The sequence below is a fragment of the Polypterus senegalus genome, chromosome 14 (assembly GCF_016835505.1).
Source record: "Polypterus senegalus isolate Bchr_013 chromosome 14, ASM1683550v1, whole genome shotgun sequence".
Classification (NCBI taxonomy): Eukaryota; Metazoa; Chordata; class Cladistia; order Polypteriformes; family Polypteridae; genus Polypterus; species Polypterus senegalus.
The window spans coordinates 50,332,062-50,476,240 of record NC_053167.1 but is presented as its reverse complement, the minus strand read 5'-3'; the positions used below and the strand labels follow the sequence as shown (position 1 = coordinate 50,476,240).

The following is a 144,179-nucleotide window of genomic DNA, read 5'->3' as shown; positions in this document are numbered from 1 at the left end:
GGCAGACTAGTCCATTTTGGCGAAATTTCATTGCAGCAACTGAAAATCGTACTCTGTAGTTTGTATGGCCCCCATGTGCTTGTATGCATGCCTGACAACGTCAGGGCATGCTTCTAATGACATGACGGATGGTGTCATGGGGGATCTCCTCCCAGATCTGGACCAGGGCATCACTGCACTCCTGGACAGTCTGAGGTACAACCTGGTATTGTCGGATGAACATAAGGCCAGGTATTGTTGTGCACCAGGAGGAACCCAGGACCCACTGCACCAGCACAGGGTCTGACAGTGGGTCCAAGGATTTCATCCTGATACCTAATGGCAGTCAAGGTGCTGTAGTCTAGCCTGTAGAGGTCTGTGTGTCCCTCCATTGATATGTCTCACTAGACCATCACTGACCCACCACCAAACCATGTCATGCTGAACAATGTTACAGGCAGCATAAAGTTCTCCACGGCTTCTCCAGACCCTTTCACGTGTGTCATATGTGCTCAGGGTGAACCTGCTCTCATCTGGAAAAAGCACAGGGCGCCAGTGGTGGACCTGCCAATTCTGGTATTCGTAGGCAAATGCCAATTGACCTCCACGGTGCCGGGCAGTGAGCACAGGGCCCACTAGAGGACATCGGGCCCTCAGGCCACTCTCATGAAGTCTGTTTTTGATTGTTTGGTCAAAGACATTCACACCAGTGGCCTGCTGGAGGTCATTTTGTAGGGCTCTGACAGTGCTCATCCTGTTCCTCCTTGCCCAAAGGAGCAGATACTGGTCCTGCTGATGGGTTATGGACCTTCTATGGCCCTCTCCAGCTCTCCTAGAGTAACTGCTTGTCTCCTAGAATCTCCTCCATGCCCTTGAGACTGTGCAGGGAGACACAGCAAACCTTCTGGCAATGACACGTATTGATGTGCCATCCTGGAGAAGTTGGACTACCTGTGCAACCTCTGTAGGGTCCAGGTATCGCCTCATGCTACCAGTAGTGACACTGACTGTAGGCAAATGCAAAACTAGTGAAGAAACAGTCAGAAAAGATGAGGAGGGAAAAATGTCAGTGGCCTCCACCTGTTAAACCATTCCTGTTTTGGGGGTCATCTCATTGTTGCCCCTCTAGTGCATCTGTTGTTAATTTCATTAACACCACAGCAGCTGAAACTGATTAACAACCCCCTCTGCTACTTAACTGACCAGATTAATATCCCATAGGTTTCATTGACTTTATGCTATACTCTGATTAAAAAGTGTTCCTTTAAGTTTTTTGAGAAGTATATTTTTTGGGGGAAGAGAAAGAAAATACAAGTTAATTTTATTATATTTCCCCACTATCATATTTGTAATTCATTGATTATTTTTATGCTTTGGAAGACACAGCAATAACTAATATGAAAATAGTGATAAAGTTTAAAATGTTTTTTCATTTAATATCAGACAATGCCTCCTAGAATTCAGAAACAGTATAACTCTAGTCAATTAATGCATTTTGTTAGCTGGATAATTAAATGTCTCAATCACAACCTTAAGAGGAAAAAAAGATCATTTTTCATTCCACCTATAATAAGAAAACCAGAGGTGTTAAAGTTTTAATTCTCACATCAGTTTTGTTTGCAGTCACTGAGACCGTATCCAACTTTAAATGTTGACATATTATGGTGGTGGGAAATCTATCCAAATCCAAATAAATTCATATTGTATATACGAATCGAATGTGGATGACAAAGAATTAGTTGCATTAGTGCTGCTGGATTATGTGAATTTCCCTTTGGGATTAATAAAGTATCTATCTATCTATCTATCTATCTATCTATCTATCTATCTATCTATCTATCTATCTATCTATCTATCTAGTGCCTAGTATGAGTATTCCTAACCTCATAACGACTGGACACTTGAATTGTGTATCGAATCCAGACTTAGGTCCTCAGCAACTGCAACTATAACATTTAAAACAGTGGCAGTAAGTAGACAGTTTATTAAGGAGCATAATCTCCTATGGAAAATTCTATATCCTGAACTCTTTTTTAGCCATTTCTGATCTGGGCTTCTCTGTAATCAGATCTATGGCTTGCTTAGAATGCCATTTTGTATATTTTTTCCAAACTGTGGGACAAATTATTAAATTGTAGAAATCCTTAGCATCATCGTTATATTATTATTTGCATTTTTTACTGATATTTATTAAATTATTAATTTTTTTCTGTTCATTTCTTCTAATGCAATATTTTGGCCATTGCATGATTCATGTCATTCACTTCTCCAGGCATCCAGATGCTGTTTCCTGATTGCGTTGCGTCAGTAGGTAACATTAAATGGTGCAAACTTATAACGGATGGAGGATACATGTTTCTTATCTGAACTTTAAACAGAAATAATGATTTTTTTTGGTAACACTTTAGAGAGTTTACTATATGAGTAATATTGGACTATGAATTAATTTCAAACTAGAATACAGATGCTTGGTTGCTCTTCTGAAAACTGACAAACACTTGTTCATGTTTTGATTACCTTGCAATTGGTTCCTTATTTCTGCCACTCCATATAAAAAAAATAGGGTTAGGGTTAGTCTGATCATTTCAATGTTTGTTTTTTTGCAAAATGTTGAAACTTGGGCATCACGGAGGCATAGTGGTATCACTGCACCCTCTAACTAAGGAGAACAGGTTTTCCCATCCCAGGTCTTCCCTCCATGGATTATGCATGTTCTCTCTGTGTCTGTGTGGGTTTCCTCCCACTGTCCAAAGACAAGCAGATTGGGTGACACTAAGTTGGCCTTGGTGTGTGTGTGTGTGTGTGTTCCTGCCTTGCACTCACTCTATGATAGCTGGGATAGGCTCCAGCACCCCATGACCCTGCTCTGGATTAAGTGGGTTTGAAAATGACACAAGGAAACTTCCTAACAGTTTGAATGTAACATAGTGTGCAGAGGTCTGTAGATTAAAATCTTTATTGGAATAAGGAGGCTTGAACATCAAGTTTCTTGTGTAAAATATAAAAATGATGCAAAATGCATTATAAAATTGTGCTATATTCACAGCAGAGACACTATTAGGGATTAGAAGTTTATTTTTTGCAGTTTAAAATATAAAAGAACTTTATGTATCATTGTCATAATACACTGAAGAAGAATACAAGTAAAATTATTCTCATAGTATAGTATATTTAGATTGTAAAATACTTCTGCAAAGTTCCTGACACTCTAATTTTATATTGATTTTTTTTTTAATTTTAGCTTGCATTTTGTTCACAATGTAGCTTAAAACACATTGTTATCTACTATTTATATAATAAAACACAAAAGAGTGGTGTCCAGTCCCTCTGAGCAATCTGATTGGTCAGTTTGGCTTTGGTGTGATTGGTCAGTTGAGCTTTGGTGTTGAGTTGAAAGAAGAAGTGCAAGTGTGAGACACACAAGGAGGAGAAATCGCATGGGAGACATACAGAGAGTCGTCTTCAAAGATTGCAAGTATTAAAGCACACGAGAAAGGCACCTTAAAACTAATGACAGAGTATTACAAATGACTTTACGGGAATGTGCTGGAGAGATGAAGAGCAATTCAGATACACACGAGTACAGAGGAAAGGTGCTGAAAGTGCACAAAGGACAAGAGATAGCAAACATTTTTATATTTATTGTATTACCTGTCTTTGACAGTTTGCGTGGCTAGTCATTAAATAAATCAATATCTAACCCCAATAAAGAACAAGCTTTTAATGTAACATCTAGAGAGTGTGTAGTGTATTTACTCAGAGGTGTACCATGAAACAGTGATCCATGAGATTCGCAAAACTGTATGGCAGTGGTCAATTCTTTAAGTCTGGGTGTAGCTAATTAGTGTTAAGTGTACTATATATGATCATTTCTGGGGAAATATGTTTATTGTAAGACTAGGAGGCTTTGCCCCCCGCTTGCTTCGCTCGGCCGCCATCACCCCAGCCTGCACTACGCGCTAGCCTCTTTGCGGACGTGCCACTCACGTATGGGGATGTGGATGTACAATTTAAACAGATTTTTATTTTCATGGGAATTGTTACATATGCATCAACTCAACGGATAACTACCTGTGATTGAATTTTGTTTCTTTCTCTCTATTATAAAAAACGACTTTTTCAAATGTTTGGCTCTGAGATTTGTTAATTGTCTTTTCAAAAGCTATTCCAACCAGAAACTGTTAACATTTTAATACGAATGGCATATCAAGATCTCATTTGTTGTCTAATGTTATCCGCGGAAGATGTACTACATTACCTTTCTTGGATACATCCTTCTTTCTACAGTAATTTGTGCGTTGTAAGACTGAACGTTGTTAACAGTTGTAGATATTCTTTGGGATATTGTAAGTTGTTGTTTTCATCTTCCACACGATCACCACCAACTGTTTCAGCATAGTCTATTGATACGCATTTAACCAATTTCCCATGTAACTGTTCGACATTTTTGGACGCATTTAACCAATTTGATGTGCAACCGAATTCGTTTGACTTCCTCGTTTCTCAGTGCTAGGATTGCGCGTGTACTAATTTTTTCTGTTGATAACCTCTTGTGATGAAATTCTGCAATAAGATTTGGACATAATACATCTTCTTTAATTGGGAACTTAAAGTCAGGAAAACGTTAAAATGTATAAGAGCTGAGAGTGCAGGAAGTGTGTCTGATAAAAGCATTCACACGAATGAGAGTTGAGAGGACCGTGGTCTTGTTTGAAAATGTTTGAAGGGGTGGGGGGAGACTGGAAAAAATCTCAAGGCAAAAGTCTCGTCTTGTGCGACTTGAAAAAATCTCTCTTCCAATAAGTCTGTTCTCCAAAAAGTCTTGTCACGTCAAAGGATTTTTCTATATAATAAAGAGATATTAAAGTAAAGGTCTCATGGAATTTCGACTGTGTATTAAAGACAAATAGCTTTGCAAAAAAGACTAAATCATGGCAAGTGTGAGAAAAGCATACATGCAATTAATATAAATACCCAAGAATAATTGTTGTATTTATAATTTTATGTTGTTTTTTTGTAAGCAACCCCACCCCCATCTCCTCCCCAGATGTACAAAAATGAGCTCATAGCCAATTTCTGTTTCCAGGCAAGAAGGAAATGAAACTGGAAATGTCATTTTGAAACAAGCATCCTGGTTTCTTTCATATAATTACGCTCTCAGAAGGTAACAGTTTTTTATGTTATTTTTATCAACTATATTAATAACTAATATCACTGTAACTTCCTCCTGTCTTGTCATAACTCTCTGCTGCTGCTCAGTACTGGTGGACATTGAGTCATAAATCTTAAACATGCATTATATCACAATTTAGTTTTGTAAGCAAACATGAGCCAACTGTCAGGCTTACTTTGTAAATGATATGAGGAGAGTTGTGACAGATCTTTCCATAGACTTTTACTGTATAAGTGATGTTTACTAGTTTTACTGTTAAATTAAAATGAAACAATTGCAAGTGATTATTATTTAAGAATAGGCATGCTGTGTGTGAATGGGCCTTCAGTGCACTAGGATTGCTTTGCCTTGCACCCAACGCTGCTAGGATAGGCAGTGGCCACACCATGGCCTTGAATATGATTAAATGATAGCCAAAAATGTAATGTGAATATGAGGAATACATCGTGGATTAATATTAGTGTCACTGCCTCATAAATCCAAGATGCTGCGTTTAGAACCTGGTCTGGTAGCTGTCTGTTCTTCCCTACCCTATCCAGTTTTTTTTAACTTCTCATATTTACTTTCCAGATCATAGAAACATGCAGGTTAATATGACTGGTGACTCCACATCAGACTGGTGTGAATGAGGAAAAAAGGAAATCTGATTTTGAAATAGAGCTCTGAATTTAAAATTAAATAATTAAATTATAACACTCAGTTTTGAATCTGTGGGCATACAAATCAAGTTTTAAATGCGTACATTCAAAAAATAAAGGCAGGGAACTTTTGACAGTATTTTTCAAAGGCTAAGCCAGCGTTTCTCAACCTTTAAGTATTTGCGACCCGAGTTTTCATAACAGTTGTAATTGCGCCCCCCTAAGGTTTTTTTGAAAGGAGCCCACTAATACCAATTTTTTCTTTTTTAATTAATGATATATCATAGATGTATATTTTATTACACCTACCTAACTTTTATCAACATTTATCTAAGTCTGTATTTATTTTTCTAGTATCAAAATGTAGTTTAAGTTAATTTGTTTTGGTTTCAATAGATGTATTTGTCATACTTTTCGATTCTGGTTTTCTTTTTTTTCGCATCTTCGCGCTACCCTTTTTGTTACTTCATGCCCCCCTAGAGGGGGGTCCGCCCCACAGTTTGAGAACCACTGCGCTAAGTAATGCTTCAGTTGGACATCTGAAGTACAAAATATGCTCAGACAATCAGTTTTCCTTATAAACAGCCAAAGATTTCTTACACATTTCTTTGCAAACTGATGCTTGGCTTACATTCAAAACAGTGAATAGTTTAAATATACGGATAAGGGGTTCTGGCGAGGTGGTGTTCCTATTTGTGTTATTTTTAATGCTCATACTTTAGTACTTAACTACTTCAAAACTGTTCATGTTCTGGGGTCCGGAGACCACCCTGGTAGCATGAGCCCTTCACAGAGATGTAGGGTATCACAGGCGACTCTCACTCACGACAGGGCTTTTGTAGTCGTCAATTATGTCCACCTTTTGCATGTTTTATGATGCATTTACTTTTCATCTGAAAGAAGTGCATATCACATTTGGTTATTACTTATAGTATGTACTGGTGGTATGGGCGGCACGGTGGCGCAGTGGTAGCGCTGCTGCCTCGCAGTTAGGAGACCCGGGTTCACTTCCCGGGTCCTCCCTGCGTGGAGTTTGCATGTTCTCCCGTGTCTGCGTGGGTTTCCTCCGGCGCTCGGTTTCCTCCCACAATCCAAAGACATGCAGGTTAGGTGGATTGGTGATTCTAAATTGGCCCTAGTGTGTGCTGGGTGTGTGGGTGTGTTTGTGTGTGTCCTGCGGTGGGTTGGCACCCTGCCCAGGATTGGTTCCTGCCTTGTGCCCTGTGTTGGCTGGGATTGGCTCCAGCAGACCCCCGTGACCCTATTCGGATTCAGCGGGTTCGAAAATGGATGGATGGATGGATGTACTGGTGGTTATTTTTCTTTATAGTTTTTATAGAACTTAATACATGAAACAATTTTAGCAACACATATGCTCATATTTGCTTTCAGAATTTCATCTCTTTTGACTTTGTGTTCCATTTGTGTCTAGCCTATCATCACGTAAAAAGAGGAACTTTGAATGATCTGTTTCTTTTTATATTTAATTTTCTTGGTTATATTTTTCTTTGGTTAATTAGCAAGAAAATTTCCAGTCAATTCCCCTAACCTAGAGTTCCTGCTAATATCAGTATGGCTTGTATATGTGGCCTGGACTACTTCTGGAATGTAATTACTTAAGACTGACCTTGCTATTAACAGTTAAAGGCATTAGTAATAATAATAATAATAATAAAAATAATAGATTTTGTTTATATAGCACCTTTCCCATGCGCAAGGTTCTTAAAACAAACCATACAAATAGCTGCTGTAAAGAACAATAAACAAATAAGCACAGGATATACTTTACAAAAGCATTAAAAGAATAAACCAGAGTATAATACTAAATTCAACACTAAAAGAAATGTCTGAATTAATCACATATTTTATGATATCACAGACATACAAATTATCCTGAGCATCTGAACAGATGAGTTTTAAGTTGTTTCTTTAAAAGAACTAAGGGGCTCCATCCCCTGCTCACTTTGCTCGCCCACCCCCATGTTTGGTTTACTGGATATACAATTTAAAGAGATTGTTATTTTCATGGGAATTGTTACATATGCATTATTTTCATTTTTACTTTAAAACTTTTGTAAAACAATACTTGTCCATTATTTCCGGCCCCGGGCATAGTTACGTCTCTTTCTCGCAGGACATATAACGCTGCTCGCGTTGTGAAGGAGGGGCGGCTGAACACACACTAAGGAGAAGCGGTTGGATCATCTGCTGGCTTATTGCATCTGCTGCTGCTGGCGAGCTTATGTGTTCTGCTTGTCGCTTGTTGTTGTTTTAAGAGCTGGGAACACATTAAGTGTGTCTGCCAAAAGCATTCCAACAACTGCTAGCTTAGATGTCCGTGAACTTGTTTTAAATGTTGTCTCACTGCCTTGTCTTGCGTGATGTTAAAGTGTCTCTGGCGGGACGTCAAAATGTCTTCCGAGAAGATCATGTCTCGTTTCCCTAGTCTCCCTCCCAAGATTTTTTTTAATAATAGAGAGATGAGTGGTTAGCTGATCTAACCAATTTCAGGAGGTCATTCCAAAGTAGCTAAAGGCCCTGCTGTCACCTAGACTGCAGATTAGTGTGGGGAACAACAAGCTTACCAGACTCAGACGACCTCACTGGGTGAACAGGTGCACAGTGATGGAGAAGTTTACTGATGTAGTCAGTACATTGTAGATGTAAAGCTTTGTAGGTTGTTAATACAGGGAGATTCACCCGAAAGAGGCCCCAAATATTCTGTTGTAACTCACGTTAGGATTAAGCAATCTGAACCAAAAAAATACGCTATATACATTGACGTATGTGTATTCAATGGCATTACATGCGATGATGTAAGTGGTTTCTGTTTTCTGCCAGACACACTGCTACATGGCGCTTCCTGTACGTATTGACAAGCGTCTCGGTGAGAATAGCAGCAATTTCACATTGGATGTTTTCCTTCCAATCTTCCACAGTGCGAGGCTTGTTCCAACAGACTTTCCATTTGAGCAAACCCCAAAGGAAGAAGTCTGGTGGTGTTAGATCCGGCGACCGTGGTGGCCAACGCTCCTTTGAAATGACCCTGTTGCTGAAGAAGGACTCGATTTCTGCCATGCTCCTTGCCGATGTGTGACACGTTGCTCCATCTTGCTTTAAGTAACCTTCCATCCAGTTGATTCTGACATCGCTGAAACAAATTGGTGACCCAATAGGTTTGCACCATGAAGATGCGTTGCTCAATACTGTACACCACCATCCGGATGAGAAGTCGAGTGACTAAGTGAAGGTTTACGGGCGGTATGTACCCACAAGTTGCAAGCGGAGGTGAAACAATGTGACGGCTGTCCGCCGCCTACCTCATCGCCCCGACGCAGAGCCATCCTGGCTTGTTCAAAGCTCCATATACTAAGGAGTACATTTCACGTTGTTTCGTTCAGATTTCTTTGTCCTAGCGAGAGTTATTACAGAATATTCAGGGCCTCTTTCGAGTGAATCTCCCTGTAGAATGTTATACTCGATGCTATAAGACAGAGGGAGCTAGTGGAGGACAAGCAGGATGGGTGTGATGTGCTTGCTGTTGTTGGTTCATGTAAGGACTCTTGCAACAGAATTTTGAGTTAACTTTAAATGTGATATAAGACAGTATCAGCAAACAGTATTCCCATGGAGCCTTTGCCCCAGTGCACACTGTACCTTTAAACTGTATATTATCTTTGTGCCTCTCATCAGGGTTAAGCAGGTTCAAAGTATGAATGGAAGGATACAGTTAAAATGTACTCACAGTCACTAATTAATCTAGTGTATATGGTGGTCTTTAAGATTTGACAGGAAACTTATGTGCAGACCCGGCATCCTCCACGCAGACAGCAACTCAGCTGGAATTCAAACCCAGGTGCCTGGAGATGAAAAGCAACAGTGAGAACGCTTATGGAGTTGACTGAAATATCCAAGACTTCTGGGGACCTGAATATCTGAAATGATACCTGGTAGTAGAAAAGAACCTGCCACTGCCTGGTTTGAAATAGTAACATTTTTATATTAGACAGAATCAATTATTTTCTTCTCCTATTAAACATTTTATTAAAAGCAGTAAGAAATGCCAATACAATAAAATACAATACAATTTATTTTTTGTATAGCCCAAAATCACACAAGAAGTGCTGCAATGGTCTTTAACAGGCCCTGCCTCTTGACAGCCCCCCAGCCTTACTCTCTAAGAAGACAAGACAAAAACTCCAAAAAAAAACTCTTGTAAGGAAAAATGATAAAACCTTGAGAAAGGCAGTTCAAAGAGAGACCCCTTTCCAGGTAGGTTGGGTGTGCAGTGGGTGTGAAAGAGAAGGGGGTCAATACAATACAATACACAGAACACAACACAAGTAATACAATATAATATAGTGCAATCGAACTATTACAAGTACAGAGCAGAATTTAACAGTAAATGATATCAGATAATATGTTTAGAGTCTTGGAGACCTCAGCCATCAAGCTCCCTCTCCCAATTCCATTCCACAGCTAAACAGCGCTGGGCCAGCCAATCCGATGAAAGGACCCCTCTTTCCCACGATTCCTGCGATCCTCCATCAGAGATGACTTTTCCTTAGGCAGGCAAAACAACTTGGTAGGTGGGCAGTGGCACCAAGTGCCACATCTGAGTACTGAGAAGAGAAACAGAATAAGTGAAGTTTAATAACAAATTATAACTATCATATTACTTATGTCTGTGGTGGGCTGGCACCCTGCCCGGGGTTTGTTTCCTGCCTTGCGCCCTATTGGCTGGGATTGGCTCGAGCAGACCCCCGTGACCCTTTAGTTAGGATATAGTGGGTTGGATAATGGATGGATGGATATTACTTATGTTTTAGAGCCAATGACTAACAACAGAGATGCAGTCTGTACAGTTAATGAGCAGCTCTAGTCAGGGTATGCTAAACTGAAGTAGTGAGTCTTCAGCTGAAACTGAAGGGGCATCTCTTATAATAGCAGGCAGACCATTCCACAGTTTAGGGACCCTGTAACTAAATGCACGACCTCCCACTGTTATTTTATCAGTCCTTGGAATCATATGCGTAAGCAAATGAGTTGTTGAGGGTACATGCACAAGAGAATCTTGTCAGGTTCACGACTATAAGTGCAACAACAATCAACTGAAAAAAATAAATGATTCAAACTTTTCAGTATTTTCTGATCGTAACACAGGGGTTTGACTTCATTATACATCATCATACCTCATTAGTGTGTTGTATGCAATTCTAACATACTGTACATTTATTGTCATTTTTATTTTTGGGTAGCTAAAGTATTGTAGGGTTATTTTGTCTGTACTTGTTAAAAAGGTCTATGTTTTAAGATGGTGCTCTGAATCAGGCAAGCAGAAATCAGGACAGACTTTGCAATAATTAGTAGCTTCCCGCGGTCACGACTTCACCCCAGAAAACAAACATGGGGTCTGATAACTTTTTTTTTTTTTTTCGTTTTGTGAAGGAAGAGATTGTGGTTACTCTCTGTGCATACACAGGAAAGGAGATGCAGAAAAGATATAGGTGACTAAAACACAACCATAAAAAGAAAGCAGCAAAAAATAAGCCCATGTTGCCCCACCAGGTCCACTGTATATATTTATTTTTGTCTGGTAAGGTAACTGGCAAAAATGCTTGATGATAACCTTTGTTGGTTTGTTGCCCCACACCTCAATACTACATATTCCTTTGATTCAGTGCTTGAAGTAGGCCAGTGCTCACCTTTTGGTCGGGTTCCACTTCAGAGCACTGGCCTTTCTTCTATTCTTTGTTGTTTAGATGAAAAGTCAAAACAGTTATTCTCAAGTATCAATAAGCTGTTTTCTATATTTAATATAAAAGGGGGAGTGAGCCTGTGCACTTAGGAACAATGACATGGCAGAAAAGCAGCTAAGACAAGATGCCAGTGCATTGGGGATATAAACACACACTAGACCAGACCTGTGCTGTCAAACAACCAAAAAACCTGTCTTTGGACTCTGGGGGGGAATAGGAATCCCATAGGTAGGGCATGTTTGATTACCACAAAAGATAACAGAGCAGTAAAGTGGTAAATCTACCGTCTGCTCCACAAGTCCAACTTGACATCTCCTCTCTAATAGGTCATAGTTCAAACTGGCATCGAGAAGTGGAGTATTTGCACCGTGTGGTTTGTAGCTCTATCGTCTATATGTTACTTCTAATAAATTGATCACCTCTGCCTCCCAGTCTGTGTCACAGTGATATACAGTATGCCTGAGTAGAAGCGTTTGTGGGTTTGAATCTTGCAGTGGCTGCAAAGAAGGATGGATTTTGTAGGTACGTTTGTGTGGCTGTTGCACGACTGATGGGTGCCAGCTTATCTGTGTTTTACTAGGTGTATTTTTCCACCAATAAGGCTAAATTCCACTTTAACTCAATCTTTTTGTGTCAGACAGTGGCATATAAATACATTACATGGTGTAGGATTACAGACTAAGCTCTACAGGATTGAGAATCAGAAGAAAAAATTAAATCAAGGCTAGACAGACCTGTAAGAAATTATTTTAAGGGGTACTCTATAAACTGGACCAAAAATATTCTGGAAATGTTTAAAAATCAAACACAAGATGCAATACCTATGGGATTAAAGTAAAATATGAACACTAAACTGGGATTTTGAAGGTTTGTGAATGTTATTTTATGTTAAATTTGTAGCAGGGACAGCACAACGGTACAATGGTTTGCCCTGCTGCCTCACTGATCCAGCAACCTGGGTTCAAACTCTGCGTTTGGTTGTTGTCTGTATGCAATTTTCCTGTCCTCTCGGTTTTTGTGTCAGCTTTCCCAAAGATGTACAGATAAAATGGCAATCCTGACTTGATCCCAGATGCTAATATGTGTGCCCTGTGATGAACTGGCGGTGGATTTAAGTGGATCTGAGAATGTATATGTGTATGTGTCACAGAGTCGAAATGGTGTGCACCCTCACAGTGAGTTTAGTTACTTATTTTACTTACCTGTTTTTTTACTTATTTACGTATGTAGCATAGAATGCAGTTCATGTTTTGCAGTGGTGTCCACAACTCCTATGTTATCAGATTCTTTGGTTGGTATACACTGACATGATATGTTTAGGAAGTTTTTCGTAGTTTTGCTTCCATTTGGAAATGATTTAGATAAAATTAGCATATGTCACGTGATTTTCTAATTAGTTTAATCTATACCAGGATCTCAGGGCTGCTGAAGCTGATCCCAGCTAGCTTAGGACACAACAACAACAACAACATTTATTTATATAGCACATTTTCATACAAATAATGTAGCTCAAAGTGCGTTACACGATGAAGAAAAGAGAAAAAAAAGACAAAGTCAAAATTAAAATAAGACAACACTAAATAACATAGAATAAGAGTAAGGTCCGATGGCCAGGGAGGACAGAAAAAACAAAAAAAACTCCAGACGGCTGGAGAGAAAAAGTAAAATCTGCAGGGGTTCCGGGCCATGAGACCACCCAGCCCCCTCTGGGCATTCTACCTAACATAAATGAAACAGTCCTCTTTGTATTTAGGGTTCTCATGGAAGGACTTGATGATGATGGTCATGTAGACTTTCAGCTTTTAATCCATCAATGCAGGAACCTCACGGTGCTTTGATTAGGTGGTGGTGGTGGTGCAGGTCGCCACCACAGAAAACCGGAAAAAGAAACAGAAGAGAGAGTTGGGGTTAGTATGGATTTTAGAGTCACCATGAATACTTATTATGATGAATTGAACATACAGAGTATCAGGATTAAGTTAAAGTGAAGTTATGAGAAGGCCATGTTAAAGTAATGTGTTTTCAGCAGTGTTTTAAAGTGCTCCACTGTATTTGCCTGGCGAATTCCTATTTGCAGGCTATTCCAGATTTTAGGTGCATAACAGCAGAAGGCCACCTCACCACTTCTTTTAAGTTTAGCTCTTGGAATTATAAGGAGACACTCATTTGAGGATCTAAGGTTATGATTTGGAATATAAGGTGTCAGACATTCCAGGCAGAAACAAACCCTACACAGGGTGCCAGTCGAGCATACACCCACCATGACCATCTTAGCATCGCCAGTCCACCTAAACCCACACAGACACGGGAAGAACATGCACACTCCACACAGGGGGGAGCCCAACTCTCCTTACTGCGAGAAACCAGCACTACCACTGTGCCACCATGTTAGAATATGGCATTTTGTAAATGATCCAACCATCCACTATCCAACCCACTATATCCTAACTACAGGGTCACGGGGGTCTGCTGGAGCCAATCCCAGCCAACACAGGGCACAAGGTAAGAGACAAATCCCGGGCAGGGTGCCAGCCCACCGCAGATTTTGTAAATGATGATATATCAAAATATTATTTTTAAGAAAATGAAACTGGAACAAAAAAGTTTGTCTGTTAACTTTAATTGTTTGAGCACCTTTGTTTGGGGTGGAGTAAGAAATCAAAACTAGGTATCAAGTGTGAATAAAGAGAAAATTACAAGGACTTACGCAAAGTCACTCCCTTCTGGAATGAATTCCCAGCTTATTGTCTTTGCTTCCAGTAAGTGGGAATATTCCCCTGCAGCCCTTACAGGTGGTATGACATGCCTTGTACATCTTTACCTGAAGAAGGAGCCTGAGTTGCCTCAAAAGGTTGCATATTGTAATTTTTTTAGTTAGCCAATAAAAGGTGTCATTTTGCTTAACTTCTCATTACATCCATAATGGCTAACACGGGTCACCACCCTAGTACTACTGGTAAAAAAATAAATGAACTGAAAAGGAGCAAATAGCAAGCTTAAAGCTGAGTGAGCTTACATAATTGCTGTTATGGCCTATATATATATATATATATATATATATATATATATATATATATATATATATATATATATATATATATATATATATATATATATATATATATATATATATATATATATATATATGTATATATATATATATATATATATATATATGTAGGGCAGTTACAACATCCTGTCTTTCCTTTAGATAAAGTAATTATGACTTACTTTCTGGAAATGTGCGCTCCTGAAACCTCCTTTGAAAAATACAATATTGTGCTTTCATGGAAAATATCAGATTCGCTTCCTAGTTGGAAATAAAATAGATTCAAAAGCTCCAAAGGAGCAGATTAAATGCGAACCTGTAGTCAGAAATTAGTCAGCAGCAGATTCTGCAGCCATAAGTGCAAAACGTGTTGCATGGACGGAAGAGTTAAAGGGTTTTGATCAAACAGGAAATGTAATGATCGCAATCTCATGTTTGCAATGCCTTGCACAAGGACATTAGTCAGTGTTGCTCTTACAAAAGAGCCACCTTTGCTGCTTTTGGTCATTATAAGCAACACCACCTGAAGCTACAAAAGCAAGTTTATCAATATTATTTGCATACTATAAAAGCTCAGGCAGGCAAAGATGGAAAATATATGAACTACATAATGAAATGATTGGACTTACTAGATAGAGCATGGCTGGTTAAGATTTCAGAAGATTTTATTGACTGAAAATACAAATTTTGTATATGAATTGTGTAAATATACAGAACTTACTCTTAATGTTTTCAAAGTGTATTTCTTACTCCTGAGAGCAACAGAGACAGCCTCTATTTTCAACATTGGATGCAGGTAGCAACCAGCCCTCATTAACATGTCAGTTTATTACAGGAATATGTGCTCATACTGGGACAATTTAAAGTGAGAAAGCCATATAACACATAAACAATGAGCAAACAGCCCACAGACATTGAGTACGGATTCTGAAACTGTAAGGACATGTTATTAACACTGCCACCCCATAGACACACATACGCTATCTTAGACTGAGAAACAGACAGACAGATAGATAGAGGGCAGAGATGCTCTATTCAGACAAATAAATGGTAGAGTGAGATACAGACTTGGTGCAAATTACAGCATTTACTCCATTTACAAACATGGTGAAGAAAAGTAGATAGATAGATAGATAGATAGATAGATAGATAGATAGATAGATAGATAGATAGATAGATAGATAGATAGATAGATAGATAGATAGATAGATAGATAGATAGATAGATAGATAGATAGATAGATACTTTATTAATCCCAAGGGGAAATTCACATAATCCAGCAGCAGTATACTGATACAAAAAAACAATATTAAATTAAAGAGTAATAAAAATTCATGTAAAAACAGACAATAACTTTGAGTAATATTAATGTTTACCCCCCCCGGGTGGAATTGAAGAGTCGCATAGTGTGGGGGAGGAACGATCTCCTCAGTCTGTCAGTGGAGCAGGACAGTGACAAAAGTCTGTCACTGAAGCTACTCCTCTGCCTGGAGATGACACTGTTCAGTGGATGCAGTGGACTCTCCATGATTGACAAGAGCCTGCTCAGCGCCCGTCACTCTTACACGGATGTCAAACTGTCCAGCTTCATTCCTATAATAGAGCCTGCCTTCCTCACTAGTTTGTCCAGGTGTGAGGCGTCCTTCTTCTTTATGCTGCCTCCCCAGCACACCACCGCGTAGAAGAGGGCACTCGCCACAACCTTCTGGTAGAACATCTGCTGCATCTTATTGCAGATGTTGAAGGACTCCAGCCTTCTAAGGAAGTATAGTTGGCTCTGACATTTCTTACACAGAGCATCAGTATTGGCAGTCCAGTCCAATTTGTCATCCAGCTGCACTCCCAGGTATTTATAGGTCTGTACCCTCTGCACACAGTCTCCTCTGATGATCACGGGATCCATGAGGGGCCTGGGCCTCCTAAAATCCACCACCAGTTCCTTGGTCTTGCTGGTGTTAAGGTGTAAGTGGTTTGAGTCACACCATTTAACAAAGTCTTTGATTAGCTTCCTGTACTCCTCCTCCTGCCCACTTCTGATGCAGCCCACAATAGCAGTTTCATCAGCGAACTTTTGCACGTGGCGGGACTCCAAGTTGTATTGGAAGTCCGATGTATATAGGCTGAACAGGACCGGAGAAAGTACAGTCCCTTGCGGCGCTCCTGTGCTGCTGGCCACAATGTCAGACCTGCAATTCCCGAGACGCACATATTGAGGTCTGTCTGTAAGATAGTCCACGACCCATGCCACCAGGTGTGAATCTACTCCCATCTCTGTCAGCTTGTCCCAAAGGAGCAGAGGTTGGATGGTGTTGAAGGCGCTAGAGAAGTCCAAAAACATAATTCTAACAGAACCACTGCCTCTGTCCAAGTGGGAGAGGGATCGGTGTAGCATATAGATGATGGCATCCTCCGCTCCCACCTTCTCCTGGTATGCGAACTGCAGAGGGTCAAGGGCGTGCCGGACCTGTGGCCTCAGGTGGTGAAGCAGCAGCCGCTCCATGGTCTTCATCACATGTAACGTCAGAGCAACAGGCCTGAAGTCATTCAGCTCACTAGGACGTGATACCTTTGGGACTGAGGTGATACAAGATGTTTTCCAAAGCCTCGAGACTCTCCTCTGTTCCAGGCTCAGGTTGAAGATGTGCTGTAGAGGACTCCCCAGTTCCAGCGCACAGGCCTTCAGCAGTTGTACTCCATCTGGACCCGCTGCTTTGCTGGCACAAAGTCTCCTCAGCTCTCCAGTCACCTGCGCTGCTGTAATTGTGGGTGGGAATGTCTCTCCTATGTTGGTATCAGCAGAAGGATGGTTGGAGGATGCAGTACTCCGAAGTGAGAGTGGGATAGGGTGATCAAACCTATTAAAGAAGTTGTTCATTTGGTTTGCTCTCTCCACGTCTGTCTCGATGGTGGCACCCAGCTTCGAGCTGCAGCCAGTGATAATCTTCATCCCATCCCACACTTCCTTCATGCTGTTGTTCTGCAACTTCTGCTCCAGCTTTCTCCTGTACTGCACTTTCGCCGCCATGAGCTGGACTCAGAGTTCCTTCTGCACGCACTTGAGCTCATGCTGATCATTGCGGACATGCTATATAGATAAAGTGCACTTTTTCTTGCATTTCCTAATAAGGAAATACACTTGAACCTTGGATTGTGAGCATAATTCATTCCGGAAACATGCTTGTAATCCAGAGCACTCGTATATCAAAGCGAATTTCCCCAAAACAAATAATGGAAACTCAGATGATTCGTTCCACAACCCAAAACTATTCATATAAAAAAAGATTAATACAAAATATAAAGTAAAGATAAATAAAACAAATTAACCAGCACTTTACCTTTGAAAAGAATCATTGCTGGTGTGAGGGAGACGAGAAAGAGGAGGGTTATTGTGTAGGATGACTTTCACTCTAGCTAACGCTATCTGTTGGCTCACTGGAATCTTCTTCTTTTTTTGCAACTTTAACAAGGAAACCTCTCCAAAGACAGTTGCTTTTGCCTGAAGAGTCACTACACTTGGACACAAAATAAAAAAAATGCTTTATGCACTGAAAGGTTTCTAAACTCTTTTCGGATCCACCCCAACAGGACAACACGTGAGCGTCCTGAAGCGAGCAACCGCAGGCTCCTTGCACTCTAGCAGTTCACTGTAAAAGCGAATCTAAAAAGATTGCGGACATGCTATAAGTGCCTGCCGTTGATGGGTGGTTCAAGGAATATTATAAATGCAGGGAACATTATTATTTGGCCACTAACCTGGCCCCAACCCTGCCTGACTGCTGTGTCTGTGTATAGTTAGTGGCACAATACAGTACAATAAATAACCGTGCTATTCCTGTTTCAAGCTGAATAAAGATGGTGTTGCTAAAGTATTGAGACTCAGTTTCGTGTTTTGGGGTGCAAGACAGGGACTCCCAAGTCACAGCACACACACATATGGTCACAATGCTGTAGTAAACAGTATACGCTCATACGGATGTTGACTATATGAGTGAGGCATGCTGACTGAGACCGAGAATGGGAGACAGTTAGCCACAATGCCGCAGTGAGAGAGAGAGAAGAACCATCAGCTCAGTTGTGATCACATGATGCTCGGCAGACAAAGCGTATACGTACTACTCGTATTGCAAGACCTCGCTCGTTTATCAACTTAAAATTTATTAAAAATTTTAGCTTGTCTTGTAAAACACTCACAGACCAAGTTACTTGCAATCCACGGCTTTACTGTAATGATTCTTAGTTTTTTTTGTAGCGGTGGTAAAAATGTCTTGAGTTTAGTGGGATCCAACCCAGTCTCATTATAATTTTTTTAGTAGTGAACCTGATGCTTGACCATCTTATGGAAGCCATGAGCCTCATGGACATGCATGCCTAAACAGTTACATACCTGTCTGATCTCCCATGCTGGTTTTCATTCATACCCTATTGCTTTTTGCACCCACCAAAATGAAGAAGAAAACTCAGCCCGTGAAATGAGCTCCAAATTGGAAAGTGCTACCGTGCCATCATGATGATCTCCAGGAACTGGGTCTAAATACACTGCCACTATGTGGTAGTAGCCCTTTAACTCACAGTTAGAGTTCAAGAATGTGGTGGGTAGAGGGCACTCTGGTTAAGTTAGGGTATTTCCTGTAACTGACACAGTAGGGAAATCCAGAAGTAAACAACTGTGGCATTGCTATCCCGTTGGCAGCCCAGGGGCTAACTGGATATCTGGGCCCTATAAATGAGAATGAAGCTGCTGGGACACCAAGGCCTGTATCAGGGAGCTACGGTCTGTTAGCACCAACACTCTGAATGGCTGAACCAGGAATGCTGGGAAGTTCGCCCCAGGTGGAGTTTAAATGACTGTGTCTTCACAAGAGTAAAACGAGCCTGGACTTGAAAGGTGAATTTGAATGCTAGGAAGATAGTGCATCCACAATACTGAATGAGGGCAAAACAGGTAAGTACTTGGAAGCATGTTGACAGCACTCTAGAGATAAACATGTTCGCAAACCGCCCCACCAATTATGTACCAGAATATCCATATAGTGCACTGCCATGTCTTATGGACATCTGTGTAGTGCCTGCCTATTAACAAATGTAAGTATTCAACTCGGCAGGAGTCAGCAGAGATTTCCTAAAGGAAAATTTCTACATTCTGCCACAGTAATGACAGAACATTGCATGTGTGGCCTTTAATTGTGAAGGCTTAGATTTATTTTTTAGTTTTTTGTTTGTCTGAAAAATCTCCCTAGGATACAGTAGAGTATAAATGACCGCTGCTTGCTAAGCACAGACAAACATGGAGTTTGGAGCAAGCTGACTAATGCTCTGGTTAGAAGAAATTAGAAGAACAAAAAAGAGAATAGGAAGTGAAAGAATTAGAAAAGTAAAAAAGGACAACTAATTCCCCCTTGCAGACAGAGAACTATTGTTATGTGACCAATTGAGATAAAGGTAAGGATTCTTGTTTCAATTTAACATACAGTATTATGTCTTTGGATCTACAGCAAGATGAGAATGAGCCAGAAGTCAAATGGTTTAGACTGCTGAGCTTAAATAAGGCATATTTATGAAGTTGTAGGCAGTCAGAAAGATACTAATTAAATAAGCACATGCTTGTTTGGTGTTAGAGACAGGTGATGCTATTATGTAAAGTCTGAATCCAGTATAGCGTTTAGTGGAAGCACTGAGCTAAGGATTGTGCACTGGGGAGCTGGCACAGGCCAAAGAATGGGATTTTAGTCGGGGATGTCTTAATAAATTATAGGACAGGCAGCAAAAGACGTTTCCTGACTGCCCGTCCATTTAAAAGCTTTTCATGGTTTAGAATTTTATGATAACCTGGGGGTTTAAAAGGAAGTAGCACCACATGACAGCATCAGGCGCTGCATTTACGTTTTCCCTTTCCTTTTGCAGGCGTTTTACTTGGTAGGGATCACATGCTGCTCAAGTGACTTATCATGTGAACGTTTAGAGTGGTATTTAAAGGTGACACACACAACAGACCGGAAAATTTTGAATTGAGTCTACCATTGAGAGAAGAGATAGGCTTTAGGTTCTTTGAAAAGGGAGGAAACGTTTGTAGGAATGAAGGGATCAATAAAGAAGGCAACGCATTTAATTGTTTTATAGGTAAGTGAATGGGTGAGCCACACTATAAAGGAGAACAGAATTAATGAGCTAATTGTAAAGTGGGAATTGGTTTGAATTTATTACCTTTAAATAGATGCAAACTAAATAGCCTGCTCTGTGACCCTGAACTGGAATAAGTAATTCTAATAACGGGAGGACGAATAATCCTTCTGTGTCTGTCTGCTTTGATGAGACGTGGCATACTTAACTCTTTGAAAAATATTAAGGTATTCTTCTTTCCAACTAAATTAAACATAGTCATGACTTAGAGTACACAGATCTTTAGTGATCTTTGCTATTTAATCATATAACTGGGAATAGGAAAAAAGAACTTTGAATGAAGGTCTCGTTTTACTAAACAACAGTGTAAAGATAACACAAAAATGACTTACCAGGTCCATGATGAGAGATGTCAAAGAAAAGTAATACTTTAAGAAGGTATCTGTTAGGATCTGAAGGAAGTCCCTACACTTGAACTTCATTAAAAGCATTTTAGCTTCTTTAAGAAAATCTTGGCCAAAAATAGGAACAGGGCTCAAAGAAATCATAAGGACTTGGCCATATCAATGAAATAATCTAAAAATAACATTGATTGGATCTAATCAGACATTGTGAAGAGCCTTGCTTGACACAAACAGCCATTGTTTTGGATATCCCCAAGTTCTTCCTTGCCACTATTCGCCCATCTTTTGAGCCCTCTTTTTTACATTACAGGATCAATGTGGGACCATCCTGGCAGTATCAGACTTGAAACAGGAAGCCAGTCTATTAAAGGAATATTCCACCATAAATGGTGTTTTTTGTATGTTACTTAGCCGATGTAGTTTGTAATGGTAGCCATGACAAATTTTTAATCTGATGTTCTTGTGGAGAATAGACATAACAAAGACAGCAAATAAAATAACATCCATTAAAAACTTTTGTTATTTATATTGCAAAATCCACACATCAAGTCATCCAGTCATACACACACAAAATTTTTGCTAAAATATAGTTAAATGAATAACTGGAAAATGAAAGTAGTCCAACAACAGGAAGCCCCTTCACACAGGGTTACACTTTTGAATTGAAAACAGGACTCAATGACAGCGATAGAGGTGTGCCTTCAATTCAAAAACACAATCTGGGGCCTACTTTTATTTTCTGGAGTTATTTATTTAACAATACTTTAGCAAAAAATACATGCTTTTTGCACACTGTGAGCATACGTTTGGATGACTTGATGTGTGGATAATGCAAAATGATGTTGTCGGTCGAAGGAAGGACAGGACTCAGAATGAATGTTGAGGTATGCACCGGGCCACCCCATTTACTGAAAATAACAGGCGCATGATAGCGCATGGGTTAACAAATACCAAGTTTAGCTGTTGGCTTCAAAACGATAGGGTGTCGAGAGTGGTCCAGTCACAGCTTCAGAGCTCCATAAGATGTTATTGAAGTTATTTCTTGAATGAGACATTGCTTTTCGGGAAAGCTTCACATTAATACCTCCCAGACTTGAAGGAGCATTGTTAGGTGCCCTCAGTGGGCGTCTTCTCCAAGCTGTGGGTGGTGAGAGTAATACGAGTGTCAACCATGGCACCCCCTGCTGTCCCGGAGTGCTAGTGCTTACCTCAGACGAGCCCAGATAGTGACTCTTGGATGCTCATGTGTGACAATGAGTAATGTCAGATTTTTATAAGGACATTCTTATATTGTTTGCTGTTGTCCAGCATTGGTCACCATTAGGTCTCATTCTTTCAGAAACTTCCTTTTGTGTATTCTCCATGAAAACATGAGGTTAAAAATATTTCTTGGTCTTCACTACAAACTACACAGAGTAAATAACATATTTTGAGTGGACTATTTCTTTACAGGCACACACCCACATTCACTAACTCATACTGGACCAAGTTAGAGTTGCCCACAGGTTTATGTTTAACAGCAGAGGAAACCGAAGTACTGAGTGAAAATTCCCATGAGCATGGAAAGAATGAGCAAACTCCGCGCGGGCCGCGACAAAACCAAAAGTCTTTGGAGTTGTGAGGCAGGAGAATTAACCATCACATCATTATGCTGCCTTGATGGTGAAGATCATGGTGCTTGTAATTTGATATTTGCTTTATGTAATTTACCCATTTGTTGGGTTATTAATCCAACACACACTGCTTATTATTATAAGTTGTTTTATATTTCGGCTATTTTAGAATTTTACTTTGTTACCTTACAATATGCAATGGTACATACTGTGAAATGCATTTTATAAAGAGAATAATTGTTTTCTTTGTTAGTGCAAAACTTAATGGACACATAAATCTGTAGCATGAGCAATACAGGAATCAACCACAGAACAGTTATTATATTTAGACCCATCCATCTTTAAACTCACTTCAATTGCAGGTTTGCACAATGCTGATAGAATTATGTACAGTGCAGGAGCTATAGGTGGGTGCTAGTTTTTACACTAAGATAAGAAACTCTATATAAAGATAATTTAAAGCACTTTGCAGAAAAAAATGAGATGACCTTTTATAAAAAAAATGGAAAGAGAAAGAGAAAAAAGTCCCAGTCAAACAGATGACATTTAAAACAGAGAAGTGAAGAAAGTATCCTCCAGAGTTTCATTTGAAAGTCTAACTTGGAAGAAGGTCATTTTTTTTGATGGCCAAGGATGGACTTACTCCTAATGTTCATCTCAAGGTATATTGTATATGTGTTTGATTACACAGATTAAGTAAGGTCTTCTTTTTTTATTAAATATTACAGAAAAATCTCAGTGTTCTACTCATTTGCTTGTCAGTTTGTAGTTTAGTCTGCACAGGGTTTGTGGTGAACCACTGGAGCACAGCATGATTAAATGCATCTTGTCGTAGCCACTAAACATCTGTTCTTCTGGAGATTCTGCGGCCTGCTCAAGTATCCTAACATCATTAACAGTGTGTTCACTGTGGGTCTGAAATATGTATGTCATTAAGACAACTAAGAGAACACAGAAAAGTTTTGGACTAAAAACATTGCATCAGAGTGTAGCATTGACTTCATGGCCCTGAAGGATGTCAGTGACCTCAAGTTTAAGGATGCCATGTACAGTTTAGAATGGTTGCGACGCAATCTCAATATCTAATAATTTTACAAAGGCTTGTTAATTTTTTATTATGTTTCATGCAATAATGTACTACTCATACAGGGTAGCTACCTCCACCTGATGGTAGATTAGGCTCCGGCTGTATTGATCCCGGAATTAGATTAAGCTGGCTGGAAAATGATTGGTTGGATAAAATAATCTTTTCTTTTTTCACATTAATCACATCATTTTACATATGATTTTCATGATAGGCTTCTAATTATAAACTTACAATTTTTTGCAGTAATTTCCTTTACCATTTTGCCATGACTCATTACACTCTTAAAAATAAAGGTGCCAGAGTGGCCATTTTTAGTTCCCAAAAGACCCATCTACATCAAGGTTTCAGAGAGAATCTTTATTTATTTAGATCTGTAACAAGCTTCTTATAGCAAATTGCCATGAATAGATGGTAACAGATTTGTTACATACGAATGGCTCATGATTTTAAAAGGACTTTTACTGTATGCAGTAACAAAGGCTAATTTCTAGTTTTCTTAATCTGTTAGTGTCTAGCTAGATTGTCCACCATGCATTAAAGATTTCAGTTTTTTCTACATATTAGAAAATTTTTCAAAGCACAAAAAACCTAATTCATATGCAGAGATCCCATCCCAGAATTAAATGGTGGTTTGTCAAGCAATGGAGGTAAGATGAACTACACAACCCAGTAAAGAAACATAAAATGGCAATATAGCAAAATTATTTTGAACAGTATAATTGTAATGTATTATAATGCGTTGAACATGTCAGCCTGTCAGACATTATAACAGTATCTCTATTGCACATAACAATGTTACCATCAACAGAAGCCACCATTTTTTTTAGCCAGTTAGGTCACTTTTATGTCTAGTGTGCAGTGAGACTGCTAATGTAACATTCAACATTCAGTCATAGGTGGGAGATGAGCCACTCAGTTACAGTGGTGTCAAAGTGGGATGCCATTTAAAGTGGAGTACTAGTGTTGCTGTGTACTGCCCGGGCTTAGCCTCCCTCCACGTTTTCACCCTGGCACTTTGGATGCTGTTCCAGTGTTTACATTATTTATTTTTCATTTTGGTATCTGTATGTGCATGCATTATTTGTATACCTTTACATACAGAATATCTGATTTGCTACTGCATCTAACAAAGATCTCAGTACTATATATCAAAAAAGAGAGCTTCTCGTGTATCTATGTCTATATTTTATACCCTATTTATACCCCCATTCACAGGTTGTAACTTATTTCAAGGCCAGGTACAAACCTGACAAATTGCCTCATGCCTCATCTTATTAAAATGTGTTGGTACAGTACTCAAGAGTTATAAACCCCTTGTGCCGACTCCATAAAATGTCTTCATTTGGAAAAATACATGCAGAATACGCTTCCTAAAGAAACAAAATAAACACACAATGGATGTGGCCACGGAATTTGTTGAGTCGCTATAACTTGATTGATTGAAAGTTTGTGTTAAACGATAAATCAACATCTCATTGTATGAAACGGTTATCTATTTGTGTTGTCTAGTGCCATGCCCTCTTTTGAGTATTCACATCATTGCTTGGGTTGACCCCATTGATAGGTGGGTTGACTCCATCAAAAGGCTAACCCTTCTCAGGTGCATTCATGTGATTCATAATGCAGGCTGGTAAAACGTAGATTACAACTCGGGTTGGAATGCAAAGGTGAAAGTGTGGCAAGAGTACTTTTTTTTTTTGGTTCTTTATTTCACCTTATACAATTTCTTGTTTTAGGAATTTGTTAGTTTTTGCATACCCCTTGGGGTCAGAGCGCAAGGTCAGCCATTGTACAGCCATTGTGGAGCAATTGAAGGTAAAGGGCCTTGCTCAAGGGCCCAGCAGAATAGGATCTCTTTTGGCAGTGACGGGGATTCCAACCAGCAACCTTCAGGATACCAGCGTAGATTCTTAGCCTCAGAGCCACCACTCTGCCCTACTTTGCTATGTTAAGAAAGTTTGCTGTGATTTTATACAGTATATATCATTCAAACTTCCATTACATTTATATATTTTGACACTGCCAATGTAGTTTTCATGTATCCACTATGATTCTGTGCGCCTCAAAAAGACATTCAGTGGCCAAAGTCTATGTATAGCCAGATGGACGTCATTTCTATACTTTCTGATTAACAATATGTCTCTCAACACTTCAGTTCCACAAGTGGAAGCCATCCTACAGCTCTTTAAGCAAAGCCATGCATAGAGTCTACTTGCACAAACTGTTCTAGTTGACGCTGATCCTCAAAGATTACTCTTCAAATGTTTTTATTCACCAGACTAATAGAGGCACAGACAGACAGACAGACAGACAGACAGACAGACAGACAGACAGACAGACAGAAGATAGATAGATAGATAGATAGATAGATAGATATTTATCTCCAGGTGGAAATCTGTTTTTTGGCATTTTACAGACGTGCCTTAAATAAATAAATATATAGAATAATATACACAAACGCACACACACACCTACATGACTAAAAAGACAGGATATTTTAAAAAGTAAGTGAATTTCTGACTTATTGCTGTTGGTATAGTAGTAGTATAAAGTAAGAGTTTCTTCACACACTTTTGTTCAATGATTAGTTGGCTGAAGGTCCTCAGTATTAGTGTGTCATGCAGAGGATGTGCAGCTTTGTTCGTAATGGCACTGTTTTAATTCTCTCCTTCACTATTACCTCCATGAGGTCCAATAACCGAGCGTGCACTTTTTATTAGCTTGTTGATTCAGTGGGTCTCTTTTGAAGTGATGTTACTGGCCCAGCATACCACAGCATAGAAAATTGCACTGGGCATCACAGAGCTTTAGAAGTTATGAGGGAGATCACTTCACACATTAAAGGAGCACAGTTTCCTAAGGAAGACGAGCCTGCCCTGCCCTTTCTTATATAGTTCCTCTGTGTTATGGGACCAGTCCAAGCTGTCATTGAAGGGGACCTCCAAGTACTTGTAGTAGTGGACCACCTCTAGATCCACTCCTTGAATAGTGACCAGATGTACGTATGGCAAAAATCAATAACCAGTTCCTTGTTTTTACTAATGGTAAATTGTGGACAATTCTCTTTGCACCAAGAAACAAAGTTCTACACCTGACTCCTCTACTCTGTGTCACCTTGTTTATGAATGCATCCCATAAGTGCAGAGTCATCTGAGAATTTCTTCATGGTACATGACCTGGTGTGATATTTATAGTCTGAAGTGTACAGAGTGAAGAGAAAAGGAGACAGGACTCTTCCTTGTGGTATCAGAAACGCCATCCTTGAGCCTCACAAACTGTGGCCACACCACAGGCTCCTCCACCTGCTTATCTCTGCATTTACCCCTTAACAGGGATGGCAAGATGGTATTGAAGATGTTGGAGAAATAAAAAAAAGTCATCCTCACAGTGCTTTAGTAAAAATCAAAATTATAAACTTGTTTTTGTTGGCTCTGAGGCTAGGGATCTGCACTGGCAATCGGAAGGTTGCCGGTTTGAATCCTGCAAATGCCAGAAGGGACTCTGCTCTGTTGGGCCCTTGAGCAAGGCACTTAACCTGCATTTGTTGAGCGCTTTGAGTAGTGAGAAAAAGCTCTATATAAATGCAAAGAATTATTATTATTATTATTCAGTCAAAGAATATTTCATTTTTCCAAATCCTAAAAAGATGTCAGTCACATAATGCAAGAACACATTCTTTTTTTTTATATCATCATGTATTTTTACTAAAGACACTACCACAAAAAGCTTTAGCAAAAAATGACACAACTGTACTTAAGATAAAATATAATTCAGTGAATAATAAATTACAAGCAGATTAACTTGGAATAATTGAAATAACTAAAGCTGAAGTGATAGTACGTCAGAGGAGACTGACAGTATGAAGTGACAAAACAGTAAGGAAGAAAATACAGTTGCAGCCACAGTATAGCTGACTACAATGGAAAAGAAAAAAAAGATGACATTTTCTGTTTAATTTGAACACGATCTGTAATGAAGCTCCATGAACACACCAGCGGAAGACTGTGGTTGCCAAGCTTAATGCAAGACACTTGAAGGTAAGTGGCACCATTGTGCTTTTCATTGACAAACTGCCTCTGTAGTGTGACATAACGCATTGGGTAAAACTTGATATCAAACATCAACAGCCCGGTATGAAGTTTGAAGAATCTGCTGACAAAGTAGCGCTTGGTATTGTCAGTGCAGGGAAATCGTGATCCCAATGGGAGGCTTGACAGTGATGATTAATTTTCTTTATGCAGAAGGAAATATCTCAGTACTCCACAAGAATGCCTTTAGCAAAGCAGCAGCATGGGAATTCATTCAAGTCAAACATCCTCCCTTTTCCCCAGAAAATTAAAGCTGAAACTTTCGTGTATCAAAAGCTATGTGCAAGGACATGACTACTGTAACTCATGACTGAGACTTTGCTTGCCTTCCATAGTGCAGACACTTGGTTCATTAAACATAATAACAAAGCTTTACTAACAGGCATGTATACATAAAGGCAAAGACAGCGGGCTGTACCATCTATACCACATCCAAAAAGCTATGGCGTAACTTGTGGTAACATTTGTGTTTTATGCTTTTTTTCTTACTGTTTGATGGTGCCTCTTATGCAAAGCTTTTTAACATATTGATGGGGTTTGTTCTTCATGTATATTTCAGTGCTTTTCTTTTTTGGTGCATGATTCTTTATAATGAAGCGTTTTCCTGCCCAGTGCTTGTGTCCGCCTTGCACCCATTGCTTTCTGGCTGCCTTCTTCTGTGTAACAGAATCGGTTGAACAAGAAATGAATTGCCTGGATGGATGTTTTACTCTTTCCTAGACAATGATTAAAGCAAGAAACTGGTAACGGCTACAGGCAGGGGCTGACCTACAAACGTGTACACGGGACAATACTGCTGCAACTGTCATCTTCATACAAATCTGATTATTCTGTTTTAATGCTAAAGAGTGGTGGGAAAATAAAAAGAAATGCTAAAAATGCATTTCACAGATATTGATTTGTTTGTTTGACTCGATCCTTTATTGTGCTGTGTCTCTTCCATTGTAATATGAATTTAGAAAATGTAAAAAATAAATTAAAAAATCAGCAGAAATGCAGCAATTCCTGTCACTTGCTGTATATGACATGTCCATCTGTTAGTCTCAAATACTTTTTAAACAGCTGTAACTTATTTAATGTTACACAGATTTCTACTAGAACATCTCATTAGTACAGCAAAATATATTTTATAATTTTTATCACTTTACATTTAAGTGAAGCTATGACAGTTACGTGTTGTTTGCAGGCTGTCATTTTTTAAACCAACTTGCAGTTCCCAACGGTAAACTGCTTATCTTTCATGTTCTTTGCGCCACCTAGAGGCCAAATTAATGCACTTTTGCACTGAGGATATACATACTGTAATGCTGATATTGCCATATTACACTAGTAATAATTACAGTATAAATCCCAAAAAACAGCCAGTCAGCTAAAATAGAAAAACATTCTAAATGAAAAAAGCACTGAACAAAAGTCATTTTTCAGTTAACTAAATGACAGGTCTGCAGTGGACTTAAGCCCTGTACTTGCTGGCAAATTATGTTTCCTGCTTCCAGGAGAGCCCGGCCATCATGATCTTGAAGTGGATACGCGGGTTGTGAGATTGGTTAATGGATGGATAGATAGGTAAGTGGCAAGCTACATTTTATAAAAAGCCTTTCATTTATATAGACATTAGAGCTTTTTATGTATTAGGATGCAGCAGGCAGTAAAAAAAACAGCTGCATGGAAAATTATTTTTCTCTGCATGTTAGAAATTCTCTTACATCTTTTACAGTCATTTTATCATGTTACCTGCGTGTAAATCTTCATTCTTATCTCATCTTCTATATTGCTATGTCCTGATGAAGATCTCGACAATTACAAGCTGAGCAGGTCAAACCAGACTGTCTTTTCCTGCAGCTCTCTCAATCTCCAACTGGGAAATTCAGGCACTCCCAAAACTGTCTTAGAGACATAATCTCTCTATTATCCCATGGACTGTCCTGGGATTCCTTCCAGTGAATCATCCCTGGTATACCTCATATTAGAGAATAAAGTTATTACAGGTATAAGCTGATTAAAATGGAAAAGAAAAAAATGAAAATGAAGGCTCTGGCCTCCTACCATATCACTGAATGTGAGCACTGCAGCTCTGCAGATGAGGCTTAGTTTGGCAGCTTATAGCCAGCAGCATCATTTAGGCAATGTCACTGGTGACTACACAAAGCTGGTGAGGTCATATCATATCCTCAAAATTCTTTATACAATTTGCCCACATTCATCAAAAATAACCTTGTCAATTCCTGCCATGGTTTGCCAGAACACGTATGACTATCTGAGACCACCTGAAAGTTACTTTCCATGGTCTCTCAAATTAATCCTTCATGAGGAACTTTAGCTACTTCTACAGCTGTTTCCATCTTGGCTCAGCAGGTTGTTTTGGTACAATTTAAGGTCACACTACAGGAGCCTTCTTTTAACTTGAAGACTCTTCTCATTTGTGGTGTCCACCAGTGGGGTCCAAGGATTGCTGCATAAATTAACAGTAACTGCATTACAACTACATTTTGCTTGTTGCTGTCTCCACTATTGAGTTCTTAAGCAGGCTTCATGTATGTCTTCATCCTAACCTCAAGAAGCTTCCAAAAGAAAAACCTGTTGACCAAAGGCATCTGTTATACTCTTATGTTCCTAAGACATTGGCTTGTGTTTCTCTGGTCTTTCCAGATGAAGTATTTGACAGATGAGGATCTCACATAAACAAACTATATTATCAGCACTGGTCACTGATTTTTGGTCAAGATGCACTTGTACTGATTGCACTTATGAACTTTCTTTACAAGCATAGTGGTTGTTATTAAAAGACCACGACAAACATACAATTCCAGATCTCCTTGGCAGCTCCCTCTCACTAGTTAGGGAGTCAGGTATGTTTAGTATAAGTTGTGAAACCTGATCACGAGAAGACTATTTCATCTATCAAGCTCATTTTCTAACTAATACCGAATATATTCCAATATCTCACCCAGATACTTCTTAATGGTATCTTGAGTACATGATTCAGCAGTTAGTCGAAAGGTTCCTGCTAGGTCTACCTTGTCAATGCTTTTGACAGTTTGGAAAACCTGGATTAAGAGACCTCACAGCCTCTTCTGCCTGAGACTAAACAGGTTTAATTCTCTTAGCCGGTCAGAGTAGGTCTTGTCTTTAAGCCTTGGGATGCCCTTGGCTGCTCTCCTCTACACAGCTTAATGAGCTGCTATGCCTTTTTTGTAGTATGGTAGATGGATTGGGGGAGCATGGGGGGTCATGAGGTTGCTGGAAAGGGGTGTGTGGTCCTCCCAATATCTATGCAAAAGGGATAAGGTCCAAGTCTTTATAGAGTCCTGGTGCTTCCTGTCTTGCTATATGGTTGTGAGACATGGATGCTATCCAGTGACCTGAGACGAAGACTGGACTCCTTTGGTACTGTGTCTCTCCGGAAAATCCTTGGGTACTGTTGGCTTGACTTTGTGTTGAATGAGCTGTTGCTAATGGAGACCCGAATGAGGCACATTACCTGCATTGTGAGGAAGTGTCAGTTACAGCGCTACAGACATGTGACATGTTTCCCCAAAGGTGATCCAGCTCATAGGATCCTCATTGTTTCGGACCAGGCCAAGGGGTCGCCCATGTAACACCTGGCTGCGGCAGATAGAAGGTCATTTCCGGAGGGTGGGACTGTACTGCGTGTCTGCCTGGGGGGTTGCCAACCGGGATCGCGAGCTGTTTCATAGTGTGGTGGGTGTGGCAACGCACTGTACCAATGCAAGCTCCCCAACTTGACTTGTGACCAGAAGTGCTAGTAAAACTCCAGATATAGTCTCACTGTTGCATTACATTTTCTGAGAATAAAGCTCCCCGATTGATATATTTAGTAGTTCTTGTTTTCCTGATATAATCTAACATTTTATTTCCCTTTTTAATCAATTCTGCACATTGCTTGTACAATGAGCATCTTGTGTCATTGTTAACCTTCAGGACAGTGTCTCCTATTTTATATTTATAATTATCATTTCTTACATGTAGCACTTTGCATGTTTCTATGTTGAACTGCATTTCCAAAGTGTTTGCCCAGTTCTGATGATTGCCAGATCTTTCAGAATTCTTTTTGCTGCCTCTTCATTATTTGCCAGGCCTTCAGTTTTATCACCCGTGAATTCCACCAGTTTACTACCTACATCAGAATCTATGTTATTAATGTAAATTTGAAAAATTATTTGTCCAAGGGCAGACCTCTGAGGGACTCCACAATGACTTCACCCAACATGGAGCCTCTCCTCTAATCTGTATTGTTTTTGACATGCTGGTGTACCAGCTTGAGATCCAGTTTTGTAGGTCACCTTTAATGTTAACAACTCCTAGTTTCAAAATTATTTTTCAGTGTGGAATTAAACTGGGTTGCTTGCCATCAAACACACTGGGAAAGTGTTGCTAAATTCCTTTCATTTCTCCCACTCTGGTGCTCATGAAGGTTAAACATCCAGGGCACTGTGCATGACTGGCTCTAAGAAGACTTGTCCTCTCAGAGTGGCATTGAGATGGATTGACTATGAAACGAATGAAGCTTCAGCCCCAGAAGTGACTTTAGTTTACATTGCTTAAAGATTTAGAGTGTCTTCTATATGTATAGTATCATTCACTACGGCAGCAATTTTGATCGAAATCTGAAATCTAGTGGTTAAAGTTTTAAAAAAATTGTGGTGATCTGATGTGGAACAACTCCATTGAAGAAGGTAATAGTGGTTACCCAGACCTTGTTGCTGGTTGCGAAGGGGTCCTCATAACAGTTCAAGCTTCAGTGCCCCAAAAATGTAGATCTTCCAATAACTGGCATACAGAGGTGGTTTGTAAATGCCAAAGTGGGTCAGTCTCACACGTGGGGATTATCTCTATTTTCCTTAACATAAGGGTACCCCAACATAATACAGTATATTGACTTTATAAACAGAAAAAAACAGAACACTGCACAGCTACAATTCTTTAAGCTTAGATGGCTGGTTGCCCATTTACATGGATGATCTGTGTCAGTTTGTGCCTTAGCGATGGATGACTCACAGTGGCCAATGTAAGGAACTCCCTATATTATCTTTTTCAAAAACATATTCCTTTGTGGGTGATAATTTCCACAGCAGAGCAACATAATGATTCTCAGTACTTCAACCTGCTATGGGATCTTCAATAATGTCACTAAGTATATGAAGATGCTAAATCATAACATGAATAAATATGAATGAAGTATCCTAAATTAGTCACTTTTACTTGTTAAAACAGATATATTGCAAAAGGAATAAAAATTGAGATAAAATGTGAAATGATTAAGAGCCGTAATAGTTATATAACATGTGAGATCACTGGTCACCCCATAGGTGGTACAGGCAGCAAAAAATCTCTATTTACACTAAGCAAAGTCTCGCCAAATTTTGGCCAGTGTCTTTTCACATTTCTCCTTACATCCCATACCACTTTGTCAGTATTAGAAATATAAGCCATTGCTAATTAGAGATCAAAATTCACAAACAAGATACTTGACGAACCCTAAATAGATGAGAGTGCTAAGGCTCTCTAGTTAATGTTATAAAGCAGGCGGTATACAAATCTAGGAAGATACTACCAGAGCATAACACTGGGACCAAGGGACATCATCCAGTCACAGACAAGGCCAAATGCTTTCTCTTTAGGGAGCTGCTCTTGAATGGGGTCAATCACAAAATGGGTAAAAGGAATGACTGCTGAGAAATACTTCTAGATGTTGTATTCACAGAGAACACGTAAACCCTTAATGATGCTATGATTCACTTGTCATCAACAAAATGGACTCTGACAGCAGATTGCCTTGCAATTTTTTAAAATAAGTAGCTGCCTATCCAGTCAACAAGATTAGACAATACAAGGCTGGATAGTTATGAGGTTACATAAGGGATCTGCTTACTGTATGTAGGTCATGTTACCTGAAACCCATCTCAGTATACTGACCTAAAAGAATCAAACCACCTCTGAATTCAAGAAGCACACAGCATGCCTTGACAAATATATATATATATATATATATATATATATATATATATATATATATATATATATATATATATATATATACAGTATATATATAGATATGTGTTGTGGGGAATAGCCCGGACACAGAGAGGCGGACACCACTGGTTTGCACCCAAATACACATTTATTTACATTATTCATCTTTCCCATTGACACACACGACCCAGTACCTGTACCAATCACCCTCAGTCCAGGCCTTTTCCTCAATGCCTCTTTCTCCTAACCGCCTCCACTCCTCTCCTCTCCTCTCATTAGCTTTGGTTGTCTATCCAGAGCTGAGGTCCACACACTTTGTTACTGGAGGATTTTACTTACATTGTCACATACCCTTCCTAGAGCACAGCAGAGGCCCTTAACACTAAAGTACACTGACCCTACCACTTATCAGACTCCCAGGAGTCATGTAGCTGGCAGTGGACTGGGCTGCACTTGTGCCACTGCCCTCACTGGGTGTTCTTTGGGCCCTTGGTATCTGGCTTCACTTGGGAAAAGAGTGAGAAGAATACATTATGAGGGTCCAGGAATTCCTTCACCTACTTCCCCTGGGCTTTTCCTGCACAGACGTGATAAGCAGGATGAGAGAATCATGACAGCATGTTTTATATTTCTATGAACAGCATATTGCAACTGTAACATTAGCCACCCGGGGTGCAAAGCTTCATGGAACAAAACAGGGTGGCACTGAACGTGGGGGAGAACTTACAGTACCTAACCTTTTCTGATCTCAAAGACCAGCTTACTTAATTACTGATAATCTCTGTAAAGTTAGACTTGGCTAACAAAATTAGAATAATTTCTAACAGTTATGTGAAGATGCAACCCCAGCATTTTGTTCACAGTGAAAAAATGTTTTTCTTCTAGAATTTTGCAAGGGGTCACCCAATTTAAATCACACAGGCAGCATCTTGGGGTACCTAACCCATGTGATTTTATTATTCTTCACAAGTATTTATTTTTCATTTAAGCCTAACCAATCACCCTCAGTCCAGGCCTTTTCCTCAATACCTCTTTCTCCTGATCACCTCCACGCCTCTCCTCTCCTCTCCTCTCCTCCAGGCTTCGTCCTCTTCCACCCAACTCCAGCTCTCAAATGGAGGGAGGCAGCCCCTTTCATATTCACCCGGACGTGCTCCAGGTGCCTCCCAATGATCTTCTCCCGGCAATCCCTGGTGTGGCGGAAGTGCCAGCTGTGCACCCGGAAGCACTCCGGATGTCCTTGGTCTTCGTCCCCCCAGCACATTCGGGTGTGGCGGAAGTGCTGAGGGCCAGGGCTCTTCAGGCATCTGGGCGCCCCCTGGCGATGACCACGGGCCCCTATAGGGTTGAGCTTCCATGCTCTGTTCCCGTAGTCCCCATACCAACCAGGGCGGCTGCCCTCTCGTGGTCCGGAGGAGGCATAATCCCTCCTTCGGTCCTTCCAGGCGTCCTGGCTGGGTACCACTCCCAGCCGCTCGCTACAGCGTATATACAGTATATGCAAATGCAAAAAGAACCTGACACATAGACACATGTCTTTCTAAAAATGTTTAGAAAATGAGCTCATCATTTCAGAACATGTTTTTCCACTGAAAACCAGAAGTATTGTTTTATGAAAACAATACTTCCTCTCTGAAATATGGAGAAGCTAAAAAGAAAAAATGTAGGGACAAAGTAAATGAGTATCTGACGGCATTTAATCTTAGAGCAGTAAGGTTGGTTCTTTTGGCTGTACCTGTTAGAATATACAGTATTAATTAATCAAGTGCTTACCTTGTCTACATATGTGGAAACCAAACTCCCCACCAGTTCCACCACAAAACTAGCATATCACAATTACAAAGTTTCAGTTTTTTACTTGAAGGTTTTACATTTGGAAGGCATGATTTTTTTTCAAATCATTAGTAATTTCCATTTTCCCTAATTTTCTACAGATTAATTAATCATGTAATTTAACTTTTAAAGTTGACTTCAGCTTTGTGTCCAACTCTACTCAGTTAAGCTTTAGCTCCTTGTGAGCTTAAAAAGAATGAGAATGATCCAGGAAATGGATGGGTGGATGGCTGGACTATTGAGTGGTGTCCATGGCTGTGCTTTTCTGATACTCTCTGCAAGCCTAGGCCAGGTGTTTCGAACCCCGGGCCTGGTGGGCCACAGTGGCTGCAGGTTTTCATTCTAACTCTTTTCCTAATCAGTTATCATTTTTAACTGCTAATTAATGCCCTTTTCCTTCATTTTAATAGCCCTGTTTTTAAGAATTCAGTCCTCTGAATTGATTCTTTTCTTCATTAAATGGCAGCCAAACAGAAATAAGATGTGAATCGAGCCAACAGATGACCAGCTAAATTGGAGCATCAAACTTCAATCAATTTCACTCCAACCATTTTCTTAATGAGAAGCTGATTCTTTCTGTTAATTAAAGCCATTGTTTAATTCCATGGCTTGCTGCTGCTCTCATTCTGCCACAGCAGACATTTCCAAAACGCTAGAATGGAAGAAGTGGCAGTTTGATCCCGGACAACCTTTAAGAACACAGCCATTTGAGGTGTGGGGTAAAGTGTGTCGTTGGCTAAGGCCCAATATTAACAACTCCCACATGATGGCTGAGCTGTTAGCGTGTGAGACCTTTATTCATGCCCTCCCTGAAAACATCGCCCAGCAAATCCGGAAACAACATTTTGAAAACATGGACACCTTGATCAAGGTCACTGAATGTCACTGGGTGGCTTGCAAATCAGGGCGATCGGAACGGTTCTCTCGCTGTACACAAGAGGCATGTGGGGCAGCCCCTGAGCCCTCTCGATGAGCTCCCGAGCCTGCCGTCCGTCAAAGGGACAAACATCCCGGCCTTCCCCACTGTTTCATGTATGGGGAGGCTGGTCATCTGTCCCCAACCTGCACCAATGAACCAATGGATTGCTCACTGGTTAAGGAAGAAAGGTACTGTGCTGCTGTGATTAACCCTTTGTCTCTTCCTTATACAGGTGCAGTTATTATAAATGGCATGCAGGTAAGGGCAATGTTCAATTCCAGGAGTAACATTTCCATTGTCACTTCCCGATTCATTTTACCGTGACATTGGCTTAGAATAAAAACTAGCCTAAAGTGTATTCATGGGGACATCCGATATTATAAGACCGCTAATTGCGTGATTTCAGTAGATCACGTCATGACCAAATTAACCATGGCAGTACTGCCGGAAACTACCGCAAATGCTCCTGAAAAGAATTTGTTCTATCATCCTCTGCGGGAGCTAGTTCAGTTAACGTAGAGGACGTGATGGCAGAAGCCCCTCCCATTGAGGTCACCAGAGGCCCTATTCAAAATTTATCGGCCCAATTTTTAATTACTCCATCTTCTTTTAAAAGAGAACAATGGAAAGATGATTCCTTAAAATTTGCAAGGAATGCAAAGGCATCTACTGAGGGTCATACATCCTAGATCCCATGCCACCGATGCCTTTCTTTGTAATACAAAACAAACTCTTGTGTCGAGTGGCAGGGGTGAATTGAGGGCATTGCTTCTAGTACCACATACTTATCGGCGACAAGTATGTGAACTAGCGCATGCTCACCTTCTAGGAGCCCATTTAGGCTCTGAAAAAGCATTGGAGAGAATTAAGCTCCAATTCTATTGGCCAGGGATAAACAAGGAGGTCTGACGATTTTGCTCTTCTTGTCCAGAGCGTCAACTTCATCAGATTCCTAGGAGAGACCGTGCTCCCCTTGTCCCTCTTCCCCTTATTGATATACCATTTGAATGAGTCTGTATCGACCTCATAGGACTGTTAGAACCCTCATTGAGAGGTCATAAATATATTTTAGTTCTAGTAGACCATGCCACTCGATTTCCAGAAGCTGTTCCCGTGCACTCAGCTACTTCTAAAAACATCGCACAGGAATTAGTAGGGATATTCGCACGTGTAGGGATCCCCAAAGAGGTTCTTACGGATCAAGGGACTCCCTTCACCTTAGAGACGTTTAGGGAGGTGGCTAAACTACTCAAGATAAAACATCTGAAAACATCGGTCTATCATTCCCAGACAGATGGGTTGGTTGAACAATTTAATCAAACTTTAAAACAGATTTTATAAAAAGTAGTTAACAAGGATGGGAGAAACTGGGACCAGTTACTTTCCCTTGTATTGTTTGCCTATCGGGAAGTCCCAAAGGCCGCTACAGGTTTTTCTCCGCTTGAATTATTATATGGAAGACAACCCCATGGGCTAATGGACATGTTAAAAGAAGGTTGGGAAGAAGAGGTACTTCCTACCTCAAACATACTTGAATATATTGCGCAATAACACGATAGATTGGAAAAAATCAGACCAATAATTAAAGAAAATTTGGAAAAAGCTCAAGCAGCGCAGTCTCGTTATTATAATAGAAATACCACCATTCGGGAATTTGTCTCGGGTGATTGTGTAATGGTGTTCGTTCCTATTTCCCATTCTAAATTATTACACATTGGCAAGGCCCTTATGAAATTAAGGAAAGAAAAGGACTCATAGATTATTTGGTTAAACAACCAAATCATTGACCGAGTGAGCGAGTGTATCATATTAACTTGCTGAAGGACAGGGAAATTGATCCCTCCTCTGGCCAGCCTTGCTCCCTTTTCATATCAAAGTCTCGCCTTAATTTCAGACATGATTTAACTCCGGAACAAAAACAGGATCTAGAGATGGCTATCCTGTCAGTACCGGAAGTAGTGAATGAACTATCAGGACGGACTGCACTGATTGAGCATGACATCATTACTGACCCGGGGGTAATTGTCAGAGAAAGACCCTATAGGCTCCCGGAGGCAAAGAAGGCGAATTAGAGTTGGAAATTAGACGAATGCTGGAATTAGGGGTTATTGAAGAAAGTTATAGCCCCTGGTCTAGTCCAATTGTCTTAGGTCCTAAGCCTGATGGGTCGTGGAGGTTTTGTAATGACTTCTGACGACTTAATCAAGTCTCTAAATTTGATGCGTATCCTATGCCGCGAGTGGATTATCTACTCGATTGACTTGGGAACACTCAATTTCTAACTACTCTCGATATGACTAAAGGGTATTGGCAAATTCCTTTAATGGCCTCTGCTAAAGAAAAAAATGCTTTTAGTACTCCAAGAGGACTTTGGCAATACACTGTTCCCCATTTTGGCTTGCACATGGCACCAGCAACCTTTCAACATCTGGTAGATACACTGCTACGGCCCCACAATTCATTTAGTGCAGCCTATCTAGATGATGTAGTCATTTATTCCGGCACATGGGAGGAACATGTCTTGCAGGTCAAAACTGTGCTCTCCACACTAGCATGAGCCGGACTTTGCATTAATCCTAAGAAATGTTTCTTTGGATTAAAAGAAGCCAAATATTTGGGCTATCTGGTGGGTGGGGGCACTGTTAAACCACAATGCTCCAAAACTGATGCCATCAAAAACTGTCCCTCTCCGGTGACTAAGAGGCAAGTTCAAGCATTTCTGGGCTTAGCGGACTACTATCGCTGTTTTGTACCTCGTTTCTCTGAAATTGCTGCACCCTTATCTAATTTGACAAAGAAACGAGGACCCTTAAAAATGGTATGGGATAATAAGACTGATACTGCATTCAGTGACTTATATTTGCCTCTTACGTCAGCACCTGTTTTAAAACCTCCTGATTTTTATTTCCTTTCATAATCCAGACCAATGCATTGGACACAGGATTGGGGGCTGTGTTGAGCCAATGCATTGATAGTGCTGAACACCCCATTATTTACCTCAGCCGGAAACTGCTGGACTGGGAGATCAGGTATGCCGTGGTGGAGCGAGAACCCTTGGCAATCAAGTGGGCTATAACACAGTTAAGGTACTGCCTATTGGGGTGGGAATTTACACTGGTGATGGACCATGCTGCTCTACAGTGGATGTCCCTTCACCGGGAGTCTAATCCCCGTGTCACTAGGTGGTTCTTAGACCTTCAGCCTTATCGTTTTAGTCTTGTTTATCGTAAATGTTCCTTACAGGCCAACGTGGATGCCTTCTCCCATGCCCACGACCTCTCGGTGCAGGTCGCCCGACCTAGTAGGTCTGGGCTTGTCATGTCACACACGTGTGTATAGGAGGCAGTCAAAAAGCTGAGTGAAACATCGTGAGACAAAGGGTTGTCACTTGGTACTTACCCAAATCTCTTGATCTCCCAACAGGAAAAATGAGGAAAAATAAGTCCTTCCATTTCCAGGTTTCAAACTGGACACCAAGACGTCACTTCCGGCGCCTTTTATGACATCACTTCCGGCCACTACGCATGACTTCACTTCTGGGTCTGTTCAGAATGAGGTCACTTCCGGCTCCTGAATTCGACATCATTTCCTGCCAACCACTTCCTGTTTTCATTACCATTTTATATATAAGTGCCATTTTGTTTCATGTACTTTGTCAATTGCTACCATTACAGTACTTTTGATAATTTCAACCGTTTTTTCTGCTTTATTTTTGTCTGTTGGACAATATACAGGGACCGTCCCCAAAACTTTGTTTTTGTGGAGCTTTTTTTTTCTTTATATTCCACAGTTGTTATATTTCTTTATTTTCTGGTCAAGATTGGTCCAATATTAGAACATTAGAACATTAGAAGAATGTAGATGAGAACAGGCCATTCAGCCCAACAAAGCTCGCCAGTCCTATCTATTTATTTCTTCCAAAAGAACATCGAGTTTTGAAAGTCCCTAAAGCATGGGTGCCCAATGCGTCGATAGCGATCGACCGCTAGGTCGAAAAGGTAGTGCAGGTAGATCGCGTTGCATTCAAAAACAATTTTTTAATATTAGCATATCATATATCCTCCCTATGTAATTTGCCACTTGATTGACATACAGGGCGGCCAGTATGAGTTCCTTCTAACACACTGTTCATCCCGCACACATGATCAAATGCGTGAGCTACTGCAAAACTCCAGCTATCTAAGTGATCTAGTTAGCCTTCCAATTTATATCGACTAAAGAAGGGATTTAAAAAAAAAATTGTTGCTTATGGGCTGGATGTGGAATTGGAAGAGGATTTTTTTTCTCTCACAATATCACAATTGAAGTGTGTTTGTCTGATTTGTCAATCTATCATTGCTATTCCAAAGAAGGAAAATGTGGAAAGGCACTTTCAAACTGTTCATAAAAACTACGAAACTGACTTCCTTACGAAAAGCGATCTGAGAAAGAGAAATGAGAGAGAACTAAAATCGCAGTTAATCGGACAGCCGTCATTTTTCACTCAGCTGAATTCAAAAGCAAAAGCAGACACACCGAAGCATCGTTCTGGATGAGCCACTCAATCATTAAGCATAAGAAGTCCTTCCAAGATGGAGAGATGATAAAAGATGTCCTCGTGAGGCAGATGGCTAGGGAGAAATTCCTGCTGAGATTTCAAGACCCCTGGCCGGAGAAAAAGGAGTTTCTCCTTGTCATTAAACATGCAGAATACAAGCAACTTAATAACAATCAATGGCCGCTAGACTTGGCATTTTTTTCCGATCTGACCAACATGTTTAATGAGCTTAATTTACAGCTGCAAGGAATAGACAAAACCATGGTCAATATGATTAGCTTAGTTAATGCTTTCAAACAAAAAATGCAACATCTGTCTTCAAGCTACAGCGCCTTGATTTGGGGAACATCCAAAACCTCGCGTCAGAGCTGGAGACGCAATGGAAGGTGTGTGCGCAACTTGACAGCATACGCTACACAGAGCGGATTGAAAATTGTCTGTCAGACTTTATGTAATGGAAAAAAAGTAACGATTCGAGTGTTGCCCAATGTAGCGGAGTAAGAGTAGTGTTTCTTCTTCATAAATGTACTCAAGTAAAAGTAAAAAGTATGGTGCAGTAAAACTACTCTTAGAAGTACAATTTTTTTTAAAAAGTTACTCAAGTAAATGTAACGGAGTAAATATAACTTGTTACTACCCACCTCTGATACTCATTATATATATACAGTATATATATATATACATCTATACTAATAAAAGGCAAAGCCCTCACTGACTCACTCACTCACTCACTGACTGACTGACTCACTCATCACTAATTCTCCAACTTCCTGTGTAGGTAGAATCCTGAAATTTGGCAGGCTCATTCCTTACAGCTTACTTACAAAAGTTGGGCAGGTTTCATTTCGAAATTTTACGCGTAATGGTCATAACTGGAACTTATTTTTCTACATATACTATAATGGACGTTAGCCTGATGGCGGTGGGGGGGCGGAGCTGCGTGTGACATCATCACGCCTCCCACGTAATCACGTGAACTGACTATGACCGCAGTACGTAGAAAAGAAGGAAGAGCTCCCAACAATAAAACAGCGGAGAACCCGTGGATTAAATAAAAAGTCTGCTTAGTTGGCGAAGCAAGGAAAAATGACGGCCTTATATGGTGTTTGTTTATAAAACAGTGGAGAAGCTGTGTAAAGGCTGCTTCACAAAAAACAGCAGAGCGCCTTATATGGGCAGGCAGTCGGCCAAAGAAGGGAATCAATAAATAAACGCCGAATTCTTTATTCACGAGATACAAGTTTAATGAGAAGAAACGAGGTATAAACAAGACTTTGGATCACTTTGTAACGGAGTTCAAATTGCTGTAGCGAGAAACTTTTAAGTTCTTTAAGTTTTAAGGTCTTAGCTAACATTAAATAAAGCCGTGGACATCGCAACATCACAGAAGAGAGCAGCTCACGTGAACTGACTGAAAGCAGTACGAGTGATCACTTCCATGCATCAAACCTGTTCAAAAAATGCATTACACAATTGACAAGGTAGGAAAAGAATATGCTCAGAGTTGAGCTCCACAGCTAACGCGGTGTTGCGGAAGCAACTTCGTCACGCTGCCACCAAATACTCACAGAAAAATCCACAAGTTAATACACACGCTGTATCTAGAGTTTCTCCACACTCAATGTATTCCTCGCATCACCGTTATACCCTCTGATCTCCCATTTCAATTCAAATGCCTCCAATTTCCAGTAAGGCTCTGCTGCGCGATGACAAGTAATAAGTCTCAGGGACAGACCCTACAAAACGATGCCATTGATTTCAGGCAAGATTGCTTTTCTCCTGAACAACTATACGTTGCATTCTCAAGAGTGAGCTCGCGCAGATTTGTCATATTACAACCGGAGTGCAGCCAGAAACTTTTAAGTGCCGGGTCTTAGCTAACATTAAATAAAGCCTTGGACATCGCAGCATCACACAAGAGAGCAGCTCACGTGAACTTACTGAACACAGTACGAGTGATCACTTCCATGCATCAAACCTGTTCAAAAAACGCATTACACAATTCACAAGGTGATTGTTTTATATGTTGTTCGTTTATAAAAGAGCAGAAAAGCTGTGTAAAGGCTGTTTCACAAAAAAAACAGTGGAGCGTATTATATGAGCAGGCAGTTAGCTAAAGAAGGGAATCAATAAATATCTATATAATCGTAATAAACGAGTAAAAAATAACTTACAAGCCGCGGATTAAATTAAGGAAATGGGTACCTGAACAGTAAAGTAAGTCTCAAATAGCTACACAATAACTAGAAGAATCGTAATAAACGAACAATTAAACAGTACAGAACCACGAAGCAAGGAGAAACGATGGCCTTATATGGCGTTCGTTTATAAAGCAACGGAGAAGCTGTGTGAAGGCAGCTGTACAAAAAAACAGCAGAGTGCCACACTCTGAATGTATTCCTGGCATCACCATTATACCATCTGATCTCCCATTTCAATTGAAATGCCTCCAATTTCCAGTAAGGCTCTGCTTCGCAATGACAATTAATAAGTCTCAGGGACACACCCTACAAAAGGTTGCCATTGATTTGAGGTAACATTGCTTTCCTCCTGGACAAAACTAGACGATGCATTCTCAAAAGTAATATATATACTGTATATATACACACACCCCGATCTACATACTGTCAAATAAAAGAACCACACACCCTGACGCAACATGAGAGGCTTCGCCTCTAATACTGACGTCCGAGGTTCGATTCCTGAGAGGGGGTGCAGTGAGTGTGTACTGCCTGATGAGCCCAGAATTAGGGCAAAACACGTGCGCGTACAGTTTGCATTATTTGACAGTAAAACTATTTTAATATATTCAATATATATATATATATCAGCACTTCCCGATTCATTTTACCCTCGCACCCCCTTGGTTTGAGAAGAAGTATGAAAAAATATGAGGTTAACGCAGAAAAACAGTTCACCAATTGAAGCTTTATGAATAATGGATACTTTATTTGCCATCAATAATTGTTTTGGTAAAGCAATTCTCAGTGTAATCCTCCTTCCATGTTATTATTTTTCCACGACTAGCCATGATTAAATGAACGGTAAAAAAGTAAGAGTGAAGTGAGGGTGACTTATTCAGGCAGCCAGGCGACAGCTCAATAGCTCGAATTTGGATATAAGTAGGTTCTATTTAGTCGCCAGAAATATCTTTGTTAGGAATGGAAGTTGAATTTAGTCTTTAAATTTCTATGGTAAAGAAAAAGTTATGCAATGATGACTACATTTAACTTACATTCCTACTAAACATATTTCTGTCGACCAAATAAAAATTACTTATATTTAAAATTTAAATAGAACTTGAAGAGATACGATAGTTCATAATACCCACGCAGCACTAAGTGCACGTAAGAGCGGGAGTCATCTGTTTTAACAAGCAGCGTATTGCACTGATACGAAATAGCCTGTCCATTTAATTATTTAGGAATGGATAGATAAATTAAGATTTTGTACAAATAATGTTTTTAATTTTTCTTCCTGGATGGATTCTGGCACCCCCAGCAACAGCTGCTCACACCCCAAAGGATATATATATATATATATATATATATATATATATATATATATATATATATATATATAGATATAGATAGATATAGATAGATATAGATATACAGATCATATAGATAGATAGATATATACATATAGATAGATAGATAGATAGATAGATAGATAGATAGATAGATAGATAGATATGTGTATATATATGTGTGTGTGTATATATGTAGATATGTATGTATATATACATATATATATATATATATATATATATATATATATATATATATATATATATATATATATATATATATATATATATACACTCACCTAAAGGATTATTAGGAACACCATACTAATACGGTGTTTGACCCCCTTTCGCCTACAGAACTGCCTTAATTCTACGTGGCATTGATTCAACAAGGTGCTGAAAGCATTCTTTAGAAATGTTGGCCCATATTGATAGGATAGCATCTTGCAGTTGATGGAGATTTGTGGGATGCACATCCAGGGCACGAAGCTCCCATTCCACCACATCCCAAAGATGCTCTATTGGGTTGAGATCTGGTGACTGTGGGGGCCATTTTAGTACAGTGAACTCATTGTCATGTTCAAGAAACCAATTTGAAATGATTCGAGCTTTGTGACATTGTGTATTATCCTGCTGAAAGTAGCCATCAGAGGATGGGTACATGGTGGTCATGAAGGGATGGACATGGTCAGAAACAATGCTCAGGTAGCCTGTGGCATTTAAACGATGCCCAATTGGCACTAAGGGGCCTAAAGTGTGCCAAGAAAACATCCCCCACACCATTACACCACCAACACCAGCCTGCTCAGTGGTAACAAGGCATGATGGATCCATGTACTCATTCTGTTTACGCCAAATTCTGACATGTCTCAACAGAAATCGAGACTCATCAGACCAGGCAACATTTTCCCAGTCTTCAACTGTCCAATTTTGGTGAGCTTGTGCAAATTGTAGCCTCTTTTTGCTATTTGTAGTGGAGTAAAGTGGTACCCGGTGGAGTCTTCTGCTGTTGTAGCCCATCCGCCTCAAGGTTGTACGTGTTGTGGCTTCACAAATGCTTTGCTGCATACCTCGGTTGTAACGAGTGGTAATTTCAGTCAAAGTTTCTCTTCTATCAGCTTGAATCAGTCGGCCCTTTCTCCTCTGACCTCTAGCATAAACAATGCATTTTCGCCCACAGGACTGCCGCATACTGGATGCGTGAAAATCTCAGTAACTGAGCAGATTGTGAAATACTCAGACTGGCCCGTCTGGCACCAACAACCATGTCACGCTCAGAATTGCTTAAATCACCTTTCTTTCCCATTCTGACATTCAGTTTGGAGTTCAGGAGATTGTCTTGACCAGGACCACACCCCTAAATGCATTGAAGTAACTGCCATGTGACTGGTTGATTAGATAATTGCATTAATGAGAAATTGAACAGGTGTTCCTAATAATCCTTTAGGTGAGTGTATGCCAGCAACACTCATGACAATGACAAAACAATTACATTGTCAATCATGTTACGTTATTATTAAAATATGTTTCCTTTTCTTTTTCATTACTTTTTTAACACACTACTTCTCCGCTGCGAAGCGCAGGTATTTTGCTAGTATATATATTTATCTCGCCTCAAATGAAGGGATGCGGCTCTTTTTATTATCACCCGGATGTGCTTCAGGTGGGTTCCAGCAATCTTCCACGGACACACCCCTGTGAGGTGTAAGTGCCGGCTGCATCCCCGGATGCACTCCGGGTGTCCCTGCTCCCCCAGCACTTCCTGGTGTGGCGGAAGTGCTGAGGTCCAGGGATCCAAAGGCATGGGGGTGCCCCCTGGTGGTGACCATGGGCCCCTACAGGGTGGAGCTTCAAAGCTCTGTACCTGTGGCCCCCAAAGGAACCAGGGCGGTCGTCCCCAGATGGTCTGGGGAAGGCGCAAGCCCTCCTCCGGTCCTCCTGGGCGTAATATATATAGCATTTTTAATGTAGGTAGATCATTTTGACCTGGTCATTTTAAAAGTAGCTAACAAGCCGAAAAAGTGTGGACACCCCTGCCCTACAGTCTTATTGCCTACCACACTACTTGGTAGCTTATTCCAAGTGTTTATCGTTCTTTGTGTGAAGAAAAACTTCCTAATGTTTATGCGAAATGTACCCTTAACAAATTTCCAACTTTTGTCCACTTGTTCTTGATGAACTAATTTAAAATAACAGTCTCGATCCACTGTACTAATTCCCTTCATAATTTTAAACACTTCAATCATGTCACCTCTTAATCTTCTTTTGCTTAAACTGTAAAGGCTCAGCTCTTTTAATCTTTCCTCATAATTCAACCCCTGTAGCCCTGAAATCAGCCTAGTCACTCTTCTCAGGACCTTTTCTAATGCTGCTATGTTTTTTTTGTAGCCTGGAGACCAAAACTGCACACAGTACTCCAGATGAGGTCTCACCAGTGTGTTATGAAGGTTGAGCAGAACCTCTTTGGTCTGGTACTCCACACATTGTGCTACATAACCTAACATTCTGTTAGCCTTCTTAATGGCTTCTGAACACTGTCAGAAAGTTGATAGCTTAGAGTCCACTATGACTCCTAAATCCTTCTCATACGGTGTACTCTTTGACTGCCCATTGTGTATTGAAATCTTGATTTTCCGACCGCCCATTGTGTATTCAAAAAGCATGAGCAGCAAGATTGGGCAGCATGTCCAGGTTAGATCTTGTCTTGCACCTGATAAGCTCTATGTCCCCGTGACCCAGTAAAATATACATCCACCCATCCTTTATCTTACTCACTTATCCAGTTCAGCGTTATAGGGCCATTAAAATATATACATTAATGATGTATCTTTTTTATTTCTTGCACATATTAAGTTTGCTTATAATAAATTGTGGATTAATACATCCACTTTAATTAAAGGAGTGTCTGCCTGTCTGGTTGCTGTGCCTCTGTCTTTCCAATAGATGGTGCATCACAAACATTAACACTGTTTTTACGAATTCCATACCAACTGTCATACAACAGAGACAAATACATTGTGTGCTGCACTGCACACATTAAAGCTGAGGTCTACATTGATTATTTAAATTTCAACTCATCTTAGAGGATTGGCACAGCTAGTTTTAAGTAAGCTTTCTTCATTTTATAGCAAGTTTTCATTTAATTATCTGTATTGGGGAGGTATGTCATCAGGAAAGGCATCAGGCCATAAAAATCCCAACGTAACTTATAAAATATTGACTCCACATAGTACTGGGAAAAGATTAAAACATGGATAATGTGCTGACATTATAAGTGTTGTAACAGAGTGCATTCTTTAAGTATACAGTATACATGATAATGTAATGCATACTAATCTTTGAATATATTTTCAAAGTTATTTAATTTCACACAGGCTGGATTGGAGTCATAACACAGAAGAACTATATTAGAAAGGGCAAAGCAGACTTTTTTTTTCTCTTGTGTTTAGTGATGTCCATTAGATCTCCTACAACTCTGTGATTGCCAGTGTGATTTTCCACACTCTGGCGTGCTGAGCCTGTAACATCACTTCAGGTGAGGTCCACCAAATCAACAGGCCAATTAAAAGGGTAGGCTCAGTTATCAGATGGGCTCTAGACCTGCTTTAGGTAGTAGAAAATGAGACAAACTGAGTGCCATTATGAAAAATGATGCACATCCCCTGTCTGACACACTAACACAGAGTACTTTCAGCCAACAAATTATTCAGCAAAAGAAACACTACTGGGGCTCCTTTATACCAACAGCAATATGCCTACATAATGCCTAACTGTGTCAGTGACTGCCAAATCAGAAGTTCTCTTTCTTTTTACTCATTCTGTTGTATATTTGAGAAGGGATAATATAATATAATGGCACTGACAACAGCAACAACAATTTATTTCTCATATAGCTCAAAATCACACAAAGAATGTCTCAATGGGCTTTAACAGGCCCTGTTTTTTGACACTCCCCAAGAAGGGTAATTCAGAGAAAGATCCCCTTCAAGGCAGGTTGGCTGTATTATGGGTAAATTCAATACACAAAACAGAATTCTCTTTAAAGAGCTAGATAGCCAATCTGTCATTGCCACCTCAGAAATACAATACAATGGTGCAATTGCTTTGTTCTTGCACAGAGCTCCTCACAAAGTGCAGATGCAACCCAACTCTCAACGTAGAATGCAAGAGCACATTATACCATTCACTAAATACAGAACTATCACATATAAGGATACAGATTTGTTGAAATACATCAAAAACAAAGTAGAAACTAACATAAATGAAAAACAACATCTGTCAATCAGTTAACTGTAGAATGACGGACAGATTGTAGAAGAGGAGTCAGACAAGCCAGACCAGTCAGAGTCCTGGAGACCTCAGCCAACAAGCTGATACCAGCCATTCTACAGCTGAGTCAGTGCTGGGCCCTTCTACCCCATGATTCCAGTGCTCCTTTACGTGGGTCATAGGCAGGCAAATAACTTGGCAGTACAGCAGTGGTTACTGACAAGAGAAACAGAACAGGGTAGTGCTAATAAGAGTTTATAAATATTGTATTGTATTGTAGTACTAATGGCTAACAACAGAGATGCAGTATACACAGCTAATCAGCAGCTCTTGTCAGGGTATGCTAAACTGAAATAGTGAGTGTTCAGTCTGGATTTAAAAGCTAAGACTGAAGGGGCATCTCTTATAGTAGGGCGCAGACCATTCTACAGCTTCAGGGCCCTGTAAGTAAAAGTTCGACCTCCCACTGTTATTATCTTAATCCTTGGAATCATAAGCAGGCCGGTATCTTGAGATCTTAATGTGCACTCTTGGTTTCTAAGTTCAGATAAGTAAGCAGGGCCTTGACCATTTAAGGCTTTTTAAGTTAAAAGGAGGATTTGGAAATCTGCCCTACCCTTAACCAGGAGCCAGTATAAGGACTTAACAACTGGAGTCATGTGTTTGTACTTTCTGGTTCTTATAATAATTCTTACAGCATCATTTTGAATTAACTGAAAGCTGTATAACGAACAATTTGAATAGCCAATGGACACCTTATTGCAGAAGTCAGTCCTACTAGAAATAAATGCATTAGTTTCTCAGTATCCTGCATACTTAGAAAACACCTTAATTTTCCAACACTTTTAAGATGGAAAAAAATGTTTTGGATAGTTTTCTAATGCGTACCTTAAACAACATGCTACTGTAAAAGGTAACTACTAGATTATTGGATGATTCAGTAAAACTAATGGTTATTTAAACTGAGTTAAATGATGACAAAATATTCAATATTTAACATTTCTGTTTTGTTTGTGTTCAAAGACAAGTAGTTCTCATCCATCCACTTCTTTAATTCAGTAACACAACTAATTAGGGACAACATCGAGAAACTTCATTTGGTCTAAAAGAAAGGTATAACTGGGTGTCATCTGCTTATGACTTAAAATTATGTTTTTTAATAATAGCTCCTAGTGGAAGTATCTAAAGTGAAAACAGTAAAGATCCCAGTACCAAGCCCTGTGGAACACCATATTTAATTTCTGTGTGTATAGTGATGGGGTACTGTCTGCACATTTCTGTATGTACCGGAATCGATTTGATAAATAAGAACTAAACCAGGCAAGGACATGTCATTTTCCAGCCTATGTATTAAATAGAATGATTAACGGTATCAAACGCTTTGCATAAATCTAACAACATAATTGCCATGGAATTACATTTATTAAAGGATGTCAGAATGTCATTTACAACACGTGTTAGTGCAGTTTTTGTACTATGAACGGTGCACAGGCAGGCTGGAATTCCTCAAATAAATAGTAATGCGTAAGTAAGATTGAAACTGATTGGCAACTACTTTTTCAAGTATTTTAGACAGAAAGGGTAAATTTTAATTGGGTCTATAATTATTAAGTCAATGTAGGTCTACTTCTTACTTTTTATTTAATGCTTAGATAACTAACACTTCAGGAATTACTGCATTCAGTAATGAACTATTTGGTAATGATAAGAAAGGGTGCTGTCAGAACGTCCATTGAGCTTTTTATTAGTTTTATTGGCACTGGGTCTAAGGATGTCTTGCCTTGAGAGGGGTTGCATCAGCCATAATATGAACTGGCATTCTATAAAGCAAATGAGCAGTTTCAGAGCCATTGGCAGGGTAATCACAAAAACTGCAAGCTTGCAATGTTGCAAACAGAATTCAATAGTGCAGCAACGCAGTCCTTTTAAGGCACTTGGGACTGAGGTTATAATAATAAAACCAGATTAGTATGAGATCTTCCCAAGTTCATAGCACATATCAAGTTTGTTTATAATAAACTGTAGATCAATACATGTTAAATATCCATCCATCCATCCATTTTCTAACCCGCTGAATCCAAATACAGGGTCACGGGGGTCCGCTGGAGCCAATCCCAGCCAACACAGGGCACAAGGCAGGAACCAATCCTGGGCAGGGTGCCAACCCACCACAGGACACACACAAACACACCCACACACCAAGCACACACTAGGGCCAATTTAGAATCGCCAATCCACCTAACCGGCATGTCTTTGGATTGTGGGAGGAAACCGGAGCGCCCGGAGGAAACCCACGCAGACACGAGGAGAACATGCAAACTCCACGCAGTGAGGACCCGGGAAGCGAACCCGGGTCTCCTAACTGCGAGGCAGCAGCGCTATCACTGCGCCGCCATGTTAAATATCAGTTTTATTCATTTTATGACAAATCTTCATATAATCAGCTATACAGAAAATATTAATAATACACATACATCATAAGTGTTGTAACAAAGCACATTCTTTAGGTATACAGTATACAAGATAATACATTTTAAAGATAGTTGGTAATTTCATATACTGCACTAGGGTTTAAGAGGCTATATATTAATTTTATTTTTCAGCTCTTCCTTGTGTTGCAATGAACGCACAAATTCTTAATTTACCGTTTTATGCAGTATCATCAAGCGCAAACACTGGCTAAACATCATGGTAAACAAGTAAATTCCTACTTGGCTCCCACAGAACTTGTCTTGTAAAACACCACTATTTACCAAATAGAAGAACATCAGTTTTAAAAATGTCAAACCGGTTTAACCACCAGAGACTGCATTGTACGAATCGTTGATGCATGTATTTTTAACCTAATCACCTAAATGTAAAAAACTTTGCTAATTCTTCGCAGATAACTTGGGCCAGGTCACCGACTGCTGAAAACGGAAATGTACTTCTACACAAAACAAAGCGGACTAAGAAGGCGCTTGTCACGGTGGCGTTTGAACTCTAATGACCCAGATATCCAAGCAGAGGGCAGGCTTTCGCAGGAGTGTGACGTCAACGCGTCGCGCCGGAAGCAGGCTGCGCAGAGGGTTGGCTGGCAGGGTGTACCTGTATTGGTCGTGTTGCTCGGTGCGGTGCAGGCTTTGCGGCTCTGTTGTAACAGCTGATGTTACTAGAAAAGAATTTGTTCTTTAGAAGAGCACGGTGAAGGGCTTTAACGACGTTCTCAAGACCAGATACTGTTTAAACAGAGACAGCTATGGACTCTGCAAACCAAGGTATTTTTTTTTGTTATTAACAGTCGTTGGTGAAATTGGGATACAGAACAACAGGACATGAATAAACAGGCCGAGGTGTTGGCCACTAAAAAGAAGAAAAAAAAAGGCGTGCCTGCCAGGTGGCAGTACCTGCCTTAAAGAGCTAGGAATAGAAAATCTCTGCAGTTGATAAGTTTTCGAAGCCTTATTTCCCGTGAATACACTTACCAATGGAATTCCAAGTTGGAAGCCGACGTTCCGTTTAATTCCATTAACACATATATCTCATTTATGCATATCGAGAGCACGCGTAAATGGTACTTGACATGTTACTGTGATTAGAAATGTTATTTTGTAGCTGCATATAGGGATGCTGTTATTATTACCTCCGATGTGCTGTATTCCTGGCCTGTTCACTTGTTCGTGAAAGCAATACTTGTGAAAATATAGTTTGTTACTGCGCAATTCTCATGCTTCATCCTCCTCAAAAGTTAGCCGAGAATGTTTATGTAATGCTAGTTCAATATTAACATTTACAGTTTTTCGTTCGTTGTGAGACATATGCAATCGGTGTCGCTTCTGCGCATTTAGCAGGAGAACAGTTACTCTGTCATGTTTACTTCCTATTTAGCAGAAAGTGCCTCTTTTTACTAAAGCGTAAACCACTTACAAGGAAAGAACTTCAGGGTGCTTGTTTACGCGAAGACCTTTTATTTCGTAACACCCGCTAAGTATGCAAAATACTGTAACGTATTTAATCTAAAACTCCTTTTAAATTCTCTCACTAGCATACTGTAAACCGCTTCTTTAAATCTTATATTAACGCGTAAACCATAATCAAGAAATACTCCTATCTTTTCAGTATCAGGGTGTGGGAAATGGATGTATGGACGGGTGTGGCAGTTGCAATTTTTACGTTGGATGGTTGTCCTATTGAGTCACACCAAATAATTCTTAAGCCATCACAATTTAGGATTGTTAACAATGGGTGTTGTCCATAATTTGTTTACCATCAGGGTATCTTACCTTCAGTTCACTTTTAGACAAAAGCAGGTTGTTTTTCTCCTTGTCTTGTTTTCCTTTATTCAGCATTGTCATGCCATTAAGGGATTCACACATGCCTGAACCAACTTTCAGCTTAGAGTCAGAACTAAGCATTCAACCTAGTAGTCAAGAACACATGCCTATACACACATGTATTGCAATAAGTGTTTTTGGGTAAAGGACAGGATTTAATTTCACAATGGTTACCTCCACCGCTAAGTCGCTTTGCAGTGTTTTATTTATTTTTTTTGTGTTGTAATGATTATAAATTTGTTCATTTGTATTGTTCTTGTGTAGAAGATGGCTATATATAAAGAAAAGTTTCACTGAATTTAGTACTTGGGTCTTTCCTGCCTATGACCTGCTTAGCCTACTGTCGTGACCCCCACCAGGAAAAGTGTTTGAAAAGATGAGATGAATTTAGTTGCTAGTCCCTATGGTATTACTACTTTAATTATGCAAGTTCAACTAGAATTCTAACTTTGGTTTTAAAATTTTGTAAATTTAGAACAGAATTAAAGATGATTTTCTTCCTTTTGGCTGGTAGATATAAACCTCAACTCTCCCAACAAAGGCCTAGTTTCTGAAGGCATCCGAGATGTGCCGGTTGAAGGAGCTATGGGAACTACAGAACCTGTTGGTTTAACTGAAGAAGAAGCAGAAGAAATGAAAATTGAACTTGCCAAGGTAATTATTATTTGATATTTGTTTCATGTTCTTCTGTACTTTAGATACTACTGCCTGCTGACTGTAGTTCCAGATACATTTCTAGCTATACTTTAGATTCATTCATTTATATTGTTAGGTGAAATGAAATTAGATCAAATTAGAAGCATTGTAGGGTGGTGTTTAACAGCACTTTGAGAATCTAAACTTGCCCATCACTAGTAAACTATAAATTGAAGAATTAGAAAATAATTCTTATTCATATATCATTGTATTAATATAAGAAAGGATCAGTGTTGCATTTACCCGTCTGTAGTATGGAAATGTTATTTGTATAGCTAATTACAAGGCTGAAAATCACCCAAGTCAACAGTTTTAATGGGGTTTCAGAGTTCTAATTAATGATGGTTTTGAATATGGTAGTTCACTTGGTATTTAGTTTGTAAAAATTCATTTATGAAAGCAGTGTCTTTTAGTTTGAATCACTTATTTTGTATTTAATAACTGGATACTTCTCTAAGTGTCATTTTCATTTTTTTCTTTCACATATCTAGGTACTAATTTCTTCGTGATATGTTTGTACAAGTTACTTTTCTGAAATCTATATAGACATAGCTTGATCATGAGTTTCATGCTGTTTTTATTATATGGAAATAATTCTTGCATATTGGCTAGGGATGAATTGTATTACCATAAAACAATCCTAAGCACAGTTAGCACCACATTAATTTTCTGATAGGTTCATGTCTGTTCATACACAAATTAAAAATTATTCACATTTCATTTAATCAAAGTACAAATAATGTTTTCTTTTATAGCTTTGCTTCCAAGGAAAATACAGTTAATCAAACAAAACAATTTATGGTCTATAGTTCCGTTCTGGCTCATGGTTGCTATTTTATTTAATTTATAATATACTAGCTGTTCCCCATGGCTCCAACCACTTAGTAGTGAAACAGGATACATTTTAAAAACCAATAAACAAAAGGTATCACTAGCTAAGCAGAGGCAAGTTACGCTCCAAAACACAGAAGTATAATGACTCCTCACTCCTGACGTTACGCTTCCTCCTCCCCTCGGTCTGCAAGCAAACTATGATTCATAGCGCGATGAGAGAAGTCGCAAAATCAACCGGAATGTTCAAGAAAATTCTAGAAAAAAGCCTGATCTAAATCCATTAAGTAGTTCTCTCGTTTGCTAGCTAAATGAATGTAAGATACACCCAGAGGCTGAAGCGTGAGTGCAGTTTCCAGCAGTTGGACTTGGCAGCAAGTCATTCTGAGGTCTGTCTATTGGCATTTTGTCTCGGATATGGCCAGAGTTTTTGACTAGTAACAATGCTTATGTGGTTAGCCCTGCCTCATTATTATCAACACATCTCAATTGATTATGCTATAAAGTGTTTAATAGGTGTAGGATCTGAAGAATTTGGATATTTTATAGTAAAGATAACTCCAAAAATATTACTTTTCTGTTCATCAAATACACATTGCATCTTGTGAGTGGAAAACTGTTAATTTACATTACTCAGCAGTGATACCTTTTTCACATTACTGCTTGGCACCTTTTGTTATTTTAACAGCATAGTGAAACTACAAACTATGTATGGTAAAATGTGTAATTGGCAAGCAGAAATTATTGAATAACAATCTAAGATACCAAAAAAAAAGGTTACTGCTCATTTTTCCTGTCAAATTTCACATGTCAGTATTTTCTGTTTTGTTGGATAGAATTCACACAAAGCAAAATAAAGTAGTGAAATGAAAAACCAATACTTTTAGACTTGGTCCCAATTAATATACATTACTTTTTTCATTCTCCAACTGTTAGTTAATGCTGTCACTAGCAAGTATAATGGTAATCGAGTGATGTACAGATTGATTTGATGACTTATCAGGTAATTTATTTAATAAAAAAAATGGAAAAATGTATTCTGTATAACTGAACGTTATACCTGATGTACAAGGTTTTCTTGTTAAAGCCCTTTATTTTACACCTGTTCTTTGTTTTCACAACTTGCCAATACAGCCTCTGCACAGCTAACTTTGAGTCGAATGGGAAGTTGGAGTTTCTGTATCCAGTAATTAAGGGTGAAATGTAGCTTTCAGGTGTAAGTAAAATTACTTGTTTATAGGGTTGTTATTACCACACACACACACACAGACTAAAGTCAAACTCTTAGTTGTTTGTGCTAATCAACATTAAATACTTAACAACTCAACAGCACCATGATTAACAATTATAACTAATTTACCTTGAAACTTCTGTCTTTTCTTCCATGAAAAATCTTAAAATAGCTTTGTCCTTACCAGTGCAGGTTAAACTAGGTCTGGGCATATGGACAAAAATGAAATATATGGTATATATATACCATACCATTTTATTTGTTGAGCACTTAAAAGCACAGCATTACAACTGACTGAAGCGCTGTACAGTTAAAAAAGAAGCAGGACTAAAAACAAGATATTAAAAACAAACATTAAGAGAGAATTAAAACAGAGATACTAAAAACAGGTCAGAGGACCCAATAAAATTAAGAAGTAGGAAGAAGCAAGTGGAAATGAGACAGGTTAAGAATTAAAAGCCAATGTGAAAAAGTGCGTTTTTAGGCATGATTTAAATGTGGCGACTGAGGCGGCTTGCCTAACCACTAAGGGTAGGGAGTTCCAGAGCCTGGGTGCACAGACGGAAAAAGCCCTTTCACCACAAGCTTTAAAATGTGCCTTGGGAACGGTTAGGAGCAGCTGATCTGTGGATCTAAGAACACAAAGAGGATTGTGACGATGGAGCAAGACAATCAAATAGGCAGGGGCTAGACCGTTTAGTGCCTTATAGGTTAAGAGGAGTATCTTAACACACATATATATACATACACATACATCCACATATATATACATATACAGTGGAACCTCGGTTCACGACCATAATTGTTCCAGAACTTTGGTCGTGAACCGAAGCAGTTTCCCCCCATAGGATTGTATGTAAATACAATTAATCCGTTCCAGACCGTAAAAACTGTATGTAAAAAATATGTAAAGATTAAGCACAAATATAGTTAATTACACCATAGAATGCACAGTGTAATAGTAAACTAATGTAAAAACATTGAATAACACTGACACAAAACACCCAGGCTCCCTGCTTAGCTACACGAGCTGGATCGCTCGCGCTCTCTCTCTGTAGCACACACACCAACAAAGCCCCTCCCTCCCTCCCTCAGCTACAGGAGCAGCCTGGCTCACGCTCTCTCTCTCTCTGTAGCACGAGCGCGCACACACACACACACCCCTATCCTCCCCCATCCCTTCCCTGTCAGCTGCGCGCTCTCTCTCTGCAATTGCTTGCTCGTGCTCTCTAATCTCTCTGTAGCAGGTGCTCGCGCAGCATTTTTTTTTAAAATGAGTTTTAAGCACAGCAAAATCCGAAGTGCATTTAAAAACCAACTCACAAGCAACCAAAAAAGTAAGATTGCAGGAGATCACGCTATTAAACTTAAAGCCTGATCGCTGTAAACAAGTGTTTTTAAAATGAGTTTTAAGCACAGCGGAAAAAAAGGAACATTTGAAAAAAGAGAAAGGTAACATTGCACCTAATCGCGCTATGAAAAACTCCATTTGTAAACACTTTCATGAGTTTTAAGCACAAGGAAAAAAGTGAACATTTGCAACAGATCGCGTTATGAACTGAAAAATTAACTTTTGAAAAATCCGTAATACAAAAACCACCAAGAAAACTAACCTTGCAAGAGTCGAGTTCTGGCATGAAGTGTTTTCCTTCAGGTGTTTTCTCTCTTGTGATTTCTTGGGTTTCTGGTGCTTTTAGCTGTTTAGCTGGTGGGAGTGAAAGCCTCATGCAGCCATTCCAAAAACAAAGTTCTTGTGACCCAACCCTTCATATTTGCTGGCAGTCTGGCTTTGTTTACATTATGCTGCTTGAAAGCACGAGGGTTCTCAAATTGGTAAATGAGTAAACTGGTAAACAGTTTTTCCACTTCTTGTAATTTCTTTCTTTACTTCGATTTCAATTTTCTTCAAAATTTTCTTCTCGCCACTCTTCACTTGCTTAGAAGCCAATGGAAGGAGAGCAATGAACAGAGCTCTTGCAGCAGAGGCTCGCTCGCTTTCTCTCTCTCTCTCTTTCTTTCTCTCTCAGGGTGCCCTTTGGGGGGGGTGGTGCGCTAGCACGTACAGCCTGCAGGTAGGCAGGCAAACATGTGCAGCAATCTCCTCCTCCCTCCCAGCAGCTCTCTCTCTCTCTCTCTCTCTCTCTCTCTCTCTCTCTCTCTCTCTCTCTCTCTCTCTCTCTCTCTCTCTCTCTCTCTCTCTCTCTCTCTCTCTCTCTCTCTCTCTCTCAGCTCAGCTCAGCTCAGGCAGGCAAGGGAAACTGGCTTGTTCGTATACCGAGGTGTGTGGTTGTGAACCGAGGCAATAGTTTGGCGAGCTTTTGGTCGTGAACCGGGACGGTCATGAACCGAGGTTCCACTGTATACATATATATACAGATCTACATATACATACAATATATATATACACACATATATATATGTGTGTATATATATATATATATATATATATATATATACATATATCAACATATATATATATATATACACCGGCCTGACGCGGTAAGTGTTCGGCAAGGCAGCTGAAGCGCTGCATTATGGGATCTGTAGTTTATTGTGTTACCAGTGCTTCATATCCCCGGGCCATTAATAACAATAATACAGTATATAAAATGATCTTGCGGGCCGGATATAATTACACGGCGGGCCGGATGTTGCTCTGGGCCTTGAGTTTGACACATATGGAGTAAATAGAACTTGAAAAGATATATTTTTTCGTACATCGAGCCCGCGTGCTATTGTGGTTTTGCTTGCATGCCTCAATAAGTCATCCTCCCCTCGCTCTTACTTTTTACTGTTCATCTAATGAATACACTGAGTATGGCTTTACCAAAACAATCATTGATGGCGAATAAAGTATCCATTATTCGAGTATGTAGATCGGGGTATATATATACATAGTAGTATGTTAAAGAAGTTATGAAAAAGAAAAGGGAACATTTTAAAAATAACGTAGCATGATTGTCAATATACAGTAATTGTTTTGTGAGTTTAATGAGTGTTGCTGTCATCAAGGATTTGATTATCATTATTTCTTTCAATCAGGTTCGTATTTGTAGGATGTTTTGTGTTCAAGTTACATTCCGTGTTTGTCAATCGTTGTAAAGATGAAAGGTTTCATTCATCGATTCGTTTCTTACTGCATCAATAAACAGTTAGTCTTCCTCTTTATCTGAGACCCGACACACTGCATACACGGGTTTTTTTTACACTGTCTTCCTTTAGCGGGACATTGACTTTTTCCACCGTGTGCTTTGTTTCCACAGTAGCTGCATTTATGAATATCATTGTATGTATCAGACGCTTCATATTTTTTTGCTGCCTTTTCAATTGTGTAATTCGTTTTTGTTCAGCGCTCTTTGGAACTATTGCTTTTGTCTGTGCACTGCGCCAGTTCACGTGAGCCGCTCGGTGTACATGCATCGAAGTTTCCCAGCTGTGCTGGTGCCATGTCGTGCTATGTCCATGGCTGTATCTAATGTTACCAAGTCCGGCACTTAAAACTTTCTCTCGCAGTTTCGCTGAGTTTGTGCCAAACACCACCCTGACCATCTCATCTTCCTCTGCAGAAGCACAGTCCTTCACCCGTGAATATTTACCCGTGGCAGTTTGCTATTGGATTGCCGCTGACGGACGGCCTTATATGAGTAGGCACTAAATTACAAACGCCAGCGGCAGCCTGTCTATGAACTTAATTTAAAGTTTAGGTTTACATCGTGCTTTGTTTCCGAAGTAGCAGAACTCATGAATATGGTTGTATATGTCACTCGCTCGCTTCTTATTGTTTCGCTGCCTTCTCAATTATATAATGCATGTTTTCTTCAGCGCTTTTTGGGCCTCTTACTGGTTTTCTACATACTGCGTGATTACGTGGAAGGCGTGATGATGTCACACGAAACTCCGCCCCACGGGTTTCAAGCTCATCTCCATTACAGTAAATAGAGAAAAACAGCTTCCAGTTATGACCATTACGCGTAGAATTTCGATATGAAACCTACCCAACTTTTGTAAGGAAGCTGTAAGGAATAACCCTACCAAATTTCAGCCTTCTACCTACACGGAAGTTGGAGAATTAGTGATGAGTCAGTCAGTCAGTGAGTGAGTCAGTGAGGGCTTTGCCGCTTATTAGTATAGATATCTATATGTATATATATATGTATATATAAATATATATATATATATATATATATATATATATAGCTATAGCAAAATACCTGCTTGGCAGTGGAGAAGTAAAAAGAAAAGGAAACATTTTAATAATAACGTAACATGATTGACAATGTAATTGCTTTGTCAGTGTCACTGAGTGTTGCTATATATATATATATATATATATATATATATATACACACACATACATTTGTACATATATACACACACACATATACTATGGGGTGCCAAACAGGCAAATACATTGATTTTGTGAATATATAAAGTCGGCGTCAAAATATATAAAGTCAAAACTTGAATATATAAAGTTAGCGTCGGTATATATAAAGTAAAACTTGTTTCTGAATATATAAAGTCAAAAGTTGAATATATAAAGTCATCACTGGAATATATAAAGTCAAAACCTAAATATATAAAGTCATCGTCGGAATATATAAATTCAGCACTGGAATATATTAAGTCAAAACCTAAATATGTAAAGTCAGCGTCGGAATTTATAAAGTCATTCCTGATTATATAAAGTCAACATCGGAGTATATAAACTCACTCCTGAATATATAAAGTGAAAGTCAAAATCTATTGATTGAAACGACTCTGAACTGAACTAAGTTAACAAAAACGTATTCAGAAAATAAATAAAAAAAACACTGGTTAATGTTTTGAAAATTATGCATGTGCCCTGCCCAGGATTGGTTCCTGCCTTGCGCCCAGTGTTGGCTGGGAATGGCTCCAGCAGACCCCTGTGACCCTGTGGTTGGATTCAACGGGTTGGGAAATGGATGGATATTCCAGCGCTGACTTTGTATATTCCAACGCTGACTTTATATATTGAAGTTTTGACTTTATATATCATGGCTAGTGGCGGAAAAATTATAAAATGGGAGGAGGCTTAAACTGAGTATGGCTTTACCAAAACAATTATTGATGGCGAATCGATTATTCATAAAGCTTCAATTGGTGATCTGTTTTTTTTGTGTTAACCTCATATTTTTTCATACTTCTTCTCAAACCAAGGGGTGCGAGGGTAAAATGAATCGAAGCTGATCAATGTAATCGGTGTACCAGGAAATCATGCATTGACAGAAGTTCCCCTTTGTTTGTAATGCAGTGTGATTAAATGCGTGATTTTTTAATGCGTTATGGAGCACATGCATCAAAGCTTCTCGGCTGTGCTTGTGCTAAGAAAAGGAAACATTTTAAAAACAACGTAACACGATTGTCAATGTAACCTTTTGTAAGTAGTGCCTGGAGGATTCAGTGTGGAGAAACTCTAGAGACAGCGTGTGTATTAACTTGTGGATTTTTCTGTGAGTATTTGGTAGCAGCGTCACAAACTCGCTTCCGTAACACTGCGTTAGCTGCGGAGCTCAGCTCAGAGCGAAATGAGGTGAATGGGAGGGGAGATGATGACGTGACTCCCCCACCCACCTTAACTGTCAATCCCCCACAAAGACAGTCTCTCGGAATTTGCATAAGCACAGCCCTTCACCTGCAATTTTAATTTAGTTACAAAGTGATCAAAACTCTCGTTTATATCCTGCGTCCTCTCATTAAACTTGTATCCCGCATTACCCGTGGGCATGACAAACGCCAGCGGCAGCCTGTCTATGAACTTAATTTAAACTTTAGGTTTACACCTTGCTTTGTTTCCGAAGTAGCAGCACTCATGAATATGGTTGTATATGTCACTCGCTCGCTTCTTATTGTTTCGCTGCCTTCTCAATTATATAATGCATGTTTTCTTCAGCTCTTTTTGGAGCTCTTGCTGGTTTTCTACGTACTGCGTTGACAGTCAGTTCACGTGCTTACGTGGGAGGCGTGATGATGTCATACGAAACTCCGCCCCCAACGGCTTTCGAGCTCAACTCCATTACAGTAAATGGAGAAAAATAGCTTCCAGTTATGACCATTACGCTTAGAATTTCGAAATGAAACCTGCCCAACTTTTGTAAGGAAGCTGTAAGGAATGAGCCTGCCAAATTTCAGCCTTCCACCCACACGGGAAGTTGGAGAATTAGTCAGTCAGTCAGTCAGTGAGGGCTTTGCCTTTTATTAGTATAGATTAGTGAGCCAGAATAAAATGTGAAAATGCAAATGTCGATGTTAAAGAGCTTTTGACAAGTGCTGTAACAACGAACAGATGTATGATTGTAGATATGTCACAAGACTTGTATCAGACTTCAAGGCAATACCTTTATTTTAGTGCATTAAAACAGTAATTAAAATAATTTAAACAGTAAATGAGGTAAAGCATATTAACTTTATAAAGTGAACAGCGGGATTATTTTTTATTTACAAGTCTTCAGCTAGAAATACTAATCCATCTGCTGTCTCTGGCTTTGGGATGCCCTTGATGTTGTCACCAGAGCTGAAAACACAGCAACAGCTGGTGGTTGGAGTGCACAGGCATTGTTTGATCAGAAGAGCCACTCTGCTAAAGGAAGTTTTGTGGAACTGTGGTGGACAGTGTAGTCAAAAGTAGTTAACATGAGGGCAGATATTTTTTGGACAATAGCGATAATTATTGTAATATACTGTAAGTAATGGTTTACAAACTCTACATATAAATTCACACTGCACAAATCTGAAGGATCCACCCATGCTTTTTATGTAAAGAAAATAAAAGAATATGAATACACTATAAATAGAGGAGAAACGGTCAGATGAAGATTTGGGGACCCATTTAATGTCCGACTCAATAAATGTAGACGTGAACCAACCAAAAAAAAAAAAAGATTATTGGTAGTTGCCACATTACATTCTGGTAGAACAGCTGGCAATGTAACAAAAAAAAGGCTTCTTTTGAGGCAGGTCTGTCCACTTGGGAAGCTGCTGCTAAAGTGAGTTTTGACTTCTAGTGGTGGCATGATTTAAATTCCTTCTGAAGCAGAAGAGCCATGTCATGCAAGGACTGGGCAGAAATAAAGTTACACAATTAATGAATGTGTTCTCCTCTATTCTAAAGATAGAAAAGGAAAACATTTTTATTTCTGGCACATTTTCATACAAGGAATGTAAGTCAAAATACTTTGCACAATGTAAAACAAGAGTTACAAAAGAAAAGGTTATGTATAACTAATTCTTTATAATTTTTATATATTATTTAATGTGTTTTTTCATAAGACAATTATACAAATAGTAGAATCCTAATTTGAAGATAAGTTTATTGTATCTATTAAGATATGTCTGATCCAATGGTCAGAATGCCAAGGAAAACAGAAACGGCAAAAAAAAAAAAAAGTTGGAGTAACTTCTTTCATTCCATCATTACAAGTGACTGCATAGTACTTTGATAAGGTGTTGATGGCATAAGATGCTACTACAGAGAGACTGAAAGAGAAAACAGAGAAAAGTAGGAATTAGTAATAATAGCACATGCCTGAAGTATATCATATTACAACAGAGGTGGGTAGTAAAGAGTTATATTTACTTGAGTAACGTTTTAAAAAAATTGTACTTCTAAGAGTAGTTTTACTGCACCATACTTTTTACTTTTACTTGAGTACATTTGCGAAGAAAAAATGCTACTCTTACTCCGCTACATTGGGCAACACTTGAATCATTACTTTTTTTCCAATAGATACGCTATACTGTATTTTTGCCAGAGAGAAGCCGCCAGTGGATCTACTGCATGGCTGTTTCACCAATGAGATGTAGCAATAATAATCACAATACTCCCGTTTCACCAATCAGGCGTAGCAGCAATAATCACAAGACTCCGTTTCACCAATCAGACTTAGCAACAATAATCACATGGCTCCGTTTCACAAATCAGATGTCACATGCAGTCACATGACCACACACAAACTGTGGCAGCATAACGGCACAAACTCCTCACAGACAGCAATCGGGGAAAGAAAGAAAGAATACAAGTTAAACCTCAGTTTGCGAGCATAATTTGTTCTGGAACCATGCTCGCAATCCAAAGACTTGTGTATCAAAGCGAATTTTCCCTTTAGAAATAATGGAAACTCGGTTGATTCGTTCCACAACCCAGAACTTTTCATATAAAAATGATTAATAAAAAATATAAAGTAAAAATACATAAAACAAATTAACCTGCACTTTACCTTTGAAAAGAATCATGTCTGGTGTGAGTGAGTTTCTAAACTCTTGTGGGATTTCACCCAACGGGACGACACATGGAAGAGCTTCCCGGAAGTGACCGCAGGCACCCGGCGCTGTAGCAGTTCGCCGTAAAAATGAATCCGAAAAGATTGCGGTCATGCTATATAAGCACCTGCCGTTGATGGGCGATACAAGGAACATTATAAATGCGCAGGGCACAGTATAACCTGTGCATGACCCTGCCTGACTGCTGTGTCTGTGTATAGGAGAGTGGCAGATCCCGCTACAATAAATAACCACGTTGTTCCTGTTTCAAGCTGAATAAAAATGCTGTTGCTAAAGTATTGAGACTCGGCTTCGTGTTTTGGGGTGCAAGACGGGGACTCGCACGTCACAGCACACGCATATGGTCACAATTCTGTAGTAAACAGTATACGCTTGTACAGATGCTGACTATATGAGTGAGGCACGCTGACTGATGATTGCCCACAATCCCGCAGCGAGATAGAAAAGAACCATCAGCTCATTTGTGATCACGTGATGCTCGGCAGACAAAGCGTATACGGACTACTCGTATTGCAAGATCTCGCTTGTTTATCAAGTCAAAATTTATTAAAAATTTTAGCTTGTCTTGCAAAATACTCACAAACCAAGTTACTCACAATCCAAGGTTCCACTGTACATGAAAAATGAGAGCCAACTTCTGCTGAAGCTTAACCATCACTTCACTGAGTGAAGAACAAGCATGTTTTAACCAATCATGCACAGACACAGACAGTCAAGGTAAAGTGAGACTTTTTGTATGTGCACAAGGTGCCTTGTTCTAATGTTATTTTCGATCAGTTGTGCTATTTGGAGGGCAAGTGAATGTACAGTATTATACTGTCGGTGTACAGTATATCTTGTCATTGTAAGTAGTTTGCACTGTTCATACATACATGTTACCTACTGTAGGTATTGGCTTCAAAAGCTTTGTTGTGAAAAACTGAGATTTGGAACTTTGTGTTATTTTTGTATCTTTATTTTGTAAGCATGTTGTTTAATTTTTACTCATTTTTTATTTTATTATTTGGAAATAGCAGAATTTGCACATTATTTTATATTTTTGTCTGTCTTATTACAACATTTCTAAAAAATAAATAATTTATTATGATCAAACAGTTACTCAGTAGTCTTTTCACCAAATACTTTTTTACTCTTACTTGAGTAGTTTTTTGGATGACTACTTTTTACTTCTACTTGAGTAATATTATTTTGAAGTAACGCTACTCTTACTTGAGTACAATTTTTGACTACCCACCTCTGTATTACAATGCATATATAATCTATTAGGAGTTGAACGTAAATAAAATTAAGAAAAGGCCAAATTGAAAAAGTGAGGTTTTTAATATATATTTTTTTTAATTCCTCAGTGGTATTTGCCCGGTGTATCACTATTGGCAAAGTACTCTAAATTTTTAGAGCTTAACAGCAAAAGGCCATAACACTTAAGTTTAACTCTCGGTATAATAAGCAAACCAGTGTTAGACAATCTGAGGTCATGACTGGAAATGTAAGGGGACAGGCATTCCAAACTATATGAGGGAGCATGATTATTCAGTGCTTTATATACCATTAGCATTATTATAAAATCTATTCTAAACACAGGCAACCAGTGTAACATTGCTAAAACCGATGAGATATGGTCAGATATTCTTTTGCTAGTTAAGATTTCTTGCTACTGCATTTTGAACTAATTGCAAGTAGTTGATGTCTTTCTTGGGTAGGTTTGTTTGGAGAGCATTACAGCAATCTAGTAGATTCAAAACAAAATTGTGAATTTTTCAGCATCTAGAAATGTTACAAGAAGTCTAATTTTTGCAATGTTTCTTAAATGAAAAAATCAGTCCTAGTAATATAGTTAGTGTGTAATTTAAAGTTTAGATCAGAGTCCATGATCACACCCGAGTTCTTAATTTCTGCCTTGACCTTTATTGCCGAAGGGTCATTTTATTTCATAGACCCTCACTTTTTCCATTTTTTGCAACTTCAGAAAATTACTGTTTAGCCATTCAGTAACAAGACAGGCATTGGATCAGAGTGCACAAAGAGTCATAGTCATCGAGTGCTATAGATAAGTAAATCTGGCTGTCATCTTCATAACTGTTGTAGCTCACCTTGTATTTTGAGATAATCTGGCCTAACGGGAGCATATACATTGAAAATAATAGTGGGCGCATAATAGATCCTTGTGGTATCCCATATAAAATACCATGGATCCTTGAGCTACAATCACCGTAACTGAAAAAATACCTTCATGTGTGTTAAGTAAGACTGACACCAATTTAGGACATCACCAGAGTGACTCACCCATTGGCTAAGATAATTAATCAGAATGCTGTTGTCTCTGGTCACGAATGCTGTACTCTAGTCTAACTGAATTAGAGCAGATCTATTACCTGCATCAGCATTAATCAAAAGGTAATTAACTACTTAAACCAATGTAGTATCTGTAATTTGTTTTGGTCTAAAACCTGCCTGTTGTAGAATTTTACTTAAAGAAAGGCAGATTAGAAATGTGTCAAAAGTTGTTAAAGATAGAGGCAGCAAGATTATTTTTCTTGAGCGGGAGTTTAACTACTGGTGTCTGTAGAGAATCTGGTGAGACCCCAGTACCTAATGAAGAGAAGTGTGTAGGGACTGGGTCAAGGGTCGCAGTGGAAAGTTTTAATTGAGTTAATTATTCTGTGAAGTTTAGGTAAACCTATTTTAGTGAAGGAATTTAGTTCACTATAGTGAGGTCCACAGTATTTCCTTTTGAGTGATGTATTATATTACATCTAATATTGTTTTTGTTATTAAAGAAAAAAGTTAGATGCTATGCAACACCCTTATTCTTCCCCTATGTACGTACCTGTGTGTGTGTATATGTATATATACTGTATGTGAATGTGTGTATGTATGTATATAATATACACACATACTATTTCTGTAATTCTATTTCTTCAATTCAAGACTGGATGCAGGAGACTAATGAATACAGTTTTGGAATTGTGTATGGGTGTTTTTTTCCCCCCTCCTCTTGATGGGCAGAGTGGTGGCTCTGAGGCTAGGGATCTGTACCAGCAATAGGAAAGTTCTTCCAACTTACAGGGAAAATTTGGGGGTTGCTGGCAGGATTGGCACTTCAGCCACCGGGGTGCTGAGGTGTGTCCCACTGTACTCGGTTCCCAATCCAGGTGGTTCATTATGCAGTTGGTAATGGCAATGTGCTGTCAGTGCATGCTCCCACCTACCCTCTCTTGTTGATGCATAAATCTTAAACTTCGTTTTTGATCTACCACTTGCTGTTTTGGGTAGTCACCACTGCCACTTAAGCATGTTAAAAAGAAGAGAGCAGCTCACGCCAGGAACTGTACCTGGATTAATGAGATGTGTGTATTGTGAAGGCAGCTGAAGAAGTATGCTCATAACCTTGAAAAGGCTCTTAAAGTTACTGTTTTATCTCTATTAAAATAAAAAGCAAAATTTATTTTTTTTAGTAGTTATTTTTGTTAAGTAAAGAAACCAGCTACCATTAATTTATATGTTTAGGTTTTAGTTTGCAATATGCCATAAGTAAGTTCTCTCTTATGTGTTGCTTTTATAAGTACTGTACTAACTAAGCTGACATCATAAACTCAAAACTAACAAGTGAATCAAACATATTAACAATGGTATAGATATTGTTAGGATATTTGAACATGTTATAACAGTTTCTGACAAAGCCTTTTACTAAATTTATACTGCTTTTACATTTAGATGCACATATCCTTGCTGAAATCCCACTGTGTGACCCACATAAACTAATATTTTAACCAGTTAATTTGATAATTTACATAAATTTTCTTCACCTAAAACCTGCGCCCTCATTAGCTACTATACAAACCAATAAAATAAGAAATTAACATAAATGTCAGAGTTTATTTTATGTTTAAAGCATTCTAAATATATTCTAAATATAATTACATAACAAATTAACAACATGCATAATAAAACAAATTGTTTTAATTCAATTTAATTATATCATGAACATTGCTATTACCACCTTGTATCTCACATTTTAGTTATGGTTATTATGGTTATGAATTAACTTATCCTTTGATGTCAGGATGGCTCAGTTCAAACTTAAGGTAACTACCTAGCAGTTAGCGAATTATTCTATGCTATGCATACCTAAACCAACTCTACTCCACTGCAGCGAAGGGCTGTAAATCTTTCACAATAAACTTTTCCACAGCCATTGACGAAGCTGCTGCTTGACTGACGCTACCTGAACTCAAGTTAAAACCGATTCTTACTTTGCATGTCCTGAATGAATAACTACTGGCTTGCTTTTATAATGATGATGAGTGTTAACCTTGACTTAATAATATATATAGTCGCATTTTCGGTTTGACTAATTCCAGCAGCATCGGAGCTGGGAGGCTGCAGTGTGAGAACGTTTTTAATAGCCGCTCTCTTGAAGCAGTCCAACATGCTTTGCATTTATGTAATGTTGTACATGTAAGCATTTCAAGAGGTTGCTAGTGTTACCTCTTTTACATGCAGCTACCTTTTTACCCATAATGCATTTAGTTGCTTTATCATTACATTTACTAAAGTGAGCACACACTTTTGAGCACTTTAGCCTGTCTGTTATAACTACTGGCTGTCCTAGAAAGTAAACTTGCAGCTGCAAGACTAAAATGTAATCACCTGACTTCTGCAGTGGTGTTATCATTAGGGTAGAGTTAGGAGTTTAAAAATGGTGCTAATGTTAAAATATAAACATTACAAAAATACTGAAAGCAGCACTGTTTTTCCAGGAGCTTATTTATATATTGGTACCGACCAGTCCAGAACCGGTACCCAGTGCAGCACTGTTTGAAACATAGACTGATGGTTTTTATTTATTTACGTTTCTTTAGGTTACACAAGTTCAACCAATACTCACAAGTCACTGTTTTAAGATACATCATTTTGAAAGCTCAGCAGTGCTTTTTATGTGGTAGTTTTTCTGCTCTTTATAGTGTTTACCTTAGCTGTGTAGTTTCAATGAAATTGGTCCCCTGGGAGCTGAGTGGTTTAGTGGGGATGGGCAGACAGACAGACATAACAACGTGATTGTTTTTTCTATTTTATGCAAGCATGCCTAAAAACATGCTTAAACAAAACAAATGGCTTGTTCTCATGTACTGACATCGATAAACCAGACTTTAGCCAAAATATCTAATTTATATGTGATTCGTTTAAAAAATAATCATGCAAAACTGTTAATACAGTCCTCTATTTCTCAACTGTTGTAACAAATACCACACCACTGAGTTACCCAGTAGATGCCAATATATAAATAATAAAGTGAAATTGCCTAAACAAATAAAGCTATAAATGCAAAATGACCTAAACTAGCATCAAATCATTACCAGTATTACAAAGTGGAAGGAGAAAAGAAGATTAAAACTACAGTTTCCTTATTAGGAATCTATTGAAGACTTTAGAACATTAGAACACTCTAGATAAGAACAGGCCATTCATCCCAACAAAGCTCCTCCATCTGCAAGGCTTAAATAATTATTAAAGCATATGGAGTATTGAAGAAGTGTTGTGCAGTAAGGGAAAATTAATTATGGACTGTTGATGGGAGCTGTTATTGAATAATAGCTATTAGCTATTTTAATTATTTGGTGGATTATTTTTGTGATGATCCTCCGTTTTGGTTTTATATTTATTTGATATATAAAATGGATATTTAAAGAATTTGCATTAGTGAGAACATCTTAGTATAAAACAAAGATCTTGTGATTCAAGAGTGAATCGGATTAGGACCAGATGGAGAATAATACTTATTGTGTTTATAAATCTGCTCTAAGTACACCTGTACATCCAGTTTGTTAGGGTGGAAAAGAATGGTTCTCATATAGACGTGCAACAGATAGGAGCTTCTCTGTCTTAAAAGTGCTTCCTACATTGGTTCCATATTCTGAGTGAATGAAGGGAAACTGGATTATTAGTGTATTGATGATAGTTTGTATACTGCAGCAAAGAGCAGGGAATATAAAGAAGTACTACAAGATTTTACTTCTCTTGTAGACCAGGCTTGTATATGGTCATGAATTTGTGTCAATTTCCACGGACCTCATGTATAAACGGTGCATACGCACAAAACTGTTGCATATGCCTGTTTCCAGGCCCACATCATGATGTATAAAAAGTAAACTTGGCGTAAAGCCACACACATTCTTACGGCAGCACAATCCATTGTGTACGCACATTTTTTGCATGGGTTTGCAAACTGGCGGCACCCAGCATCAAAGCAATGCTGCTGTTCTTGTGTGGTTTCCCTTTCTTTTTTTAGATTCACATTCCCTGACACAGCTTTATCAAATACACTGAAATTAACCAAATATCATTTATTAATTTAAGGCATCTAATTGTAATCAAACTGTAACAATATAATGATCCACGGAATGGCCAAACTATTCCAAATACCACAGCTGCTTTAGTGTTGTTACTCTCACTGCACCACTCAAGAATATTTTAGCCTACTATATCAGAGTGTGGAATCACAGCTGTACATCAGCTGATCGAAAAGCTCTGTGACGGATTATGTCGAGCACAGAGGACTATTGGGATACAGCTTCTGGCACTTGCTGCTTTGGCCATGTACACAGTCTGTTTGAACATCTGCAGGGACCTCAATGTTCAGAAACTGTTTCATCCCAAGAGCTATACACATTTTTTTTTTTAATTTTATAGGAAATAAGTTTATGGAGGATTTGAATCTCATTGTACCATACAATAACAATAAAGGAATTCAATTTAATAGAAGACAGTGTTTATTTACAGATGATGACAACTGGCTTCTAAATCGATTTAGATTTCCATGAGTTTTCTTCTTGGAGCTCTTGATATTTTTAAGATGAAATGCATTGAATTATGTTTTTTATATTATACAGAGAAATTTTTAACTTAATTTAAATAATGTATACTGTTAATAAATGTGTGGGCATGGTTGTGCAGTGATAACAATGAGCTGGCGTCCTGTCCAGGGATTCTTCCTGCCTTGTGCTGTATGCTTGCTGTGACTGGCATGACCCTGGATGCAAAGATAGATGGATGGAATAATTAAACACATATCAGGAAGATTTTTCAATGCTCCTTAAAAGTTTTGGAGGATTGGCGCTTCAGGCTTACAGATGATTTGACATTTATTCAGAGCTTATTGTGTGGCGATTGGTGACGTGGAGAAAGAAAAGGAAGGACAGGAATTGGGGGTTGGTACGTTTGAAAGAGACAGTACTGCTGCAGTAAATTATTTCATTGAGGGTCACACACATCACAGCAAGCATCTTGTGGAAGACAGGAACAATCCCTGGATGGGATTAATCCACTGCTTAAGCCAACAAATAGTAAATTTTTTCCTTGCCTCCACTTAACATTCCCTGAAATTATTTTTTCACATGCTTTTGCCATTGCCTTTTAACCAAATCACGAATGGAAGGTAATATTTATATTGATATGGGAGGAGTCAGGTTGAGGTGGCAGGCGCATTCGTGTGTGTTACTTTTCACGCTGAACGGAATTTATGGAGCTAAAGTGCGTGGATGATGTCTTACGCACAGTATTGTGCATCTGAATTCTTTGTGTTTATGCACATTTCCAGTTTTGCCTGTACTCCATGTTTTAGTGTGAATTCTACGCATGGTGTTATGCATAAGGCTCTAGGTCTTATTGGCCTGTATAGTTGCCATCCAGTAATAAAATCGAAAGGTAGTGCCATTCAATAGGTTGTTGATAGCTGTGGTATCTGTTCTAGGTTGGTTGATTTGTGGATATTTCAAATAAATGAAGCTATGATTGAATCTAATTTTTAAAGAAAAAAAAAAAAAGATTTGTTAATATATATGGGGATGGTTTGAAATAGAAAAAGAAGCTTGGAAAGGACGTTCATCCTGTTTAATATTTTCCACACAGACAACAACATTTTGTTGAAATAGAGTTTTAAATTTACTTGTGCTATTTATCCCTAGATTTTTTTTTAGCTGATCTGCTAAGAAAAATGGGGAGGTGTCTAGTCCAATATTGTGTGCTTGAGCAGGTGTGCCCACACTTTTTCGGCTTGTGATCTACTTTTAAAATGACCAGGTTGAAATGATCTACCTACTTTAAAAATTATATATATATATTTTATATATATATGTGTGCTCACACACACACACACACACACACACACACACACATACAGTGCATCCGGAAAGTATTCACAGTGCATCACTTTTTCCACATTTTGTTATGTTACAGCCTTATTCCAAAATGGATTAAATTCGTTTTTTTCTTCAGAATTCTACACACAACACGCCATAATGACAACGTGAAAAAAGTTTACTTGAGATTTTTGCAAATTTATTTAAAAAAATATTGAGAAAGCACATGTACATAAGTATTCACAGCCTTTGCCATGAAGCTCAAAATTGATCTCAGGTGCATCCTGTTTCCCCTGATCATCCTTGAGATGTTTCTGCAACTTAATTGGAGTCCACGTGTGGTAAATTAAGTTGATTGGACATGATTTGGAAAGGCACACACCTGTCTATATAAGGTCCCACAGTTGACAGTTCATGTCAGAGCACAAACCAAGCATGAAGTCAAAGGAATTGTCTTTAGACCTCCGAGAAAGGATTGTCTTGAGGCAAAAATCTGGGGAAGGTTACAGAAAAATTTCTGCTGTTTTGAAGGTCCCAATGAGCACAGTGGCCTCCCATCATCCGTAAGTAGAAGAAGATCGAAACCACCAGGACTCTTCCTAGAGCTGGCCGGCCATCTAAACTGAGCGATCAGGGGAGAAGGGCCTTAGTCAGGGAGGTGACCAAGAACCCGATGGTCACTCTGTCAGAGCTCCAGAGATCCTCTGTGGAGAGAGGAGAACCTTCCAGAAGGACAATCATCTCTGCAGCAATCCACCAATCAGGCCTGTATAGTAGAGTAGCCAGACTGAAACCACTCCTTTAGTAAAAGGCACATGGCAGCCCGTCTGGAGTTTTCCAAAAGGCACCTGAAGGACTCTCAGACCATGAGAAACAAAATTCTCTGGTCTGATGAGACAAAGATTGAACACTTTGGTGTGAATGCCAGGCGTCACGTTTGGAGGAAACCAGGCACCGCTCATGACCAGGCCAATACCATCCCTACAGTGAAGCATGGTGGTGGTAGCATCATGCTGTGGGGATGTTTTTCAGCGGCAGGAACTGGGAGACTAGTCAGGATAAAGAGAAAGATGACTGCAGCAATGTACAGAGACATCCTGGATGAAAACCTGCTCCAGAGCGCTCTTGACCTCAGACTGGGGCAACGGTTCATCTTTCTGCAGGACAACGACCCTAAGCACACCGCCAAGATATCAAAGGAGAGGCTTCAGGACAACTCTGTGAATGTCCTAGAGTGGCCTAGCCAGAGCCCAGACTTGAATCCGATTGAACATCTCTGGAGAGATCTTAAAATGGCTGTGCACCGACGCTTCCCATCCAACCTGATGGAGCTTGAGAGGTGCTGCAAAGAGGAGTGGGTGAAACTGGCCAAGGATAGGTGTGCCAAGCTTGTGGCATCATATTCAAAAAGACTTGAGGTGCTTATTGCTGCCAAAGGTGCATCGACAAAGTATTAAGCAAAGGCTGTGAATATTTATGTACATGTGATTTCTCAGTTTTTTTATTTTTAATAAATTTGCAAAAACCTCAAGTAAACTTTTTTCACGTCATTATGGGGTGTTGTGTGCAGAATTCTGAGGAAAAAAATGAATTTAATCCATTTTTGAATAAGGCTGTAACAAAATGTGGAAAAAGTGATGCGCTGTGAATACTTTCCGGATACACTGTATACTGAGTATTTTTTATACATATGTTGTCGTACCTTGCATAACTGAATAACCTTTATTGCACAATAACAATTCAATACATTTATGGTCACTACAGTATTTGGATTTAATAATCTTCATGTGGGGAAAAGCCTGACTCGTATAAATAAGTAGAGCCGAATAATGCAGTCAAGGAGGTAGTAGCACATTTCCTCATGCTTGGGTACTTTTCTTCTGTGAGTAAGTTCCAAAACTGTCCAAGAGCCCCAGACTCCAGCTGAATGTCATCCTATAGTTTCAAAATTTCATCCTCCACTGTAGAGGAGTTTTAGGCGAAACAGTGTTGCAATTTCTGATGCGAGTGAATCACCCTCAACATCTTCCCTAAATGGATAGCACTTAAATGTCGGACTTGGCTCAAGTAAAAGCAAAGTCTTGAAAACATCTGTCAAAGTCTGACAGGCAATTTTCAATCCGCTTTGTGTAGCGTATGCTGTCAAGTTACGCACACACCTTCCATTGCGTCTCCAGCTTTGAGGACAGATGTTGCATTTTTCATTTGAAAACATTAACTGAGCTAATCATATTGACCATTGAGTTCTCTTTTCCTTGCAGCTGTAAATTAAGCTCATTCAACATTTTGGTCAGATCGGAAAAAAGTGCCAAGTCTAGCGGCCATTTATCGTTATTAAGTTGCTTGTATTCTGCGTGTTTAATGACAAGCAGAAACTCCTTTTTCTCTGGCCAGGGGTCTTGAAGTCTCAACAGGAATTTCTCCCTAGCCATCTGTCTCAACGAAGGCATCTTTTTGTCATCTCTCCATCTTGGAAGGACTTCTTATGCTTAATGATCGAGTAACTCACCCAAAACGATACTTCGGTGTGTCTGCCTTTGCTTTTGAATTCAGCTGAGTGAAAAATGCCGGCTGTCTGAATAACTTAAGATTTTACTTCCCTCTCCTTTCTCTTTCTCAGATTGCTTTTCCGAACGAAGTCAGTTTCATAGTTTTTATGAACAGTTCAAAAGTGCCTTTCCACATTTTCCTTCTTTGGAATAGCAATGATATATTTAAAGATCAGACAAAAGCACTTTGATTGTGACATTGTGAGAAAAAAAATCCTCTTCCAATTCCACATCCAGCCCATACCCTCTCCAAACAAATTTATTTTTAAATCCCTTCTTTAGTCGATATAAATTGGAAGGCTCACTCGATCACTTAGATAGCCAGAGTTTTGCAGTAGCTCGCGCGTTTGATCGTGTTAGAAGAAAAGAGATCTCAGACTGGCTGCCCTGTATGTCAATGAAGTGTCAAATGCCATAAGGAGGATATATAGACTAATTTAAAAAAACATTTTTTTGAATGCAATGCGATCTACCTGAACTACCTTTGCAATCTACCGGTCGATCGCGATCAATGCATTGGGCACCCCTGTGCTAGAGAGTTCACTTGAAAAAAATAATTTGAATAAGTTGTGCTTTTGAGTCCAGATATCTTTTGAAAATCTGCTAGTGCTTGCATGAAATTTTATGGGTCAGATGTATGCAGTGTAATATCATCTGCATGTAATGATATTTTCTGTTCAAGTCCTTCTCTGAAAATCCTCTTTATGTCTGATGTATTTTCAAAATAAACAGCCAATGGCTGTGTGTGTGTGTATATTATTATTATTACCATGTTTCTTTTAACTTCACCTGTTTGTTGTCTGGTACAAATCTTGTAATCGATATTTAACCTACTTCCTATTGTCCAAATGACTTCAAATTTTGCACACTTACTCACTTCCGATAACAATACATGAATCAATAATCAGTTTCACTAATCGATCAATTAATCCATGTTAATTAAGAAATGAAATTTTCAAATGAATAGTTAAAGATTTCACCAATAGATGGTGCTAGTAATGGCTAGAAATATTAAGGGAAGTGTTAAAATATTGATTACAAGATTATACTAAAACCCCAAGACTAAAAAGTTGAAAATAATATATTTATACTAATAAAAGGCAAAGCTCTCACTGACTGACTGACTCACTCACCACTAATTCTCCAACTTCCTGTGTAGGTGGAAGGCTGAAATTTGGCAGGCTCATTCCTTACAGCTTAGTTACAAAAGTTAGGCAGGTTTCATTTCGAAATTCTACGCATAATGGTCATAACTGGAACCTACTTTTGTCCATATACTGTAATAGCCTGCAGCTTGGTCGCCGTGTGAGGAGGAGTTGCGTCTCGCATCATCACACCTTCGATGTAATTGAGTGCCTGCCCAGTGAAGGACTGTGCTTGGCATATTCATTAGTGCAGCTACTGCGGAAACCCTCCCTCAGCGAAAGTGCGAGAGAAACTTTTAAGTGCCGGGTCTGAGCTAAAATTAAATAAAGCCGTGGACATCGCAAGATCGCACAAGATATCCGCGAGATACAAGTTTAATGAGAAGACGCAGGGTATAAAGCCTCGATGCCAAAGACCTGGCGAAGTCATGCCTTCTCTGCTGGCCTAAAAAAATATCTGAATCACAAACTGATGTTAATTATATTTTGTCTATGAATACTTATTAAATAATTCCAAATAGTCTGTCTGCTTCCTTTCATAGCTTTTCCGATGGTTGTGCTGCTTCCAGACATACATTTTCTTATTAAAGCATTTAACCAACCACATTTCAACCATCATTTGTTGCCAGGCAGAGAGGCCTTTACAATCCATTGTGCAGGCCTGCTAACACAGAATAAATGTTGATTAAACTGTTGCTTTAACCAATCAGATTTTGAGTTGGTGTCAGTAGGGCCCTCTAGCAGGCATATGGCAACGTCACCGTATTCAGACCCATTGATTGGATAGAAGCCGATATGAGGAACTCTACGAGGCCACTGAATGCACTGCAGGCACTCCGAGCACAAGATCCTCATGCGCACTACCACTAACTCCATGGCAGGATTCTGGACAATATTATTTGCCAGACACAGACCAGATTTCAAGACCACGAAAAACTGATGTTTGTCACGCTCCTTGACCCCCAGAAGTTTCGGGAATGCAAGAAAAATTTCCCGCATGCAGCCTTCTCCAGTTTAACACAAGAGCAATGGAGCAGTTTTTGATCTGTCTCGGCTAAAAACAGAACTGACTGTAATGTGTATGCCATTGATGATTTTGCAGGAAAATCTCCCACTGATCTCCTTGACTTCCTTCATCATAAAAATCTGAATGAGAGCATGGGGCAGCTGTTCACATTGGTTTATTTGGCGGTGACCATTCCCATGTACACTGCTTCTGTCGAGCGGACATTTTCAGCCCTAAAGCGAATTAAAACTTATGCCAGAAATACGAGAGGACAGGTTCGACTTTCAGCATTAGCTTCGATGGTGATAGAAAGGGACTTTTTGATGGTACTGAAGCATACAGATAATCTGTACGACAGAGTAATTGAACTGTTTTTGAGGAAAGAGAGGAGGATGGATTTTGTTTACAAATAATACGAATTTTTGGTGAGTAAAATGTTGCGATTTTCCTAAATAATATTGCAAGTTTATGAGTTATTATTGATGTTTTTATGTGTGTCGCAGCTGTAGCTGCAGTAGAAAGGAACTTGTTCACCCCTGGTTTGTCTATTCAATAAAGGCATTTATTGTGGCTACAGGAGTTATCTATCTGAGATGCAGCGGCTCTTTATACTGTATTTCTGCATATTAAGATGGTTTTTATAACCATAAATTAGTTTTTGAGGGGCGGATTGATTCAGAAGGAGCACTACTGAAGGCCTAGGTGTGAGATGCACGGTCCGCCACTGGACCAGATGATACGTAAATTTGATGAACATTACAACCCAAAAATAAACGAAACTGTAGAGAGGTTCAGATTATACTTCTCCCAGTGCGTCTCTCTAAATCCTCCGTGCGGGAACATTATCATTAGGCTTAACAATGTTATTGTTACACCTTCTACGCACCGAACCGTCCTTATTACGAAGTCTTCCTTGCTTTACCGCTGGCTGCTTCTTTCCATTCACCTTCTTAGCTCTTTATTTAAACAGTTTTCCTTCTCACTTTTCTGCTCCTTCGCTGTCTTCTCCCTTTTCGTTCAAAATATGCACCTCCTTGCCTTTTTACAGTCAGCTCCCTGACGTCACACCATGGTACGTTTAGCACAAGTTAATACCGAGAATTCCTGTTAAACATCTTATATTCACGAATAGCGGTTTGCGTAGTGAGCACATTCGATGAATGAAACCAGTTATCTTTACAACGGTTGACAAACACGGAATGTAACTTCATAACAACACGTCCTCCAAATACGAACCTGATTGAAAGAAATAATGATAATCAAATCCTTGATGACAGCAACACTCATATAAGGTTAGGTTAAAAAGTGTACTACACAAAGTAAAAAAATAACTCATACATCACTCATAAAATATAAGCATGCTTTTATTTTACAAGTGATGTATGAGAGACTTATGTTTTACTTTTTAGTACACTTTTTAACTTAATATAAGCGCGGTTTTAAAAAAGTATATGTTTTTTTTTTTAATTCAGTAAGAAAAGAAATGTTAGGAACCTCTTTCAGTGTTTTTTTTTTTATCGTTTGCAGCTCTCATTGTATTTATTTACTGCATCCACATTCCTTTCACATCACTTACAGGCAACTTTTCTTAAAGTCTGCACTTTTCCATACAGTTTTTTCTATTTTATAAGTTACTACTCTTCTATAGCTTAGACATGCGCTCTGGTACTACTGCAGGTTATTTTTCTTTTTTTTTCCCCAGTTTACGTTGCAGAACACACCAGCCAGTTTCTTCCCTATGCATTAACTACAGCTGTCCCGATTGCCTGTAGATTGGTGGTTTTCAACCCTTTTGTTATGTGGACCATTTTTAGTTTGAGGAATTCCTTTTGGACATTTAAGTATTTTTGAGCGGCTTCATCATAGCCCAGGCACTATTGCAGGGCAAAAAGGCACAACAGACATCTCTACCTTATTCTATCCCCAGCCCCAGACAAGGCACGTGTTTTGTTACGGGAAAATGGTTCCAGGGATATGAACATAAGTAGGCAAAGAATCAGAGAGAAGAGGTCCAATACTTCTATTTTATTTACTTAATCAACTATAATAATCAAACACATATAATGCAGACATACAAAACAAAACAATACTTACAGACATACAAAAAGACATAGAGCCATCATCCCAGACCAGTAGACTGAGGGGGCCCGCTTGTCAGTCTTGTCAAAGGACCAACTCATTTTGCCTTTCATTTACCGGGCGGTGCGCGCTGTCCCCACGGTTGAGCCTCCAAAGAAACTGAGGGCGAACCTTCCCTTATATACTAATTGAGCGTCCTTGCCCAAAGCGGCTTACGTGTAAGCAGTGTATACAGAAGTGATTAGTTTCAGCACACACACCTTTCCACGGGACGCGGTGTTGTTTTGCACTTGGTCCTGATGATGACGACACCTGGTACCAGGAGGCACACAAAAATAAGAATTGCGTAGTGAAGCCCCTTGAAGTGAAAAACAAGTCAGCATGCCCCTTTATCCTGACGGAGACGGCGTCTGGTACCAAAAGGCACACAAAATAGTGAAGCCCCTCAAGTGAAAAACAAGTGAAAAACAAGTCAGCATAACCCTCTGGCCATATTCCCAGTACTTTTCCTTCTTGAAGCTGGTTTTTGCGCTGAGCGACCAACGCCCATCTGCTCTCTTGATCCCCCCCTCTCTTTAGAAAAATCCTTCCATTACATTCGGCCCCTCGCTCAGCACCCAGCTCTTGCCCTTCTTGTTCTGATTGCAATTTTTCGTAAAGCACAAAATACATAACAGTTAAATATAGTCATTAAAGCAATAATAATAAAACAATTGTCCATAATAAATGCTTTTTCTTCGCTTGGAGAAATATTTTTCCAGTGAAATTACAATTTTTCTTCAACCCAGGTACTTTGCACCGTAGAGGGTCACCTCCTGGGGAGCGTTACTAGCACTTCACCCAAGGAGTTTCTTCTGATTTGGTATTTCATCATCCACATTGTCATTAAGAAAAGAATAAAAATCTTTAACTGAAGGTGTCCATGGTTCAAGAAATTGGATGCACACCTGTTTGACAGCAATTCTAGCAATAACTAATTAGGAAACTAGTAATAAGCAACAACGTACTATTAAGAGAGTAATTTCTGCTTCACTAACATGAACCCCATGATACCCAGGTTCAAATAAAGTTAATACTAATTAATATTATTGGTGATGATACAGATGGCATAAATATTTATCTTAAATAACTCAAAAGTTCTCAGTTTTAGGTTGCCACCGCTGTGCACAATGATAATCGGAGATAAAGTCCTTACACACCTCACCATGCTCACATCTTAACACACTCATTCATAAAATTGCCCAAATATACACCCAGCTGTGGTCTCAACCTTGAGCCACCTTTATCACATTAATGCAACCATCTTGTGGACAGTAGGTGTCAATCCTCCCTTCGGAAGATGTCAGCACTACTTCCAAAATGCAAATCACTGGGTCATTTTTGAGGTCACATTCAATTTCAATTTCAAGGGTTGTACCCAAGCTTATTCATATCTTCAGAGATCTTCAAACTTCATTTGGGCTTTTTAATTCACGGACCTCACACTCACCACTGTATGTATAAGACACTCCATCTCCTATGGGCCAAATTATTACTTCATTTCACTGATTTCCATAACATATACTCATCAAGCCATGATGTTAATCATTTGACCTGTATCACCATCAACATGCTAGCCTAAACTGTTTTATCCTCTTCTAAAAGCTATAGATGTCCTGACCTATAGTATGTGTCCCTTATCCCCAAAATACTAGTCATGTGTGTCATCCCATATGCTTACTATTATTCTTTTCAATTAATTAAATGTACCTAAATGTAAAGTTCTACATTATTTGCTATAACACTACAATCAATAACCTAGAATATCTAAACTGGACTGACCCTGACTAGTAATAGTGCATTGTCCCTTCAATGACAATCACTTAACAATCTCTAATAGATCCCTTATGTTAGATTAGATTCAATTCTGATTAACTTTACAAATAACCAAATCATTGGTCCTTAAAGGTGACTTATTATCTCATACAAAATATCAGAAGGCATATCAAAACATTTATCTAAAAATACAAATTATATAGTATTCCCATTAATGCAAACATTCATTAAATACATATTATTTAGGAATCCCTATATTCTGCTTTGTCTACAAATAATTAGCTTTCCCTTCTATATCTTTCACAGTTCAAATACTTTTAACCCAAAAGATGTTGCCATTTGTCAAACAAGTGGACAGTCAAAGCAGGCTCCAGCAAGAACATTGAGCCCTGCAGAGTAAAAGTGTGACAGATTTTTTTCTCTAATAAGGACCAAAGCAGGTGTTGGGGTCCAACATCCCAAGCAAAAAGGACCCAAGTAGGCAGATGTCATCTATGATTCGGAATCCACGATGATCTTTTGGGCTCAAACATCACCAGCATAGTTGAGCTCTTGGCAGCAGGTATCCATGATGTCTGGAACTGGAATCGAAGTGCGTTGTCCAGTAGTCAGCTGATCGATGGCCTGATTCATGACTTGATTCCCTCTTTGGTATGGCTGGGTTCTCCTTGGAGTCAGATAATTAGTTTATCTGCAGACCTTTATCACAGCCCAATCTCTGGTTCAACTTCAAATGCTGTCATCTACGATGCACTAGGAAAAAAAGCTTTCACCTGCAGATGTAAAGACTTAAAATGCTCATTTAAATAGTCAGCATATTAATTCTTCATTGGTAGCTACTTATGGATCCAAAAAACAATATGTCATAAGATGTCAGATCTGTTTCGTTGGGGGTACCCCTATTAAAAATATTGCTAGCAGTGAAACAAATGGTCAGTTCAATCCAGTCTGTGCTTGTCTGAGTCAATTTGTCTTTAAACAATCAGAGTAAAAATTTAGATTGATAAGCACAAAGTTCAAGTCCTCCTTTATAGCTGTTTCCAGTTTGGCTGCGGTTGCAATTTCCACTCAATTAAAAAAAAAACATGTCCCAAGTCATTATTAAAATAAAGTCAATCAATGTATTACAAAAGGAAAAGTACTCAATAATAAATCATTACAAAAATTGGTCCCAATAATATTGACATAATATTCAAATTATCTGCATTTGTTCCAAGATTTAAACTGGTTTCAAAATGTAAAATTTAAACAAAATTAAACATAACATATCAAGCAGAGTCAAGAAAGAAATCCACAATCTAGACGGGTAAATTCTCAATCTTTTCCTTGGTGACATTGAATAACAAAAGGTTAGGCTCCACACTTCTTCCCCATGTATCTAATCACAAACCATTGTTCAGTTATGCAAAGTCCTAAAACATTTTTCTTTTTACACAAGGTGTTCATTTTAAAGTTTCTATACATGTATAAAAGTGAGCCTTCCATTAGTTTTGTTGTGATCCCAGTATTCCACTGTATTTCACACAAACATGTCAATATTACACACAAAGGAAATGAGGAAAGAAATCAATATATCAAAATGCCCTATAATGCAAAATGTGTCTTTATTTACTATAAAGCCCTCTAAGAAATTTGCACATTTCTACCCATATTTAGAATGAAGAACCCACTTGTTTATCAGGTAAACTAAGAAAATACTTCAAATCTACTTCAATTATATACACTGATTTTCTTTTCCCCATAACCTTCTGTCAAAGACAGTTGATCTTGCACATTCTTTCATTGTTATCTTCCAGATGTTTTATTACACGTTTTCAGAATGTTGACTCCAAAGAGTACAGTCTGTTTTCCTCTTAGTTAACCCTCCTTATTCCCTTTCTTTCACTTACAGTTTGGCATTGGCTGGTTTTATACTGCCACATGCCATTCTTCATACCATTGTCGATTTGACCATCACCAAACAAATGCACACCATATTGTCACTTACACTTACCTTCATTACCACATACAAGTAACCCTCACATTATAGCAGCTTTCCTTGTGCTCTGCCTCTCCAATATACAGTAAATTTTGTTTTCTAAGCAGCACTAATCAACATAGGCTTTGAAAGGAGTATTACCAATAACCTGCTTCATTTTGGTAAAAGAATGTCTCCTTCAATCGAAATTTACTCATTTTAATTAAAATCCTCCCTTTTATCAGAGTCTGGCCAGTACTCAAATAAAAGGGGTGCTCATATAATATGCTTAATCTGGAGACCTTTTACACCACCTGTTCAAATCTTTTTTAATTTAGAATTAAGAGCTCTTTTAATCTCAACATTTACATTCACAATAATACCAATTATTTAATTCTTGCAAACAACACATATTTTTACACATTCTTTTAAGCACACTGAAACCTATTTAACATACACACACATAGGGATCCCTCTAATACACTATATAACATACACAAAATCACCCAAAACCATTGTTTTAACACATTCAACTTTACCTCAGTTTTGTTACTTATTATCACTTATTACTAAAAGTGATTGCATTCTTCATTTTATCAAATGTTACTCATACTCACATTTATTTTAACCCATATTTACTCAGAGCTCTGGACGTTTATATGCACACGCAGCTTCAGCAAATCATAGTTGAACTACATTACCCAGAAGTCTCCATGTTTTTGCTTTCTTACTCCCAAACACACGACGCACCCACAGAACAAACAACAGGCACGCTCACACATTTTAGCACAAACATATTTACACACACACAGAGAACAATTAATGCTCAGGCATACACATAGTATACAGGCACACACATTGAATAAGTTCAGCACAGACATATTCATATACACAAACATTAGCGAGCCAGGTACCTTTGATGTTAAATACAGTGCACTTTTTCTTTTCGCGCATTATATTCTTCTCAACGCTTGTTATTCTTTTTGGTGCTATCCTCCTACATTTTTCTGAAGGCTGCTTTACTTATCAGACTATAATATAAAACAGCCTCTCATGACGTTAACGGATGTTAACTCTAACACGATTCTACTCAGCTCAAACGGCGCTGGTTTCTAGATCAAGGAGACTCCATTGGCGAAATGACTCGGCGACAACGAGGAATTGCTTCCGTGGCGATCCATTCCTGCGACAATTAGGGCAAATCCAACTATCAAGAAATCACGCGTTCGATACTACAGCAAGACGGCACTCTCGTCAAAAAGACTAAACTGTCATTGAGAATATTAACTCAAAACAAACAACATGTAAGCTTCAACATAAATCACAAATAAACTCGAATCATGGCATAAGTGCTAACTACTGCGCCACCACACACTTTAACACTGAGCGATCGTTGCTTAATCTATATGGCATTCTCTTTATACATTGCTACGTGTACTGCTAGCTGCTCGCAAATTTTTAGCCAGGTATTTATCTTGGCTATGCATAAGGCTGCCTTTTCCGTCATCCTCGCCCGCTGTACCCGGCAATAATACAGCTACCTGGGATTTGCCATCGAGGCCCGCCCTAACGCACCCACCAAGTCCATTTGCATTTTCTTAAGCGCGGCTAGTACATTCACTGGTGTTGGGGGGCCTAAACTTTGCCAATATTGTGCTAATCCCCCCCCACATCTCAATTCTCTGGCGCAGTCTTCCCACACCGTTTCCTCCCAACCGGGAAGAGGTAAAGGAGCTGCCTCAGGGTCTTTATTCTTCTTCTTAAACATCTCTGATTTCTTTTGCCTCACTCAATAGTTCAATATTTTACCAGATTCCCAAAATCCTGCAAGTGACGCCAAAATGTTTTGTTACGGAAAATGGTTCCAGGGATATGAACATAAGTAGGCAAAGAATCAGAGAGAAGAGGTCCAATACTTCTATTTTATTTACTTAATCAACTATAATAATCAAACACATATAATGCAGACATACAAAACAAAACAATACTTACAGACATACAAAAAGACATAGAGCCATCATCCCAGACCAGTAGACTGAGGGGGCCCGCTTGTCAGTCTTGTCAAAGGACCAACTCATTTTGCCTTTCATTTACCGGGCGGTGCGCGCTGTCCCCACGGTTGAGCCTCCAAAGAAACTGAGGGCGAACCTTCCCTTATATACTAATTGAGCGTCCTTGCCCAAAGCGGCTTACGTGTAAGCAGTGTATACAGAAGTGATTAGTTTCAGCACACACACCTTTCCACGGACGCGGTGTTGTTTTGCACTTGGTCCTGATGATGACGACACCTGGTACCAGGAGGCACACAAAAATAAGAATTGCGTAGTGAAGTCCCTTGAAGTGAAAAACAAGTCAGCATGCCCCTTTATCCTGACGGAGACGGCGTCTGGTACCAAAAGGCACACAAAAATAGTGAAGCCCCTCGAAGTGAAAAACAAGTCAGCATAACCCTCTGGCCATATTCCCAGTACTTTTCCTTCTTGAAGCTGGTTTTTGCGCTGAGCGACCAACGCCCATCTGCTCTCTTGATCCCCCCCTCTCTTTAGAAAAATCCTTCCATTACAGCACGCTGTTTTCTTAATCATGTTGTCTAACTAGACTTCTAGTGGGGCGCATGCCTTGGTCTTGTGCTTTCTTCAATTAGTTCCATTCTGCTGTTTGTTTTAAGTGCTGAAATACATTGAATGTATTGTCACTTTTAATTGCTATTGCCTTTTTGCAATCTTTGCTTTTTACATTAGTTTGTTCAGTTTTTCATATCCAGAAGACTTAACTTTATAGCCTTTCTTTGGAGCCAGCTTATTCATAAGGAAAGTGCCACTTGTGATATTTTTTTTGCATTAATATATTTTAACTGTACACTTGTGATCAGTTGTTTGCTCAACTTGTAGTTAACCCCTTATGCACTAAGGAGTTTTTGCCATTATTGCAAATAAATCACATACCCAAAAATAAATGGCTATTATTCTGCTTATGTAATAAAGGAGTTGAAGAGTAGTGAATAGAGCAGTCCAATTTTTTTTTAAAAAGTCTTCAAATTATTATGCCAATATCAACTAAAGAAGACACAAAAAAATTGTGCTTTAGAGATTTCTCTGGTTAAAAACAAAAAAGGATTTTATATAACACAATCAAGACAATTTATAATGCACAAACCTGGAATTAATTTACTATTGTGCCCCAATTTGTTAGCTATCACTGTACATACAGTAGTTAAAATTGCATATCCCATGACATTGTAAACTTACATTGTTTGGCACAAACTGCCTCCATTTTTGGAAACATTTTTTTACACCTAAACAATCTCTTAAAACAAATATTGAAAATGAAATTACATTTATATTTTTTTACATACATGCTATACATTTGAACCAACAAGTAAACAATTTGTTTTTCATGCCAGTCATTAAAGCAATTTCTGTTTACCACTAGACATAGATAAACCTTAAATTTTGTAAAATAGGTTGAGATTTTTGTGCTACAATTCCTTCATAATCTTCTGTTGCAGTTGCTTCACAATTGTTTAGTGTTTTTTTTTTTTGCATTCCATATATGGAATAAACTAAGTACATACTTCTTCTTTTGGCTGCTCCCATTAGGGGTTGCCACAGCGGATCATCTTCTTCCATATCTTTCTGTCCTCTGCATCTTGTTCTGTTACACCCATCACCTGCATGTCCCCTCTCACCACATCCATAAACCTTCGCTTAGTCCTTCCTCTTTTTCCTCTTCCCTGGCAGCTCTATCCTTAGCATCCTTCTCCCAATTTACCCAGCATCTCTCCTCTGCACATGTCCAAACCAACGCAATCTTGCCTCTCTGACTTTGTCTCCCATCCGTCCAACTTGAGCTGACCCTCTAATGTACTCATTTCTAATCCTATTCATCCTTGTCACACCCAGTGCAAATCTTAGCATCTTTAACTCTGCCACCTCCAGCACTATCTCCTGCTTTCTGGTCAGTGCCACCATCTCCAACCCATATAACATAGCTGGTCTCACTACTGTCCTGTAGACCTTCCCTTTCACTCTCACTGATACCCGTCTGTCACAAATTACTCCTGACACTCTTCTCCACCCATTCCACCCTGCCTGCACTCTCTTTTTCACCTCTCTTCCACAATTCCCATTACTCTGTACATTGATCCCAAGTATTTAACCTCATCCAACTTCGCCAACTCTACTCCTTGTATCCTCACCATTCCATTGACCTTCCTCTCATTTACACACATGTATTCTGTCTTGTTCCTACTAACCTTCACTCCTGTCCTCTCTAGAGCATATCTTCACCTCTCCAGGGTCTCCACAACCTGCTCCCTACTATCGCTACAGATCACAATGTCATCAGGAAACATCATAGTCCACGGGGACTCCTGTCTAATCTCGTCTGTCAACCAGTCCATCAGCATTGCAAATAAAGGACTCCGAGCTGATCCCTGATGTAATCCCACCTCCAACTTGAATGCATCCGTCACTCCTACCGCAGACCTCACCACTGTCACACTTCGCTCTTACATATCCTGTATAACTCTTACGTACTTCTCTGCCACTCCCGTCTTCCTCATACAATACCGCAGCTCCTCTCGAGGCACCCTGTCATATGCTTTCTCCAGGTCCACAAAGACTCAATGCAACTCCTTCTGGCCTTCTCTAAACTTCTCCATCAACATCCTCAGAGCAAACACTGCATCTGTGGTACTCTTTCTTGGCATGAAACCATACTGCCGCTCACTAATCATCACCTCACTTCTTAACCTAGCTTCCACTACTCTTTCCCATAACTTCATACTGTGGCTCACCAATTTTATTCCCCTGTAGTTACTGCAGTCCTGCACACTCCCCTTATTAAATATCGGCACCAGTACACTTCTTCTCCACTCCTCTGGCATCCTCTCACTTTCCAAGATTCCATTAAACAATCTGGTTAAAAACTCCATTGTCATCTCTCCTAGACACCTCCATGCACAGGTATGTCATCTGGACCAACGGCCTTTCCATTTTTCATCCTCTTCATAGCTGTCCTTACTTCCTCCTTCCTAATCCGTTGTACTTCCTGATTCAGTATCTCCACATTATCTAACCTCTTCTCTGTCTCATTCTCTTCATTCATCAGCCACTCATAAAGTACTCTTTCTATCTGCTCAACACACTCTCCTCGCTTGTAAGTACGTTTCCATCTTTATCCTTTATCACCCTAACCTGCTTAACATCTTTCCCAACTCGGCCCCTCTGTCTAGCCAATTGGTACAGGTCCTTTTCTCCCTCCTTAGTGTCCAACCTCTCATACATTTCATCGTACACCTTTTCTTTAGCCTTCGCCACCTCTGTCTTCACCTTGTGCCTTATCTCCTTATACTCTTGTCTACTTTCTGCATCTCTCTGACTATACCACTTCTTTTTTCATTATCTTCCTCTGTATTCTCTCCTGTATTTCCTCATTCCACCACCAGGTTTCCTTTTCCTCCTTCCTCTTTCCAGATGTCATGCCAAGCACTCTTCTTGCTGTCATCCTTACTACATCTGCTGTAGTTTCCCAGCTGTCTGGTAACTCTTCACTGCCTGTCTCACCTACTCCTTAAACTCAACCTTGCAGTCTTCGTTTTTCAACTTCCACCATTTGATCCTTGGCTCTGCCCTCACTCTCTTCCTCTTCTTGATCTCCAGCGTCATCCTACAGACCACCATCCTATGCTGCTTAACTACACTTTTCCCCTGCCATCACTTTGCAGTTTTCAATCTCCGTCAGATCAACTCTTCTGCATAGGATGTAATCTACCTGTGTGCATCTTCCTCCACTCTTGTACGTAACCCTATGTTCCTCCCTCTTCTTAAAATACATATTCACCACAGCCATGTCTATCTTTTTGGCAAAATCCACTATCCTCTGACCTTCTTCATTCCTCTCCTTGACACCATACCTACCCATCACCTCCTTGACTCCACTGTTCCCTTCACCAGCATGCCCATTGAAATCCGTTCCACTAACCACTATCTGTTTCTTGGGAACACTGTTCATCACTTCATCCAACTCACTCCAAAATTATTCTTTCTCGCCCATTGCACACCCAACTTGCGGTGCATATGCACTAACAACATTCATCATCACACCTCCAATTTCCAGCTTCATAATTATTACTCTGCCTGACACTCTTTTCACCTCCAAAACACTCTTGACATACTGTTCCTTCAGAATAACTCCTACCCCATTTCTCATCCCATCCACACCATGATAGAACAATTTGAATCCACCTCCAATCCACCTGGCCTTACTCCCCTTCCATTTAGTCTCTTTCATGCACAATATATCAATCAATCTTCTCTCCATCATATCTGGTAACTCTCTCCCCTTACCAGTCATACTTCCAACATTCAAAGTTCCTACCTTCAGTTCCACTCTATTTACTTTCCTCCTCTCCTCCTGCCTCCGGACACGTCTCCCCCCTCTTCTTCTCCTTCTTTGGACTAATTTGCGCCAGCACCCCGTTGGCTAACAGTAATGGTGGCGGTCGTTGTTAACCCGGGGCACTACCGATCAGGTATGAAAATTTTGTATTGTCCGCATATTGATTTGGCAAAATTTTTACATCGTATGCCCTTCCTGATGTAACTCTCCCCATTTATCCAGGCTTGGTACCGGGACGAAGAAACACACTGGTTTGTGCATTCCCTGTGGCAAGAATGAAAATGTATCTTCCAGTGCTAGGTTATGGGGATGGGGGACAATGTCTTTTCTGGAAACCTTGGGCAGAGAGCAGGAAACGGCCTTGGACAGGGCCCCATAGAGCTAGGTATACACACCCACACATACAGTTACACTAATGTTTCTCGGCTACCTTTTGGTGACAGGTTGCAAGGAAATGAGATTTTTTCATGGTATAATTCCTCCTCACGCCACCATTTGTAATCATGCTGCCTTAATCATAAAGCTCACTTTAACCCCCACCAAAAAATTGGGATGACAGGGAAAGGTCCATATGTTAAATTGCGAACGACGGTGTGGTGTGATTCAGTGACATTAGATGGAAGAGTGATTACCTAATGCATTTAAATTAATTACAATGCCTGGTATTTGTTTGTGCTTCACATGACATGTACTCAACCCCCGTTTGTTTGTTTTTTTAATTTTATTTAAGGTGTTTCCTTAATTTACTGTTATGTTCTATTCTACAGGTAGAAGATGAGATCATTACCTTGCGTCAGGTGCTTGCTGCCAAAGAGAGACATGCTAGTGAGATCAAAAGAAAACTGGGGCTAACTCCACTGAATGAGCTGAAGCAAAACCTCACTAAAAGTTGGCAAGATGTACAGACATCCTCTGCGTAAGAGCAATTTTTATGGTTAAAATGGATTGGGCGTAGATGGTGTCAATTATTAATTTTAATTTAGTTCTTCAATAGTAAGAAATGGGGTGATTGAAATTTTCATTTAGCATGACCTACAGTTTATTCCTACGATACTTTTAATAAAAAGTATCAGATGTTTGTATACATGTGAAAGAGTGTATTTTATTTTTAGTGTTTAATAGTAGCAAACAAACCTTTACCAAATGATTGTGGATATAGGCAGTTTTGTTGCTTTATTGGGGCTTATCCAATAGTATTTCTGTTTACATTTTATTTTTTTCATACAACTTTCACAAATTATGTTAGTAGTTTTCTTTTACATTCCATTTGTCTTGCTGCTTTATAATTTGATAAAATAAGTTGTTTACCTGAAGACTTAATTTCTTCATCCTTTCCTCCAAAATAGCTTCACTATAGCCAAAAGATAAATTAAATTACAATATTTTATAAATGCTTGCAGTTTGTTTAAACTATACTCTTTGACAAGACCTCTGTTTTTAGCTATGTGAAAACCAGTGAAAAACTTGGGGAGTGGAATGACAAAGTTACCAGTTCTGATGTGTGAGTTACCTGAACAATTTAGTTTTTTGTCTCTTTTCTGCTTTTGTTCTAATCAAGGGCATTTTCATATAAAGCAAGACCTGTTTCATGGAGCGAACAGTAAAGCATTCTCTTTAGATTGGTTTGGTTTTGTTGATGGCAGATTATGAGCATATGACAATTAAGTATTGGTAATAAGAAGTGATAAATGAAAGTTTACTTTGGCATACAGTGTCATGGCAGACAGAACTTAGCCAGCATCTTTTAAAAACACTTCCAACAGTCTTATTGGGGAATAGAAAGAAGATAAAATGTGCAAATGTTGTTTGACCAGATGAAAATGGATCCAGATTACTTCTACTTAATATTTTCCATTAGGAGACCGTCTTTCTTAAGGGAGTACTCCACCTAAAAATGATTATTTTGTTTATATGTTCCTAACAGTATATAGTTGTAGTGATGGATGAGAAAAAATGTTAACTTCATGTTTTCATGGAGACAGAGCATCAAAATGTTTCAGTCAGGATGGGATTCTATAGTGACCAGTGCTGGACAACATCAGACAATGAGGAGAACATCCGGGGGGAAAAAAAGGAAAATCTCACATCACTTATGTCACATAATCCACAAGTCCGTTAACTTGGGCCTAAGCTTGAAACATGCAAAATGCATGCATTTTTTTGGCTAAGACATACAGTGGAGGAAATAATTATTTGACCCCTCACTGATTTTGTAAGTTTGTCCAATGACAAAGAAATGAAAAGTCTCAGAACAGTATCATTTCAATGGTAGGTTTATTTCAACAGTGGCAGATTGCACATCAAAAGGAAAATCGAAAAAATAACTTTAAATAAAAGATAAAAATTGATTTGCATTTCATTGAGGGAAATAAGTTTTTGAACCCTCTAACAAAAAAAGACTTAATACTTAGTGGAAAAACCCTTGTTTGCAAGCACAGAGGTCAAACGTTTCTTGTAATTGATGACCAAGTTTGCGCACATTTTAGGAGGAATGTTGGTCCACTCCTCTTTGCAGATCATCTCTAAATCCCTAAGGTTTCGAGGCTGTCTCTGTGCTACTCTGAGCTTGAGCTCCCTCCATAGGTTTTCTATTGGATTAAGGTCCGAGGCTGACTAGGCCACTCCATGACCTTAATGTGCTTCTTCTTGAGCCACTCCTTTGTTGCCTTTGCTGTATGTTTTGGGTCATTGTCGTGCTGGAACACCCATCCACGACCCATTTTCAGTTTCCTGGCAGAGGGAAGGAGATTGTCGCTCAGGATTTCACGCATACATGGCTCCGTCCATTTTCCCGTTAATGCGATTAAGTTGTCCTGTGCCCTTAGCAGAAAAACACCCCCAAAGCAAAATGTTTCCACCCTCATGCTTGACGGTGGGGACGGTGTTTTGGGGGTCATAGGCAGCATTTTACTTCCTCCAAACACAGCGAGTTGAGTTAATGCCAAAGAGCTCTATTTTGGTCTCATCAGACCACAGCACCTTCTCCCAGTCACTCTCTGAATCATTCAGGTGTTCATTGGCAAACTTCAGACGGGCCTGCACATGTGCCTTCTTGAGCAGGGGGACCTTGCGAGCTCTGCAGGATTTTAATCTATTGCAGTGTAATGTGTTTCCAATGGTTTTCTTGGTGACTGTGGTCCCTGCTAATTTGAGGTCATTAACTAACTCCTCCCGTGTAGTTCTAGGATTCTTTTTCACCTTTCTCAGAACCATTGACACCCCACGAGGTGAGATCTTGCGTGGAGCCCCAGAGCGAGGTCGATTGATGGTCATTTTGTGCTCCTTCCATTTTCAACAATCGCACCAACAGTTGTCACCTTCTCTCCCAGCTTCTTGCTAATGGTTTTGTAGCCCATTCCAGCCTTGTGCAGGTCTACAATTTTGTCTCTGACATCCTTGGACAGCTCTTTGGTCTTTCCCATGTTGTAGAGTGTGGAGTCTGCTTGATTGATTGATTCTGTGGACAGGTGTCTTTTATACAGGTGACTAGTTAAGACAGGTGTCCTTAATGAGGGTGACTAATTGAGTAGAAGTGTCTAACCACTCTGTGGGAGCCAGAACTCTTAATGGTTGGTAGGGGTTCAAAACTTATTTCCCTCAATGAAATGCAAATCAATTTCTATCTTTTATTTAAAGTTATTTTTTCGATTTTCCTTTTGATGTGCAATCTGCCACTGTTGAAATAAACCTACCATTGAAATGATACTGTTCTGAGACTTTTCATTTCTTTGTCATTGGACAAACTTACAAAATCAGTGAGGGGTCAAATAATTATTTCCTCCACTGTAGTTAAATAGTTACTTCCACATTAAACAGATCAAGTCATATACAGAAAACAGATTCTTTTGGGAGTTGCTTTTTAAATTGAAAACACACCTCTCCCCCTCATTCGTTGGTTGAGTCCTGTTTTATTGTGTTCAAGTGCTAATGGTAATAACTTTGTCTGCAGCAATCGGTCATATCCACTATGCTTATCTACTGGAAATTGTGTAATTTCCCACAAAAGGGAAATTGTAAATCTGCAATGTTCTTTGTTTTTTTTTTTCCCCCAAATGTAGCTGTTAAAAACACAAACAGATCAACTTCCTTGTTACAGCTTAAGGTTCCCAAGTTGTTTAATAACCACATTAAAAATAATGTCAAGAGCAATTGTTTTGTAAATACTGTCTGTTTGCTTGCACCAAATCATAGATTTTAATCAGGTGGCCAAATCATTATCAAGACCTCATTACAGGTATTGATTTCTGGGTCAGTGTAGCTTTCATATACTGTGAAGAAACCAAGTTAATTATAAAAATGTATGGCTGGTCTCAAAATATTTTAGAGTTGGGTGAGAATATTAGTGGAATTTAAATTTGGTTCGGAGTTGCCGATATACAAGACCAGTGTTTTGTCTGCATTCATAGTCTCCGATGCAGAACATTAGGCAGATGTTTAATGATTGTTTAAAGACATTAGTTTACCTGCTGTCTCACTTGTTTTTCTGTTTCCCCATTATCTTCACAGCCTGTCAAAAAGGCCACTGTACTGCCTTCTCTAAGCTTGCACAATGTTTTTTTTTTTTTTCACTCTAGCCAAAATAGTTTTCGTTTCAAGCATTCGGCCATGTTCAGGTGTCTGTTTCATGTTTTTTTTTTTTTTTTAATCAAATCATTTGGTCATCATTTGGTGTGGGGTTTTTTTTTTAATAAAATGCTCAGGCTGTCAGCTTTCCGAAGAGCAGAGCTTTGGCTTTCTATGGCATATAGACTTACCAATGTAATTTACACTGATTGTGTTTGCTTGGCAAGACAATTATTTTCAGTAAATGCATGTAAAGCTGTTCTTGTCATATGAAAGTGACTGGCTGTTCTTTCTTCAAGAAGGTAACTAAAATCCTCTGCTCTTTAAAGAGACCTTACTTGTTACTCTGCAGCGAATCTATCCTGCTTTATGCAAATAAGCTTTGCAAAGTGCCTAGTTATCTGAATTTAGATGGACTTGTCAAAGTTCATACATTAAACATCAGTACAGAGCAGTGACGCTTCAATTTTAAACAAAGATGTAATGCAAAAAATTCTTGTGTTCTTTACTATCCCTGTACAAGCTGTGAGAAATTCTGTCAGACCAGTTATGTAACTAGTTCGCCTGAACATGTTGCAGTTAGTGAAGATTATACAGGCAGACAACTGCAAAAGTGAAAAAGAATGCTTTGACTTTTGATGTGCCAACTCTTTTTTTTTTCAGTGAATTAAGACATTTGGCTCAGCTCGCAAGTAAAAGCTGAACCTGTTGGCTCTCAAAGCTTTTCATTTAGTGCATGTACCATTTTTAAAAGAATACTTCATCCAGTAATATCTTACTTAACCCATGTATTTTATTAGTGATGATAAACCGTCCAGTAGGATCTGAGTCTGTGGAGACTGATGCTGGAATGCAGCAAACGATATCAGAACGGTAATGAAAAAAATCTTATTTTACTCAGTCATGTTGCATAATCCACATGAATGTGCACGGTACAAATATTTGGTAAAGTAGTGCACGTAGAGGAAACAGGTTCATAGGGGCGATAAACTTTTGAATTAAAAACAGGACTCTTGAGCAGTGAGTGAAAGAGGTGGGTCTTCATTTCAGAACCTCTCTCCAGAGAAAGCTAAAGCTTATCAAAATGTTACTTTGATGGAATTAGCCATAATTTCTTTTAATAAAACTGAAAATTGTTTCCACTACAGTTTAAACTGTAGGGCAAGTAATCTTAAATATTAAGGCATTTGCTAATGGTCCATGATTCAGGTCTTGCTCCACATAAAATAAAACCCAGAATTAGAGGAGTGATGTAACCTTACAGTTTAATAATAAACAAGCATACTTGACATTGAATTAAACTTAATTTTGACTTTTTTTCCCTCTCCTTTATATTCTGATTTTAATTTGTGGCAGTTAAAAGGGAAGCTCACTCTTTTGTCATGTAGGCTCATTATAAGAGACATGCATTTATGTCGATACCTGAACTTCCTGTATCTTTTATGAAAACAGAAAATTTGAATTACTAAAATTTATGAAAAAATGCATTTTGGCATTCTGATTACAAAGATTGTCACAACCATGAAAAATAATACCATGTATAAGTAAGGTATGGATTGTAAACACTTCTTTGGGTTCTAAGGAGTAGTTTAAGTTTATTAAAGTGCATCTTTTTGTACAAACAAATGATGAAAAGGAACAACATAGTTTGGGGGTATCGACACAGGATTTATTAAGTATCAGTGAGCCTATATGTAAAAAATAGTGATTTTCCCTTTTATGATTAGAGGTTTGTCATTGGTTAAAAAAAAAAAGAGCTTTGCACTAACAATATTTGGGCTTAACAAAGTAACATTCTGCCAGTGGTAATTTGCAGTTGCTTAAATTTCAATAACCATTAATAACATATTTAAATTTGGGTGGGTTTCGGTGTGTATTTTACCAATATGATGGATGTGCAGTGAGCATATGTTTGCTTGTTGGGTCATCTTGTTCGCTCAGCATTTTTTTCCTGACTTTTGCCTTGTAATGTGTAATATATTCATTTATGCTAGATTATTGACATTGTAAAGATTTCATCAAGTTTTTTGGGGATACAATTACATGCAGCAATGCATTTGTACATAGCCTCATTGTTTTACTTCCTATGAATCCGCATGTAACAACTATCCTTACATGGAACTTCATATGATAGGTAGTAAGTAGTGTTGATTAGGGAAATTCACCAAAGTGTGTTTTGCAGTGCATATTCTTTGTTCACCGGTAACCTTGCTTTTCATATATTTTACTAGACAGTTGCTGTGTGGCTGATTTAGATTAACTTTTTTCCCACAGTGCTCCATGATGCTTTGTGAGGCCAGTGTGACAATCAGCTTTATCAGCCTTGTTGGATGGACTGTCTTGACTTGATTGTCTATGCGCAGAATTTACTGTTAAGCATACACCTCCACATCACATTTTTACGTAACAACCTGATCAGTACTCCAACCATATTTGACCCTCTCATGCATTTTTGTTGCAGTATTTTCATATGAGGGGTACAATAAGTAACCATGGTCAGAATATAATGAGCACTGCCACAAAATATATAACGCCAGTCCCTGTGTGCTCATGCACTTACCAACATGCCCCGTGTCTAATTGTATGCTGACTGAATTCCTAGTCAAAATAAATCTCAACGACGACCTTTCCGTCCCAGTCAGAAAGCGCAGGACTCTGTAAAGAAATAATAACAAAAGATGTTTTACTATTCATAAGGTGTTTCTGTCTTCTTAATGTGGAAAACAGAAAAGTGTAAAGCATCTGTACAGGTAGCTCAAACAAAAAAGATTTGCTATCTGTGTGACTTCAAAAAATGCAGCGTGGCACAGCCAATCAGTGTCCTGAATAGCCAAACTTTGTGAACGCTGTGGTATTTATTTTTTATCCATTTCTAGTTGTGGTTACTGTTTCGTCTGGATCTTTTGTTGCTTGTGGCGCAGTGAGTAGCACTACTACCTCGTAGCTCATGTTTTAGGCCACAGTGCTCCAGCATACAGTGGAACCTCGGGTCACGACCATAATTTGTTCCAAAACTCTGGTCGTAACCCGATTTGGTTGTGACCCGAAGTCATTTTCCCCCATAGGATTGTTTGTAAATACAATTAATCTGTTCCAGACCGTACAAACTGTATGTAAATATATATTTTTAAAGATATTTAAGCACAAAAATAGTTAACTATACCATAGAATGCACAGCGTAATAGTAAACTAAATGTAAAAACATTGAATAACACTGAGAAAACCTTGAACAGAGAAAAAGTAACATTGCAAGAATTCATGCTTATAGCCTTACAAACCGCTCGCTGTAAGCACTTTTTTTTTAATGATTTTTAAACACAGGGAAAAAAATTAACATTTGAAAAATCTATAATTTAATAAAGAACCAAGAAAAGTAACATTGCAACAATGCACGCTACGATCCGATCGTTGTAAACACTTTTTTTTAATGAATTTTAAGCACAGGGAAAAAATGAACATTTGAAAAATCCGTAATTTTATACAAAAACTATCCATAAACAACCAAGAAAACTTACCTTGCATGAGTCGAGTTCTGTCATAAAGGAAGTGAGGAGGAACTGGGTGGAGAGGAGATTACAGTTTTGAGGTAAAGTCTGTGAAGATGTGGGTTTTCGCTGCATGCTCCCGTTTCGCTTCCGGGAACCCTTAAACTCGTCACCGTCGGTAATGTTACCAATGAGCACTACAGTGAGGCACTACAATGGAGCAATCAGATGGTGCAAAAAGTGCTTTTATTAAAATGAACAAAACAACAATCAAAAACAAAGTCGAAATTAAAGTGCAGTGCTTTCAGAATCCTTCAATAAATAAATGATACCATAAAAACAGAAGTGAAGTGGAGGTTAAAATCCAATAGAAAAAGTCTTCATTAAATACAATGAGGTTAAAACAATGCTTGAATAAGTCTCTTTAAAAGCAAGCCCAGTGCATTCTTTAATTGCCTTCTCAGCCTTATGCGGCCAGCCCCCTCTCTCGCTCTCTCTCACGCTCTCTCTCTCTCTCTCTCTCTCTCTCTCGCTGCACAGGGAGAGACTGAACACGTGCGGAAATCATCGCCGCATACAAACCGGAAGGGAAACTGGCTTGTTTGTCACCCAAGTGTGTGGTCGTGAACAGATGCAAAAGGTTGGCGAACTTTTTGGTCGTAACCTGTTTTCTACGTGGTCCAAGACGTTTGTGACCCGAGGCTCCACTGTAGTTGTGAGATGCTTAATTATCCCTCAGGAACACTTATAAGATCATATCACCATTATAATCCTCTCAAAATAGTTAACCTCCTCTTTCCACTTTGACTGCAATGCATTTCTCCATGTTTAATGAAGTTCCCAAACATTTCTGCTATTTTGCTAAACTTGTGGCAAACTGATCTCTATGGGGTTCACTCATCACTAATAGTGAGCATGTAATTGAGAGACTTCTTTGTAATATTGAATAGTGTATTAAACCCATACAGTTACTCTTTCACCCCTTTATTTTTGTTATATGATTAATTTACAAGTATAAGTTTAAGTATATACAGAACAACTGAGGATAGTGAGAAAAATTACATTTCATATTAAGCTTCAGCACTTTCCTCCATCCATCCATCCAACAGATAGCTGTTCCTCAAAAATATACTACAAAATATCACAGTAGATTTTTAATTATGCAGTATTATCCCATCTGTTAATACTCTGTATATTGTTGTTAGTGGATTAGAAGTAATAGTGATTCTAATAGCATCTAACGAGTAGGCAAAGATCCTTTAAGTGTGTGGTCTGATTTGGGAGGCTGAGCAAGGCAGTGGTATCTGATGACATCTGTCACAATTAGGATTTTGGTGTGAGATAAATGTGTGTAGTATAAAATTTGAAATTGAATAACATGCTTTCCTCTTATTGATGAGTATATTTTGTCAATGGCTGATAGGAGTGGAAGGTCACTTTCCTAAACCTTCCTCAAGTTAATCTGGGGTGAATTTCTCCTGAGACTTCATTATTGCAAACAATTATAGTTTCTACCAATATTGAACATGAATTAGAGAACCCTAACAAGTAAAATGCTATAGTTCTTTGTATTTTTTATTTGCACTCTCTACATTCAAGAAAAAGTAATCAATTGTGTGTGTTTTAAATAATATTTAAGAAACCTTCGAGAGATATTAAGAGAGAACCATCACTAAGAATTGCACTTCATTCCAGTTTGGTACATATGTTAAATCAATTTCTTAATCAGAAATTCTCAGTAGCTACTCCTGTGTTTTGAAATATCTGGCCAGATCAGTATCTCCAGCCTATTGATCTCCTACATAAAGCCTGTTTTTGAAATTAGTTTCCCAAAATCTGTTGTCACTTTCTAGTTTTGAATTTTTGGCAGATAACCTTAAAGTTCCAATTAATAAAATATAATAATATACCCATTATTGAGATCTAATGTTATCAAGGATCTGTAATTTTAAAATGGAACAAAAAAAAAATCTTGCCTTTTGGCTTTTTTTTTCTCTCTATTATTAAAAAAATCCTGTGGAATGAGTGACTAAGAGATGATACATGATCTTCATGTTAAGATCATAAAAGTCAAATAAAAGAACCGCGAGATGAAAGAGAAGGGGCAAAAAAAAAAAATCAGTAGTGTAAAGGGAAGCAGCACACACAGATACAGGTGTCTCAGTGCATATAAAGCGTATAAAGGACAATACGTTATAAAGGAAATGTCGATGAATAAAAAAAGGAAAAGAGCAGAAAAAGTCTTTTCGCATTTGCAAGATTCAATGCACAAAATGTAGATTTACACAATAATGGACCATACGTTCTGAGAATCCGTGGAACAGCAACAGTTAAAGCAGCAACAAGTTTAATTTCAAAGAAAACACAATTCGGTCAGGTGTATATTTATGATCATGGAGAAGCGATCACAACGTGAGCAGCAGAGACACAAAGTAGCAAAAAGGACAGTGGCTGTACAGGCTTTAAAAAGATCGAAGGGCAGCACGACAGCAGCCCCCCCCTCCCTGCCCGACAACGCGAGCAGCGTTATATGTCCTGCAAGAAAGAATTTAACCACGCCCGGGGCCGGAAATAAAGGACAAGTATTGTTTTTACAACGTTGCGCGAGACAAGGGAGTGAGCCATCATTTAAAACAAGTCCACAGACATCTAACCCAGCAGTTGTTGGATTGCGTGTGGCAGACAAGCATCATGTGCTCCCAGCTCTTAAAACGACGACATGCGACAAGCAGAAGAGGCGGCTCGCAAGCAGCAAAAAGACAGCCAATGATCCAAAGGGATATCCTTAGTGTGCGTTCAGCCGCCTAATTCACAACATGGGCAGTATTATACGTCTGTCATGAAAGAGATGTAACCACACACGGGGCCGGAAATAAAGGACAAGTATTGTTTTTATTAAAGTTTTTAAAGTAAAAGTGAAAATAATGCATATGTAACTATTCCCAAGAAAATAACAATCTCTTTAAATTGTATATTGCCTGCCTAAGGTAAAGTCATCCCTTTCGTGGGAAAGAGGGGTCCTTTCATCGGATTAGCGCTTTCAGATGTGGAATGCAAAATGGGGGAGGCAGCTTGATGAATGAGATCTTCAGGACTTAAAACAAATCCAAACCATATTATGTGATATCATCTAATTTGAAATTCTACTCCGTACTTCCAGAATTTTTTTTTTATACTGTATTGAAGTTTTATTCTGTTCTATGTATTGTACTGTATTGGCCCCTTCTTTTTGACACCCACTGCTCGCCCAACCTACCTGGAAATGGGGTCTCTCTTTGAACTGCATTTCCCAAGGTTTCTTTGTTTTTTTTTCCCCTACAAGGGTTTTTCTTTGGGAGTTTTTTTTTCTGGTCTTCTTAGAGGGTCAAGGCTGGGGGCTGTCAGGAGGCAGGGCCTGTTAAAGCCCATTGCGGCACTTCTTGTGTGATTTTGGGCTATACAAAAAATAAATTGTATTGTATATCCAGTAAACCAAACACAGGGGTGGGCGAGCGAAGCCCCCTAGTCGTCTTAAAAATAATGAGACATTTCACATGCCAGGTTTTGCAACCAAAGGTGCTACAAAGTAGTTAACTCTGTATTAAATAAGATAAGTGAACAACCACACAAGCTTAGTATTTGTCCTGGATCCCTCTGTGCTGTGCATTTTCACTGTATATGCTCCATGGAAAGGATCTAAACAGATTTCTACAAAGGGCCTTGTACTATTAGTGCTGGGATATTCAAAGAATTTTTGTTGACAAAATGCAAAAATGTTGCTGCCTGTTGTGCCTTCTGTCAGCGCCTGTTTGCAGTTTGTGGCAGCAGTGGCTGCACGGGGGCGGCTTGTCGGCCAGCAAGAATGCATGGTGGGCTGGCTGTCTTTACGAGACGGGTTCATGGGGGTGGCAGTTGCAGTGAGACACAATATGGTTTGTACCTCCTGTCATAGTAAGTGTCTATCCTCCCAGGCAAATGTTGCTATAGGTGCACGAACTACATGAATGTGTTCACCACGATCAGATGGGGACTAATCAGCTGATGCTGGTACTTCACTTTCGTTTTCAATCTACATCTCCAGGTCACTTGCATCAAAATTGGAGTCTTTCAAATCAGAGCCTGGTTCAGTGATAATACGAAAAAAGTCATCCACGGATTATTTTGCTTTGAGCTTCCACTTTGGTATCTCTCCACATGCCATTTTAGAAGCTGTTTGCTCTTCGCTGCTCATGCATGCACAGGGAATCAAAGTCAAATCAACAAAGCTGACTTTCCTTCTAGGAAAAGCATACCCAAAGCGATGTAACAAGATCTCTATCGATCACTAGCGAGACTGAGGCATCTCACAAAATGTGAGTTTCCGGCAACATATTGTACTGCATCACTCCGATCGCTCTGCCCACAGAAATGTTTGCCTGCCACGGCAACTTGAAAATTTATATTTTGCACAATTTTATATAAATTCTCTTCTTGCTGTCGCCATCGTGACTTCGAAAAATCATAAATCGAACTATCGTTAGTAGGGGACTACCTGTAAACACACTAAAAATATGTCCTCTACATATTCATGCTATATTATCACACACATACACTCTATTTCTGTCTCACACGCAATCAGACGGTACAGTGAGAAATATATGACGTAAAACATACTTTCAGGGCTCCAGTAGCGTTTCCAACCTCTGCAGTTTGTCCATTTTAGCTGTAGTTGGCGTGGCAATCTTGCCGTTGTGTGTTGTGATGACATCCCTCAGTGACTGTTTATTTCTACGGACGCTTTTTATCGTGTCGAGAGTCAGATTCCATCTGGTTGGAATGTCTTGTATAAGTGATTCCTTTTGTCCATGTCCAATTTGTTGTTGTTCTAATTCCGCAGCAAGGCAGATGTCTCACAGCAGCAATCATATTTATAGCACTATCTGTGCTAAGTGTGCTGACTTTATTTGAAACGTTCTACTGTGCAACTAGGGTAAAATGTTCTGCACACGTTTCAGGAAAATGTCTCTCCTGTTTTAATTACACTCGTAGCATGTGAATGCAGCTCCCACTGTTCATCAATATAATGCACTGTAACTCAAAGGTAATTACAGACTTTCAAAGTAATAATAAACTGTGTTAATGGGCAATAAAATAATTGTCGATGTTAATGCGATAATAATGCGTTAACTTGCCCAGCCCTGATATATAAACAATATACATACATATACATTTGGTGCTGTAGAACCATTCTTGTACCTTGTAACACAATAAAACATACCACCCTAATAATTTTGTAAATTTTATATAGTTAAGCAGATACGCCTAAATCAGTAGATCTCTTCATTAGGCCCATAGTGTTTAATTTACAATAGATAACAGAATACTGGTCAGCCCACAGTGAAATTATTTTATGTTTGTACCTGCAGTGTTACAGTTAGGACTGTTAAAGTAATAAAAAACTTTAAGCTTAGAATATTAAAAATTGGAAAGTAATTTAAACCTAGATTATAAATTATAGCTGCTGAATGTATGTTTCTATTTAAAATACCTTTTTATATTAATACTATTAATATTTTTTACTTTTTTCTCTTTGTTTTTGGAAAGTGTGAATATTTGACTCATGGCACGTTGCTTACAACTAAAAGAAATGTGGCACTTGAAAATGCAGCCCTTCAAAAATAAAAATATTTTTAGCATGAGATTATTAATGTTGAATTGTAATTATCTTCATTCGTATTTTCTTAACTATATAATTATTTAGCACCTTAATTCCCAATATTCTTTAAAACTGGTGTTTATTTTGGGAATACTACTAAGTTAAACAATCTGGAGGAAATTTTTAAAGCAACAGAAAGGGCATAAGTACTAGATTAAGTGTGGGGACATGACATGATACTTTGCATTGTGGTGCAGTAGTTGACAGTCGGTCAGGAATAATACGCAGGACCAAAATAAACTGAGTCTCTCTTTTAATCCCTTTACTTTTGTAGCCATATATCTGATCAGGTGACCACAAAGGAGGCTCTGTGTACACTAGTCTATCTACCTCTTTACATAAACTATTTCTGTAAAGCTTAGTTAATAAAGTATTTGTTTTATATAACTTTTAATAACGTATATGGTTTATATAGCTGTTTACATGCACTATAATTTTTATGATGAATGTTTTAGAGTAAAACTTTTCCAGCAAACTTGTGAAAATAGTACAGTGCTAGCAAGAGACAAAATACATGTGTAAAATATACATACAATAAATATTATTACTGTTCCCTCCCATGCAGGTGAAAGTGGGATCAGCTTCCTGAAGCCTATGGCGAACTCCTTGATTTTGGGAGAGTTAATTCTCCTTGTACCACTCTATATTCCATCTCATCAATGTGTGTGGTCAGACCTACAGTGCTGGTGTCATCAGCAAATTTAATGATGGCTCTGAAGCCATCTTTGGCCACAATCATAAGTGAACAAGGAGTACAGAAAGAGGCTTAGCACACCACCCTTTGTGATGCTTGTGTAGTGGAAGTGATATTGCCAGTCTGTTGTTGCTTTCACCAGCCAGTTAGGAAATACAAAATCTAGTTGGTAGAACAGTATTTGATAGTGGAAGACAATGTGGTACGCTAATGTTTTAAATTTTAATGTCAATAAATTCTGAGATATCTGAATGAACTTCAGTTTGATATATAATGATATGGAGCTCTTTTTATAAAGGTGGTTTACAGTGGGCTGAAAAAGTATTTGACCTCCTCTGGGAAGCCACCGTATTTCCATTTTACTTCATTAAAACCTATAAAAATCACAAATGCAGAGTATCACAGTGAACTTTTATTTCTCTGTGTACATATTTTGAAACATTTAGAGCTTGGTGAACTAAACAAATGCAAATTGGCAGTCAGGTTGTGAAAAGTGCTGTTGAAAAAGTAATTGACCCCTTCACACGACCCACAGTCGGTACTTGGTAGCAGCACCCTTTGCGGCAATAAGTGCTTGCAATTGCTTTGGATAGCCATCTACAAGCTTGGCACATCTAGATGGAGGTAATTTTTCCCATTCTTCTTTACAGAACTGCTCCAACTGGGCAAAGTTTGAAGGCTTTCGTTTGTGAACTGCAGCGCCACAAATTTTCAGTTGGATTCAGATCCTGACACTGGCTAGGCCACTGTAAAACCTGGATCTTCTTTTTGTCAATCCATGTTTTGCTTACTTTTGCACAGTGTTTCAGGTCATTGTTCTGTTGAAAGTGGTAGTGTCGTCTGAATTCCAATTTCATGGCTGATATTTGAAGGTTTCCTTCCAAAATCTGGATATACTTCTTACTATCCATTCTTCCTTCAATATGGACAAGCGACCCAGTGCCTGTCCTAGAGAAGCAGCCCCAAAGCATGGTGCTTCCTCCTCCATGCTTGATGGCAGGTATGGTGTTTGCTGGATCATTAGCAGTCCCTTCCTTCTGCCAGACAGACACCTTTGTGTTGAGGCCAAAAAGTTCAATATTGGTCTCAGACCAAAATACATGACTCCAGAATGTAGGACTCTTGTCAAGATGTCTGTTAGCAAATTCTAATTGAGCTTGTAGGTTAAATTTTTTTAGTAGTGGCTTTGTTCTGGCAACTCTGCCATATAGCCCCTCTCTGTGGAAAACCTTGGATATTGCAGTCTTGTGTACATCCCCTCCAACTGCAGATACTGAGCTTTTCAGGTCATTGAGAATCACCTTAGGATTTGCTCTAATTTCGCTGACTAGTTTTGTTGACATTTTATTTTAACAGGTGGCCTAAACTAGGCTGGTTCAGTATGCTTCTAGTTGTCTTCTGCTTTGCTATGATGGCCTTCACAGTGGACATACTGAGGCTAAGGAGCTTGGCAATCTTCTTGGGACCATTGCCATCTCTAAACTTCTTAATCACAGTGGTTCTCAAGTCATTGGAAAGTTTGTCTTCATTTTTGTCAGTTTTTGAGGTTTCACCAAATAAGCCACTTGTACCAATTTCTGAGTTTTATGTTCCTAAGAACTGGCCTAATCATTTATAGACCAGTCAACAAGCTGGAGGATTGAGTGCTTGATTGTTTACACCTGTTTTCATTACCCTTATTGCACCGTTAACAATCATATAGTCTCCAAGCTATTAGGGGTTAAATACTTATTCAACAGCAGATTTCACTAATATGTTCTTTATTGTTGCAGCATAATTTGATTTTCAAGAATTCTATTGAAAATGTATTCTCCAAGAGGCCCTCATTTATATGTAACAGTATAAAACTAAAGATGCATTTTCAAAGAAAAATATTACAGGAAATTTACACTTTGTCTAGGGGGTTGAATACTTTTTCAGACCACTGTAAGGAGAGAACAAAGGTTTTGGAACAATTTCAGTTTTTCTTAAACTTGGTGAAAATTGTAGTGAAATGCTTAGTTACATATGTGCATAATTGTATGAGATAAATAATTCAAATCAGAATCAAATTTTATTTTTGTAGAAAATAAAATGACTAAAAATGTAGGGGGATATCTGAAGTGGCTTTTCTTAGAGAAAAGTAGAATATCATTATTATACAGATATTTTTTGGGTGAACACTGTGTCCAGTGATTGGGAATAATAATGTCTAATTTACAGATGAGCAATGGCAAGAGGCCCAACAGAGAGATTGAAAAATTAAAGAGGACAAGAGGATGCCTGGTACCTTTGTGAAAAGTTGCAGATAACAATTTTTGGGAGATGTGTGAATTAATAAGTATAAAAGCTGAATATGAGGCATGAAGGGCCTTGATTATTTTATTAAACATGGCACAAAATCCATCTTAAGACTTTTTCGGACAAATATTAAGTTAATGTATCCAGTCAGAAGCCTTCTCTGTGTCTGAGGGGTCAGCTAACTAAAGAAAACTTAGGGTTTCATAATAAGCAGGAGGTGATGGATGTTATCTGTTGCATTATGAGTACAAAAAAATCCATACTGATTTAGGTAAATTTATTTATGTATGGTTTATTCCTTTCATAGAGCCGATTGCTTCAACAATAGTTTCATGTATGAGTTTTATCAAGGACATCGGGTAGTAATGCGAGCTGGAGGGCCCCTTACCCAGTTTTATAAGAAATATGATCATTTTCAGATTAATTCAGGGATTCATTATTTCAGAGAAAATGCAAGCATTTAACATTGAAGGAGTTATAGTAGTTCCAACAACCGTACAGAAATTTTAGTGGAAGAATATCTTGATCAAGATTTCCCAAACACATTTCAGCCGCAGACCACTTTACCAATAACTTTTAAAACCATCGACCTCCTAGTCATTTACTTTACTTACTCAAATTAATAAATTTGTACAGTACTTGATATTAAATATTTCACTAGATATCAAACTTTTCATTTTAATCACCTGTAATTAATGATTGAAAAAGATAAAAGGACTACGGAATTTGGCATTATCTTGTGCAACATTTAATACTGAAACCTGTACTAACGAAAATGAAAGCAAAAAAATACAAGCAGAGTTTTTTTTTTTTTTTTACATTTTGACATTTATGAAATAAATATGTAAATTCAAAATAAATTCAAAATAAGTACAAATAGTCCAAGCTGTACTGTCTGCATTTCTTTTTTGGTTCAGTCATATTATCTGAAGAAGTAAAAACTTTTATTAACAAACAATTTTGACAGCCCCTGTGATAAAAAAAAAACAATTAAAAATGTACTTACTTGAAACAGAAGATTTTTGTTCAAACTCGAATAAACAAACTGTGTCTTCTGATTTTCTTTTTCATAGTACTGCTCCTCAATAAATTATATTCAAAGTTCAAATCACAAATAAGTACATGTCACATCAAACAAACCAATTTATAGTGTAAGACTGATCTAGACTGATAGATTCTGCTAATATCGAATATCTGTCATCTCACCCCACCGCGAGCAAGTGCGGGAATTCAACGGTTTTTCATGTCCGCACTTGCTTTGTTACGTTCGATAAGACAATGCACAGACATGCTTGTGCTACATGTATTTTCATGCATTTTTACGTGTGACTCTCTTAATGACACATTTTACATTTTTGTTCTCAAGTTTGGTATGTAATGTGTTTTTATCAAAACTGTTTTTTTTTTTATTATTTTACTTAATTAGGTACATATTGGAATCATAGATATTTTGAAGTAACAAACAAATAGCAGTAGTAAGGGGATCTATTTTTGCTGTCGTTGACCCCCAAATCTTTTTATTGAAACTATCGACCACTTTGGGAACTCTTGATCTAGATTTACAGTTATTCATAGAGTTCTGATCTTTCATATGTTGAATCTTTGACACAGAGAGTCTTAACATAGAAGCTTTTTCTTTAGTGAACAGGAAGAGGATCAGATCTCCTAGAAATGAATCAAATGATGTTGGAGTGTATGAAATTTTTCAAATCCAAAAAAGGCATTTTTTCAAGCATATTGGTGAGGAGTTCTGATTTGATTTTGATAGCTGAAATTGAAATTTAAGGTATGAGTTAATAATACCAAACTCAGATCTCTTCCAAACTTTTTTTTTTTTAAATCCAGAACTATAACTCACCTCTATTTAAAATGTTGTACCATCTGGTCATTAACCCCCTCCTTATATAAAAGCTGTGCAAAGAAGCATTATTTTTGGAATACTTTGCTGCTAACAGTAGCCATATAGTTTGATTTTGACCTTTTAATCATTTGAATGCTTCCATATAGCAGACTTTTAACACATATGTGGTCAAATGTCACAGTGTGTCTAGGTTTGGGGGTTCTCATTCTTTTTTTCTTCACATACCATCTTCAGGGATTCTTTCCTCCTTGATTTGTAAAGTAGGCATAACTAAAGGCAATATTTCTTTAAAAGCCCAGCCACCCTAAATTTTAGGATTTTAAGAAGGGATTACAGAAAGTTTGTTTGTGTGTGTTTTTTTTTTCACTTGTGTGTGAAAAGAGATTTTTATAACAATTAAAATAAGAATAGCAGATGACTAAATCCTATCCCCGATCCTGAAAGAATAACATGCTATGCCACTTCAGGAAAATGTCATTACTGAAAATGTTCTAGCTACAGGAAGAGCTCAAGCTCATATCTCTGTATGACACAATTATTGTTTTGGAAACCTCAGCTTTCTTGGAACCTTGTAATAACTGATAAACCCTGTACATAATTAATATTCAGGAAAAAGGTCTGGGATAATTCGAATTATAGTGATGAGTGATCCCATATACAATGTAACCTTAAATTATTTTGTATAGGTACATCTGGCTGACTGCATGAGCACAAGTAATCTTTCTCTTTTGACATCTTTATATAAATGTTTCTTTTGTGATCATTCCTTCATGACTTGCTTTTTTCCTGTTAAATGCTGCTTTTTGCCAATTTAAATTTTACACTATATTTATAGATACCTTTCAGCCAGTGCCACTGTGGATGAAATAACCCAGTCACATGCGTGAGTTTTTTTTTGTTTTGTTTTTTTGTTTTTAATGTTTTATAAGAGCACTTTATTATGGGCAAACTTCCCTTAGCATTTTGATTACTAACAGGGTTACAGTTTTCTTAACAACCTGTTTCTAAATCTAAATACAGATTGAAAGTTTGTGGTAAATAGTGTCTAAGTTAAGAGAAATGTTTCTTTGATTAAGAATTTTATATGATACCCTCTTTATGGTAAAAGTTCAGTTAACTGAAACCCTTATATATACTAACAAGGTGGTCTCCCCACTAATCTGTTTAACTTGTTACATCATTTTAAAGTATAAGTTCTAATAATTTAAGTAAATAAGTAAGAACTGTTTAGCAAGATATTTTCTAAGATTTAAAATTTTTATTTATTAAATACTAATTAAAAGGTCAAATGTCTTGGTATGAGTTGGCTAGATTTTTTTTTTTTTTTAACATAAGCTTTTATGTTTTATTTTTCGAGTGCCACTGTGACTGCATGTTTTTATTCCAGAAGTACATCTATTTAAAAGTTCTAATTATGGTCCTTGCTTTTTTAATTTTTTATTTAATTTGACTGTTTCTTTAACATCATTTTTTATTGTACAAGCCTGTCCTGCGTAGAATATTATCCAAAATGAATATGACCCTATATTAACGGGTAATACAGAAAAATGACTCTACAAAGCTTCTCAAAGACTTTAATTTATTACCATATTTAGCTTCCAAGTACTTCCTGTGCATGTTTGTTTATTGGGATGCCACTAGAACAGCTAACTCAATTAGCTTACCATCTATATCTATTATACAGTGGAACCTTTTCTTTTTTTGCCTTTAAAGTCATTATCTGTTGAATCTATACTAATAAAAGGCAAAGCCCTCACTGACTGACTGACTCACTGACTCATCACTAATTCTCCAACTTCCCGTGTAGGTAGAAGGCTGAAATTTGGCAGGCTCATTCCTTACAGCTTAAAGTTGGGCAGGTTTCATTTAGAAATTCTACACATAACGGTCGACAACGTCCGCCATGTTGAACTTTATTTATGGCCCCATCTTCACGAAATTTGGTAGGCGGCTTCCCTGCACTAACCGAAACTGATGTACATACTTATTTCGATGGTATGACACCACTGTCGGCGCCATATTGAACTTTCCAGCGTCACTAATTCTCCAACTTCCCGTGTAGGTAGAAGGCTGACCCCATCTTCACGAAATTTGGTAGGTGGCTTCCCTGCACTAACCAAAACCAATGTACGTACTTATTTCGGTGGTATGACGCCACTGTCAGCCGCCATATTAAACTTTCCAACGTCACTAATTCTCCAACTTCCCGTGTAGGTAGAAGGCTGAAATTTGGCAGGCTCATTCCTTACAGATTACTTTCAAAAGTTAAGCAGGTTTCATTTCGAAATTCTACGCATAACAGTCGACAACATCCGCCATGTTGAACTTTCTTATTCATGGCCCCATCTTCACGAAATTTGGTAGGTGGCTTCCCTGCACTAACCGAAACCAATGTACGTACTTATTTCGGTGGTATGACGCTACTGTCGGCCGCTATATTGAACTTTTCAACGGTCTTTGTTACTTATGGGTCCATCTTCAAGAAATTTGGTACGCGGGTTCCCAATGCTAACTGAATCCTACTTACGTACATATATGCGTCTATAGCCTGCAGCTCGGTCACCGTGTGAGGCGGCATTGGTTCCCCCATCCCAACGCCTCTCACGTTGTTGGCTGCCTGCCTATATAAGGCCATCCGTCGCTCCAGTCTCTACATTCCCTTCCTTGCTTCGCCACGGGATTCACGTCTCCCTGCTGATAACTACAGCCTTTTTATTTAATCCACGGCTTCTCCGCTGTTTTATTGTTCATTTATTACGATTATAGTTATTGTGTAGGTATTTTAGACTTACTTTACATTGTTCAGGTACCCATTTACTTTATCATTCCAACCGTACCACCATTAACATGTCTATCGAGGTGATCACCATCGATCAAAGAACTGTCACTTACCGAGTGGTTTCCATGCCCGGAGATGGCACCTACCTTTTCCATTCTCTTTGTTACCTATTGCACGGCCATATCAGGCTCACTCTTGATATCCGGAGGAACATTGTGTCTTATGTATTAAATGACTGGGACAGGTTCAAGGTGTGGACTGATGACGGTACAGGAGATAATTATTCTACACAGGAGCACTAGAAGAGTGAAATGCTTAAGCCCTTCACCTATGCATCTGCATGTGAGTTAATGGCTGCCGGTGAATTGTTCGTTGTCGCTTTCAAGTGTACCGAAATGGCCAAATATTATATACATTTTGACAACCGCCAATGCCTCTTAAACATCTTAGATTGACAGGTGACGATTTTAGTAGTGGACACTTTGATGTTTATGAATGTTTCAACTCTCAAAGGCTGGATGTGAAGTTATCGATGAAACCGGTTGCATACTTACAACGCTTGACAGATGCCGAATGTCTCTTCAACACAAGTCCTACAAATACTGTCGTAATTGAAACAAACCATGAAACTCATGCTCAAGAGTAAGCTCAGCGCACAGCTTGGTAATATTACAACCGGAGGGCCGAACTTACAATGTGGTATACAAAAAAGAGATTGTAACAAATAATTATTGATATATTATCCCTCAGTTTAAAAAGGTTTAATTTTCTTCTTAATAAAAATTTTAAGGCAGTACTTAGCCGCTGCGAAGCGCGGGTATTTTGCTAGTTTAACCATATTATGTCTTAAGTTAAAGAAAAAATCAGAATCTCCTATTATAGTTATCTCCTTATTATATGAGAATTTATGAAAATGGTTCACGCATAGGTATATGCAGAATATGCTATAGCAGAATTCATAATAGGAATTTCGTTATCATCTGAGATCAGTCTAGATTTTCACTATGAGATTGATTCACATTCATGCTATGTCCTTAGGTGGAACATCCTGATGCAGATCAGTAGAGTTTAATCTAAAATACTTAATCGGTGTTTAGGTTTTGTTCTGTAAATGTGGTTCTTAGATGTAGGAGATTCAGGTATTTTTGTAATGATTAAAGCAACTACATTAATGGACACACTCACAAGAAGCTAAAGATAGGTACTTTATCCCAAAAGAAATTTATTTTCTGCAGCAGTTAAATAGTACTTCTCCATAGCCAAAAAGTAATAGTAAAAAACAAAATACAAACTAATTATTCCAACTCCATAACTGTATACTTGAACACATTTTTGTAAAAAGCAGTAGAAATATAGAGCTGATTAGTTTATTTAACCACCTCTAAAAAGGTAAATGAAATGGTAGAAAGCAATTTAGAAAGAAATAACTTATTTAGGAATATTTTTGCATCTAATAAGTTAACAGCTTTGTTTAAAAAATAAAAAACTACATCAATATGTTTAAATTTGCCAATGTAAAAAAAATAATTAGCTTCAATAGTGACAGCTGCAGTTTTCTTAAATGAATACTATAATTTTTCTGATCATGTACAACACCTAACTGGAGGCGGTACATATTGCCTGTCCTAATATGTAATCTGTTTAGAGTGTCAAAAGATTAATATCATAAATTACTCGGACAGAATGAAAAATATAAAATTATAATTTAGGCTGATGAGTATAAAAATTTAACCAGCCACATGCATGGTTTTCATTACAGCTAAAAAAATTGTGAAGAATTTCCTACCAGGAAATGAACTAAGCACCCTTATATGAGAAGAATGGATGGTTTTAATCTGCAGTTAATTTCAGTATTGATGTGGAAGGTGGAATTTATTTACTTTGTTTATTTCCTCCAATACAAATATCATTTTTCAGTGTAGTCCCTTGGGGTAGAGCGGCTTAAACCAGGAGCATCCTATCTAAATCTATTATGATAAACATCTCGGCACATAATTTCCACCTTAATTCTGATAATATAATTTCAAACAAAAGAAGACCGTGGGAGTATTCCATAAAGCATGCTTAGCAAGTAGACCCTGCTTAAATCCAGACGCTAGGTTTATCTGGGCCGGAGGATTAGAGCAAGTCATGTTTGTCAACCAAGGGTCATGTCTTAGCCTGGTCTGTACCAGGCTAAAGATCATGCTTAACACAGTGACTGAGAGTTCATTAAACTCCTGTTCAATAAGAAACAAAACCTTGGTGAAAGTTTCTGTTTTGTTTTGTAACATATCTAATATTGTGGAATTCTTGTTTTAAATTAATCTTAAATGTTTGTTACAACATTATATCCTAAACTATCGACTGAAAATGAACAAAATTTAAGTGACTTTTTATTCCCACCTTTTTGACAGTGAGGGACAAAAGGAAAACCGTACATTAATAAAAAATTAGAGCTTATTATAACTGACAATTTTAACATTATGGAACAAAGTACCAATTCTTAGTCAGTAAACCTATAACAATCAAGTAATGCGGAGATGTCGCTTGAAAAAATGTCACACTTAAAGACCTTCTAGGATTTTCCTGTTTTCTCCTGTCATCGCGTACTAGAGCTTTTAAACCGCTAGTACAAATGAGTATTAGAAAGACCCTTGTCATTTTTCATACAAGTCATGATAGTATTTCTATGTACATCGTAAAACAGTGTAACATATATTAATGTCAATAATTAAATGCATTCTACCTCTTTATTATTTTACAATAATATATATTTTGGTTTCTCCCCATTAGTAAAACATTAAAAATACAAAATATTCTTTTATGATATGTCAGTAAAATAGAAACACTAATTAAAACATTTGTCTAGCATTTGCTTTGGTACTCATCTTAATTTTCATGCATAGGTTGGTAGTTACATTCAGTGCATTAAAAAGTCAGTTTGCTTTCAGCATCCCTGTGTGATTAACCATGGTACATCTATTCCATCAAAATCTGATGAATGCAAAAGGAAGGATTATCTGTAACAAATAAAGATCAGCAGAGTCCTCTTCCCATTTCCTGGTGACTATAGAATTGCAAAAAAATAGCTTTATATGAAATTAGGTAAAGTGATAAATCACTGACTTTTTTCTCCTTACACGAATTTGTAAAATACATTTATCCAGAGTTGCATCAATGTCGCTATTATTTTAACTCCCAAACATCATAGGCGTAATACACTCCACTGGCGGATGAATAATTGCATCTCCAAGCTAATTAAAGACTGAATATGTAAAATAGAAATTGTTCCATAGCATCTATGCACAGGTCCTTTTAAATGACATTAACCTCTATCAACAGTCATATTGTCGAATTTGATATGCTGATAAGGGAAAACTTATACAGGAGTCATGTTGGAGCTTCACATCAGTGGTAGATGCTGCACATGTCCTTTTGGATGTTAAATACTCAACATATGTTTTCATATACATTAAAATTGTGGTATATTCTAGTATTTAAGCATGTTGTATGTACTTTTCAATTGATGCTTCATATTGCTCCTGATTACTTGTATTAAGTGTTTGGAGTGTTACATTCACAAACTCATATGTTTACAGTTTTTAATGAGAATAATGCTATTAATACTTAATAATGCAATGCCCAAATTTAGTACCATAAAGCAATTAGGCATTGATCTGTCTCAGATTGCCTCTTTCTTAATAGTGGACTCATTTTCTTTCTCAACTGCTGAAAAGACTACTACTGTCACAGTTATATCCATCCATCCATTATCCAACCCACTATATCCTAACCACAGGGTCATGTTCTTCTGTTTTGTGACAATTAGACAAAACCCTTAACTTTTCAAAGCTGTTCCATAATATGTCATACATCGCATTAGTGTCACACTTTTAAAGTCACAGGTACTCAATCTGTAGGTATGGTGCCCTCCTCTGCGTTTTTTGAGCCCTGATGTTATCAATGATCTGTTAAATGTAAATATCATAAATTTAAACAAATACCATACATCAGATTGAATATTGAAACATTTTTAAACATATTGCACTGTAATATACTAAACTGTATATTTGTCCTTTGTTATTCTTCAACTATGTACTTAAACATTACTATAATAATGAGATGTCAGTAAAAGCAAACTTAAGAGTAAATGAAATTTGCAATTTTTTTAAACTGTTGATCCCCAAATATTTCTTTATTTTTTATTTTCCTAATATTAATCTTTTTAATTTAATTAAGCTTATAGTAATTCATTAAACAGAAGATTTTCTAGAGAAGAAAGTTTTAAAATATTTTTTGTTTTAAAATAGTGGTCTTTTCTAAGTGTGATTTGCTTGTTTGTTCCTATTTATAGCAGAAATTTTTACTTTTCCTTACTTCATGCTTAAGGTTTACTGTTATATCACCAGGACCTCATTCTCATTTAGTATGCATGCTCATACTTGTCTTAAAACTAATCATTTGTCATAAATAATAATTTAGGTTTAAATGTGTATGCCACAGCAGCTTCAATTCATTATTTTTGAATGTAGTTTTGTATTTCTTATACACTTTTCTCAATTATTTGCAATATTTATAATGGTACTGCTCTGATAAGATAGTATTTAAAAATTTTACTTCATTATGTGTTAAGTTATTCACAATGGGTTCTAGCATCTTTGTTGTTTGTTTTTATTTATTTTTTTACTTGGTAGTTAAATTTTTTGTAGCTTATTCACAGGATTTTGGAAGACTGAATAATGCTTTGATTTTAGAATGATATAATATTATGAGTTTAAATGATTCTTAGTTTTTTTATACTGTAATGTGCATTATTTAATAGATATTCTCCTCCAAAAGACTTTTGGTTTCTTCAAACATTTTTAGATTTCTAAGTGTGATTACTTAAATTAATATATCATCAGCATTTGTACTAATGTGCTGTGTTTTGTGGAAATAAAATGAGAGAGCACACATGGTGTATCGTAGCTTGTTGACATTGTATATGGATATCAAGGTTACAGTATATTTAATATTAACTAACTAACCATAAAAGCTAAGTAAGACATTCTTGATAATGTGATGTGGTGGTTACCTGATGTAATCAATTTGAGGAAATTTAAGCTGCAGCCATTTAAATTACAGTACAATACAGCTTAACCGCTCAGTTAACACACAGAGAAAATTCAGAAGTGTGTGATTGTCTTTTTTTTCCCCTTACCAGTTTTAGTGTTTCTAACAATTTTTTTAGGTATCATGTTGATCTTAAACTAATTGGAATTCTGAATTATTTTTTTTGATTTTGAGCAATCACTGTTATAATATGGGTTTTTTAGCAGCTTTACTAATTACTGAATACTTATTAAATCTTTTTGCAATGTATCCTTTTTTGGTCCACACAGATATAAGAAAACTCAGGAAACACTAGCTCAGGCTGGTCAGAAGACTTCTGCTGCACTCAACACTGTGGGCTCAGCAATCAGCAGGAAATTTGGAGATATGAGGTATAGTAGGGCTTGGCTTATAGATGTTATCAGTATGACCAAACACTAAACTGTTGTAACAGTAAAGGAAGTAGATTAAAGTCTTTATTTTCTTCATCTTTTAGCCGCCCACTTTTCAAACATTGAAAAGTTGCCCACTACTTTACATTATTTGCACCCATTTTAATGAATAACCTAGATCTCCTCAATTCCATTATGCCATCAGTGAAGTTAGCTGATTTTTAAAAACTACACCAATTCCATATGAATAAGTGATTCAATGTATAATGTAACAATTTAAGTGTAAGTATTAATTTATTTAAAAAAAACACTGTGGATAGCATTATCAACTTAGCAAAATACAGCCACCTTGTTATGTACATTAGTGTTTTTCCACTCCTTTTTAAACTTGAAATACATGGAATTTTAATCTTGAAGGTGACAAAAATGTAAGTGCTGTGTCTTCACAAAACTGGATGATTTTTGTGTATCATAAAGGTGTCAAACTCATATCCTGGAGGGCGTGAGTGGCTCTAGGTTTTTGTTAGAGACACTTGTATAATTAGTAACCAATTCCTGTTACAAATTGAATACATTTCTTTTGCTGTCTTAATTAAAGTCACTTTTTGCTGATAGTAAAACATGCTTAATTCACTGGCTTCTTAATTGCAATTATTCTGCTGTACCAGACATTTCCACAGCTGTGGATTTGCTTTTTTCTCATCAGATCATCCTTGTGTTTTATGGACCATGAACTATCTTAAGGCTTTTTATTTTAGAAATTAAATTTATAGGACCATGAGCCCTTTAAAGAGCTCCTGTCGTTGATTGCAGATGACGAGTCAATGCAGGCATCAGAGAGACAAATGAACAACACAGAGTGAGGCAGTACAGAAAGATGCTTCTGTATCAGATCAGGAAGAATTGAGGCAAGGAACTGCTGAGAGTGAAACCGCACATGTCACACCTGAAACAGCACTTTGTAGAACACACAAAAACAAACACACTTTAGGTGTTAAACATGTCCAGTATCAAAAGGGCTCTCGGTCCTAGTAAGAGTTGTGGCATTTCTTTTCTTATCTTTTACCTCTTTAAACTTGTAAATACCTATATAGTAATCAGCAAAGTAAAAATGCAAAAGTAATAAACATATATAGGTACAAATAAAGAAAAAACAAGTTTTGTTTGAACGTTGTTTTCAAATGCAACATTCAAAATGCAAGTGTAAGAGTACAGACACTTTACTGTGCAGAAATTTAAATTGATGCTTTGCAGAGGCTATGATTTTTTTGGAAAGACTAGGGGGCTTTGCCCCCTTCTTGCTCACTTGCCAACCTGTACCGTGCTAGAGCTACGCTATGCGCTAGCCTCTTCCCAGTTCTGCCGCTCGCGTATGGGAATGCGGATGCACAATTTACTAACTATTTTACATTACAGCAAGTAATTAACTATATTTAAAAAAAATACTAAAATGTAATAATTTGAATGTAAATTGTTTAATGTTACGTTAAGAGATATTCGTTGCGTAATACTATTTCGTTCTGTAATACGATTTTGAAATTAACACGCAAAAACTTTTTAAAGTTACACTTTTACTGTAAAACTTAAGTAAAAACTTTTTTTAATTAAAGTTTTGTCAGTATCACATTGAATTGTAGCTCTGTGTTTGGACTGTCATCGTGACAACGCCACGTATAGCTGCACGTGATTGAATTTTGTTTTTCTCTCTCTATTAAATAAAACGACTTTTTCAAATGTTTGGCTCTGAGATTTGTAAATTGTCTTTGCAAAATCTATTCTAACGGGAAACAGTAAAATTTTAATACGAATGGCATATCAAGATGTGGGTCGTACTTTCAGGCGCTCACAGTATATGCTAGTGTGGCAGCTCTTGAATTGTACAGAAAGATTGCTTATATTGCCAACCTTTGCATCAATATGCCTCTTTCAATGTTTATAAATTACATTAATCTGGTTAGTGTCGATAATTTAAAAATTCTGTTCTTTATCAGTGTGTATTTCTCGGAGTTCTGTTACTAATCAAAACAGAGATAATGATTCATGCATAAGTGTATTAAGGTTGTAAACTGTCATTAAATACCAGTAAAAATAAAAAATCCTTATTATTGAGTGAAATATACTGGTATACTGGTATAGACAATATACCGCACAGCACTAGTAAGCAGTGATGAACTGTTCTTTTCACATCCATCCACAGTTTTTCTGTCCAATTTAAGACAGGACTCTAACTTGGCCACCCAAGTTCCTTAAGCAATTGGCTTGGTTTTTTGGCAGTGTGTTTAGGGTTGTTGTTGTGCTAGAATGTGAACCACCCGCCCATCTTCAGTAGCCTGGTAGAGAGCTGAATATTTTCTTCTGGAATTTAGGTGTAATTGGAGACATCCATTTTCCCATCAATCCTGACCAATCGCCCAGGGCATACTGAAGAGAAATTTATCAGAATAATGCTGCTACCACCATGCTTCACAGTAGGCATGGTGTGTTTTAGGAGGAGTGCAGCATTTAGTTTTTTTAGAAATCATAATCCTTGGTGTAAACAAGTAGAGAAATTTCAGTCTTGATCTCATCTGACCAAAAAACCTTTTGCTACTTGGCATTAGATTCTTCCGTGTGTGTGTGTGTGTGTTTTTTTTTTTTTCTTTCTTGCCCCCCTGCCATATCGGCCAGCTTTGTGTAAAGCTTGTAAGATTTTTGTCATGTTCACAAATTGACCAGCCTCAGCCTTTGGCCTCTTGGTAACTTCCTTGATCTATAGCTTCCTGGCTCATGTTTCTATTTTGTTGGGACTGTGTGACCTAGACAAGGTGTTGATTCCAATTCTTAATACTGCTCTGAACAGTATTCTGAGGTATGGTTAAAGCATTAGAAATCTATTTGGTTCCATCTACTCACTTTTGCCTTTGTACAACTTTATTCTGGATCCCCTTTGAAAGCACCTTTCCAACCATGATTATTAATTTGCATTGCTATGTGCTACTGCATTGGAATCTTAAAGAACCAGCCGCATATATTCTGAAGTGATTAGAACCACTACAGTTGATGTTGGGTAAAGACTAAATTACCCTGGCATGTGATTTGGAAGGATATTGGTACTTATCCAAGATGATAATGGTAACTCATATGGGATGATCACTTATCCAAACTAGGTATTTCACTAATCTATACTAATAAAAGGCAAAGCCCTCACTCACTCATTCACTCACTCACTGACTCATCACTAATTCTCCAACTTCCCGTGTGGGTGGAAGGCTGAAATTTGGCAGGTTGATTCCTTACAGCTTCCTTACAAAAGTTGGACAGGTTTTATATCGAAATTCTACGCGTAATGGTCATAACTGGAAGCAGTTTTCTCCATTTACTGTAATGGAGATGAGCTTCAACGCCGTGGGGGCGGAGTTTCGTGTGATATCATCACGCCTCCCACGTAATCACGCAGTACATAGAAAACCAGGAAGACCTCAAAAAAGCGCTGAAGAAAACATGCATTATATAATTGAGAAGGCAGCGAAACAATAAGAAGCGAGTTCTGCTACTTCGGAAACAAAGCACGATGTAAACCTACACTTTAAATTAAGTTCATAGACAGGCTGCCGCTGGCGTTTGTAATTTAGTGCCTGCCCATATAAGGCCATCCGTCAGCGGCAATCCAATAGCAAACTGCCACGGGTAAATATTCACGGGTGAAGGACTGTGCTTATGGAGAGGAAGATGAGATGGTCAGGGTGGTGTTTGACACAAACTCAGCGAAACTGCCAGAGAAAGTTTTAAGTGCCAGGACTAAGGTAACATTAAATAAAGCTATGGACATAGCACGAGATGGCACCAGCACAGCTGGGAACCTTCGATGCAAGTACACCGAGTGGCTCACGTGAACTGATGCAGTGCACAGATAAAAGCAACAGTTCCAAAGAGCTGAACAAAACCGAATTACACAATTGAAAAGGCAGCAAAAAATATGAAGCGTCTGATAAGCATATTCATAAATGCAGCTACTGTGGAAACAAAGCACACGGTGGAAAAAGTCAATGTCCCGCTAAAGGAAGACAGCGTAAAAAAAACCCGTGCATGCAGTTTGTCACATCACAGATAAAAGGAAGACGAGCTGTTTATTGATGCAGTAAGGAACTAATCGATGAATGAAACCTCTTATCTTTACAACGATTGACAAACACGGAATGTAACTTGAACACATCATACAAATACGAGCCTGATTGAAAGAAATAATGATAATCAAATCCTTGATGACAGCAACATTCAATAACACTCACAAAACAATTACTGTATATTGACAATCATGTTACGTTATTTTTAAAATGTTCCCTTTTCTTTTTCATAACTTCTACTTCTCCACTGCGATACACGGGTATATATATAAATGTATATCTATAGCCCGATCTACAATATATACTTTAGCATAGACAAGCGGTGGCGCAATTGTAGAGTCTTAGCCTCTAACGCCGACATTCGAGGTTCGATTCGAGAGGGATGTACTGACTATGTGCTGCGCTACCGATTCATTTTACCTTCCCATCTCCTTGGTTTGGGACGTATGAAAAATATTAGGTTAAGCAGAATCATGTTACGTTATTTTTAAAATTTTCCCTTTCTTAGCACAAGCACAGTTGAGAAGCTTCGATGCATGTACTCCATAACGCGTTAAAAAATAACGCATTTAATCACACTTTCAATTCCAAGCAAACGGGAACTTTTGTCAATGCATGATTTCCTGGTACATCCATTACACTGATGCAACATCACAGCTACAAAAATGTTAGAGTCGGAATAAAGCGTTCCTACGACTGATCATTTCGACTACCCGAGTAAGCCTTGATAAAAGCATGGTTTTGTGCACACTGAAAAGCAAGCAAAATTAGATGCATTACAGAAAGCGGACTTTGTGGCTCTTACTGGGGATCATTGGACTTCCGTGACCGTTAGTAATTCTAAATACATCTAATTACAAAATGTTCAATGATCACACTGTTTTAGCCTAATGTACAAAATAATTTTGGCTAATGTTACTCAGAGTTTAAAGAGTAAGCTGGTCAAATTACCTTTTATGTTTCTGACTTATTTTTTTAAGAAGAAAAACTGCACTTTATGGTGAAATTTTGGTTATTATTATTTAAAGACAATACTATTCTGAAAATGTACTTAAAGTACTTAAACTACCACTTTATTTTTAAGTCTGCCCAATTTTAACCAGGGATGATATTTTTGTTTCTGTTTTGAATTCAAATGCAGTTTAAAAGCTTTTTTCAGAAATTAAAACAGCTTCAGTTTACAATATTCATGTCCATGTCTATTATTTGATTCTGTAAGCCCACTAAAACCGTTTTTAAATAAAAAAAAAACATTTGCGATTTGGGGCAAATTTACGTGTGCGATTACATACGATTAATCAAGATTAATTCTTACACAGCCTCTAATTAATTGGATTAATTTTTTAATCGAGTCCCACCTAATATATATATGTAGATATATATATGTAGATTTGTATATATATGTGTATATACAGTATATATGTAGATATGTATATGTTGTATATACAGTATGTATATATGTGTGTGTGTATATATACAGTATGTGTATATATATGTATATGTATATATATATATATGTATGTGTGTATATGTGTATATATATATATATATATATATATATATATATATATATATATATATATATATATATATATATATATATATATAACAACACTCATGACAATTACAAAACAATTACATTGTCAATCATGTTACGTTATTATTAAAATGTTTCCTTTTCTTTTTACTTCTCCGCTGCCAATCGCAGCTATTTTTATATATATATATATATATATATATATATATATATATATATATATATATATATATATATATATATATATATATATATATATATATATAGATATGACAACAACACTCATATCAATGACAAAACAATTACATTAACAATCATCTTACGTTATTTTTAAAATGTTTGCTTTTCTTTTTCATAACTTCTTTAACACACTACTTCTCCGCTGCGAAGCGCGGGTATTCTGCTAGTTTAAATGTAATAATTGTTAAGGATTTTTTCAAATGTTGTTTTCACTTTGATGTACTTGGTTACAATGTTTGAATACATCTGGAAATAGTTATATTTATGTTTTCAATTCCAGGGTATAATGTGTCAAAAAGTGAGGATTTTGACAGAGTATGAAGCTTTTCTCTCAGCACTGCATCTCAAATACGTGTGCTTTACACATTTTTTCAAGTTTCAAAATCACCTGTTGAAAAGCATTGGTGATTTGGCAGTCTCATCTGACTTCAAACGGAGAAACATTCTGTGCGAATTAATATACAAATTAGTTTACTGTGTCAGAATTATCTTGAGAGTGATTACTTTATGTATGTGTGTATAAGTATTTATATATATATATGTGTGTGTGTGTGTGTATATATATATATATATATATATATATATATATATATATATATATAAAAATATATAATATAATACTGTGTATATATAATATGTATCAATCAATCAATCTACATGTATTTATATAGCACATATTCATACAAAAAATGTAGCTCAAAGTGCTTTACAAAATGAATAGAAAAATAGAAGACACAATAAAAAAAATAAGTCAACATTAATTAACATAGAATAAGTAAGGTCCGATGGCCAGGGTGGACAGAAAAACAAAAAAAAACCTCCAAAAGCTGGAGAAAAAAAAAAAAATGTATGTGTGTGTGTGTGTATATATATATATATATATATATATATATATATATATATATATATATATATATATATATATATATGCAATGTTTTTTATTTATTTTTTTACTTGTTGGACAACCTGATGGGGAAAATGGTGAAACACATGAGGTTGTGTGTGCTGAAGCAAGTATACTTTAGGACTGTAGGACACAAAATCAGGCAGGTTTAGACATAGGCAGAGTTTGGTGACTAAGTATTACATATAAGAAGAGTACTATATGTTAAATTTGCATTTATTTATTCAGTTATTCAATATGAGCCCCCACTGAGTTTTGTTATCTCCATTGCTAAAAGAAACATTAAAACTTTTTCTTGGCCATCAATACTAACAATGCTGGTTAAGTAAGAGTTAAAACAAGTATGAAAATGTATGCATAGTCTGATAGTAAAATAGTATTGAACATTTTATGTACAATGATATACACTACTAATACATGTAATTAAGTTCCATTATCACTGTTTTGTCAATTGAATATAGCTCATTGTTTACAAACAATATGTAAAAACAAAAAAGTGACAGCAAAATCTTTGAATTGACTAAAGAATTTAAAAGTGCTCCAACTATCAGACTAGCTAAGCAAATCTCCAAATGTATCTTGAGTTTTTATTTTCATATTGAATAATAGCAAATATTATCAAAACATACATGAAAACATCTCAAATTACTGATGTCTCATGGCCCATATATTATGTATCCAGTCACATGCTCATAATGTCCCAAAAAGATGTATGTTGGCTAAAATATTACTTATACCACTAAATATTTCTGTAATTTTCTCTTCTGCACAATAGTGGAGTGTACAGACTTTTGAATTAAAGGCCTGCCAATCAGGAATTTTACCTCCATTCATGCTTTAAAATTTTTTTCTAAGAAATCACTACAGGCAACTCAAAGTAAGTAAAATGTAAAATAAAATGGTTATTTCTGGTTAAAGTATTCCATTCAAAGAAAATGTATAACATTGCACAATATAAACTGTATTGATATTTGATTTTTAATGTGCAGTTTTATTTGGCAAACAAAAATGCGTGTAGTTACAGTTAAAACCTGAATTTCTGGTGTCCTCAGGAATAGTATGTTAAATTCACAAGTGTTAAAGGTTATTATAAACAAGCAGCATGTAGTTCAGAAAACAGCCTAATAAGAGCAAACATTAGTTATTGCAGTAATTTATAAAAACTAATACAATTGTTTGATAAAGAGTGTAGAGAGACATACTAATCAAGCAATGAATGTTTAGAGGCATAACCACTTGAACTACCAACAGTGGAATTATCCTGTAGTAAGAGTGAAAGATAGGCAAGTTTTTATCACAGTATTCTTACTTAACATGCCATCTACCAAAATGCTGGTTATAGAGCTCCCTACTTTAAGTGTCGGATATCATAGCTTTTATCAATGTGCTTATTGTTGACCTAAATAGAATTTAAAAAACTTTTTTCTTAAATACTGTATAGGGTATATTTAACAATGTATTTTTTTAACATGTTTGTGGGTATTAGAATGCATGTTATTGTAAGGTCATGTGCATTTGTTTGCAGAGTTTTATTAATAATTGGTAAGCTTATATTGCTTGTGTATGACATAGCATGATAAAAGCATTTGCATCAAAAATTGATTTCTTTATCACTGCTTTTCTTCTTCTGTTCTTGCTGCCCTTGACCTCTTCAGAGCACTCCCTTTCTCACATTCATTTGGGTAAGATGAGTGACCATAGTAGAATGAAATGTTTCTTCTTTTAATAAGATATTATAATTAAATATTTTACTTTTCATGTTTAATTGTACATTTCTGTGGAACTGTGTGTGCATTTCTGTGGAAGTGTATGTTTATACTAGTTTATTTGTTATTACAAGATGGTAAGCAGGTTAACTAGCCTGGCCATAAGTTATTAGATTGTGAGCAAAGGAGCTGATTGCCTGGAAAGAAATGGTTACAGCACTTTATCATTAAACAACTGGAAGCTTCACTAGAACCTTTTCCTTGCTGCATTAATTTGTAACCACAGTGTCTGCCATAAGTATTGGGACAATGATGTCAAAATTGATTTTTACATTGTTTGCTCAAGCTGTGGTGTTCCAAGATGAGTATACTGTATATGAGAAAAGTACAGAATATCATTTATTTCTGTGTTATATGCTTTAATGTTTTAGAGCATTACACTTATTTGCATTTCATCTCCCATTATCATATATTATACTCAAATAGCAGCAGTTTATTTACTTGTTGTTAAGTGTTTCCTTAACTAGTACAAGAGCAATGATTGCACCATATCTTGATATATTTATATTTTGCCCTTTCTTAGCTTAGCTCGCAACTCTAACCTGCTCAACCGGAAGAACTGCTTGTTTTACTTAAAATTAGAAAGGAAAACAAATCCACTTACAAGAAGTTCAAAATTTCTTCGAAATCTAGCGGACAACACATTAATTTAATGTTGTTTTGAATTATTTAAGAATGCTGAAGCATTAGTAACCATTTGTCCAATAACTTTATATTAAATCCTGTTATTTTTGTACACTCAAGAAAATTATTTACCAACCTGTTGGCTGTGGCACCGTTACGGGTGGCCATAACGGACCCCAGACAAAGCCCTGCCCCAAACCCTCAATGCCAAATGCAGCTGAGATGATCACCCTCAGTTCACAGCATACGCATTGCAGGTGGATGATAGTTGATGTCAAACTAAACCCCATCCAGCTTTTTGGTGATTACACTCGACTCACAGCAGCAGAATCGCATGTGGATCACGGCCTGGACAACCTCACATACCCCCATTCTAACAATCCAGCTCAGTTCACCAATGAGGGAAATCAATGATGATCTTGCTTGACTCATCTAACACTATGCTGAGCATGTGGGTCCTGACTCTAACCTGCTCCACTTTGACTGTAATTCTCAATTTACCAAGGTGGGGGCCATTCCATGCAGATGATTGCTCTAAATTCAATTAGAGGCATCCCCACTGACTGCAAACTCACTAGCAAAGAAAAGGAAAAAAAAAAGGTTTTGACACCACAAAGTTTTGAAAACACTGCTCTGGAAGATTATTGAAATGTATATTTGATCTGATTTGTGTAAGATGCTGTATGTCATATCTTGTTGGTTTGTAATTTGATCATTGTAACACAATCCTTCAAATCAATAACATTTAAAAAAAAAAAAAAATCATGAGAGCTGGTAAAAGTCCAAATGGAATTTGCTCAAAAGGCGAAAGATGAAGTAGCAGAGTCCTGGAAATTGTTTTTACACATGTGACCAAGACATTATCGGAAGATAAAAATGGCACATTTGTTAACAGTGTTGTGAACTGTGTATGCATATTTAGTTCTGAAACTTTTTTTTTTTTTACTTTTAAGTCATATACCAATGACTGTAGTATCAGATTTACTTTGGAAGTGTACAGAAACATCTTGGACTACCTTTGTCCAAGAAAATGTCTTTAGGCTCATTGGCCAGCACTTTATCGTGCAGTAAAGCCATAAGCCTAAACACACTGCTGATGCCACAAGCAGTTCATCACAGAATACGAAGGTGGGAGAAGGAAAATTTAAACCAGTCTTTTCAGTTTCCTAACCAAAGTTCTATTTAGCATTCTTGTCACTGTAAGTGGAAACTGAAGTAAAAATCCATCCAATTTTACCACCACGCTTCTCTCAAAGCGGTCGGGTAATGAAAGTGGTTGTAGCAAGTGCTTGGAAACCGTCTCAAAAAAAGAGAGAAAATATTTTGTTGATTCAGTCTTCATACAGTTATTGTGTACAAATGTCAAGTTTTATATTGCTTCTGAAATGTACAAAAATGTTACTTTTCTTAAATAAAGCCATATATGCTCAAAAAATTCCCACTTACATAAACTGATATTCTGTAATTTGCCTCATATGCCCCTTAAATCTGCAATACTTGAGTAGAGTCAAAATATTAAATGGGATACATTTACTTAATACTTAAGGTGGACACTTTAAGCCTGCTAAATGTGTGTATTACTTCTGTTAACTTTTGCCTAATTTCCTACATGTTGATAACACTTGATTCTGTCTCTCTTTAATGCATTCCAAGTAGCAGTTACTCCATTCGCCATTCAATAAGTATGCCTGCTATGAGGTAAACATTAAACAACTATTTCAATTTTGATTGCTCGTCTGAATGCTGTGCTGAGTAGATACAGTATTTTAAAAATAGGTACATTGATGTAAATGGTGGTTTTAATTTTTAAGCAAGAAGTAAGGCTGTTGTAGTTTACTACTTGCTAAATATTTATATAATGTCTATAGTGGGATCATGTTAATGTACATAAATGTGATTTTTCTGTATCATAATAGCTTGGATAAATAAAATATTTTGTTTATCTTTAGAAACTCTGCAACGTTTAAGTCCTTTGAAGACAGAGTTGGAAGTATAAAGGTAAGTTAAGCATAAGGTACACAATTTTTTTAGTACTATTGTTTTGGAAATGTAATCAACTTTAAGATTCATATTTTTGTTTACTGTAAAGTCCAGGATGCTGTGTTAATGCTACAGATAGGGTTATCATATAAAAGGTCATTTAAAGTTGTGCCCATATAATTTACATGCTTATGACACTAAGGAGGTAAAATGACCAACATGAGTTTGTTTTCCCTAGGAAGCAGAAAAAAACTGAGACATTGAGTTACAAGGTACTTACCTAATTGGTCATCAATAATGTGGGGAGAAAAAAATGTGTTTTTCAGTATTCTTTCCAGACAATAATAAAGATTGCTCAAAACCTTGTCATGAAATTATTCGCTGAAATCTTTTTATAAAAGAAATTATTTTAGACATTGTGTGCGATCAGGGTTTAGATTAGCTGTTACAAGATACAAATTTCTACCTTGCTATATTCACACATACTGCATCACACACAGTTAAACTGTTTTCTTCACTGCTTGGAAGTAATGCTGTAAAAAGTTTTTTACAATTGTGAATGATTTTTTTTTAGTAATAATAACAAACTTAGTTTGGTTTGTGAAAGTGAATAGGTTTTTGAGCAGTTTATTAGAGATCTTGTATTGAACAAGATGTCAAACGTGATAATCCATTAACACTAGAATTACCAGAGCCAATGAGGCATGCACGGTAAGCACTGAGAAAAGAAGAATGTTCTTTGCTCAACTTGCAGAGGAGCTTCGTCGTCGCTTCTTACAAGAAAAGGTGATGGATAAAGCAAAAGAGGATGCAACATCGACAAGCTTCTGTTCCAAGACTGTCGCTTCCCACAGTAAAGCAACTCAGTCAGTGTCAGGCGCCTCTTCAGTGTAATAGTAACCACAGCACAGAGAGTAGTGTTTACATTGCAACAGGTACACATGTCCTAAACGTAGAAAGGACGGTCCTTGCGTGTGTGTGTGAATTGTTAACATTTGAATCTGATAATTGCATATAGCGCGGAACTGACCTCTCTGTACTGTGCTGTCCTCTGCATGTCTTAGAATACAAAAGAAACAGTACTGTGCACCAAAATGTGGACACTAGCAAGATCGAAAAAAAAAAAAGGATTTTAAAAATTGGAAGCGCAAGAAGGCAGGCGAATTAATATGAATAATGTTGCATTAGTGCCACAGTGTTTTCCGAAATGTACTATACATTTACATGTACTATACATAAAATGAGTTATTTCACATCATGGGCCATAAGGTGCATACTATTTTAGCGTGAGAAACACTCAATAAAACTGAATAAAAAAAAAAATTTCAAGTGATGGTGAGATACGAAGAAGGCAGATTCACCAGCATTTGTGTGTCAGCTTTTACCCCTCCAGATCAGAGAATTTCCAGTTCCATTGTCTCAAAACACCACTCACATCTACAGTTATGCCCAGTTTTAGATAAAAAGTAACCGTGTCAGATCTGGGGTGGGGGCGTGGGGACATTGGACATTATATGGTGATTGTGACTGAGAAAAAAAGAGTGAATAAAATGCTAACTTTTACAATTCCTATAAATTTACACTGGCTGTTACAGACACAAATGAAATGTATGTTTTTATTGTACAGTAATCCCTCCTCGATCGCGGGGGGTGCGTTCCAGACCCCCCGATAGGTGAAAATCCGCGAAGTAGAAACCATATGTTTGTGTGGTTATTTTTATATATTTTAAGCCCTTATAAACTCTCCCACCCTGTTAATATTATTAGAGCCCTCTAGACATGAAATAACACCCTTTAGTCAAACGTTTAAACTGTGCTCCATGACAAGACAGAGATGACAGTTCTTTCTCACAATTAAAAGAAAGCAAACATATCTTATCTTCAAAGGAGCACCGTCATAAAGGAGCGCGTCAGGAGCAGAGAATGTCAGAGAGAGCGCTCGCAAAGAAAAGCAAACAATCAAAAAATCAATACATGCTTTTAAGTATACAGAAGCACCGCGATAAAGTGGCATTTTGTAGAGGAGCGTCCGTGTCCTCTGTGCAATCAGCCCCTCTGCTCACACCCCCTCCGTCAGGCAGAGAGAGTGAGAAAGATAGCAAACAAGCACAGCGCTGGAAGCATATCTTATAGCATTGAGGAGTTTTAATTAATATGCAATACATGCTCTGATTGGGTAGCTTCTAAGCCATCCGCCAATAGCGTCCCTTGTATGAAATCAACTGGGCAATCAAACTGAGGAAGCATGTAACCTAAATTAAAAGACCCATTGTCCGCAGAAAGCGCGAACCAGCTTAAAAATCTGTGATATATGTTTAGATGTGCTTACATTTAAAATCCACGATAGAGTGAAACCGCGAAAGTCAAAGCGCGATATAGCGAGGGATTACTGTATAATAGTAACAATAAGAGCAGCTCACTACTCAAAACAGTAAATTTGCAGGGGAGCTGGTTTCAAACTCGCGACCTTTGGGTTATAAGTTGACAGCTCTAACTGCTGCACCATGGAAGCTGTAATATTGTAGTTGTCCTTTTTATGGAAGTGTTTATTTCATATTTGGCCATGAACATTTACATATTATATAGTTCATGTGTACATTTTGTCATTTATAACTAAAACATTAATAACGTTTCTGTTTTAACGATTTGTTTACATAGATTGTTTAGACACAAAAAGCACATCAAGTTATTTCCCCTTACAATTCTGAGTAGCTCATTCCCAGATAATCAAGGCAGGAACTGGGAGAACTTCTTGGTTGTTCTGAGGCGATGCGGGATGGTATAAGGCTGCTTGGGCTTATCGACACAATTAGAAGACAAAAGAGGCTGACTGAGAGGTGCGAAGGGATTTAAGGTGGTCCGGAATTACGAGTTTTTTCGTTGGCTGTGGTAATTCTAGTGCTAAAGAATGACCTCTATTGTTTCCAATATCAGTTGTTTCCGAGAAGCTGGACTAATGATGACACATTAAGTACAACCCACAAAAGCAAAATTGTTCACTTAACACTGCTTGGTGTCTGAGTGTAGTATATAGTAATATACTGTACTATTCACTATGAATATTAATTTTAGGAAAATAGAAATACTATAAATGTATTATTTCTTTTATTACTCCAAGATGTAAGACAACAAATGTTATTAGTCCCCAAAAGCAGAATCACTTAAATATACTTCTAAGCTGTTTAAAACAATTAAAATGGTCAGTCAAAAACACATGAAACCAAAATCAATTACCCAGATTTTCATTGCTTCAGTAAATTCTTTTTAAATCTACTGAGTAATAATATATAGTTATTTTCCTTTTATTTGATTTGGAAAATAGCTAAGGTATGATATGATGCATGAAAGGTTTTGTATCCATTTTATCCCAGAATTTATATATTGTTGTACAGTGCATCCGGAAAGTATTCACAGCGCATCACTTTTTCCACATTTTGTTATATTACAGCCTTATTCCAAAATGGATTAAATTTATTTTTTTCCTCAGAATTCTACACACAACACCCCATAATGACAACGTGAAAAAGTTTACTTGGGGTTTTTGCAAATTTATTAAAAATAAAAAAACTGAGAAATCACATGTACATAAGTATTCACAGCCTTTGCTCAAAACTTTGCCGATGCACCTTTGGCATTTTTGAATATGATGCCACAAGCTTGGCACATCTATGCTTGGCCAGTTTCCCCCATTCCTCTTTGCAGCACCTCTCAAGCTCCATCAGGTTGGATGGGAAGCATCGGTGCACAGCCATTTTAAGATCTCTCCAGAGATGTTCAATCGGATTCAAGTCTGGGCTCTGGCTGAGCCACTCAAGGACATTCACAGAGTTGTCCTGAAGCCACTCCTTTTGATTTCTTGGCTGTGTGCTTAGGGTCATTGTCCTGCTGAAAGATGAACTGTCGGCCCAGTCTGAGGTCAAGAGCAGGTTTTCATCCAGGATGTCTCTGTACATTGCTGCAGTCATCTTTCCCTTTATCTTGACTGGTCTCCCAGTTCCTGCTGCTGAAAAACATCCCCGCAGCATGATGCTGCCACCACCATGCTTCACTGTAGGGATGGTGCCTGGTTTCCTCCAAACGTGTGACGCCTGGCATTCACGCCAAAGAGTTCAATCTTTGTCTCATCAGACCAGAGAATTGTGTTTCTCATGGTCTGAGAGTCCTTCAGGTGCCTTTTGGAATACTCCAGGCGGGCTGCCATGTGCCTTTTACTAAGGAGTGGCTTCCGTCTGGCCACTCTACCATACAGGCCTGATTGGTGGATTGCTGCAGAGGTGGTTGTCCTTCTGGAAATTTCTCCTTTCTCCACAGAAGACCTCTGGTGCTCTGACAGTGTGACCATCGGGTTCTTGGTCACCTCCCTGACTAAGACCCTTCTCCCCCGATTGTTCAGTTTAGATGGCCGGCCAGCTCTAGGAAGAGTCCAGGTGGTTTTGAACTTCTTCTACTTATGGATGATGGAGGCCACTGTGCTCATTGGGACCTTCAAAGCAGCAGAATTTTTTCTGTAACTTTCCCCAGATTTGTGCTTTGAGACAATCCTGTCTCGGAGGTCTACAGACAATTCCTTTGACTTCATGCTTGGTTTGTGCTCTGACATGAACTGTCAACTGTGGGACCTTGTATAGACAGGTGTGTGCCTTTCCAAATCATGTCCAATCAACTGAATTTACCACACGTGGACTCCAATTAAGCTGCAGAAACATCTCAAGGATGATCAGGGGAATCAGGATGCACCTGAGCTCAATTTTGAGCTTCATGGCAAAGGCTGTGAATACTTATGTACATGTGCTTTCTCAGTTTTTTTATTTTTAATAAATTTGCAAAAACCTCAAGTAAACTTTTTTCAAGTTGTAATTATGGGGTGTTCTGTGTAGAATTCTGAGGAATAAAATTAATTTAATCCATTTTGGAATAAGGCTGTAACATAACAAAATGTGGAAAAAGTGATGCGCTGTGAATACTTTCCTTTACTTCCTTTTACTTTTTACCTGTTTCGTAAGTAATTTGGTGGCCTGAAAAGTGGTAGTAGGAGGGCAGAGGTAACAGTGGCTCTCTGTCTCTGCCTTCTTTAGGGGTAAATCTCTACCAAGTTAGAGAACTGCATCTATAAAACTTTAGACCCAGCATTCATATTCTGTAGGAATTAGGTGGTAATGTACAGTAATCTTTATGCCTGCTTTTATGTCTTTTTCCTGTTGTATGTTTCATTTTAGCATTTTGCATCTCCATATGTTTTTTAAAATTAGATTTTAAGTAATAATAGGTTGAACTTGAAAATGCCTTATATAAGCTATTTATTTGAAAGAGAGAAAAGACTAGTAAGGTTAGTTAAGTTTTTTTATACTTGTCTGCAAACATGCCTAAAATCATATTATTCTCTTACAAAGTAAACAAGTTACTCTACGTTTAAGACTACAGTAGTGAGTTTAAGCTGTTCATGTAATGGTATGTTAAGATATTGGTCTGTTTTTAGAGTGCTAAAGGCTTTTTTAAATGGTTTTCAGATACTGTAATCCTGCATGAGTGGATTTAATTTCAGACTACACTTTCTTTTTTTTCTTCTCTCATAAAATCCAAATTCAAAAACTGTGTTCATTTAAATCATTATCAATCATGTATATAAAAACAAAAATCATTATAAGTGTATTTTTGGCTTTAGATAGAATTTAACGTTCAGGTTTAGTTTTTTCCTCTTATATTATTCATTATTGTGCTTGCAGTTAATTTTTAGTTGTGAATTTTTTTTATCTGTAGTTCTGTCAATGAGAAAAATCAGTTATTTACCCTTGTTAGGTGGGTAGTATCACTATGGTTATTATTGGTATATTGCCTGGTTGCCACAAGTCTTGGGACGTTTATTAAAATTATGTACAATATTTAGGTAAAGAATCATGAGATAAGGTTCCTGGCAGTATGTTGGCTAATTCTAAATATGTAAGGGTATCCATAACTGTTTTATTTTGTTTCTCCAGAGTTTGATTGCAGGAATCACATTCTATAATATATTTTGTAGACTTTCAGCTGTGCTTGTATTTCAGATAGTGTTAAATTATTTAATATGGTGTATGTATACTGGAAAACTGAGTCCAAATCTTTATAATGCATATGTTTATAGCTTGTTTTGTCCAGGTTATAGTATCATTTAGTTATCAGAATCCTGTCTTTGAAAAACAGGTGATTTAAATGAGCTCTACGTCATATTTCCTTAAATTTTCAAGACTAGGAGTTTATTGAGAATTGTAGAAGAAACAGTGTTGGTGTTAGAAAAATTAAGTCTCAGTATGCATGAAAATTATTGTTCCCATTTATGCTTGCATGTACTTTAGTAAACACAATAAATAGAGATATCTGGTTACAAAAGTCAAAGGGTTGTCCTGGTATCACTTGAAATCACACACCTCTAGAAAGGTACATTATTTTTCCATTCAGTTAGGTTTGTCAAATGTCTGTTTTACTTCCTGTGGTACTGTGTGTATGTTTTATTTTTTTATTTTTTAATAGTAAGTTTTATAAATTCTTCATTTTAAAATTTCCATTGTTTTGTTGGTAATGTTTAATAAGAAAGATGAGTGTTTTTTTTTTCTTTTTCACCACTGTAACAATGTTTCTTTGGACACAGATTCTTCTACTGATTGAGAGACAATCCAGTGTGGTGTCAAAGAATTGAGACCTTTATTCTTGCTTGACTCAAGTGTTCTAGTGTTTATTGGAATTAGCCTATTCCTGACTGTTTCATTTTATTTTGCAGTCTAAAGTTATTGGTGGCAAAGAAAATGGTGAAGAGGTGCATTCTCCAACTGAAGAAAAACCAATGCAAGACAAGGCTCCTTTCTAAACCACTTATTCTTCTCTCCTGCCCCAGCCAAATATCTGTAAAACTCCGTTATCACAGAAGCCCTTGCACTTAACATGTAAACTGCACCATATCCACAAAAGTACAGCATGTGCATAAGTTTAATTTTACAGTGCAGATATTAGTCAGGACAGTACAAAAGCTTTCACTAGAGTTATAAAATCTTTGATAACCATTTTTTTCTAACAAATTTTACACATTACAAAATGTTTTTACATAAATTTTATCATTGCACTGCCTTATGGCATTTATATGTGAGAGCTTAAATGCATAAAGATGTTACACTATTTTGTACCTTAAAATAATGTTCACATTAATACACAAACTCTAATTTTTTTTTTTACATGTAGTAAAAATGTGAAGCCAAGCTTTTATGTATTAAGATGAGAATGTGGAATCAAATGTCTAATGTCTGCCTTATCACTTTATCTAAACCTGATTTTTTTTTTTTTTTAAATAAGTTGCTCAAGAAATGAATGCTGCCAAAATAAATAATGAACATCTAATTAAGGAGAAACAAAAATTTTAACATTGGTTATTGGTGCATGATTTTGTGCCATATAATTATTACTGTATAAAGCATACAAGAATGCAGTAGTGTTGAACATTTTGTTTCAAAATTTAGGAAACCTGATGAATATCACTTTTTGCAATGTGTATTTAGTTAACCAACTATATAATCTGGACCTTGATTACTCAAAATATTCAAGTTTAATGGAACTTGTATAATGTTAACATATTCACAGGGCTGAAATATGTTTTGGTAATTATTTGGGTTGCAGGAAAGGGAAATCCTACTTTTTCATCAAGGTATTAATTTACATAGTACTTTAGCTTTTTTTTTTTTCTTTTTTCTCTCCAGGGTTTTTTTTTCTTTTGCTTTTCAACGTAAATGAGAAAATTTAACTGCGTTAATCCTTATATTTAAAAAAAATAACTTTTTAAATATTTTAAAATGTATACACATATTAGACTATTTGACTGTGAGGTGTAACTGCAGAGATTATAAATTAGTACTGAAGAACTATAAGGTCATATTTCTGCTTTTATAGCTGCAAATTATAAACTTAAGACTAAAGCAGACTGGGGTGCTTATGGGTATACCTTTGTAATAAACCTAGAAAACATAACTATAATATAAATATACCGAGGCACAAGAGATGGGAAGATAGTTGGTGTAGCTAGATAAAAAGGGATCATTGTCTGTGATACATACAAGTGGCACATTGGAAGTTGCATTTTCTTTAGAATGTTTATGATGAAAAATTATCAATAAAGCATTCCTTTAAAAGTCTTTTTGTTTTGTCTTATTTAAAAGATCTGCCTTGGCTGTGCCAGAGAATCTATATTAAAAAAAATAAAATACATTTTGACCTTCAATGCCTGTAAAGGCATTCTAACATTTTACTGATACCTTTATATTTTTTAATTATAAATGTAGCCAGTTTTATGAAGCATGCTTTGAGAGTCAGCTAATAAGGTTTCCAGATGGGATATGCCAAAGTAATTTCATTGTTTACTCAAGTTATCTACTTTATATCAAAAATGATTCACTTAGTGTTCTGTGTGTATTTCAGTCACTGACTAAAATGGCCAGTTCAATGGATTAAAACTGCTGTGTAAACAGTGATACTGGGCATTGTTCAGTTTGTGTTAATTAGTTAGTTTGGAATTCAGTTTTTAGAAAACCCACAGATAACCATCCAAAGATGTCTCGTCCCAAGAGTTTTTTTATAATAGAGAGAAAAGACTTTTTTTTTCCGGCGACAAGACACGATCTTTTGAAGAGAGACAGTTTCACATGCCGTGATACAGTCAAGTCATACTTACAACCTTTGAAAGTGAACGAGTGAAGTGAGCAGGGGGCGATGCCCCCTAGTAAAATCTAATGACCAGACCAGCCAGATTAAACTTTAACAGATAATAACAATCTTCAGAGCCAAATTAAATTTATAGCATTTATATATATAGTATTTATTTCTGAAATAATGTTGTTTTTTTTTTAAATCTATGCATTCTTACATCAAAGTTCCAAGTGTTGGATTAATAACTGGAGCACAAGTTTTATCACTTGAGACTCTTAGCAGTCTTTAACAGTGACATTCCGTGCAGTTCCTTCCTGTTTAAAGCCATGTGCACTAATTATTCATAGGCACATTTGGCATGTAGTGGTATGAACACCTTAAAATGAAATTAAATAATGGTTTTGCATGTTGTGTTCATTGTGGCAGTGGATGAAGAAGATCTAAGCATACAATTTGAATCAGCATTTGCTTTTCACTGATTTAAGAGGCAATTTACTGGCTGATCTTGCTAATTCTAAATTCATTAGGTTTCCTTCTTAATGAAGAATCCTTTATTTTTGAGGAAAAGATTGAGCTGTGCAGCTCATTTGTAGCATTTTTTCATGTTATTTGCTGAATTGTGTTTACAACCTGTTTTCTAGATCCTCTTAATGTATTTTGCTGTGCAAGTTGTTTTATTGACTGAAAGTTTTTCTTTTGAACAGCAGTAATGACCATTTTGTGTTAATAACCAGGTTTCCATCCAAGGAGTTTTTGCGAAAAAATATTTAGCGCTTCAAATTTTAGCTGATGGAAATGCTAATTATCGATAAAATGTTGTACATGTCGACATAATATTTTTCCGTTTAACTTTAGCCCATAAATTCCATATCGATACTTCAGATGTCGCAAAAACTACATTGGAAACACTTTTTGTCGGAAAAAAAGGGCTTTAACGCAAATAAATGTGTCACATGATACATTTTCATCACGTGCAATCAAAACGAGAATAGCGGAGCGGTTCGCATGGTCTGATGAAGAGACTCGTTATTTCTCGTGATGAGCCAGTGCAGTAGGGGATAGGCTGGGTCTCCTGCTACTAAAAGGGGTACCTGAACTCCCTCCACATCAACTGTAGACTGGGGGTGTCTCTCAGGATGTCTAAATAATACAAAAACTGCAAAGGTAATTTACTGTGCCAGTCAAAATATTTAATAAACCGTGTGTTTTATTATCTAAACATTTTTTTCTTATTAAATGGCAGATGTTTTAGCATATATGAGAAATTCTCTCATTAATATTAACTTTAGTTTTTTTTGATTAAACGTCGTTATTTTGTATTAATTCAAATTTCAGTTTTAATTAAAAACCTTAAGGGAAGCATTTTACAGTACTAATTCAGTTGTTATCGCACCGAGAAGGGATGTTGAAAGGTAGGCTCACCTGTACAGATCCGATGCTGCAAACACAGCTGCATCATGGGCACTTCCAGGAATGCCAACGCAAATGTCTCGTATCATGCACCTGTCATCAACAAGGGCCTGGAGAACAATAGATGGCCACCCTTTGCGATTAATGTAATCGCGGTAGCCTTCCATCGGGGGAAGAATAGGCACATGCGTGCCATCCAGCGCACCGTAAATCTGTGGCACAAGATGCACCAAGGAATTGCGGTATGCAATTTCATTGGCCTCCTCTACAGTCGGAAGTCTGATATAACGGCGCATTAATTTTTCTTTAATAGCGGTGCACACAGCATATACATATCAATGGACGGTAGTTTTACTAACCCCGAAAGTTTCTCCAACTACTCTATACTCGTCGTCATCACGCACACCATTTTATCGATAAAAAGCCAGTTGGATGGAAATAGGCTGGCGACAGCAAATTTCGCACATTTTTTTTTACGTATATTCTGTTTGTCAATAAGAAAACGTCGCAAAAAACTGGATGGAAACTTGGCTACTGTGGGTATTGAAAAGGTGCTCAAGTCACTATTAATATAATTGTGACTGGGTGCTGTATCCCTTTTTTTTTTTTTAATAAACTTTTTCTATTGACTATACCAGTCTGTCATCTTTCTCATAATAATTGGCAGTACTTTAGTATGCCATTATAACTATCTTAATTTTGTTTAATTGGTGTTAACAAACAAACCGTAACAGATAATGTTTGAATCGCACTCTTCCCTAGCCTGAATTAGCAGAACAAGTTGTCATACGACTCTTGTGTAACTTGCTGCATAATTGTATTTTTCTGCAAGACCGTGTGGTTCAGCAATTTTCCTTTAACCCATATGTATCTGGTATTGTGCTGTGAGCTTATACAAACATTGCTCTATGAATGATTGTAGTAACAGAACCAGCTTAAAAAGTCTGCTAAAGACCTAGATAATGCTCAGCAGCTTTTATTGGCATCACAGCTATTAAATATTCCGATGTTTCCATCTCTGCAAATAAAACTTGACATAGTGTTGCTGAACATTAACCCTGGTGTCCATTAGTGATCTTGTTATGCAAATGATTTAATATTACTGGAAAGAAGTGTTTCGGATTATGATTTCTCATTACTTCTTGGTCTCCTTCATTGCTTGTAAAGCCCAAAAGCAAACACTTTCCGCACACGGACAGCTGTAAATGCCACATTTTTCCATCCTTGCCTACATCACTTTTGGCATTTCAAAGCATCTGTTATGTTCAGCTGATCATTTAAGCTGCACTCAGTTTCATAATTTAGGTCAAATTCCATTCCTTTTCCTGGAAAACTGTAAGATGGTACTTCCACACTATATCACCCTGTGTTGGATGATATACTGTAAAGACCAAAGCTGTTCATCTGTTTTAAAGATGGTCTGTTAAATATGAGCGTTCTGTTAACTAGACTTTTTTTTTTTTTTTTGAGTAACGTATAAAAATGATAACATCCAATGGTTTCCTGAAGGTGATAAATTCATTTCTGATGAAGCCTAACTTTTGCCATCATATTTGAGCGAGTGCAGCATTAGTATCATTGTCAAGGACACATTTTCTATTATTCGGATACAGCACCATTGGAGCAACAGCAAGTAATTTAAAACAATACTCCTAATGAAACGACAGAAGGTGTCCTGGGGGATCTCCTCCCAGATCTGGACCAGGGCATCACTGAGCTCCTAAACAGTCTCAGGTGCAATCTGGTGGCGTCAGATGGACTGAAACATAATGTCCCAGAGGTGTTTCATTAGATTTAGGCCAGGTGAGCGTGGGGCCGGTCAATGGTATCAATTTCAATGGGTCCAAGGATTTCATCCCGATACCTAATGGCAGTCAAGGTGCTGTTGTTTATCCTGTAGAGGTCTGTGCGTCCCTCCATAGATATGCCTCCCTAGACCATCACTGACCCACCACCAAACCGGTCATGCTGAACGATGTTACAGGCAGCATAACATTCACCACGGCTTCTCCAGAACCTTTCATGTCTGTCACCTGTGCTCAGGGTGAACCTGCTTTCATTTGTGAAAAGCACATGGTGCCAATGGTGGACCTGCCAGTTCTGGTATTCTATGGCAAATGCCAATCGAGCTCCACGGTGCTGTGCAGTGAGCACAGGGCCCACTACAGGACGCCGGGCCCTCAGGCCACCCTCATGAAGTCTGTTTCTGATTGTTTGGTCAGAGACATTCACACCACTGGCCTGCTGGAGATCATTTTGTAGGGCTCTGCCAGTGCTCATTCTGTTCCTGCTTGCCCAAAGGAGCAGATACCGGTCCTGCTGATGACTTAAGGACCTTATACGGCCCTGTCCAGCTGTCCTAGAGTAACTGCCTGTCTCCTGGAATCTCCTTCATGCCCTTGAGAAGATGCTGGGAGACGGAGCAAACCTTTTGACAATGGCATGTATTTTTTTTTCCTTTTTATTAATTTTATTGCATTCCATACAAATCAATCAAGTTTTTACAAAAAAAAAAATTAAGTTAAGAACAAATCGATCCCCACCCCTGAGAGAGAGAGAGCAGGCCAAACGGCATGAAATTTAAGACCTGTAAACGTACCTAAATTAATAAGTTCTCTGTGCTTTATGAGATTATTTTAAAATATTACTGATTAGATCCTGCCATGTTTTGCAAAAAGTCTGTACGGATCCTCTGAGTATTTGATTTTTTCCAATTTCAAATAGTATAACACATCAGTTTCCCACTGACTTAAAAGAGGAGAGTTTGGATTCTTCCAGTTTAGCAAAATAAGTCTGCGTGCCAACAGTGTAGTGAATGCAATTACAATTTGTTTGTCCTTCTCCACTTTAAGCCCCTCTGGAAGAACCCCAAACACAGCTGTTAATGGGTTAGGAGGGATTGTGAGTCCAAGGCTGTCTGCAAGGTAATTAAAAATTTTCTTCCAGAATGATGTTAATTTAGTGCAGGACCAAAACATGTGACCCAGTGAGGCTAGAACTAGTTTGCAGCGTTTGCAGGTTGGATCATGCCCTGGAAACATTTTGGAGAGTTTTAGTCGAGACAAATGTGCTCGATATATAATTTTAAGTTGTATAACTGTATGCTTTGTGCACATGGAGCTCGAGTGAATTCTCTGCATTGCTACTTTCCACTCCTTTTCTGATATATTAATTGAGAGATCTTTTTCCCAGTGACCTATTGGATCTTTGAAAGGGAGGGATTGTAAAATGATTTTATATATTGTAGAGATGGTGTCTTAAGTCCTTGAGATTGAGCAGTTTTTTTTCCAGCATGGATGTGGGTGCAAGATGAGGAAAATCTGGAAGGTTCTGTTTAACAAAGTTCCTGATTTGAAGATAGTGAAAGAAATGTGTAGCTGGAATGTTAAATTTGGAATGTAATTGTTCATAGGATGCAAAAACGTTGTCTATATAAAGATCTCTAAGCAAGTTAATTCCAATTTTTTCCAGATATTAAAAACTGCATATGTTTGTGAAGGTTGAAAGAGGTGGTTCTCTTGCAGAGGTGCCACAGATAGAAGCTTCTCCGTCTTAAAATGCTTTCTACATTGGTTTCATATTCTTAGTCAGTGAAGCACAATTGGGTTATTAGTGTATTGCCGATAACGTGTGTTTATTGGAGCGCAGAGGAAGGAATACAAAGAAGTACTGCAGGATTTTCCTTCTATTGCGGACCAAGCCTGTGTATGCTCTTCTATTTGTGTCCAGGTTCTCATCACCTGTATATTTGCTGCACAGTAATAAAACTGGAAGTTAGGTAGAGCCATGCCACCTTTTGTCTTTGTAGGGTCGCTCTTTTGATGCGTGGATGTTTTGAATTCCAAATAAATGAGGTTATTGTTGAATCTAATTGCTTAAAGAATGATTTATTAATGTATATCAGAATGTTTTGAAATAAAAAAGGAGCTTAGGAAGAATATTCATCTTAACAGTGTTAATTCTTCCAGCTAGTGTTAGATGAAGGGTTGACCATCTATGCAAGTCTTGCTTGATTTTTTCCATGTAGATGGCAAAATTTTGCAGATAAAGAGCTTTATGTTTACTTGTGATGTTTACCCCGAGGTATTTAAACTGTTCTGCAATGATAAAAGGTAGGGTGTCTAATCTAATATTATATGCTTGAGAATTCACTGGAAAGAGTACACTTTTATTCAGATTAATTCTGAGACCAGAGATCTTTTGAAATTCTGTGAGTGCGGTTAAGACTGCAGGCACAGAATTTTCTGGGTCCGATATATACAGTACCATATCATCTGCATAGAATGAAATTTTCTGTTCCAGTCCTTCTCTGATAATCCCTTTTATCTGATCAGTATTTCGACAAGGTATTGCCAGTGGTTTAACGGCAATTGCAAACAGTAGCGGTGACAAAGGGCATCCTTGTCTGGTGCCACGTTCTAGTTTAAAGTAGTCTGAGCAAATGTTGTTGATGCAAACTGAAGCTTCTGGGTTAGTATACAGTAATTTGATCCATGCATTTATTGATGTGCCATCCTGGAGAAGTTGGAATACCCTTTGCAACCTCTGTAGGGTCCAGGTATCGCCTCATGCTACCAGTAGTGACACTGACCATAGCCAAATGCAAAACTTGATGAAAAAACAGAAAAGATGAGGAGGGAAAATGTCAGTGGCCTCCACCTGTTAAACCATTGTTGTTTTGGAGGTCGTCTCATTGTTGCCCGTTTAATGCACCTGTTGTTGATTTCATTAACACCAAAGCAGCTGAAACTGATTAACAACCCCCCTGCTACGTAACTGACCAGATCAATAGTCCAGAAGTTTCAATGACTTGATGCTATAATCGGATGAAAAAGTGTTCCTTTAATTTTTTGTGCAGTATATAAAGGTATACGTACATTAGGTTTATAGTGGTGGTGGTTGGTTTTGTTCAGTATGTGGATAACCTATGTAAATGTGATTTTGTTGTCCCATTAACTGAACAATGAATTCTTATTCTGGTGCTCAGTTTGCATATGTGCACGTCTTAAGTAGATGAATTGTATTAATTTCAACAAAAAACACATCCACATCTAGCAGAGAAGACACTATTTGCGATGCATGCACATGATGTGTCTCGATGACCGCTGTTACTCTACTCTTGATTCTTTCACTCTGAATGACAACTTCCTATTGGTCACTGCTAGGAATTAAAGTCCTCTCGGTACCACTGAGTAATCCTATTAACAGGGCCGTGCACAATGTACAGCAACACTACAGTCTAAGAGCTAAACATGACCAATAATTTCACTTTCCCTTTTTTATGGGTCACCAGGACTAACTGGGAAGAAGACACAGCTGGCTTGCAATGTTAGTATTGGCAATCACTGTTACACTCCTCATCATCACTGAGAAGATACCTCATACAGTCGAGCACTAATGCCCATGGGGTTCACATTTATGCCTCACCTAAGAAAGTCCCCTCCTTTATTTCTTGAACTGTCCTGGGTTAAAAGATGGCCACATTCAGTCCTGCCTGTGAAGAGTATTATGCTAAAATATTTTCTCACAATCTTTGTACAGGCACAGAGTAATTTATAACACGTATTTAAAGTTTTTTTTTATTCCCCCAGGAACTGTACATCCCCAGGACATTTTGTATTTCGCACTTTAGTTTTATTTTCTGTGTTGTTTTTTTTTTAAAAAAATATATGTTCATTTTTATTGTCCTGGTTTTCTTTACGTCTGCTTTGAAAGTTGTACATTTTCCTTATTTTTTTAGGTTTCTTTAATTAATTGCTTAGTTGTATAGAATGGCTTTTTCATATTTTCTCCTTATTTATTATAGGGTCTCAAGTTTTATTTGTAATGCCGGTCCTTGCTTTTTATTTATATTATTTCTATTATTTTGGAACAGGATGTTTGGGTTCTGCAACACCTACTATGCTGCTTATATTTGTTGCCCTATTTTAGTGTTTCCCATTCTTTGTATTTGCTCTTTTTTACTGTTGAGGTCTTTCAAAATTGAGACCTTCACAGTGCCATGAAAAAGTATTTTGGCACATCCCTGATCTGTTGTAGTTATGCAGAAGTTAACTCTGGGCATTGTCAGGTCTTCAAACAACATGAAATATTATATGCAAGACTCATGAGTAAACAAATACAAATTTGTAACGTATTTATTTAATGAGCAAAGTTATCTGTCACCACAGAGTACTGCTTAAAAAAAAGTTACAATCGGCTGACTTGACACAACCAGCAGTGCTCAACATAAACCTCACATATTTTGACCCACAGCATTAAAGTCAAATCCACCCCTATGAACGTTAACAAGCACATAATACCACAATCAAACAAAATTCCTGAAACATGTTGCTGTCTGTTAGTCTGGAAAAGCAGATAGATGTAAGGCTGTGGGCCTCCACCAAACCACAATGAGAAGCTTAGTCTTCAAATGGAAAACGATAGTGAATCATGCCAGGAGTAGCCAGTCATTGTCCAACCCACGATATCCTATCTACAGGGTCACGGGGGTCTGCTTGAGCCAATTCCAGCCAACACAGGGCGCAATGGCAGGAAACAGACCCCTGGCAGGGCACTAGCCCACCACAGGGTACACACCAGGGACAATTTAGGATTGCCAATGCACCTAACCAGCATGTCTTTGGACTGTGGGATACCCACGCAGACACGGGGTGAACATGCAAACTCCATGCAGAGGGGACCCAGGAAACAAACCCAGG

At 37.8% G+C, this 144,179-nt stretch overlaps 1 protein-coding gene across 8 annotated transcripts; it reads left to right on the top strand.

Moving 5' to 3' along the window:
- The first annotated feature begins 52,025 nt into the window (after nt 1-52,025).
- Nucleotides 52,026-135,557, top strand: LOC120515199 (tumor protein D54-like). Of its 8 annotated transcripts, XM_039735949.1 has the most exons (10): nt 52,027-52,245; nt 53,816-53,955; nt 90,219-90,367; nt 90,893-90,952; nt 108,844-108,891; nt 116,151-116,252; nt 124,693-124,719; nt 127,084-127,125; nt 127,377-127,425; nt 134,159-135,557. In XM_039735949.1, exons 1-10 carry the CDS (start codon nt 52,227-52,229, stop codon nt 134,243-134,245), a joined length of 723 nt encoding a protein of 240 aa, XP_039591883.1. In that variant the 5' UTR covers nt 52,027-52,226; the 3' UTR covers nt 134,246-135,557. The 8 variants fall into 8 exon arrangements, with proteins under 8 accessions (XP_039591886.1, XP_039591885.1, XP_039591888.1 ...); XM_039735952.1 differs by lacking the exon at nt 90,893-90,952 and having other exon boundaries at nt 52,026-52,245; XM_039735951.1 differs by lacking the exon at nt 108,844-108,891 and having other exon boundaries at nt 52,026-52,245.
- Nucleotides 135,558-144,179: the final 8,622 nt, after the last annotated feature.

Coding starts and splice junctions, on each gene's coding strand:
- LOC120515199 (XM_039735949.1), top strand. Junction 90,953..108,843: donor AAAGTTACCAGTTCTGATGT/GTGAGTTACCTG, acceptor CTATATTTATAG/ATACCTTTCAGCCAGTGCCA. Junction 116,253..124,692: donor AGGAAATTTGGAGATATGAG/GTATAGTAGGGC, acceptor TGACCTCTTCAG/AGCACTCCCTTTCTCACATT.